Genomic DNA, 144,179 nt, shown 5'->3' on the forward strand with positions numbered 1-144,179 from the left:
CTCAATCACTTCCCTGGGCAGCCTGTTCCAATGCTTGATAACCCTTTCAGTGAAGTAAAACTTCCTAATATCCAGTCTAAACCTCCCCTGGCACAACTTGAGGCCATTTCCTCTTGTCCTATCACTTGTTACCTGGGAGAAGAGACTGACCCCCACCTCTCTACAACCTCCTTTCAGGTACTTGTAGAGAGCAATAAGGCCTCCCCTCAGCCTCTGCTTCTCCAGGCTGAACAACCCCAGTTCCCTCAGCTGCTCATCATAAGACTTCTGATCTAGACCCTTCACCACCTTCGTTGTGCCTCTCTGGACACGCTCCAGCACCTCAATGTCTCTCTTGCAGTGAGGGGCCCAAAACTGAACACAGTATTCGAGGTGCGGCCTCACCAGTGCCTAGTACAGGGGCACAACCACTTCCCTAGTCCTGCTGGCCACGCTATTTTTGATACAAGCCAGGATGCCATTGGCTTTCTTGGCCACCTGGGCACACTGCTGGCTCATATTCAGGCGGCTGTCAACCAACAAGCCCAGGTCCTTCCCTGCCAGGCAGCTTTCCAGCCACTCTTCCCCAAGCCTGTAGCGTTGCATGGGGTTGCTGTGGCCCAAGTGCAGGACCGTGCACTTAGCCTTGCTGAACCCCATACAGTTGACCTGGGCCCATCAATCCAGCCTGTCCAGATCCCTCTGTAGAGCCTTCCTACCCTCAAGCAGATCAACACTCCCGCCCAGCTTGGTGTCATCTGCAAACTTACTGAGGGTGCACTCCATCCCTTCGTCCAGATCATTGATAAAGATATTAAACAGGACTGACCCCAACACAGAGCCCTGGGGAACACTGCTTGTGACTGGCCGCCAGCTGGAGTAAACTCCATTCACCACCACTCTTTGGGCCCGGCCATCCAGCCAGTTCTTTACCCAGCGAAGAGTACACCCGTCCAAGCCATGAGCGGCCAGTTTCTCCAGGAGAATGCTGTGGGAAACCATGTCAAAGGCTTTACTGAAGTCTAGGTAGACAACATCCACAGCCTTTCCCTCATCCACTAGGTGGGTCACCTTGTCGTAGAAGGAGATCAGGTTGGTTAAGCAGGACCTGCCTTTCCTAAAGCCATGCTGGCTGGGCTTAATCCCTTGGTTATCCTCTACATGCCGTGTGATGGCACTCAGGATGATCTGCTCCATCAGCTTTCCCGGTACCAAGGTCATGCTGGCCTGTACTACAGGCCTTTAGTTTTCCGGATCCTCTTTCTGGCCCTTCTTGTAGATGGGAGTCACATTTGCTAATCTCCAGTCAACTGGGACCTCCCCCGTTAGCCAGGACTGCTGGTAAATGATGGAAAGGGGCTTGGTGAGCACATCTGCCAGTTCCTTCAGTACTCTTGGGTGGATCTCATCAGGCCCCATAGACTTGTGAGTGTCTAAGTGGTGTAGCAGGCCATTAACCATTTCCCCCTGGATTATGGGGGCTCCATTCTGGTCCCCATCCCTATCTTCCAACTTGGGGGGTTGGGTACCCAGAGAACAATTGGCCCTACTATTAAAGACTGAGGCAAAGAAGGCATTAAGTACCTCAGCCTTTTCCTCATCCTTGGTCACTGTGTTCCCTCCCTTGTCTACTAGGGGCTGGAGATTCTCCTTAGCTCTCCTTTTGCTGCTAATGTATTTGAAGAAGTATTTTTTGTTGTCTTTTACAGCAGCAGCCAGATTGAGCTCTAGCTCAGCTTTGGCCCTTCTAATTTCCTCCCTGCACAGCCTTGCTACACCTTTGTAGTCCTCTTGACTTGCCTGCCCCTTCTTCCAGAGTTCTAGCCAAAGCTCTCTAGTCAGCCAGGCCTGTCTTCTTCCCCGCCAGCTCATCTTGCAGCACCTGGGGACAGCCTGCTCTTGTGCCTTTAGAACTTCCTCCTTAAAGAATGTCCAGCCTTCCTGGACTCCTTTGCCCTTTAGGACTGCCTCCCAGGCGACTCTGTCAACCAGTCTCCTAAACAGGCCAAAGTCTACCCTCTGGAAGTCTAAGGTGGCAGTTTTGCTGACCCCCCTTGTCACTTCTCCATGTATCAAAAACTCTATCATTTCATGATCACTCTGCCCAAGACGGCCTCCAACCATCACATGGCTCACAAGTCCTTCTCTGTTCATGAACAAGAGGTCCAGCGGGGCACCTTCCCTAGTTGGCTCACTCACCAGCTGTGTCAGGAAGTTATCTGCCACACACTCCAGGAACCTCCCACACTGTTTCCTCTCTGCTGTATTGTATTTCCAGCAGACATCCGGTAGGTTGAAGTCCCCCACAAGAACAAAGGCTAGCGATCGTGAGGCTTCTCCCAGCTGCTTATAGAATAGTTCATCTGCCTCCTCATCCTGGTTGGGTGGTCTGTAAAAGACTCCCACCACCACATCTGCCTTGTTGGCCTTCCTCCTGATTCTTACCCATAGACACTCCACCCTATCATCACCATCATTAAGCTCTAAACTATCCAGACACCCCCTAACGTATAGGGCTCCCCCATCACCTCTCCTGCCTTGCCTATCCCTCCTGAATAGTTTATAGCCATCCATCGCCGCACTCCAGTTTTGCGAGTCATCCCACCGTGTTTCCGTGATGGCAACCATATCATAGTTTTCCTGATGTACAAAGGCTTTCAACTCCTCCTGCTTGTTGCCCATGCTGCGTGCATTGGTGTACAGGCACTTCAGCTGGGCTGTTGTCCGTGTCTCCTTCATAGAAAAACACCCCTTTTGCTTTGTATGCTTTGAGGTGTTTCACTGGTGTTTCCCTCTTGGCTCCTATTGCCTCAGTATCCCCTAGCTCAACTCTGTTCGACTTCAGCTGTGCCCCAGTGTACCCTGCACATCTCAGAGACACAGGCTGAGTGCCCTCGCTGGCACCCGCTCCCTCTAACCATGGAACGTCATCCCTCAGCTTCTCACGGGCAAGCCTGATATTATCCCCCTTCCCCTTCGAGTCTAGTTTAAAGCTCTGTCGATGAGCCCCACAAGTTCCTGAGCAAAGATTCTCCTTCCCCTTTGAGGAAGATGAATCCCATCAGACGCCCTCAAACCCGGTGCTGTGTAGGCCATCCTGTTATCAAAAAAACCAAATCCGTGGCGATGACACCAGCCATGGAGGCATGAGTTAATAGATTGGGTGCCTCTGTTCCTTCTAGTGTCACTGCCCACAACTGGAAGGAGAGAGGAGAAAATATCCTGTGCTCCGGAGTCTCTTACTAGCCGTCCCAAGGCCCTGAAGCCTCTTTTGATTACCTTAGGACTTCGTGTTGCAGCTTCAAGGACTTCGTGTTGCAGCTTCAAATTGCTTGCAAGGGGAGAAAAAATCTGGAATGAAAACATTCATTTTAGTGGACGCCTCATGTTACCATACACACAAAGAGATTAGGCCCACTTAGAAAATCCTAAGAACCATTAAGTAGTCAAGGTGTTGTATTTGTTTCTATATGCTTACGACCTATTCTTGAAAGCAGGTGTCTGGGAGAAAACAAGGGTATATAGAGGGCGATCAGTAGCACAAGAGCTACATTTGTCTGATGTAAGTTCTGAGTCAATCAAAGAAAAGAGGGAAGGGAAAGAAATGTATAAGTACAGGGGATGGAATTAGGGCTGTGTAACTAGTAGTTAAGTGTTTTAACATAAGGCATGTGGTGCAGCTTTTCAAAGCTGTTGAGAAAACAAGGAATACTTAGCTTCTGGTTTAACTTATTGAAATCTTTTGTTTGTGAAGACTTCTGTGTGCACAAAGGGATTATAGGAGTCTGAGAACACACAGATACTGTCATTTCCTCAAGCCATGGAAACTCCAGGGGAAACCTAAATGCTTGGGTACAATGTGACCTTTCTCTGGAAACTGAGGAAATCATCCCTGTGAGGACTGGGCAGCTGTCACCATGGTTTCACCTAGAAAATAGCACAAACAAGAGTAGAAACATTTTGTATGTGATATTTTTACAAGAGCAATGATGTCAAGGGCACTAATTGCTACCTTCATCCAGGAAAACAGGTGAGAGTGTGATGTTTCTTGGCAATGGGGCCTTCAGTTGAGGAAGAAAAGATATCCTTCCAGAAGGACCTTTTTTTTAGACAGCATTGAACATGTGAAACATGGGGAATTTTTGTCAGGGGACTAGACCTAATTTTTCCCAAGGTTCATTTAATGGAGGTATGAGGAGCCTCAGTATCCACCGCTTTCATCTACCAATCTGCTCTGTTTATGCCATATTACTTGATAAGGCAGGTGTAGTCCTAAAGAGGCAACAATATCTGATGGGAGGTGAGGGGGCTGAAAGGGTATAGGGTGGTAGTAGATTGGGAGAACTGGTGTTGTCAGCTGCCATGACTGCACTCAAGAAGCCTCATTTATCCATTCTTAATTACATCTAAAATTAGTTTGGTATTTCTGACATACATTTCACTGTTCTGAAAGTGCAGGTACCTGCATGAGACATTCCCAGTCACACGGCTGCAGCACCTCATTGAAGGAAACTCTTCCTCCTTGTTTTTGAGGCCTCAGGGACTATCCAAAGTGACATATCTGAATCACTTCAGCTTTTGTGGCAATCAGAATCAATTAACACCTCTTCCACCTCATCACAGAGCACAGGTCCACACCAAGTGTTGCAAACCTTCTTTTTCAGTTGTGCATGGAAAATAAATTAAGAACTGATTGGCTAAAGTAATACATTACTCTGCCTTGAAACATGAAAGCAGCACTGAATATATTCATATTAGTGAGAGGAATGTTTTAAGGGAATCTCATGAGCTCTTTGTGAGAAAGCTCTCATTTGAAGATTTTGTCCATCAATAGGTCTGATTATTTTATGGTTAATTAACATGGGATAAGTGACAGTTAAAATTTAAAACTGCTTATGTTTAACAGCACTAGGATAAAAAAGTAGCATTCCTAAATTAAAATTTAAAACTTATATTAGTGTTGAGAAAAGAATATTTCAAATAGCTGAGAACTGGCATGTATCACTGTCAAAAGGGAGACAAATGCTGAACTATAGTCCCATTGATTAATTTATAATTTATAAATGTAGTTTTAAACTGAAAAAGAAAAATAAACTTCTTACTATTTGCCACTGAAAACTTGTTCCTCACCTTAGTTCTAGTAACTTATAGAGGAAAGGTTCCAAACAGTGGATAGGATGAACATTATCTTTACATAAATATTTTAATATATCTTAATGCTTAAAATTTCATAGGTCTGTGGAAAATAAACAAAACCACAGGCATACTAAACAAAATACTTTTCTTATTTAATTGCAATGAGACACTTCAGTATAATAAACATTGAGTCTTTCGGTTGTGATGTTCTAATCAATAAGTAATTCTAATACATTCCTTCCTATCATTGCTAGTTTTGCTCTACAGGAGTAAAGCACAACACTTAGTAATGCATAGTGGAGTTAGAAATTGTGTTACATTGTATTCTTTTGTACTAAAAATAACCTTCCTTACCTTCACTGCTTAGCTATTATGAATTTTAACCTCATTATTTTGTGGAAGATATCTCAGTGTTGTATGTTTTTGGCTAAAGATTAATGCAGATTTTATTTCACTTCTCTAGCTAACTGCACTTCTAGGAATAGTGTTATGTGGTGCAAAATATTTATATATGATACAGGGAAAACAACTTTGCATTACAAAAATAAAAATAGCTAACACATGATAAACAACCTTATCAAATACCTCTCTAGTAAATCCTGTTACTCTGAAAACATTTTACAATCACTTTGAGCTTGTTCCTTACAAATCATACCCCCCAATAAAAGATTTGGTCAAAAGATATAAGGTTGGGCTATAAAAACAGGCTTTTTTCTTTAGGATGTGGTTGGTTCTTACCTCCCCTACCAACAATTATCTTCCAGAAAAACTTAAATACACTTCAACCAGCAATCTCATATGTTATAACTGTACCTGATTATTCTCTTTGTGTGTGTGTTTGTGTTTGAATAACAGGCTGGTACTAAGGATTAAGAACAGTAAAAATTGATTTCAGTCATATAAAATGACTGTTAAATTCTGCCTAAGAATGAGAAAGTTGCATCCTTTGCTCTTTTTTTTTTTAATAGCTCAAAACTTCATTCATAATGAAGTTTGAATTGATTATGTTTATGAAAATCAGAGATTACAATGTGTTTGAGAAGGCGTTATTGAAGACAAGATTTTTTTCCTCATTGCTGACAGAGCCAGTAGGGTCATAGCAACAATGACTACAGCATATTTGGTACACTTGTATAATCAAGGTGCCTATAAGGATTTTGTTCCATGGCAATTTCCATGATAAATCTCCTGTGTATACCAGCCCTTGCAAAATGGGACGAACCTGGTTTTCTCTTGGACATGAAGTGGGGCTCATTAAATATGAAAAAAAAGGAGAAAATATGACTCTTCAGTGGCCACTTAAGATTTTTTACTCCAAAAAAATGTTTCTGTTCAGAAATATATACTGTGATTAGCAATACTTTTCTAGTTATTTGCACGGTTCATCTTGTGTCCCGCTTCTTTTCTAGCAGCTGGCCTCATGGAGTTAAATCTCCTGTGATAAACTATTCCTTTCTGTTGCTGAGCATTTGTGCACTGTAAGTCCTACTGTCTTCTCACAAATTGGAAAATACAACCTGGATGACATAAAGTCATAGGGAGAAAAAAGGCGACTGAAGCAGCTGTACATGATATCTGAATGTTTTATTTCATGCATTGTCTTTGTTTGTGTTTTTCGTGCTTTTTCATCATTTGTGTTCATGTTTCTGATGAAACAGACATTTTCCATGAGGCAAACTTGCTGTGAATGAGGTTGGAGAGGGTGTGAAGAGCAACAACTGCTAAAAATCCTGGATTTTCAGCAAAAAGCAGTTGATAGAAAAACCTTGGAAATACCCCAATTTTTTTATTGGAAAGCAATTGCTTGGCATGGAAATAAGACAAAATCAGTCTTTGAAATGCTGCTTTTACAAAATAAGGTCTTATAAAAGAAGAACTGACATTTAGCTTCATGAGTTATGAGTAATTACTGCTGAGATGAAAGGATTCTGTTTTCCCCTTATATTCTCAGTTCTGGAGTTTGTTAAATTTATCTGTATTGTAAATAATGTTCACAAAAGTATGTTTGTTTTGAAAGTTTTTATATTTGTCTATCTTTTTTCTTTTGATGAGTAATGATTTCATTGTTTTTCAATCTTTAGTTGTCACCAGAGTATGCTTACATTATCATAATTTAAGTATGGAAAACCAAGGTTTTGTTCTTCCTGAGTTTGAGAGTCCATTGATCAAACTACCTACTCCAACTGGTCTGCAAATTCTTTGCAAAATTTTCTTTACCTGATGTCTCTTTTCCAGGTTGCTGATGACAAAGGCTTTCAAATTGTGGCTGGCATTAAAATTATGGTGGAAAGGGTAGGACCAACAATCTTTTCTGAGAAATTTGATCATTTAGTTTATGCTCTTAGTATTTCATAAGCTAATGAGCTATCACAAAATATCTGGTACATATATTTAACCCTATGAGCTGTGTATTTAACCCTTGCAGGTAAGTCTGAATTATTTGGAATAAAATTTACTTTTCATGGTCTTGACAGGACTTTTTTAGACACCAGGAACTTTGGGTCTTCATGGCAAACAAAATAGCTATTTACAATAGAGGAATAAGGGGTAACATTCTATTTGAATTAAAATAGAATTGATTCCTGGATGAGACAATTATTTAAATCTCCCAGAAATTTGACAAAGAGAGGGAAAACTGACCATTTGGAATTTCTGAAATTATCAATAACAAAAAAAATATTTTAATCAGTAAAGATTACAATAGTTAATAGTTATACTGGAAAACAAAACAGGTGAATATAAACTTTTTTCTCCTAAAATTATTTCATTTTTAGCTGTGTAGTTTGTATATTTCTATTTTTCTACACATCATTAGAAACACTAAAGGAAAAATAGATTGCATAGAATGAAGAAATGAGAAGGGGATATTGACACCATTTGCTTCCTTAAAATACAGTGAAATATGAGGCATTACTATAGCATTATGATAGTAGTTATGGTATTAGCCTGAGGATCCCATAATATTGATATCTGAAATACCAAATGGGGGGAAGAGCTGAAAAACAATGTGAAATTGAAATGAAAATATGTTAATCCTCACTATCATCTGTGAGTTCTGAGTGAGTCAATAATGAAAGTGGTCGTAGATAAAATATTTCTCTCCATTTAAAAAAGATGCTATGGGAGACCAAATACTCTAGAAATACATATACATATGAGAGCTTAATTAGTACAAAATTTTAAAATATTTTATTCTAGATAAATGTGATGGGTGGACCTTGGCTGGCTGCCAGGTGCCCACCAAGCCACTCCATTACTCCCCTTCCATCAGCAGGACATGGGGAGAAAATACAATTAAAAGCTCATGGGTCAAGATAAGGACAGGGAGATCACTTACCCATTACTGTCATGGGCAAAACAGACTCACCTTGGGGAAATTAATTTAATTTATTGCCAATTAATTGTAACAGAGTAGGATAGTGAGAAATAAAACAAAACTAAAAACACCTTCCCCCTGCCTCTCCCTTCTTCCCAGGCTCAACTTCACTCCTAAGTCTTCTACCTCCTTCCCCCAAGTGGCACAGGGGGATGGGGAATGGGGGTTGTGGTCAGTTCATGAAGCTTTTTCTCTGCTGCTCCTTCCTCCTCACGCTTTTCTCCTGCTCCAGTGTGGGTCCCTCCTACAGGTTACAGTCCTTAGGGAATTTTTCCAACGTGAGTCCTTCCCACGGGCTGCTGTTCTTCAAGAACTGCTCCAGCATGGGTCCTTTTCATGGGGTGCAGTCCTTCAGGAACAGACTGCTCCAGCATGGGTCCCCCACAGGGTCACAGGTCCTGCCAACAAACCTGCTTCTGTGGGCTCCTCTCCATGGGGCCACAGGTCCTGCCAGGAGCCTGCTCCAGTGTGGGCTTCCCACGGGGTCACAGCCTCCTTTGGGCATCCAACTGCTACAGCATGGGGCCCTCCATGGCCTGCAGGTGGATATCTGCTCCACCATTAACCTTGATGGGCTGCAGGGGGACAGCCTGCTTCACTGTGGTCTTCTCCATAGGCTGCCAGGAAATCTCTGCTCTGGTGCCTGGAGCACCTCCTCCCCCTCCTTCTTCATTGACCTTGGTGTCTGCGGAGTTGTTTCTGTCACATCTCCTAACTCCTGTCTCCCAGCTGTTGCACAGCATTTTTTCCCCTTTCTTAAATATGTTGTTACTGAGGCGCTACCACCGTTGCTGATTTGCTCAGCTTTGGCCAGTGTCAGGTCCCTCTTGGAGCCTGCTGGAACTGTCTCTGTCCAACATGGCGGCAGCTTCTGGTATCTTCTCGCAGAGGCCACCCCTGCAGCCCCCCAGCCCCCCTGCTACCAAAACCTTGCCACACAAACCCAATACAATAAATTATTTAAATAAATGCTTTATTTCTCAGTGGTCAAGACCTTCCATATATCTTCCCTTATATGCACTAAAATGATTGTTAGACAGTTGTTTGTCACAAAATACTGTGATTTTTCTACCAGTGTAATCTTCATAGCAAACCAGCATGGAGAAGGAAATCCATGTTCAAATGTAAATATACATTTGGAGAGAAATTTGCTTTTGAACCTGAGTTGCATTTAGAAATTTTAAAGTTCAGGACTTTAAGTTTTGCAGCTATTGTAGTAATTTAAGTCTTTCTGCTTTGTATCACTGGTGCCTATTAATAGCATGCCAAACGCATTTACAGGTATTGCTTAAAACTGACCATCTCTATTCCCCAGAATAAAGAACATGATGACTGTCATCTATGATATAACACATGAATTTAAGAGTTAATAGATTAATATACAACAAAATGTAATTTTTGCCTGTCCCATAAGGAAAATGTATTTTCCAGGTGTATTTATAACTATAATATTGCTGTAGTATTGCTGTTTCTATACAAGCCTTCTCCTCTAAACTTTATTGATAATGTTATAAAAACATTCCATCTGTGATCCATCTTGCTTAGACTGCCATTCTTATCCATTACTAGTAACTTACAGGTATAGTAAGTTAAAACATATTGCTACAGGAAAAGGTCAGCAGTGCTATCTGATATAACATTTTCTTTGTGGTTTCTGAATTTTTTTTTCACCCTGTAAAAGTTGTGTTTCAGTTTGCTGAACATATTGTACATACACATCGTAGATTCAGTCTTACTGTCAGTTGCTCAGGTATAATTGACAGCTGAAAAGTACCATAAACAGGCCTTAAAGTATTTTGTAGTGTAGATTATGATGCGGGTATTTAATTGGGAGCTCCCCCATTTTAAGATGCGGGTATTTAAGTGGGAGCTGTGATAACTCTGGGACAGACAAGTTCATCCTTTCTTTTTTACTTTTTGGTTCTGCTTCATTATTTCTGTTCTCCCAGTTATAGGTGTTACGGCTTATTATTTTAATACCTAGTCCATGGAGATTTCTCTGTATTTCTAATTGTGAGATGAAGTAGCATTCAATCAGTGTATTTTCTTTGTCATGAAAGCTATGGTTCAGAAGGCACTCATCAGCTGTTAGTTTCAAATGCTTATAACTTTGAAGGAGTTACCCTGTGGCTTGACATTTTATACACTCATTGTTAGCTCCTAGGTAAGGTTTCTCAAAATTGTGATGAGTTAGAATATCTTTTTGCTTAGATTTTCATTAGCTTACACACTTTAAAGCCTTTCTTCCTTTTAAGCTCATACACACTAGCACATAAAAGATAAGATAATAAATTTGCTATAGTTTTAGCCTCTGATAGACAAGGTATTTTTCCTCCATGTAGAAATACTAGACTTAAAGGAGAGAGGATGGTTGTAATGCACTTTATTGGATGAATGATTATAATTGAATGGGAAAATAAATAAGGTTTCAAATAAAATTGCAGGAAAGAGGAGAGAAACCACTATTTACCTGTGCAGGAATGTAAAAAAATAGAACAGAAAAAATAATCTCCTGCTGCTGAGGTTATAAGGACTAAGAAAAAGCAGGCTGACAATACAGCCATTTTAAATATTGTTCTGATTGAGTAGCTGGATGATCAAGTAGGTGTACACAGACTGAATCATTACGATTGGTACAAGGTGTGAGGAAGGGAAGCAGAACTGTGAAGGCAAGAAAGCAAATGGGAGACTTCTTTCACTGAGTTAAATCACATGACACCCATTGCTTTGCATTCGTGCTCCCTCTCATTAACTTCAATGTATATATTTTGGAAAAAGTAATATGAGCTAGAAAGTAGTGACAACTCCATTTTAAATTTGGGGAAATAAATCAGACAAAGGTAAGTAACCTGAGCTTTCTGAATTCTGCCTGAATCTGAGAAACTCTTTCAAAGTCTTTGTCTCATCCATAAGCATTTTATTTGCTGAGCTTTTGCCAGAAAAGCTTCCTGGATGCCTAAGTAGCCTTCTTCACCATGCAAAAGTGCAAGGTGTTGGCAGTGTGAATCAGTACACTACTTTTTTTTGTTAAACAGGCTGGTGCAATCAGCATTCAAAGAATGTAAGCAAAAGGGAGAAAAGTGTATGTAGCCTATAGCCAGATGTGAACCAAGATGCTGTTCAGTGAGAGGGAAGATGAAGTTATGAATCCTCACAGGTTAAGAGGGGGGCTGAGCCTGAGTGTTTTCTGTATTTTAGGAGAGCAGTTTAACAAATTTTTGCCAAGCTTGAAAGAAAGGAGTACTTTATGAAAAAGGCTATCAGTACCTAACTCTGGGACCAGATTTTGGAATATGAATCTCAAGTGCAGTTAGAGTACTGACCTTGTAAAGAGGTAATTCTGGAGATATTTTTTCTTTCTATGCTCTTTCCTATTTTAATGGCACTGTATTCTAGAACTGTTGAATACTTTTCAGTTATCTAATTCTTCACAGATACTACACAGATTTTTTGATAGTCTGTTCAGAGCATTGACTAGTCTTTGGGCCAAAGCCTTATAGTTGGTTACTGATATAATTGGAACAAAAGTATGAGTTCTGGATATAATTCTTCATCTTCTTTTAGAAAGAAGCTTGTTTCAAAGCAAAATATACAATCCCAATCCAATTCTTTAATGTTCTTTTCAATTTCTAGGAACGGACTTTATCTAGCACTTATGTTACTTGTATGTAAAGAAGTATCATTAGGAACTGGTCTCTGAAAGTCTGACTTCTTTTCTCTTCAGTCTGACCTTGAATTTAAATGCTATTTTTCTACAAGCAACTTATATTTTGTGAAGTTTAAGCTTGAAATCAGACCTTTATTCCAAGCGTATTCTAACAGATGCAGCTGACTCTCTCTTAACTTAGCTAGCCTCCAGCTGATTCCTTCTGTCATTTCTAATGTCTCACTGAAATCCCCTGCAAGATGAAGGAAACAGCAGAGTTACAGCAATATCTGTGACAGTCAGTAGCCAGAAAACAGATGTCAGGTGTAACCTCTTCACTGTGTTCTCAGAAACTTCTAGCTGTGAAATGCATCTTCTGACTACACTCTTCCAATTCATGGTAACAGAACCTGTTCAAGGTTAAAAGGCACATATCTATAAGCCACAGTTTGTTCTTGGCTTTGGCTCTGAACAAGAGGCAAATACCAGATGCTACAGCTTTAAGATGCTGCACATGAAAAGTTATCATGGCCTGATAAGCAACAGTAAAAGGTTGCATTCATATGGCTGCATTCAGAGGAGAACCAGCTTCATACCGCTGAGAGCTACAGCATCTGTTTCTTAGGTCAGTGTTCAATTTAGTGTTTCCTTTTTGACAGTGAACAAACACTTTCCTATATGTAAGAGAACTATTTTTTTTATTTTTTTTTTTTAGAAACAGTTTTTGTAAAAGTCTTCTAAAGCTAAAAACTAATGCAACCAAAGAATCCTAGGCAATACCCCCAAAAAGTCTGGTGGTTTAGAATTAGTCTTAGCTGATAAAGACAAAGTATGGAAGAAATTTCAGATCACACCAGTCAATGCCTATCACAATTCAGTTGTTGCACTAAGTCCTTCAAGAAACTTTGTATCTTCACCAAATGTTGGTTTCACACTTGAGACACTGTTGATAATAATTTCAGCCTGGTATAAAACTAAAGGTGTCTGATCACTGGTATTGCCTAGAAAATTAACCACTTGTAATTCTGTTTTAACGCGGCCTTGAATGTCAAACTGTATCCTAGTTTTGTTTGTTAATGTGCAAATTCTTTCTCTGGTAATGTTACATGAACAAAGAATGTGTAATAATCCCTCCCTGTACTGATAAATTCTTTCTTCTATGGTGCCATCTGCCAAGCTTGCCATGTATGGACTTCATATTTCAACACTGGACAGACTGGGAATGGTGGCCTGCCTGCATCCCCACAAGAACTTTGTATCATCAGACATAATATTTAGCAACATATTTTTTAATGTTTTGAAGCACTGTAAATCTATCTCCTTTCATTATATGTTCAAATCTCATGTATTACTAACTTTCATTGCATGCATTCTCTATGTTTGGATATTGTATGCACATCAACCATTCAGTGAAAAAGGGGGAGGAGATTTGGAACACTGGAGATGCTGCTTTCTTGTAAGTATTAATTCTGTTCACTTGCATTTTATCAATTGTATAAATATAGGTGGATGTTATTCTGCTACATTTATCTACAGTCAGGAGCTCCATCACTGACTCTCTTTTATCAAACATATTTTTCTGTGTGATGCACAGAATTGTAATAAAAATGTAAAATCTACTCTGCATGGAGTCTGGAAGGGAATGTCTGGGTGTAGAAGCAACAGAGAGAACGGAAGCATGGTTAAGAATGGCAGGGGGAGACAACGCTTAGAACAGCAGGTCATCAAGATCACAACCTGTCGGCATGTAACACTGAAACTCATGGAAAAGCACAGGACTGCCTCCACGTGGTGAAAGTCAAGGACAGACTTCAGACACAGGCTATTCTAAGATATAGGTGGAAAGGGAAAGGACATAGCTGGAGACCTGACCATCCCCTCTGTCCCTAAGAAGGAAAAAAGAGAAATTGAAATGACTCTGAAAGGTAGGACAGGATGGAAAGAAGACCATGATCACTGTGAGCACCTCAAGGTTACAATAGGCATATCCAAATGCAGCGTGATAGCCAACCTAAGAAGAAACTACAAAATACAAGCTGGACTAGTGTGGTCAACAACTATGTCATTGCAGGGAATCCCAGAGCTCTTGGAGATTGGTGCTTGTATTGGTGCTTGTGAGCCTAGGCAAGTGAGTGTGAAGGGAATAAGTTTTCTTTCTAAGATCCAGTTTTCTTTTACAGGGTCATTTTCCTAAATTTGCTGGTGGCAAACGTGAGGTGTTGAGAAGTGTGTAGTAGAGTTTGATGAGTGTTGGGGATAAAACCCATTTGAATCCTTGCAGCTTCTTAGCTGTTATTAGGAACAGAGTGGGGCTTACAAGCTGGGGGCTGCTCCCAGCTGGAAGACACAAATGTATGATACAAATAGAGAATGGTAATTTGGATTATCTCTATGTTCACCTTAAACATCAGTAAAGACAGATCCCTTGAAATATAGCAAAGGCGTTACACTTTGCATTATAGTCTCTTTGCTTCCATTTTAAACTGAAGACTTTGTTTTATACATTACTGAGGTACTATTGTAAGAAGAAGACTAATTTAGCTTAGCAACTTCTGAGTCTTTTTAGAGTTTAACCTTTTGAAAAGAAAGCAGCTTGACTGTCCTTTTCGAATTGTTATCCCATGAAAAACTGTGTGTGGGAGTTGGTAATCTATTGAGAAAAATCTATTGCTGATATCCTCAGCACTTCAGTGTTTAGTTGTCGGTTTTGCACTTTTCCTACAGTTACCATTTTATTCACAATCACTACACTTCTTTCTTTTCCTAGCCTCTTGTATTTTATCTGTTGTAAATTTCTTTATTCATTTTTATCTTTCATCTTCAGAACTTTGTGCTTTATTTCTTTAATTCTCAGTAATATTTTGCCATTGCCACACCATGTAGTCATTTATTCTTTACTATAAATAACCTTCCAATTTCATCGTGGCAGGCCTGTGGAGACACATCCCTTGCAACTACACATTTCTTGTAGAGAGATAGCTGTCCCTCTCAGGCAAAATGCATAGAAGTTTCTCATATAAATATAATGTGATACACATTTTAATTTGTCTTTGAGCTCAACAGGGGCCTTTATCCCACACCCTTTATGTAAAAAGCAATGGTACCAAACAGTTTAATCAGTTATAAAAGATGATAGTCTGGCATGCATACTTATCTCAGGCTAGACAGCTGAAAGCTTATAATCAGCAAAAGAGTAGGATGGGCATGGTTAGAGAGTGCTATTTGGTATTTTACCTGATGTACTTTCCAAGGATATTGATCCTAAACTCTCAGGGCCTGTAGTCTTCACTTCAGTGAAATTGTGCCTTTTGCCTCAAGCTCACTGCAGATTAGGGGTCAGGGAGCATCAAGCACCTCTTCAACCCATGCTAGGAAGATAGCTATATAACTGCCAGACCTGGAGCACAGCTCTGAGTGCAAATAACTGAATTTATGCAGAGGTGAAGCAGAAACTGTGCTGAAGGTGGTGGAACTGCTCAGCAATAGTGGTGCCACACCACAGGACACTGGAGCAACTATCCTGGCACAGCAAAGGCCTGAACCCAGAGCAGGTTCACAGGGAGGATGCAGTTCCACAGATCTAGGGCTTTAGGGAGTACCTGGCACCCCTCTCCATGGCTGGAGGAGGCAGCAAGGGTGTCCTTGCCTGCAGAAGGTGTGCACTGGCTGAGGGGCTGTTACCAGGTGAAGGGGCTGTGGGTAGAGATGAACAGACTGTGAAGCATGAGGAAAGGTGAAAGACTGACAGGATCTTCACTGAGGCCTTACATAGACAAGACTGAAACCCCAGCTGCACAGATGGAGGTGGCAGCCAATGATTCTGCTCAACTAAGTGGCAAGTTGTAAGGCTGGGTCTTGTGACTTGTGGCACCAAGAAGACATCTCCTCCCTTGCAGATTTGAAACTAAAGAGCATGTACAGTGTCCTGGTAGCAGGCAAGGGGCAGAAAGTCATGTCTAGGGACATAGCAGAGCCAACTATGAGCTTGAACCACGGGTCTGCACCAAGAGGAAGCAGCAGGAGGTAGCAGTGGGGAAATTCCTTGCAAGGGACAGAAATCCATGTCTACTGATCTGACATCCCCAAAGGGGGTTTGTTGCTTGACTCAGATGTGGGATGTTGCAGAGAGACTGAGGCTTGTCCCGTACTTGCTATTCCAGTCCACATGGACACCAAGGATGCTGTTAGAAGGAGATCTTGGGTGTATCAAGAGTGCCTATGCTGCTCTGGGAGCGAGAGTCAGGGACATCAGGAACCCTGGTGGTGCCTCATGATTCTGTCAGTTTGGAAAGGAGCAGATGGATCCTGTGAGTCACCATCTGTTTTTACAGTTGTTGTTGTCAACAGGGTTCTGCCTCTTTGGGGATCCAGGATTGCTGGGGAGAGACAGGATCCACCTGTCAAAGTGGGGCAGGACTGTCTTTGTCAGTAGGATGACCAACCTGGTGAGGAGAGCTTTAAACAAGGAATGATGGCAGAGGGTGAATACAACAAGCATTTAAGTGTGGTAGCAATGAATGGAATGGCAAGCGGAGTAATAGGAACCACATACATCTAAGGAAAGAAAGGGTGATAAGACACCAGCCTTAAGTGTGTGTACAAAAATGATACAGCCTGAGAAACAAGCAGGAGGAGCAACAGCTCCATGGGCAGCCACAGTGTTATCCCACAACTGTGAGGTCATTTACCCAGTGTGCAAGAAGCCAATATACACACGGGGCAGAAGTATTTTATTTTATGTCTGCACAGAGATGGGTGCTAGGTGGTAGCTCCACAAAGCTAGCACACAGTTCGGTCATGCAGGTACAGTATTTATACAGTCTAGTTATGCATATGCATAAGTAATTACACAAAGCAGTTTTCTATTGGTCTACATTTCTCTTATTTCAACTTAAAGCTACTGTGCTACTTTAATATTCTGCGCCTGCTCAAAGGTGAGGGGTCTCCAGCTCAGGTGTGACTTTTAGTATTATAATGAGGATAGTTCGCAGGAGGGTGCTTCTTATCACACTTCTGCTAGTTGTTTCAGATGGTTCCCAAAACATCTTAATTAGCTTACACATTTCTTCAGGATGTGCTTTACTCCCAAGGACAGTAATTTTTATTTAGACATTCTGCGTTCCCATCTGAATCCCCCTTATCAACTTTACGTAAGCCTTGGCCTTCCACCAGCTCCTGTTAACTACAACAGAACTACAATGTTCTTGGAATAACTGAGATGTGTGAAGACAGCTTGCGCAAATGGAGTACTTCAGTGGATGGAAACAGGCTCTTCAGGAAAAGCAAGGAAGATGAGAGGGGAGGTTGCCCTCTATGGTAAAGAGCAACTTGGATGTACGTACTCTTCTGTGGGATGGACAGTGAACTCTTTAACAGCTTGTGGTTCAGGAACCAAGGAGAGGCCAGTGAGGGTGATAATGTAACCAAATGTAACCAAAGTGATTAGTTTGGTTTTTTGTAACTAAGCAACATAGAGATAGGAGTGGGGTAGACAATACTTTAATGTTGTGTTTGTACACCTATGGCTATGGTTATGCTACTATGCCCAAAGACAATAGGATGAGGAGTAGTAAGGACATGCTGCTATGCTCCCAGTACAGCCCCAGCCCATCTTGACAATGAGTCGAGAAGTAGTTAGAATAATTGGTTTGTGTTAGAATGGGAATAAGGGTGCCAAATCATTGTTAGGGACCACGCCCCATGAAGAAGGGAAGCCAGTTGCATAAGCAAGGTGATATTGCGCATGCCCATAAGAAGGGGTCAACTAAAGGACACACCTGTACGACCACCAAGGACCACCAGAGACCCCCATGGAAGGCCTTGGAGTTCAAGGATGCATGCGTAAAGACCATGCAAATATAATAATTAGTTCTGGGAAATAGAATGAATATGCATGATCATTCTGGGAAATTTGATGCATATGTATGTAATTGGACAATATAAGTTTTGGTTGATGTAAGCTGCAGTATGCATGCTAGGTGGAACGATCTCCCGTGCATCCGGCGCTGTAATAAAGAATGCCTGCTTCTTAATACTATATTGGTGTTAAGGAGTTTCATTCCCGATTTAGGTGACAGTTTTGGTGACCCAGATGGGACACCGCTTGTAAATCCCAACGGATCCGTGGGATCACAGGACCTCCATCTGGCAACAAGGGATTCTCGAGAACCTCTGATCCACGGACTGAAGGATTCCAAGTAAGTCTCCTGGAATTAAATAATAAGGCATTCTTTTAATGGGTAACAGAGCTCTAGGTAGGAGTCCCATTGGACTCCCCTCCAGTTGGAGTCCCACTGAAGCCTGCTCATAAGGCGCGGCGAAAGCTACACAGGTTTGGGCTAAAGAGGTACCTCAGCTGGTAAGTCTCTGCTAGGTGAAAGCCTGTGGAGCAGGGCCCAAGGGGGAGTCTTCAATGGGGGGTTGAAGTCTCCAAGGCTGGGATTTCCAGCAGGGCGCTGGAATCCCAGAGGGAGCTCCAACAAGAGTTGGAGTCCCTCTGACTGGTGCCTGTGATAGTGCACAATCACAACCACTAGTCTTTTGGGAAATGTGTACATTTCTGAGTAAAAAACCCATCCCGCAACCCATCCCCTGAGATATATTTTAAAACATTGGAAAGATCTGGGGGGTGATCCTTTGACTCGGAAACAATTAATTGAATATTGTAATCATTGGTGGCTATTGTATACTTTGGATAGTGGGGAAAAATGGCCAAAGAATAGTACATTGAGGTATAATACCATCTTGCAATTAATGCTGTTTTGTAGGCGGAAGGGTAAATGGGATAAAATACCTTATGAGGTATTTATTTTTCGCTTTGAGAAATCACCCGAAGTGGCAAAAACAGTGTGGGATTATCCCACAAGATTCTATGGTATTGACTCTGGAAAAAAACAGGGAAGGAATAAGAGTTTAAGATGACGTTCGCTCTGCCTGTAGCATTGGGAAAAGGTGTTTGAAATGTGGAAAGGAGGAGGAGGGAAAGCAGGAATAGTTAGGGGAAGGGGAAGAGAAGGACCACCAGGAGGAGCAGCACCTCCGTTTAGACCTCCCCGGCTAGCAGAAGATGGGTGTGCTGTTTGTAAGGAGAGGGGGCATTGGAAAAGGGAATGTCTCAAAGTGAGAGAATTGGATCTTTCTCTACAGGCTATTAAGTTGATGACTGAATGATGAGGACTGAAGGAGACCAGGGGAGTAAACCCCAGCTGATCCCCTGGTTACATTAAAGCTGGGGAATGATGAAGTAGAATTTTTAGTTGATACAGGGGTAACATATTTGGTATTACATATATGCAAAGGAGAGTTTAGTCATAAAAATATAAGTGTTGTTGGGGCAACAGGGCAGAAGGAAAATCAGCCGTTTTTGTAACCTTTGAAATTAAAATTAGGAAAGCCATGAGTGACTCATCACAGAATCACAGAATCGTATAGGTTGGAAAAGACCTTTAAGATCATCGAGTCCAACCGTAAACCTAACACTACCAAGACCACCACTATACCATGTCCCTAAGCACCTCATCCAAACGTCTTTTAAATACTTCCAGGGATGGCGACTCAACCACTTCCCTGGGCAGCCTGTTCCAATGCTGGACAACCCTGTCAGTGAAGTAAAATTTCCTAATATCCAGTCTAAACCTCCCCTGGCGCAACTTGAGGCCATTTCCTCTCATCCTGTCGCTTGTTACCTGGGAGAAGAGAAGAACACCCACCTCTCTACAACTTCCTTTCAGGTACTTGTAGAGAGCAATAAGGCCTCCCCTCAGCCTCTGCTTCTCCAGGCTAAACAGCCCCAGCTCCCTCAGCTGCTCCTCATAAGACGTGTGCTCTAGACCCTTCACCAGCTTCGTTGCCCTTCTCTGGACACGCACCAGCAACTCAATGTCTCTCTTGTAGTGAGGGGCCCAAAACTGAACACAGTATTCGAGGTGCGGCCTCACCAGTGCATAGTACAGGGGCACAACCACTTCCCTGGTCCTGCTGGTCACACTATTTTTGATACAAGCCAGGATGCCATTGGCTTTCTTGGCCACCTAGGCACACTTCCAGCTCATATTCAGGCGGCTGTCAACCAACACCCCCAGGTCCTTCTCTGCCAGGCAGCTTTCCAGCCACTCTTCCCCAAGCCTGTAGTGTTGCATGGGGTTGTTGTGGCCCAAGTGCAGGACCTCGCACTTAGCCTTGCTGAACTTCATACAATTAACCTGGGCCCATCAATCCAGCCTGTCCAGATCCCTCTGTAGAGCCTTCCTACCCTCAAGCAGATCAACACTCCCGCACAACTTGGTGTCGTCTGCAGACTTACTGAGGGTGCACTCGATCCCTTCGTCCAGATCATTGATAAAGATATTAAACAGGACTGGCCCCAACACAGAGCCCTGGGGAACACCGCTTGTGACCGGCCGCCAACTGGAGTAAACTCCATTCACCACCACTCTTTGGGCCCAGCCATCCAGCCAGTTCTTTACCCAGAGAAGAGTACACCCGTCCAAGCCATGAGCAGCCAGTTTCTCCAGGAGAATGCTGTGGGAAACCATGTCAAAGGCTTTACTGAAGTCTAGGTAGACAACATCCACAGCCTTTCCCTCATCCACTAGGTGGGTCACCTTGTCGTAGAAGGAGATCAGGTTGGCTAAGCAGGACCTGCCTTTCCTAAAGCCATGCTGGCTGGGCTTAATCCCTTGCTTATCCTCTACATGCCGTGTGATGGCACTCAGGATGATCTGCTCCATCAGCTTTCCCGGTACCAAGGTCATGCTGGCCTGTACTACAGGCCTTTAGTTCCCCGGATCCTCTTTCTGGCCCTTCTTGTAGATGGGAGTCACATTTGCTAATCTCCAGTCAACTGGGACCTCCCCCGTTAGCCAGGACTGCTGGTAAATGATGGAAAGGGGCTTGGTGAGCACATCTGCCAGTTCCTTCAGTACTCTTGGGTGGATCTCATCAGGCCCCATAGACTTGTGAGTGTCTAAGTGGTGTAGCAGGTCACTAACCATTTCCCCCTGCATTATGGGGGCTCCATTCTGGTCCCCGTCCCTATCTTCTGACTTGGGGGGTTGGGTACCCAGAGAACAATTGGCCCTGCTATTAAAGACTGAGGCAAAGAAGGCATTAAGTACCTCAGCCTTTTCCTCATCTGTGGTCACTGTGTTCCCTCCCTTGTCTACTAGGGGCTGGAGATTCTCCTTAGCTCTCCTTTTGCTGCTAATGTATTTGAAGAAGTATTTTTTGTTGTCTTTTACAGCAGCAGATTGAGCTCTAGCTCAGCTTTGGCCCTTCTAATTTCCTCCCTGCACAGCCTTGCTACACCTTTGTAGTCCTCTTGACTTGCCTGCCCCTTCTTCCAGAGGTCCTAGACTCTCCTCTTTTTCCTGAGTTCTAGCCAATCTCTCTATTTAGCCAGGCCGATCTTTTTCTCCACCAGCTCGTCTTTCGGCACCTGGGGACAGCCTGCTCTTGTGCCTTTAGGACTTCCTCCTTAAAGAATGTCCAGCCTTCCTGGACTCCTTTGCCGTTTAGGGCTGCCTCCCAGGGGACTCTGTCGACCAGTCTCCTAAACAGGCCAAAGTCCACCCTCCGGAAGTCTAAGGTGGCAGTTTTGCTGACCCCCCTTGTCACTTCTCCATGTATCAAAAACTCTATCATTTTGTGATCACTCTGCCCAAGATGGCCTTCAACCATCACATTGCTCACAAGTCCTTCACTGTTCATGAACAAGAGGTCCAGCGGGGCACCTTCCCTAGTTGGCTCACTCACCAGCTGTGTCAGGAAGTTATCTGCCACACAGTCCAGGAACTTCCCACACTGTTTCCTCTCCACAGTATTGTATTTCCAGCAGACATCCGGTAAGTTGAAGTCCCCCACGAGAACAAGGACTAGCAATTGTGAGACTTCTCCCAGCTGCTTATAGGATATTTCATCTGCCTCTTCACCCTGGTTGAGTGGCCTATAACAGATTCCCACCATGATATCTGCCTTGTTGGCCTTTCCCGATTCTTACTCAACCCTATCGTCACCACCACTAAGCTCTAGACAATCAAAACACTCCCTAATGTATAGGGCTACCCCACTGCCTCTCCTTCCTTGCCTATCCCTTCTGTAGGGTTTATAGCCATCCATCGCTGCACTCCAGTTGTGCAAGTCATCCCACCATGTTTCCGTGATGGCAATCATATCATAGTTTTTCTGATGTACAAAGGCTTCCAACTCCTCCTGCTTGTTGCCCATGCTGTGTGCATTGGTGTAGAGGCACTTCAGCTGGGCTGTCATCCGTGTCTCCTTCATAGAAAAACACCCCTTGTATGCTTTGAGGTGTTTCACTGGTGTTTCCCTCTTGGCTTCTATTGCCTCAGTATCCCCTAGCTCAACTCTGTTCGACTTCAGCTGTGCCCCAGTGTACCCTGCACATCTCAGAGACACAGGCTGAGTGCCCTCGCTGGCACCCGCTCCCTCTAACCTTGGCAATTTTTGTATATGCCAGAATGTCCATCATCTTTGTTAGGAAGACATATATTGAGTAAATTGAATGCACAATATAATTTTTAAAAAATTAGGAGACTCAGCTGTTAATGCCTCAATCAAAAGCTGTGGAAGCGAGAATTTTTATGTTACAGAACACACCAAGAGCGAAGGAAGGAATTCCTGCAGAAGTGGAGGATGCACTTGGAGGATTACCAAGTGCAGTAACACCCTTGGTATGGGCTAGTGGAATTCCAGGTCGGTCTAAATTGGCAGAACCAGTAAAGGCTGTTCTAAAATCTGGAACTAAGCTTGTAAGACAAAAACAGTATCCTATTAAGTAGGAATCTAGAAAGGGGTTGGAAAAATTAGTAACAAAATTTTTAAATTATGGATTATTGATAGAGTGTGAATCAGACTATAACACTCCAGTATTGCTAGTGAAAAAGCAGAATGGCAAGGAATATAGGTTAGTTCAAGATTTAAGAGCCGTAAATCAGATTGTTCAAGACATTCACCCAGTAGTAGCTAACCCATATACCTTGCTGACATCTTTAAAAGAAAAACATAAGTGGTTTACTGTACTTGATCTCAAGGATGCTTTCTTCTGCATATCTCTAGACAAAGATAGCCAGGCATATTTGCCTTTGAATGGGAAAGCCCCACCACTGGACACAAGACACAACTCACCTGGATGGTGCTACCTCAGGGGTTCAAAAATAGTCCTACAATATTTGGTAATGAGTTGGCAAAGGAATTGGAAGTGTGGAAAAAAGAAAATTCAGAAGGAATAATATTGCAGTATGTAGATGACATCTTGACAGCAGCAGAGACTCGAGAGGACTGTTTACAAGTGACCATCAGCTTGTTGAATTTTTTGGGACAAGCAGGATACCGAGTATCAAAAAGCAAGGCCCAGATTGGGAAAGAGGCTGTGATATATTTAGGCTTTGAAATTTCACAAGGACAAAGAAGACTGGGAGCAGGCAGAAAGGAAGCAATTTGTCAAGTTCCAGAATCCAGAACGATACAGGAATTGCGGACGTTTTTGGGTATGGTTGGGTGGTGTCGATTGTGGATCCTCAATTATGCAGATTTGAAAGGATCCCAGGAGAATCACTTGTTGTGGACACCTGAGTGTTGGACAGCTTTTAAAAATCTGAAGAAGGCTTTGATGTCCGCACCTGCGTTAGGACTCCCAGATTTAGGAAAGCCTTTTGAATGTTTGTACATGACCAATAACATCTTGCTTTGGGTGTGTTGACTCAAAAATTAGGAACTTGGAAGTGGGCCGTTGGGTATTTTTCTAAGCAATTGGATAATGTCAGCAAGGGATGGCCTGGATGTTTGCAAGCTGTGGCAGCAACTGTACTCTTAATCCAAGAAGCAAGGAAATTAACCATGGGGCAGAAAATTATGGTTTATGTCCCACATATGGTAATTTCTGTCTTGGAGCAAAAAGGGGGGCATTGGCTGTCCCCAGGCTGCATGCTCAAATACCAGGTCACTCTCTTGGAACAGGATGATGTGGAACTTAAAACTACAACAGCAGTGAACCCAGCAATGTTTTTGAGCTTGGAAATGTGTGAGTCTTTACACCACGATTGTTTGCAAACTATTGAACAGGTATATTCTAGCAGACAGGACCTGAAGGACGAACCGTTGCCTAATCCTGATTTGGAGCTGTTTACGGATGGAAGCAGTTTTGTTCGAGATAGAAAATGAATGGCGGGGTATGCAGTGGTCACCACCACCCAAGTGATGAAAGCTGAAGCCCTCCCTGTGAATACATCAGCACAGAAAGCAGATTCACACACATGGAGCTATCTGGAAGGAAAGAGGACTGCTGTCAGCTCAAGGATCGCCCATTAAATATAAGGAAGAAATTCTTCAGCTCCTCCAGGACATCCAGCAGCCCAAGGAAGTAGTGGTAATGCATTGTAAAGCACATCAATTTGGACAAACCGTGGTAAATGTGGGCAACCGATTGGCTGATAAAACTGCTAGAGAGGCAGCAGAGCAAAGCATCCTTGCCCTGGTACCAGTAAAACAGGTAAAACTTCCAACCCCGAAACCAAATTATGGTAAATTGGATAGATTATTGGCAGAATAGTTGAGAGCAGTAGAAAATTAGGATGAATGGTGGGTAACATCCACCCGACAAGTCATAATTACCCCACAAATAATGATAAAAATAGCAGAGGAAAAACAGAGAGAAACACATGGGGGAATTGAAGCAATGATTGTGGATTTACAGAAATCAAGACTGCTGTGTGCACATCCCAAATGTTACAGCTGCTTTGAATGAACAAATAGATGATATGAAGAGGGTGGCACAGCAGACTCAAGGTTTAAGGAGTGAAATGCAAAAAAATTGGTTAGGCCAAATTTTGGGACATTTTGGATTTCCTCTTAAAGGATGGATAACTGAGTTGTTACAGACACTAATCATTTTGATTACAGTTGTTTTGGTGCTTTGTTTGGTTTATCAATGTTTAAAGAAAATGTTGACACAGACAATATCTAGGAACTCTGTAGCAATTTTAAAATCAGTGATGAAGCATCATACACCAATGCCGGGAGAGAAGCCACCTGCTTATGTTGAGATATCAAAGATTAAGAGTGGAAGTATTGAAAAGATGATTATTTCAGAACTTCCAAAGGGGGGAAATGTAACCAGATGTAACCAAAATGATTAGTTTGTTCTTTTGTAACAAAGCAACATAGAGATAGGAGTGGGGTAGACAATACTTTAATGTTGTGTTTGTACACCTATGGCTATGGTTATGCTACTACATGCCCAAAGACAATTGGACGAGGAGAAGTACGGACATGCTGCTATGTTCCCAGTACAGCCCCAGCCCATCTTGACAATGAGTCGAGAAGTAGTTAGAATAATTGGTTTGTGTTAAGGGTGCCAAATCGTTGTTAGGGACCATGCACCATGAAGAAGGGAAGCAAGTTACACAAGCAAGAAGATATTGTGCATGTCCAGAAGGAGGGGTCAACTAAAGGACACACCTGTACGACCACCAAGGACCACCAGAGACCCCATGGAAGCCCCTCAGTGCTCAAGGATGCATGCATAAAGACCATGCGAATATGATAATTAGTTCTGGGAAATAGAATGAATATGCATGATCATTCTGGGAAATTTGATGCATATGTATGTAATTGGACAATATAAGTTTCGGTTGATGTAACCTGCAGTATGCATGCTAGGTGGAACACTCCCCCGTGCATCCGGCGCTGTAATAAAGAATGCCTGCTTCTTAATACTATATTGGTGTTAAGGAGTTTGATTCCCGATTTCGGTGACACTCAGGTTGAGAAAGTTTTCCTTATATGCTGAATGAAACTCATGTTTCAACTTATGTTCGTTGGCTCATCCTCCCACCATGTGCAGCTGAAAGAGTCTGGTTTCATCTTCTTGCTTACCTCTTCTCAGGTAGGGACAGGCTGTGCTAGGTTGCCCTGAGGCAGTCTCTTTCCAGGTTGAACAAGCCCCATTCTCTCAGCTTCTCCTCACAGGGCAAGTCCTCCAGTCCTGGCCAGTTTGGCCCTCCACTGGCCTTGCTCCAGTTGGTCAGTGTCTTTCCTATACTAGAGGGCCCCAAAACTGAGCAGTGTATCCAGATGGGATCTCATGAGTGCTGAGCAGAGGGGGATAGTCCCTCCCTTTAATGTCCTGGTTGTACATCAGTGAATACCTCCCAGAGTGCTGCTGGCCATCTCTGCAGCTAGGGCACACTGCTTGCTTACACTCAGCTTGTGTCTGCCAAGGCCCTCAGGTCTTTTTCTGCAGAGGTGCCCTTAATCAACCAGGCCCCAGCCTGTGTCCTTCCACTGGTGCTCCCTGCATGGGCAGCACTTGATATTTTTCATTGCTGCATTTCATGAGGCTTATATCTGCCCATTCCTCCAGCCTGACTAGGTCCCTCTGGATGGCAACTCTGATTTCCTGCATATTGACTCACCCCGCTAAAGTACTGTCATCTACAAATTTGGTGAGAGTGTCCTCCATTACCTCCTCCAGATCATTGATGAGGTTAAACAGATCAGGTCCCAATTTAGATCCCTGCAGCACTCCACTTCTCACAGACCTTCACCACTTGTCACAGGTCTCCAGGTAGATTATGACTCATTAACCACAACCCCCTGAGCCCAACCATGGAGCCAGTGCTTAGCCAGCTAGCTGTCTGCCTATTCAGAGACAGTAGGAGGCAGTGCCAAAAGCCTTTCTGAAGTTGAGATAGATAACATTCTTTGTTATGTGTCTTGTCCCACTCGGTGGGTTGCAAGACGGGTGAATCTTTTGATTCCCCGGGGATTTGTGTAAGGCACAAAGGCCGATCTCTGCTTGGCAGAGCCGCAGGCCGGTAGAGTCATGACAATGACTCAGAGGAACAGTCAGACTAGCAACTTTATTAACTAGCGAACTAGACAAACGGACAAACTTAACAAACTAGCAAGCTCAGCGAACGAACAGAGGCAATTTGGCAATGGAGCTATGTTCTGGGCAACCCGTCACAATTCATCCAAAACTCATATACCCATATATATATATAGTGGAAGAGTAGAGGAGAAGAGAAGTGAGAAAAGGAAAAGAGAAGAGAGGAGGATAAAGAAAAGGAAAGGTATCACCACCCTTGGATCCCGCGATGACGATGACAGACGTGGCAATCCTCCGGTGATGGACATGTGCCGTTCACCTGGGGAAGGTGTCTCTTTATACTCTAATCCCTGCCTCAGGTCACACCCCTGGAGGATTTATATTGTCCTGGTCCTCAAAAGTTCACAGGCGCTGGGGGAGGGGGGGTGGTTGCGAGGAGTTTCATTCCAAGTTTTGGGTGGTTGCAGGCCCATTCCTTAGATAAAACTCTGTGTGACCTCTGGCCATAGATGGTAACTGCGTATCCTCCGACACGCTCTCCCCATCCCATGCTAGCCGACTTGCCAGCGCCATGCAAATCGCGCTCCATCTCTCCACAATGTTTGAGACATTAACTCTTTCAGTCTCTCAAAGTTATGTTATCATTATCTACTAGATAATCTGCTACATACTCTAAAATAAACTCATCTAGGCTCCCTTTCCCACAAAAGCTTGGACCAGATGATCCTTCAACGTCCCTTCCAACCTGGGCTGTTCTATGATGATTGCGTGATGATTCTATTATGTTATCCTTCATCCAAAAATCCAGTTGTTTTGTTGTAGAAAACAAATCAGGTTGGTTAGTCATGATCTACCCTTGTTGTTGAACCCTGAGGCAAAGAAAGTATTGTGTACCTCAGCATTATCTGCCTTTTGTTGCTTGCTAAATAACCCTTCCCATTGAGCAATGGGCACACATTTTTCTTATTCAGCCTTTTACTGTTAATGTAGGGGATGCTTAACTTGTTGCCCTTGAATTCACTTGCAAGTGTCAGCTCTTTGGGAGCTTTGGCTTTACTGACACCATTCCTACATACACTGACAAGGTTTCTAAATTCCTCCTTTGCAGCCTGTCCCTATATCTACTACCTGCATATACAGTCCTTTGGCACAGGAGCCTCTTCATGAGCCTGGCCTGCTTAGCCAGGCTAGTCTTCTGATACATCTGCTTGCCTTTTTGACTGTTAAAATGAACCATTTTTATGCATGAAGGAAGCTGTCCTTGGAGACCTGCCAGCTTCCCTTATCTTCTTTATCCTTCAGAGCTGCCTCCAATGCAGCTCTATCCATCCCTTGAACAAGCTGCAGTCTGCTTGTCTCATGTCCAGGATATATATTCTGCTACTGTCACCGAAATCAGGAACCAAACTCCTTAACACCAATATAGTATTAAGAAGCAGGCATTCTTTATTACAGCGCCGGATGCACGGGGGAGCGTTCCACCTAGCATGCATACTGCAGGTTACATCAACCGAAACTTATATTGTCCAATTACATACATATGCATCAAATTTCCCAGAATGATCATGCATATTCATTCTATTTCCCAGAACTAATTATCATATTCGCATGGTCTTTATGCATGCATCCTTGAGCACTGAGGGGCTTCCATGGGGTCTCTGGTGGTCCTTGGTGGTCGTACAGGTGTGTCCTTTAGTTGACCCCTCCTTCTGGACATGCACAATATCTTCTTGCTTGTGTAACTTGCTTCCCTTCTTCATGGTGCATGGTCCCTAACAACGATTTGGCACCCTTAACACAAACCAATTATTCTAACTACTTCTCGACTCATTGTCAAGATGGGCTGGGGCTGTACTGGGAACATAGCAGCATGTCCGTACTACTCCTCGTCCAATTGTCTTTGGGCATATAGTAGCATAACCATAGCCATAGATGTACAAACACAATATTAAAGTATTGTCTACCCCACTCCTATCTCTATGTTGCTTTGTTACAAAAGAACAAACTAATCATTTTGGTTACATCTGGTTACATGAGGACAGCCAAACAGCAGAAGAGGCTGCCTAGAGGCCATGTAATCTCCATCCTTCAAGGTTTTCAGAAGCCAACTGGATAAAGCCCTGAGTAACCTAGTCTGACCTCTTGTTTTGAGCAGGAAGCTGGACTACAGATCTCCTGAGGTCCATTTCAACCCGAATTATTCTGTGATTCAAATTACCCAGTGAACTGTAGCTGCTGGATGGCATTTCCTGTCATCTGTGTTCTGCTAGCAGATGTCACCAGCAGAGCAGTGTTCACCATTTTGCTGTTCCTAAGATTGTTTTGCATTAGGGATGTGATGAATCCATTTTATTTGGATGATCAAAAGAAATACTGAAAAGCTATTCTTTGACAAATATGTGTATGAATAATTAATATTCTCAGGATGTTAAGTTGTGCTACAGCAGGGAGATTTGGCAGGCAGCTAACACGGTATAATGGCTAATGCTGCTGACTTGGTAGCCAGAAAAATGATCTGTGATAAATGCAGGCACTAACAATATATTCACCTGGCAACTAATTAAATACTTTCAATTACTTCATTAATATAGGAGGAACTGTTAATTGTTCTTTTTCGCCTTTAAGTTTCAACTCAGATTTCATTGCAAGTCTTGCTGTATTTAGGGGTTTACTTAGTCTTCCCTTTTGGAAACAACTATGTAATGAGCAAACAAAACCCCCCTTCTATAACTGCTTTCTTTCTAACAAAAGTATATACAATGGCTCATGGTTAAAGTACACTGGAATTTACAATGCTCACTGATTACAAAGCTAAACAAAACAAAGGGAAACAACGTGTCTTTAGACTGTGTCTTGCAAACTGCTGTTTTTAAAAATTTATCATGGTGGATATTCACAACTGCAACACTGTTTTTCTTTGAAAAGACATGGAAGAGAGTAAGGAAAATCAGTATTGCATTCTCTTCTAGAAAATTATTAGAAGTGAAGTCTTAACACTTCCTTAGACCATGGGTATGTTGCTTGCTATCAACCTCCACAGCTTCAAAGATTTGGATTATAAACCATAATTTATTTTTTTCCTTTCTGAGCCACCGGCATTTACATTAGCAAGCTTTTCTCTGAACTCATTAATACTTTTAAAAGTCAGGGCTGAGAATCACCAGAACTTGAAAAAAAGCACAGAATACCATGAGGTTCACATAGAACTGATATTGGCAGCACTGATTTTCATTTTGTAGGCATGTTTACATTTCAATACTAATCTAAGGAGCTGAATAAGTGCACAAAATTCTTTATGAAATATTATTGATTGGAAAGACATAAACTTGTATTAAAAAATGCAGCTCTGTTCAAATTAAAGGATGTATCGATGTCTTAAGCTTCAAAATAGGAATCTGAAGCTTGTGGATTGTCTACAGCTTGTAACGAAAACTTAAGCAGGTCTTAAGGCCTTTACATTTCTATCTATACTTCCATACAATGTACTCTTTAAATCTAGAATGTTTTGCTCAATCGGGTTATTGAATGAAAAGTCATGTGTAAGTACAGTGTAGTTAACTAAACCCAAGATTGTCAATTGACTAGTCATTCGATTTATCTTTCTGTTTTGGATTTGTAATTTGGCAGATTTTTTTTGAGACAGATTTTCTTTACTGACACTTTCTTTACTGACACCTTCTAGCAAATACCTTTATTCATTTCTGAAATGTCTACTACATTATTTGTGTTATATTGCTATTCTCTTATGTAATGTAAAAGAGACTGCATTCTTTTCAGATGTGGAATTATCAATGGCTTGTTTACTTACTTACACACATTTTGTGCAGAATTAAGTACTCTTAAAGGCAATATTCCAGCTGTCCTGGAATTAGTTCAGTTACTGCAATGCTTTTAGCATTTATTCTTGGAAATCTAAATTGTTCCATTTTAAAAGAATTTTAATTTCTTAAATAATTATTTAAAATGTAGATACATGTATAAAACCATATATGCATTAGTGCACTTGAGATTCACCTTGCAGTAACCTGGCAGTCAATGCACAGGCTGTTCCACAGATAGCATACACATTTTCAAGAGTGCCAGATATAAAAATGGGCAAAATGTTCAGCACTAGCTTTAACATTTAAAAGAAGCATTGCATGACTAATGAGAATAGGGGAACAGTGCTAAAAGTAGAGATTAGCACCGAGGGAGAGAGAAGAGAGCTGTTTCTTGGCAACAGGACTGGAATCTGGCGTGTCAGCTGGAACTTCTGCAGATGAAATTTCCTAGGTACACTTGCAACTGTCTGTTGAAGGTAAAACAGGATTTGCTTATAGTTTGTAGCTAAGTTATTGACAAATTCAGCATGATTTACAACTTTAATTCTTTCTCCATTGGAAATCAGTCCTACAAAACCATGGACTTTCTATCATTTCTACCGTTCATTCCTACCTCCTTGAAGGAGGAATAATAGCATGGACACAACCCACTCAACTGATTTTACTGAAATGTGGCTGAATGGTTTTAGAGAAAAAAGTGATATTTATTGTCTTTCTAGTCCTTATGGTATATGAACAGATTTGAAATGGTGGTGATTTTATATTTAGTGTAAAGGACGATTGGTTTTGTGCTCTTTGTTCTTTTCTCCAGAAAAAACATTTTTGAGGGGTGAACTAATAGGATTAAAATATTACACCTTTTGAGTGCCAGTCCAGCACTGGGAAGTTTGTTGAACACATCTAGCCTCCCAAAGACTACAGGGAAGACTACAAAACCTGGATTAAATACTGCTTTTTCATGCCAGGAAAAACCTCAGAACAAAAGCAATCATGAGAGATCTGAAGAATATGGTAGCAATGTAAGTTTTTTTCCAAAATCCTAGTATTCAGAAAATATACTGAATTTTAATTTTATTTTAAAAATCTGAGTGGGTAAGAACAGTTATTTTTTTTAGAAGAAGTTTATTTATCAACTCATGTTTTTGTAGAATCTGAGACATCTGAGCATCCTTTCATACTTCAGATTCCTAAGCAATCCTATGGTGGTGGGACCAAGGAAAAGAAAACTTTTCTGACATTTCAGAAACAGAAAAGGGACAGGAGGGAACACTCCCAAAATTACTGTTAAATAAACCCCGCCCTATTCTGGTTTCCTTTTTATATAGTACAGCATAAAGAAGCCTCTTGAGATATCACTTCTCTAGAGAAGTATCTAGAAATGAGCAAAGAAGAATCAAAATTAGTTGATGTTGCCATTATAGCTCTGAAAACTGATTCAATTCACACTACTTGCAAGAAAATGTGTACCAAATTAGTATGTAACCAGTCGCAATTTGAATCAATTTAATCAATCTCTCAAGATAACAATTCTGCTTAAAAATCAGTTTCACCTGCTAAGGTCATTAATGAGGTGAATCTCATCACTATTCATTAGATATGATTCACCATATTCCATAAGAACTCTTATAACATTAAATGGGTGATTAGACTCCAGTGGAAGATATTACCTGTGGAAGAATCATTATCGTTCATTTCTCTTTCTATCTCTTCATTATGCCTTCTGTCCACTAATATATCTGTGAGGCTACCCTCCTTGTTAATTCCTTTTCCATTGTACAGTACATACAATATGCTGAAAGGAACAGTATTCCAAACCAGTGAAAAGACAATAAAAGCTTTCTCTCTTCATTAGCCAAGACTAAAAAAAAAAAAACCCCAAACAACTAAACACAACCCCCCTCCCAATACCCCCAAAACTCAAGCAGCCTTTATTCAACTACCACAAGCCTAATCATATATCCAATGTCAATGGGCATATCTAATGTCAATGATTCACTGATAACTTTAACCATTTTGAAAATACTATCATGAAACAGATATCTAGGCACAATGAGGATTTCTGAGTTATCTTTTGAATCTGTAATGCTTTATTAACATTCGTGACAGACCAGTTGTAAAGCCATACAGAGGTAATAATTCAGTGCTCTAAAAACATCACGTACTCTTAGACATAAAATAGGTAGTACAGCTGAAGGACTACCCCATGTGTTAAGTAAATATTTCCAAGTATTTATATAGAAAGTCAGTGCTGCAATGAATGGCATTTTTAAAGCACTCCAGCTTTTCATTTTTGCATTTGGACTGTCTCCAAAAGAAACAAGGTCCAGATACTGATCACAACATACAAATACCAGATCTTTTTATACAGCAGCAACATCTTCTACTGCTGCATTTTTATTGTAATGCTTCAAAGAAAATAGCTCTAAAGAAATATATTCTTAATTTGTGGAACAAAATATTCACAAAGCATCAAGTTGTCATGGTTGCTGGATGAAATGATGGCAGAGAGAAGGAAAGATGATTTAGTTCATTCACCTTCTTTGAACTTGGAAATAGAAAATATCTTAGATTGTATGGGCACCAATGTTACTGGTGAAATTATTCTGGAAATTAGTTGTGGTACTTGACTCCTAGCATGTTTTTCTATCACAGATATTATCTTACATAGCATTTAGAATGAACAAGCTGAAAAAACAAGGGAAGCAAAGATCCAATTTGCATTTTGACACTGAAGCCATTGATGCCATTAATAATACTTAATTTCAAATTTTAAGGTTTCATGTGTAAACAAATATATCTTAGAGTGCTGAAACTTATTTGGAGTCTTAAAGTCTGATTTGCTCTTGTTTTGATCTTACCTAGATTTGAATATATCTGCAAGATTCAAATATACCAATGTAAAATGTTCTTACTGGTAAATCATGGGAGAGATTGAAGGGCTTCATCCATCTCTTTTTAAAAGCCCACATGAAATGAAACATTTGTTTCAGTTCAGTGAGAGTAGAATTCTGTATCATGGCATAGTTAATACTATAGTAACTGTCACAGCAATAACTGAATGCATACTAAAAACTGAAGCAGTTGTTCCATATTGAAATCAGAGTAAAAGCAATTTGACATTTTTATTTATTGCACATACTAAAATTCTTCAATGAGTAAACATAACATGTCACTGGAACTATCAATATATTTAGGAAAGTCTTGTGAAAAATTATAATAAAACATTCAGGCCAATGAAACATAAGTTCATTTTCAGGTGTTTCAACTGTTTGCTGAAGTGGCAAAAATCATCATCTGAATGCTGCACCACTGCAGAATATTGTTGATAAAAAGCCATGGTGAATTATGTCTCCTTATTGGAATTTTATCTGCTTGGCTATTTACTCACATTTGCTCATGCAGCAAATCTATTTGGAAACTCAGTATGATTATTGGACTATTATACAGGGATTTTAAAAGGCTGTTACTGTTTTGACTTGCACTTGTATAACATTTCATAATCTTTTCTTTAGCTCCACTCTCTAAGATCTCAGAAGATCTCTAATGGGGGTTCCATCATGTGTTGGGGTGAGTGCTGCTGGGTGAAAGCAGATGCAAAGCAACAAAACTTGATTCTGAGCACCATAATTATAACTGCTTATTGTCTGAATCTTCAGACTTTGAGATTATGCTGTAGCCTACATTTCATAGAGGGTTTTTTGCGTTTTGTTTTGGGTTTGGTTTGGTTGGGTTTGGTTGGGGGTTTTTTTGTTATCTTATATTAAACCTCTTGATTAAAATTCTGGTGGTCTACATGAAAAGAATCAAATTTTGACATTTCTTTTGAAGGCAAAGCAGTCAACACCTGAGTTGCACAAAACAACTAGTTAGGGTCCATTGAGTTTGGGGAGCCTCCTTCATTTTCTAGTCAATGAAGAGCTAATAGATTTCAGGCAATACAGGTCTTTTTGACAACTTGTTTAAAAAATATATATTATTATTTTAATTATATTAAATTATTATTTTTGTTTAAAAAACCCCAAACAAACAGGAAAAGTACTGCTTAATTTGGAATCAGAATAGTGAATAAACATGGAACTCAGCTATGAGAGGAATGTTGTCTTTTTTTTTTTTACAATAGCCATTTTCTCTGCACAGATAAGGAGGAAGGAATAGAAAGAGCAGGAACCCTAGAATTTTTTTCCTTAATTTGTCAAACATATTTAAGTAGTAGCTCACATTAGTTTAAATGGACAAATTACAATTGTTTCATTTTTTAGTAAATTGAGAAAGTTACTGTGCTGTTAACAGAAAACTGATGGACAAGAAAAATCAAAAGATCAAAGTACCATTGCACATGATTCTGCCACCTAAAATAAACATAAATATGAAGATGTCCAGATTAGCAGCCCTGTGTGAATCCTTTCTTCTGCTCTGATATAGCACTGAAAGAGAAACCATGTAGTCCTGAAACACAGCACTGCCATTGTCAGTTACAGTCTGTAAGCTCTGCACTGAATCTGCAAGGCCTCAGGACTGAACCTTATCTACCTTGTTCTGTCTGAACTTCGTTTGACCTCCCTTAGCTTTGTTTTACTCGATTTAGCTGTGACAACAATTTCTTTAATATACCAAGTGTCTATAGCAAATTTCCTTTACTTTTTTTTAACCTTATATGCTACGACTACAGTTTTATATAGAATACCTGCTTGTTACTGCTATCTATCCAGAATAAGATTTTTACAACTCTAACACAATAATGTAGTGTAGAGAAATGCAGGTCTGGTATGACTGTAGAGGCCCTGAGAATTGGAGACACAGGATGCAATGTAGAGGGGTAGGGGTATGGATGAGAAGAAAGGGGACACAGGCCTGGCATTGGAGATCCCACAACTACCAACAACTCTCCAGTGGTCAGTTAAAGAAATGCAGACCCAGCGCTGGGCACACCTGGGTTTTAGGGGTAACAAAGAGAACACAGAAATAGTATCTGACATGCAAAACCCACCATATATAGCAAATTTGAATGTAACATGGTGCTGCAAAACAATGAAGAAAGAGAAATGTATAAAAGCATGTTAAGAAAAAGTTTTTCAGCAGTCTGCAACTACCAATCTTGAGACCCAGAAGAACAGAGGAAGGGTAAGTAGAACAGCAGAAAACAAGGACAGAAATGAAAAGTGTGTATTACAATTTTAACTGTATTATTATTGATATTGAGATTATTTCTGTATAGAAGTACTGTAACTGTCTTATTTTCTTTACTCCTGTATTAAATAGGTTTGGACCAATGATTTTTCAAACATTTAAAATATATTAAAGATAAATAAATATAGGTGTGCTTTCTCTTTGCCCGTAAACAGAATCTTGAGTAAAAAAAAAAGGGAATCATTCTCTTAGTAAATTTTGTCCTTTTCAGACCTCTTCTCTGTTAGCAGTCCCCTTACAGAGGTTTGCAGTTGTTGCACTGGTGGGTCATGAGAAAGTAATTGCTCTGCTGAGGAATATTTTCCAATAATTTGCATAGGCCTGCAGCACATACTTAAGGAGTTATAGACAGCATTGCTTTTCTGAATGCAGGCTAATCCAAAGGTTTTCTTTCAGAATGTTTTCCAGATTAATATTTGATTTTTCTGTGAGTACCTGTATTCAGCTATCCTGTACAACGCTTGCGTAGTGTGTATATGAAGTGTGCTATACCTAATCTATAACCTGGGAAACAGAAATTGTTCTCATGTTTAAACTGTGGGGTACATGCAAAAGCAACTGGGAAATATTGATGGAGGTGTTTGTTTCAAGAGGCATTTGAAGTGTGAATGCTGGCTGCCAAAGTATTTGTAGAAGTCAATGGATGCAGAAAAGCCCCTCTACTCAGTCTCAGCAAATGCAAGAGCTCTGCTTTGCTCTGTTTAGAACATTTCATATCAATCTGCATATGTAACTGCAAGTGGTCACCTGAAAAGCCTTCTAGTTTTCTCTTCATCCCTTAATAGACAAAAATCTGCATAAAGCCTCCTACTAAATTCTCAGCCACTCCAGTGGAAATAAAAGTGTTCTGAACACCACTTTATGGTTCATGTCCGACATCAAACAAAAGAATTAACTGTCATTTGGACTACCCATCAACTTGGTAGATACATCCGGCACTCGTGCCTGTTTTATAGTCACTGGTTTCATCTTGAAGATCTACTTTCTTCAGTCAAAACAGCAAAGAAGTATAAATAGAAATATGTCACAGACAGCTGAAACACTGGGGTTTTTTTTCTCCATTCTAACAATTTTCTCTTGTTTATGTGTACGTAATATGTACATATGCCTCATAAAATACATACATCACCAGTTAATCCCACAAGGACAGAACAGCTAAGTCAGCAGTCCAGAATCTGTATTTGTATATACTATTTTGTTAATCTATTATATGCAATCATTCCTTTATTAACTGATCTCAATAAGCATTTATCTTCAAGAAATTCTATTTCTGCTTCTCCTTCAATTGAACATGTAGCATGTCATTGTTCCTTAAAACAGGCTGTTCACAGTTGCTTAGCAAAGGGATCTTTGCTGTCACTGTCTTACTATAAGTAATTGTGGCTGTCTTTGCATGTAGACGTTGAAAGCTGTAATTCCTCCTATTTTAAAATCATTCCCAATCTTTCTAATTGACAAGTGCCCTTATCAAAAAAAACTCTTTTTTTTTTCATATTTAAAGGTACCATGTGTAACTGTAAAGGTATACTGTAGGATTGGCAGATTTCTAGGGGTTCAGTGTGAATGAATTAATCAACAAACACCACCTTCTACTAAATGCTATTTGTATTTTTTAAATGTTGAATATAATTTGGTGTTTTAAAAAATTCCATCAACCTGCCAGCCATGTATTGATTGCATGTTCTACTCTTTGCATGTGCCAGTTGCTACCCTTGTTATGTTGTGGCTCACATGAATGATTCGTTTCTTTTACCTCAGTGGATAACTGTAACAACAACGTAGTGTGAGAAATTGGGGCTGACTCTTCAGACATATTAGAAAAAAAGAATGGAAGATGATGCCAGGGTCAGGAGGAACTGTATGGGCATACATATTATACAATCTGTTTTATTTTTAATCTTAGATTGTATTAGCTATAGCTTTTGTCTGACTCTTCAAATCTTTTTTTTTTTTCCTCATTTTACAAGAGTTACATGTGAAATTAATCTCTTCCACATACATCCAAGTAATATAAGTCCTTCTTTATAAAAACATGGACTTGGTCTTCACTGTAGTGTTGTGACCCTCTTTACATGCATTTACATATTTCTTTGTGGGATTGAAGTCGTACTCACTTAATGCATTTGATGCCTTAATCTTGAAAATGCATCTGGAAATACACTGTGGTCTCATGATATTGGGCATTGCTTGGCAATATTTCTGATATCCTCGGGGTGCATTTGTTGATCCTTTTTTATCCTCTTGCCTTGACTTTGTTCACCTATCACCCTAGTGACTGTCAGATAAACTGGAAGAAATAACTGTGCATATACAGTCCTAATTATGAAGCTTTTCCTCAGGATTTACAGTATTTGTGTCAGTTTTAGACCATTGTTTAGGGGGCAAGAGTATTTTTGTTGTCCTGTGATGTAAATAACTGACCTCTGATTAGAAAAGAAAAGAAAAGAAAAGAAAAGAAAAGAAAAGAAAAGAAAAGAAAAGAAAAGAAAAGAAAAGTATCCTTTACTTAATTTTGACAGATTTTTTTCAGCTGTCACTATTTGTTATGGACTTTTACATAACATAATTGGAGAGTGCATGTACATGAATCAAGAATGGTGTGATGGTGTGTTTTGCAGAAACATTTAAGAAAGCTAAAAATGACCGCAAGACCACCCTCAAGAAAAACCCAACTCCAAAACATAGCATTTAACTGACCCTTTCCTGTGTGCCTTGCCTTTTCCAACATCATTCATAAAGGTATTGAACAACAAACATGTAGGAACAGAAGAAACAAACATGTGATTGTGTCTAATGCATATTTCTCTAACATGGACTTTATTGCAATAGCTTTGTTGCTGTACCTGACAGTACCAGCATGATGCCATTGTTGTATCTTGACATTTTTGATAGTAGATAACTATGACAATCTGATAAAAAAAAATTATCCTTTATCAAACTAGGAAAATAAAGGTAATAGACTATTTTCTACCTAACTGGATTTTTGGCACTAAACAATAATTTTTCGAATGAAAGTGAAACAAAATTTCATGTGGATGATTGGTGAATGCAGAATAAAAAATTTGTTTGTAGTCTAATTCCATATTAAAATGCTTCCTTTGCTTTACCAGTTCTAACTGTATGACAAGAGGATTATCCACATGATCATAGCAGTGCTGGTGTGTATTATATTTGAAAACTGAAGCACATTAAAACATGAAGTTTTTTTAAATTAAAGGCACAAATTGGTTTTCCTGGTTGTAGGATCAGACTAAAATATCTTTTGGATGTATGCCTTAAAATTACCAAAAACCTCAGCTCAAGCTCTCAATCAGAAACTTGATATTAACACACATTTTCTGACCGCTTTTAATAAATTATTCCTTCTCAGAAGTACTGAGTACTTTTATAGAAGAAAATAAATTTTATGAAAGATGAAGAACAGAGCATATATAGGAATGCCATCAAGATGAGTTCAGATAAATTAGTACCTACACCTTTATTCTGATGTTTAACAGTTCTCTTATTTTCCAGGAAATCCTGCTCCATGGTGACTGAAAAAGCAAAACAAATATGTGGATGTAAATCTGTGTTCAGTTAAGTTTCCCAGAATTCTAAACAAAGATGCCTCCCAGTAGCTTTCAGCTGTTACATAGCTTTGCCATTGCAATACATCTTAGTGGTCAGTTTCAGGGTCATATGAAATGTCTGTGTTTTCTGGCTTCTAATGGAATAATTGTACTTTTCACTTCTATAATGTTTCTTCTTGATGTCAGGCCTAACTCAACACAGTCACTTTAGCTCCAGTGATGGTGAGAAGAAATTAAATTCTGGCACAAGTATATTAAGTTTTATCCTTCTATTGGAGACAGTGCAGTGAGAAGTAGGACTCTCGAAGAGAAGTTCTTGTGCCAAAGATTTGCTCCTTTTCCATCATGCAAGTATCTCTTCCTGACCTCCATTAATTTTTGGTATGACTAAGGTTCAAGTAATGGGGTTTTTTTTATATTTTTTTTTAAATTGTTTTTATGCATACAGATCAAGGGGTTTAGATCTGTACTGCACAAAAAAGCTTCAGCTCACTCTGCCTCTTCCTTACGCTCACTAAAGGAGAGATTGTCTCTGGTGCCATCTCCATGATTTTAGGAAAGCTGATATGGACATTGCCTCCCACATTTTCCATATACAACTTCAACTTTGCTGGAGTCCTTGTCAGCAAATGTATCTTAAAGCAGCATTTGGGCTGCTTTTGTTTGTAATGAAAGGATAATCAGGGCTTGAGCACATAGTCTGCTTTCACCTTTGGTCTGACTTGTGAATCCTGGAACTCTTTGCTCCTGTGGATGAACACTGAGATTACTGTCACTGCACTGAGTATGTATTCATGTCATTACATGAACCTTTGCTATTTTGAAAAATCAAAAGTCCTTTCTTTTCCTTTTCTTTAAGTAAAAACAGATTAGTGTAATTACTCCTGTGTTGGCTGTACACTCATTTTCCTCTCCTCAAAGAAAATAAGCTATTTCAGGTCTAACAGTTTTAAATTTGATACTGTGAAAGTATTTTTTTAAGTTATGTAAGCTAACATATAACTGAGGAGAAAAAATACTATATAAACCATAGGAGAAGGTTAGCTATATTTTACAGCCAAAAGGTTTAATCAAATGATTTTTAACCCTTAGACAGAATAAAGTATAGATGTCAGTTAGAATTTTCATATGCCATGCACACAGTTTATATTTATAAATCAGAAGTATATATATTGATTTCAATAGCTCCTTATTTACAGTCATGTAAAGAAGATCATAATCAAGATGTATGTTATTTTCTAATTCTGTTACAAGGGAAAGAAGAGCTTGCTTGAGACCTTAGCTTGCACTAAACTGATTTATAGTATGGTTACATTAACATGACTATGCAGACACTGGCATCATTTTTTTATTGACATAATTTACTTTCTTTAAATTGCCTAAAGGAGCAGCTCTGAAAGTTTTATTCACAAGCACTGTAAGAGAAACTTTTTTTTTTTTGGTAGCCTTACATTTAGATATGTGCTTACTGACATTCATCCTTTCGATTTTGTCTGTGTATCTTCTGTGGCAGATGTGGTAGATATCTGTACATCAGATAATCTGTGACCCATACTAAGTTTCTGGTTTTCTTTCATTGGGATTACTCTGACTTGATAAATTCAAAATGGTTTTGCTAACAAAGATAGTAAATTTTATGAATTATCTGGATTATCTACTTTTTCCTTTGCACACTCAAGGTATGTAACACAGATTTCTAGAACAGCTTTAATTTCATTTATTGGTTGTACCCATTGTAAAATCATTTTCTGAAACTCCAAAATGATTTTCATATAAGACCAAGGAACATGTTTTCTTGTATGATTTCTGATATTCATTTATTCTGCAGATATAATTTCACTGGAGAAAGACTATAAATCTATAGATCAAGCAGAGTAAACTGGTTTTGTTATGAGTAACTTTTAATCTTTCTGCACAGTAATTTAAGTTTTGTATTCTCCTATAGAATGTTATACCATGTCTTCTGAAGTAGGCATGAATACTATAAAATTATTAAAAATAAAAATGTACGGATTACAATTATATTGTGGCATGATAGCTTCATTCATATCAATTCAGGACTCTTGAAAGTTGCTTCCCCTAAAATCTCTGCTTAGAAATGCTGGTATTAGCTTTTTTATGGCTTTGTTAATTATCTTCAGGTTTTTCAGTGTCTGACATTCTGAATAAACTTAACCATGTTGCCGCTCTCTGTGGTGAGAAAAAGTGTTTGCATCCCACAAAAATGTATTTGTATGTTTGAGCCCAATTTAACTTAAGCCATTCTGATGTTGAATATACTGTTGTAGATCCTTTTAATATAGTGACATTCTGCTGTAAGTAGTATGATCTCAAAGACAGCCAAAACTTCAAATCTGTTTTAGAGAATATATTCTTACTAATAGGGTTTCATAATGGTGGATTCTGAAGGTCTGGCCTCACTTCTGTTGAATCCAGGAGTGGTCAAGCAATGGTTAGAACTGTCTTACAATCAAAAAGGGAGGAGATTTGGGTGCTAATGTGGTTACCTGTATTGAATTTCTTATGAAATTGTTGCAATCTCATTTCAGGTATGTGACACAACTGCCAATACCTTTGAGGATAGGGAAGACCTGGCAAATGACTAGGAGCATCGTAAGTTTCTAATGTCAATTCCATGACAGCTCCTGGCAGACTTCTTGATCAGCTTTTTTCATCTTGTGTTGTTATGCAGTGCTGCAGGAGGCTGTCATTGAGAGCCTGTTTCCTGTCGTTGCTTGATATCTATTTCTCACATACATCATCAGTGTCTAAAATGAGGTATAGAAAACAAAAATAGAAGAGACATATCTATCAACTTCTGTAACTTTGTACTGCTGCTTAGATCACATCCTCCACAGCTACAAATTGGACCATTCCTTGAGCCCCATATTGCAGAAGGAAAAACAGCTAATAGGATGCAGAAATGAAAGTGGGAGGAAAAAGTATTTTGCATTAAGATTGTTGGAGTTGAGAGCAGGGGTGGCATAAACTGGGGCAAGATGTGGGCCAGATGCAAGGCATAAGATTTTAATATCAAGAAAATAGGAATAAGGCAACCATGGAGGCGGAAGGTAGACAGTGGACAATTGTTTAGAAGTTTCATCTTCCATCCTCCATCTGAGAGTGGTGAGAAGACTGAAATTTTGCTGTCCTCTGAATGAAAGCAGACAAAAATTGAAAGGAGAAATTAGTCTATTTTTACGTCCCTACTCTATTCTGGTCTCAAAGAAGAAAATACATGTAACTATACGCAGAGATATTGAGCTATGGTAGAGGAAGTACATTGGGAGAGACAGAGAATTGCAAGACCCTGAACAAGGCTGCCATAGGTTTGGATAGACATGCCAATTCTGAATATTTAGCCAAACCTTAATGTTTCTGTCTTTGATACTGTTCTGATTGTACTACTACTAAATAAAACATGTCAAACTTGGTATATTCAAAATGCAGATTTCTGGTACAGTGAAAACCTAAATGGAGACCTGGTTTTGAAAAATGTTGTAAATTTTCTGTAACTTAAGTCTTTTCTCCTAACACTGAGGCCTAGGTATTGCTGGGGGTATTTCTTCTCCTTCCACCCACTTGCTGTTTAGATGCTGCATGGTATGGTTGTGGAATGAACCTGCTAAATTAGACTTCCTAGGAAATTCTTCTAATGCATTGCTATGTGTGTTACCACAACACAGCTTGTAGGTATAAAAACAGATTAGAACCAATTAAAGTGTAGTATTTCTTTTGGTCTTGTTCTTTCTCAGAATCATTAAACACACTAAATGAATTTGAAAAAAAATAACCAGAGAAGTTAATTAAGCAATCATCCTTTTTGCTCTTGTCCTACCCAAAGGCTTGTTTTTCTGATTTGCTGGATTCACTATGTTTTTGAAACAAAACTATTTTGAGTGTTGTAGGGTTGAAAACAGAGAAATTAGAATACTATTGGGCTCCATCCAGTGTCACCTAATGGATGTTTTCTTTTAGCATTTAGCATATTAACATTTAGCATATTAAATTGCACAATTTTATATGGCATTATATGTGTATTATTGTATTATTATTGTATTATTCCCCCTCTACAATGTCATATCTGGGGGGAAAAAAAAAAAAAAAAAAGAATGTCTCATTGTATCTTAGTTAAATAAACTACAGGCAATAATTGGGGATTGCATGCCAGCATATCCATAGCTGGGAGACCAGCTATGGAACAACAGTTGTACCATAGCTATTTTTAGGCAAGTCAGTCATCTTGCCACTGAAATATTTCAGCTTTCTATGTCAAAAGCTATTGTTTTTGAACATTCTTACAGTTGCTATTACCATAATTGCATTTTTCTTTTGACAAATTCTTACATCCTACATATATGTAAAGTTGAGGCATATAGTGACTAAAGATTTTTTTAAAGGCAGTTATACAAGTCTGTATCAAGGTGCACAGAGAGCATCAGATATAAATATGTGGAAGTTTCTTGAGAATGCTAAGTCATGTCTTAACTGTTGGGAAGGACTGTGATCCTTTTGCCTGCCGGTCTTTACAGTGCACAAACTAAAGAGGCATTTCTCAGCAAATTGTCCTACAAAAAGCTGCAATAGGACTTCCTGTTTTTCTTATGCTGAGGTCCTTAGTAAGCCATTATTTTCCCTTGAAAGAGAATTATTTCCTTTTCCACCTGTGGTCTATCTCTCCATCTTGTGAAAAAGGCAGGACAGATCTACATATTTCAAGGTACTAACATGTTTTAGGCTTTTATATTGCTTTTTCATAGAAGTATGAATATTCCTTTACCATACATGGAAGAAATATATATTTTTAAACTGTACTAGAGATGAGAGATAAAGCTTTAAATACTGGAAGTGGTGCACAGGATGTCTTATACAGTGTGGCACACTCCTTGTTTTTTGTCCCAAATTTAGGTCCGCTGGCAGTGCCTACTTGGCAGCGCCTACTTGGCAACACCTACTAGGCAGTGCCTACAATCACAGGGCAGACGACGCTCAGTTGATGTACCAGTTTGCACAGCAGACTCTGGGATCTTTCTGAGATAATTTTGAGTTTCTGGGTACTTTTTCTGGGATCTGGGAGCTCCTGGGAACCCTTGGAAGAACCTGAGTGTTCCTGCTGCTGCCAAGTAAGGCTAAGGATAAGGTAAGAGTAGCTCTAGCAGCTTCCAACAAATTTTCTCCACTGTCCTTGGTCAGTGTGTCTGCAGCCTTTGTTCTAGCTGACCCCTGATTAGGGAGAATCAAGCACCCTTTTAGCCCATGCTAGGGAGAGGCCTATATAAAAGTCAGATCCAGAGCACAGCTTCTAAAGCACAGCAGTTTGTGCTGTGTGAGTGTGAGAAGAACGTGAGAAGGGAGGGCTAGTAAATTTTCTCTATCCAGCGTACACATCCTTAGACATGGTGATCATACACCACAGGGCACAGGCACTGCTGGAGAAACTGTCCCTTTGCAGTTGGACTTTGGGACCAAGACAGAGCTTCAGAGGAGGATGCAGCTCTGCAAGACTCAGGCTTCTTGCTGAGGCTGGGTCTTCTAGACTGCAAAGATGTATGCAGTTATTGAGGAGCCATAGCGAAAGAGCTGTGGGGAGGAGGTCAGCATATTGTGCAGCATTAGAGAGGATGAGAAAGATCAACTGGATCTTCTCTAAGACCCTGCAGCTTCAAGAACCTGAACCTTCCCCTGCAGCAGAGGGGCAGGAAAAGCCTGCACCCATGAAGCTGGAAAGTGGAAACTACCACCAAGATTAAGGCTGGAAGCCAGTGACTTCTTGTACTAGGAGGAATGCTCTTGCCCCACCTTATGACTTGCAATTACAGAATGGATTCACTACCATTGTAGCTGATGAGGACCTTGGAGTGCCATCAAATGGATTATCTCTGGGGGCTGTGTCTGAGATACTCAGGACCACTAGAAGGAAGCAGTGAATGATAGGAGTAGGGGACTACTAAAGAAGATGGAAGCCCCTGTCTGCTAACCTGATTTGTCATCTAGGAATGTTTGCTACTGCCTGGGGGCTCATGTTCTGGATGTTGTGGAGTGGCTGCCTAGGCTCATCCAGCCTTCCAACTGTTATCCCTGCTACTCTTCCATGTAGGTGCCAGTGATACTGCCAGGGTGATTCGGAAAGCATCTAGCATGACTGCAGGGTTCTAGGTGCAATGGTCAAGAGCATGGGGGCCAGGTGTTCTCTTCAATTCTTCTGGTGAGGGGGAATGGCCAGAGCAGGACTTGACAAATTCTGCAGATTAACAACTGGTTGTGCAGCTTCTGTTGGCATCAGGGTTTTGGTTTCTGTGGCCATGGCACCCTCTTTGAAGGTCAACAGCTTCTTGGAAGAGATGGGGTCCATTTGACTAGACAGCACAAAAGTAACTTTGACAGCAAGCTAGTCAACCTGGTAGGGAGAGCTGTAAGGGAGGTAGAAACAATGGGGGAGGAAGTGGTTGCCCTAATAAACAAGTAAGGAAGTTGGAGGATATGGTAGGCAAGCCAAGGTCCCAGGATGATGGGAACAGAAGAAAGCTAGGAATAAACAAAACATAGCTGAAGTGCAATCACTCTGAGCTTAGGCATGTAAAGAAGGAAATGTCTGCAGAATAGTCTTATGGGGAAAGCTCTCAAGTCTGTTCTGGTGACTGCCCACTTGGGTGTGTCTCTGAAATACCACTACACTATTGCACACAGCATGGGCAACAAACACAAGGCATTAGAGGTCTGTGTGGAGTTACAGGGCTAAGACCTCATCGGGACCATGGAGATGTGGTGTGATAGCTCACATGACTGAAGCACCCGATGGAGGGATACAGGCTATTTAGGAAGGGCAGGCTGAGAAGGTGAGGAGGGGGAGTTGCCCTATGTATGAGAGAGAGCAGCTGGAATGCCCAGGGCTCTGCCTTGGCATGGGTCAGGAGCCAGTCAAGAGCTTATGGATCAATATTAGTGAGCAGATTAACATGTGTACTGTTGTAGTGGGTATCTGCTATAGACCCCCTGATCAGGAAGTAGATGAAGCCTTCTTCAAACAACTGAAAAGAAGCCTCATGTTCACAGGCCCTGATCCTCAAGGGAGGCTTTAACCATCCTGATATCTGCTGGAAGGACAATACCATAGGACTCAAGCAATGTAGGAGATTTCTTGTGTGCATTGATGACAACTTCCTGGCACAGGTAACTGAGGAACCAAGGAAAGGTGCTCTGCTGGACTTGATACTTATAAACCAGTTGGTCAGAGACATGAAAGCTGGAGGCAGCCTTGGCTACAGTGACCATGAGGTGGTGAAGTTCAGTATCCTAGGAGGAAGTAGCAGGGCAGGAAGTGTGGAAGAAGAAACCGTCAATGTTAATAGCATGGAAGAAGAAACATTATGTTTCTCCTTATGAAGAAGTACAGAGCCTGAAAATTTGTCACAACCCTCACACACCTGTCCCCAACGAGTTCAAACCACTCACCTTAGGACCCAGGTGAGTAGGGAAAGCACAAGCATAACACCAAGAAAAGCGGTAGAAACTGTGTGTATAACCATTTTAACTGTATTATTATTACTTATTATGGAGCATATAACATGCTCTAATCCCTCAATCACCTTTGCTGCCCTGATGCTTTATTTCATGACACTATTTATTTTATTAAATCTCAGAGTTTTGAAAATATTGGGCAATATGTCTTTTAGGTTTGGACAGAAAACATTAATAAAAAATTTGAAAATCAGCTAGTACACTTTAAAAATGTGTTACTGTAGAGTGTTGTTTTGTATGGTAATGAAGGCTGAATGTTGTAAATTAGACAAGTCACATAGGAGTCAAAAATATGATAGCTTGACCTATTATACCTTATAGTTTCAGGCATTCTAATATCCATTTTATAAATGCACTGGTGTGTTTTGCTTTTAATCACGATCCTCCTTCATCTGAATGTAATACCTTACAGAAGCTTTGCTCTTTCCACTCACCTGCTGGGGCAACCACTATTAAGTTTACAATGTGACAAATTCTTCATTTTCACCTATTCTTTCCCCTCCATCACAGAAAATTCAGGATTGCAAAAGCTGTCATTCATTTCCTGTCCTTTGGTAATATAATGAACAAAAGGTGGTTTGTGCCTCTTAATGCCTATAGCAAGAGTGTATTTATGCACTCTAACAACTACGAAGACTTCTAATTTCTAACAGCTGTTTCCATCTGGTTCATGCTAATCACTAAGGACTCTGTCTCATTTTGTCTCAAGTCAAAAGTTGCCTTCTCCATTCTTTTTATAGTATCTTCTATATTTTCGATGTCAAGCTGAAGTTTCAAAACTTAATTCCAGTCTACTGCCTCATTTCCTACTGGAAAATGCTCTTTTTTTAAAACAACTTCTGGTTTTTAACAGCTGACACACTAAAATATTGTGATAGGAAAAAGTCCTGAAATGTAATTTCATATTGAAGCTACAGAATTTTACCTTTACAAGGTAAAATTTCAGTTGAGATTCAAGCTCTCAAAGGTAATAATCTGCCTTTCTTATGAGACACACTGCAACTTGCCAATACTTCTAATGAATTTGATTTCTTTCTAAATTTAGATTTAAATATTACATCTTTGGCCTCTTTTCAGTTTGTGTAATCATATAATGAGGAATAAAATGGTCTCTCAAATGTTACATTTGGTTTCTGTGTAGTTATTTTAAGTCTCAATTTAATCATGAAAAATCTATACTTGCGAACACATGTAACATTTACACTTGTGTAGAAAAATGTAGAGATACACACAAATACCTGCATTTACATAAATAAAAAATAATGTTATGCATTTTTGTGGAATGTTGCTTTTAACTTATATTGTTAACATACTTTATATTTTAAGTACTTTCTGCTTTAATGCAGAATATTAGAGTAATTGCAAACTTATTTAGCCTGCCAAACAATAAAATACTGAGCAAAGATATCACACATAGACTAAGCTAACATATTTCTAATTTCCTAAATGCAAATTCACATTTAAACTCTTGATTAAAGATGTATAATAGACAATGAAAATTCCTTGTGCAGGATTCCTTATTGCTTGATAATATAAAGATCTGTAGAGAACTCAGAGTATTTTATTTTACATGAGTGACAAAATTATCAACGTTTTAAAGTGAACACTAAACTAGGTGAAGGAACTGGATAGACTCTAGAAAGGAAGATTTACAACTTAACGTTTGAAATTACAAATTTTCTGTCAAAAAGAAGTTACTAATTAGAGAACAGGTATTGGTCAATCATCTTTGCTGATACCAGGCTCCATCAGTGTGTAGGTCTTTCCCATAGTGCCCTTGACTTTTTTTCAACTGGAATCTTCTATAGATGGATTAATTTTATCACAAAGAGATTGTAAAAGAAATAGCTGATAGAGCAGAAATCCAACATTTGCTCGTTTTAGGGAACTGAAAAATTGGTATGTTATCTCATACTTCCATAGTCTAACTGATTCAATAATGCTGTATAATTTTACAGTAATCTTACTGTAATTAAATATGGGTTTTTCTATTAATTTATTAGCACTTGCATTTGAAGTTATGCAATGTTTAATTACAAAGCACCTTTGAAAAAAGAAATAACTGATACTTTTGTTTTCATGTGGACAAATAAAGCAAGTAGAAGGAAATAGAGCAATAAACCAGATTTATTGTAATGTGGACCTTTTAAAATAAGTTTTATATTAATAATGTAAGAAGCTTTATATTAACATGTGGTGGGTCAACCTTGCCTGGCTGCCAGGTGCCCACCCAGCTGCTCTCTCATTACCTCTCCTCAGCAAGACACGGGGATAAAAAAAGATGAAAAGCTCATGGGTCGAGATAAAGATAGGGAAATCTCTCACCACTTACCATCACTGGCAAAACAGACTCGACTTGGGGAATTAATTTGTTGCAAATTAAAAATAGAGTAGGATGGTGAGATCCAAAGACAAAACTGAAAACACCTTCCCGCCCCCCCTCCCCACCTTCTTCCCAGGTTCCACTTCACTCCTTCATCCTTGACTCCTCTACCTCCTCCCCTCCAAAGGCATGGGGAACAGGGGGCTGCGGTCAGTCCATAACAGCCCCTCTGCCGCTCCTTCCTCCTCACCCCCTCCCCTGCTCCAGCGTGGGGCCTTCCCGCGGGCTGCAGGGAAACACCCGCCCCACCAGGGTCTCCCCGGGGCCACAGGGGCCTCTCTGCCGGGGCGCCTGGAGCAGCTCCTGCCCTCCTCCTGCTCTCCCCTCGGGGCTCGCAGGGCTGTTTCTCACCCTGTTTCCCTCAGCCCCGGCTGCCGGGCAGCGTTTTGCCCTTCCTTCCCCAGGCTTTCCCCGAGGTGCCCGCCCGTGGCTGAGGGGCTCAGCTGTGCCCTGCGGTGGGGCCGTTGGAGCCGGCTGGAACCGGCTGTGTCCGGCACGGGGCAGCCCCGGCCGCTCCTCACAGGGGCCGCCCCTGCAGCCCCCATCGACCCACACCTTGCCATGTAAACTCAATGATGTCATATATTTTTCACCATAACTACACTGATACACTGAAAAAATTAATTGCTACATCTTGATCCCTTAGATCTGATAGTTTATGGTTTTGGGGGTTTTCTTATACCTCTTATACCATCATCCCCTATTTTTCTGAAGTTCATACTGGAGGAGAAAAGGGAGGAAAGAAAAAAATAAATCACTAACTTAAATGCTTTGATAGCCACATGTAAGCATTCAAATTTTCACAAGATTATGTGAATGGAGGTCACTTCTGGTCCTTTAGAGGCTCAGCATTAGCACCAACAAGAAACTTGAACTGACTTAAGTACACAAAAGCATTATAAAGGTATTTAAACACATGTTTGTATACAAATTTAAGACTATTAGAACTGTTTGATGTGTTGCACCTTAGAAGTTATGCTATTTAGCAGGAGTTCAGAAAACAGGAAAATTATGCAAGGCCCAGGATGTATGACTGATGGAGAAAATGGAATCGTAGCTCCCAAGAGGAAGAAAACAATCATTTAATACCTAGTAGACTTGCAAGCAGGCATGAGGTATAGCCTGTTTTCCGTGTCTGCAAAAAATGACACATGAATTAATTGGCTTAAACTGCAGGAAGGAAGATTCAGATTTGCCGTTCAGAAAGCTTCCCACTTACCAATAGCATCACACTGGAATAGATTGTAAAAGGGGTTGTCCTCCATTGCAGGGGTTTTTAAAAAATAAACTATTCATCTGCCAGGAATGACAGAAATAATGGTAAAACATTCCTTTAGAAAAGGGATGAACCAATTGAATCTTAGGGCCTCTTCCAGCACTACTGTTTTACAGCTATGTGAATTAGTAATCATTACAAAAGGGAGCTACAAAGTTATCCTATAATATCAAAACCTTTTTCAGAAAAGAAAACATTAATCTGTGTAATTGGTAGGGCATAGGAAATCCTGATTTGAATTTTAATCAATATATTGCACTTTTCTTAGAGGGAGAATATTTTTTTAACATATTTATTTCTAAGGACAAAATAATTTATTTTTCGGTGGTTGAAAAATAGAACTGCTTTCATATATTGAAATATGACTAAAACATTTCTTCTTTTCACACTTCACCTTCTCACAAAACTTAAACTTCAGTTACTGCAACACTAATAATTTTGTCCTTAGAGTTAGGACAAAAAGGTAATACAAAGTTTAAACTTTGAATCAAATCAACTTATTAATTTCTACTTATTAAAGTCTGTGATGTTCAAAAGGAAGTGTAAGTGGTGCCTGCCAGATGAGAGAGATTGGACTTTGTCCTGGTTTCGGCTGGGATAAAGTTAATTTTCTTCCTAGTAGCTGGTATAGTGCTGTGCTTTGGATTTTAGTATGAGAATAATATTGATAACACGCTGATGTTTTGGCTGTTGCTAAGTGGTGTTTACATTGGTCAAGGACTTTCTTTTTAATTATTTATTTTTTTTCCTTCAGCTCCCCATGCTCTGCCAGGTGCCCAAGAAATGGGAGGGGGCACAGCCAGGATAGTTGATCCAAACTAACCAAAGGGCTATTCCATACCATATGATGTCATGCCCAGTATATAAACTGGGGGAGTTGGCCGGCGGGTAGCAATCGCTGCTCAGGGACTGGCTGGCCGTCGGTTGGCGGGTGGTGAGCGGTTGGTGAGCGGTTGTATCATTTTTTTATTATTATTGTTATTATTATCTTTTTTTTTCCCCCTTTTTTCCCCTCCCTTGGGTTTTGTTCCTCTCTCTCTCTCTCGTTGTTTTCCTTCTCATTATAATTCATTATTATTATTACTATTATTTTGTTCCTATTATTAAACTGTTCTTATCTCAACCCACGAGTTTTCTTACTTTTGCTCTTCCGATTCTCTCCCCCATCCCACCGGGAAGGGAGTGAGCGAGCGGCTGCATGGTGCTTAGCTGCCGACTGGGGCTAAACCACGACAGTCCTTTTTGGCACCCAACGTGGGGCTCAAAGGGTTTGAGATAATAACAGATTAACCAGAGAGTATTAAGGTATTCAGATCTGTTAGTAGTTGTGGGACGTGATATTGATCCATCTGTTCCTAGCATTGGTTTACCTGATCTGCACCATACTCATTTTTTTGCTGTACATGTTAAAGATCGGTGTTGGTTTTTGCAGTTTGCTGTGCTCTGCTTTAATTGGTGATGTTTTGCCTGTGAGATTTGTTATTAAAACAGTGACCTTGGGTTTATTTTGGTATCTAAGTGCTGTACTGAAACCGTTATTGTATGTCGGGTATCATCTTATGGAGACAACTTGCAATTATACCTCTGCCTCTGAGAGGTTTTTTATGGAGGAAATGCAGAATTGTACCTTCACTACTTTCTTCTACAATGCTTCCTCCTTCATTACAATAACTTTTCAGTATTTTGAACAACCTTGGGTAGTTAAAATACTTCTATTGGTATTGCTTGGGAATATTGTTTCGATCTTGTCCAAGGTTAGTAAGTAATTTAAGAATATCATCCAGAGATCTGCCCCAAGGCTGGATAGTTATGAGTGGCAGGGTGTGTGAGGTAGCATGGGCAAATGCCTAGGACGGTGGGCACCTCCAGTGTTTTGGAACTTCACCCCTGAACAAGTGCAGAATCCTGAAAAATTAGTAGAATATTTGGAAAAAGTATGCTGTCACCCTGGCAATTCTAGGGAGACATAAATCACTGCAATGTGCTGGGGTCTGGCCCATGCTTACCGAGCCCTGTTCAACACTATTCAAAACCCTCAAGGATCTGGTGACAAAATTACAGGCACTGCAGCTACTGCGGCCCCCCCTGCGACAGGCACTGCGGCTGTTCTGATTCCCCCTGCAACAGGCACTGCGGCTGTTCCAGCCCCGCCTGCAACAGGCACTGCGGCTGTTCCGATTACCCCTACGACAGGCACTGCGGCTGTTCTGATTACCCCTGCAACAGGCACTGCAGCTGCAGCTGCTCCGGACAACTCCGTTACAAGCATTACGGTTCAAACAGGGAACGAACCCGTGTCAGTATCAGTCGCCCCTATACATAAAAAGAAATCCTGGAAGCGAAAGTCAGCTCGTTTAGAAAGGGAAGATGAAAGAGCAGGGCTATCACAGGGAGAGGAAGAGGAAGAGAAAGAACTCGTAAATGAGACAGAAACCACCCGATCCCTATCCCTGATTGAGCTGTGAGATATGCGAAAAGATTTCAGCCGTCATCCAGGGGAGCACATTGTCAGCTGGTTGCTCTGATGCTGGGATAGTGGGGCCAGTAGCCTGGAATTAGAGGGTAAGGAAGCCAAGCAGCTGGGATCTATTTCTAGGGTATTGACAAAGCAATTGGAAAAGGGGAACCAGCCCGCAGACTCTGGAGGCGACTCCTGTCAGCTATAAAAGAAAGATATCCCTTCAAGGAAGATGTTGTATATCGCCCCGGGAAATGGACCACCCTGGAGAAAGGTATCCAGTACCTGAGGGAGTTAGCTGTGCTAGAAGTGATTTATGGTGACCTGGACGATGTGCAGTCACCCACAGATCCAGACGAGGTCCAGTGCACAAGACCTATGTGGCAGAAGTTGGTACGAAACGCACCACCGTCGTGTGCCAACTCATTGGTAATACTGACCTGGAAAGATGGAGATGGTCCAACAGTGAATGAAGGTGCTAGTAACCTCCGGGAATATGAAGAAAGTATCTCTTCCTCCCTTGTCTCAGCTGTGGAGAAACTGTCCCGGGAGTTCCAACGGTTCAAAGAAGATATGTCTTATTCCCCACCTATACGGACCATTGTCTCAGCTATTAGGAGTCAGCGTTCTTCTGCTCAAGAGAGAGGATATAGAGGGTACACACCACGGGGCACCCTATGGTTTTACCTGTGTGACCACGGAGAGGACATGAGGAAGTGGGATGGAAAACCTACCTCAACCCTAGAGGCACGGGTACGTGAGTTACAGGGAAAAACAATCACCAAAGGGGGTTCTTCCAGGAAAATTGCTGCTCTGGTTTCCAGTGGACAGTTCCCCAGACAGAGTAAAAGGGCTGATCTTACTCCTGATTTTAATGAAGAAACTCCTGACTCATATACACAAGAAATGGGTAATGAATATTATGACCAGGACTAGAGGGGCCCTGCCTCCAGCCAGGTGGAGGAAAGGGACAACCGGGTTTACTGGACTGTGTGGATTCGATGGCCTGGCACATCAGACTCACAGGAGTATAAGGCTCTAGTAGACACCTGTGCACAGTGTACCCTAATGCCATCAAGCTATATAGGGGCAGAACCCATCTGTATTTGTGGAGTGACAGGGGGATCCCAACACCTAACTGTATTGGAGGCTGAAGTGAGCCTAACTGGGAATAAGTGGCAAAAGCACCCCATTGTGACTGGCCCAGAGGCTCCGTGCATCCTTGGCATAGACTACCTCAGGAGAGGGTATTTCAAGGACCCAAAAGGGTACTGGTGGGCTTTTGGTATAGCTGCCTTGGAGACGGAGGAACTTAAACAGCTATCTATCTTGCCTGGTCTCTCGGAGGACCCTTCTGTTGTGGGGTTGCTGAGGGTTGAAGAACAACAGGTGCCAATTGCTACCACAACGGTGCACCGGAGGCAATATCATACCAACTGAGACTCCCCGATTCACATCCATAAGCTGATTCATCAACTGGAGAGCCAAGAAGTGATCAGTAAGACTCATTCACCTTCTAACAGTCCTATGTGGCCAGTAAGAAAGTCTAATGGAGAGTGGAGACTGACAGTAGACTATCGTGGCCTGAATGAAGTCACGCCGCCCCTGAGTGCTGCCGTGCCGGACATGCTGGAACTGCAATACAAACTGGAGTCAAAAGCAGACAAATGGTATGCTACAATTGATATTGCTAATGCGTTTTTCTCAATCCGTTTGGCAGCAGAGTGCAGGCCACAGTTTGCTTTCACTTGGAGGGGCATTCAGTACACCTGGAATCGACTGCCCCAGGGGTGGAAACACAGCCCTACCATTTGCCATGGACTGATTCAGACTGCACTGGAACAGGGCAAAGCTCCAGAACATCTGCAATACATTGATGACATTATCGTGTGGGGCAATACAGCAGAGGAAGTTTTTGAGAAAGGGAAGAAAATAGTCCAGATCCTCATGAAAGCCCATTTTGCCATAACACAAAGTAAGGTCAAGGGACATGCACAGGAGATCCAGTTTTTAGGAATAAAATGGCAAGATGGACATCGTCAGATCCCAATGGATGTGATTAACAAAATAACAGCCATGTCTCCACCAAATAGCAAAAAGGAAACATAAGCTTTCTTAGGCGTTGTGGGTTTTTGGAGAATGCATATTCCAAATTACAGTATGATCGTAAGCCCTCTCTACCAAGTGACCCGGAAGAAGAACCATTTCAAATGGGGCCCTGAGCAACGACAAGCCTTTGAACAAATTAAACAGGAGATAGTTCATGCAGTAGCCCTTGGCCCAGTCCGGGCAGGGCAAGATGTAAAAAATGTGCTCTACCCTGCAGCCGGGGAGAATGGCCCTACCTGGAGCCTCTGGCAGAAAGCACCAGGGGAGACTCTAGATCAACCCCTAGGGTTTTGGAGTTGGGGACACAGAGGATCCGAGGCCCGCTATACTCCAACTGAAAAAGAGATCCTGGCAGCATATGAAGGGGTTTGAGCTGCTTCAGAAGTGGTTGGTACTGAAGCACAACTCCTCTTTGGCACCTTGACTGCCTGTGCTGGGCTGGATGTTCAAAGGGAGGGTCCCCTCTACACATCATGCAACTGATGCTACGTGGAGTAAGTGGGTTGCACTGATCACACAACGGGCTTAAATAGGAAACCCCAGTCGCCCAGGAATCTTGGAAGTAATTATGGACTGGCCAGAAGGCAAAGATTTTGGAATATTGCCAGAGGAGGAGGTGACGCGTGCTGAGGAGGCCCCACTGTACAATAAATTACCAGAAAATGAGAAGCAATATGCCCTGTTCACTGATGGGTCCTGTCGTATTGTAGGAAAGCATCAGAGGTGGAAGGCTGCTGTATGGAGTCCTATACGACAAGTTGTAGAAACTGCTGAAGGAGATGGTGAATCAAGCCAATTTGCAGAAGTACAGGCCATCCAGTTGGCTTTAGACATTGCTGAACGAGAAAAGTGGCCAGTGCTCTATCTCTGTACTGATTCATGGATGGTGGCAAATGCCCTGTGGGGGTGGTTACAGCAATGGAAGCAGAACAATTGGCAGCTCAGAGGTAAACCTATCTGGGCTGCAGCATTGTGGCAAGATATTGCTGCCTGAGTAGAGAACCTGGTTGTAAAAGTGCGTCACGTAGATGCTCACATACCCAAGAGTCAGGCCACTGAGGAACATCAAAACAACCAGCAGGTGGATCAGGCTGCTAAGATTGAAGTGGCTCAGGTGGATCTGCACTGGCAACACAAGGGTGAATTATTTATAGCTCAGTGGGCCCATGACACCTCAGGCCATCAAGGAAGAGATGCAACATATAGATGGGCTCGTGATCGAGAGGTGGACTTAACCATGGACACTATTGCACAGGTTATCCATGAATGTGAAACGTGCGCTGCAATTAAACAAGGCAAGCAGTTAAAGCCTCTGTGGTATGGAGGGCGATGGCTGAAATATAAATATGGGGAGGCTTGGCAGATCGATTATATCATGCTCGCACAAACCCACCAAGGCAAGCGCTATGTACTTACAATGGTGGAAGCAACCACCGGATGGCTGGAAACATACCCTGTACCCCATGCCACTGCCTGGAACACTATCCTGGGCCTTGAAAAACAAGTCCTATGGCGACATGGCACCCCAGAGAGAATTGAGTCAGACAATGGAACACATTTTCGAAACAACCTCATAGACACCTGGGCCAAGGAGCACGGCACTGAGTGGGTATATCACATCCCCTATCATGCACCAGCCTCTGGGAAAATTGAACGATACAATGGACTGTTAAAGACTACACTGAGAGCAATGGGTGCTGGGACATTCAAACATTGGGATACACATTTAGCAAAGGCCACATGGTTAGTCAACTCTAGAGGATCTGTCAATCGAGCTGGCCCTGCCCAATCAAAACTTTTACGCACTGTAGAAGGGGATAAGGTCCCTGTAGTACACATAAAAAACATGCTGGGGAAGACAGTCTGGGTTACTCCTGCCTCAGGCAAAGGCAAGCCCATTCATGGGATTGCTTTTGCTCAAGGACCCGGGTGCACTTGGTGGGTAATGCTGGAGGATGGGAAAGTCCGATATGTACCTCAAGGGGATTTGATTTTGGGTGAGAATAGCCAATGAACTGAATGGTATGATGTTAACTGCTATATAATACTGTATGTCATCACTTTTATGGTTACTATACACCATATCAATGGTATTTCAATAAGGATCACCCAGATTAGTGAAGAATGAACTTCAATGAAAACCAAGCAAAGTGCAGTGGTGACGAAACCAGAACTGGCTTCAGCATGCAACAATCCAGCACCACACACCACCTCTTCTGCCATGAAGGACTATTATGACAGATGGAGCCCAAAGTCATGGACTAAATGAACTTAATAAACATTTTAGAAGGATGGCCCATAGACCAAGGGAATGATAACTGTGTGTAAATATATATATATATATATATATATATATATATATATATATATATAAAGAGACAGGAAAAGTGGTGGTGATTAATTGTATTAGAATGGGTAGAACCTGGGCATGACATAAATGGTATAGAATAAGGGGTGGATACTGTCCTGGTTTCAGCTGGGATAGAGTTAATTTTCTTCCTAGTAGCTGGTATAGTGCTGTGCTTTGGATTTTAGTATGAGAAAAATATTGATAACACGCTGATGTTTTGGCTGTCGCTAAGCAGTGTTTACATTGGTCAAGGATTTTTTTTTATTATTTTTTTTTTTTTCCCTTCAGCTCCCCATGCTCTGCCAGGTGCCCAAGAAATGGGAGGGGGCACAGCCAGGATAGTTGATCCAAACTGACCAAAGGGCTATTCCATACCATATGATGTCATGCCCAGTATATAAACTGGGGGAGTTGGCTGGGGGGTAGCGATCACTGCTCGGGGACTGGCTGGGCGTCGGTCAGTGGGTGGTGAGCAGTTGTATCTTTTTTTTTTTTCAATTATTATTATTATCATTTTTTTCCCCCTTTTTTTCCCTCCCTTGGGATTTGTTCCTCTCTCTCTCTCTCTCTCGTTGTTTTCCTTCTCATTATAATTCATTATTATTATTACTATTATTTTGTTCCTATTATTAAACTGTTCTCATCTCAACCCACGAGTTTTCTTACTTTTGCTCTTCTGATTCTCTCCCCGATCCCACCGGGGGGGAGTGAGCAAGTGGCTGCGTGGTGCTTAGCTGCCGGCTTGGGCTAAACCACGACAGACTTGAACTGAACTTCTCTGTTAAGTAAAGATGAACAACATGGGTTGAATATATGAATTTACAGATGATGCTACAGAGAAGTCATCAACTCAGCAGAGGCTTTAATCTGATTTTTATAAGTTTCTAATTTATGTTATTGACATGTTATGAAGTTTTGCTGATAGTATATGTTATGTTCTCAAAAGTCAGAAAGAGTGGAACCTTAGTTCCTGGCAGGTTTTTTTTTTGTAATGAACTTTGAGGAATGGATTGTAATAAAGTGAATCTGCATTAATGCTCAGTTTTGCAGCCTACCAGTACAGTTCTTTGGATGTTAAAGGTTTTGTTGCCACTTGAGTAAGACTGGAAAAAAAAAAAAACAAACAGAGAAATTGTTAGGGGTTACATATCATACTCCTAAGTACTGTATGGACATTAAAATGGTACAGTATTTATTCTAACTTTGTAAGTCCCCAAAGAGAAAGCAGGTATATTTTACACTCTGGTATTGTTTATTTAGGAAAAATTATCAACAATGTAAACAAAATTCAAAGCTGTATTAAATAACACCATAAACAAAATTCAAAGCTTTATTAAATAGCATCTGTGTGTGAGATACAGAATCTTAGAATGCGAGTCTATCTGGCCTAAAGGACAAACTGTCAGCTCACACAGAATTTGACAGAGATGTCTTCATCTGTTTAACAGAATATCTTCACATTTATGTACATAATTGTGTTCAGTGACTTGTTTTCCACACTTTAACGCAGCTGAAAGTATCTTATTAGGAATTTTTGCCTTATTTTTGCCTTAAGATTGTTTGCCTTTTGATTTGCATTTGCTATATATTATTATCATATCATATTATGTCATCATGGGATGTAGTTCATAATGCTGCTGTTTCATGACACTAACTTCTCATCCTCCCTGTTCTCCTTGGTGTTGAGCAAAATCCCAGAGGTTTCTTTTATGCTTACTTCATGCTTTGCTGTATTTAATTCAGTTTTTACCCCTCTGTCCATTCTAGTCAAATGTATTTTTTAACTATACTTTAAAGATACATACTGTTGGAACTGCTGCATGTGTGTGTATTCTTGAAACAGACTGTTGTATCATATTTTAAATGTTCTAACCTTGTTTATTAAACTTATCAAGTAAGACTACTTAACTGCCTTCCTCTATAATGCACAAATACATTCTGCTATGCTCAGTATGCATTGTTCATCATTAGTACTCCTTATTATGTGCAGTGAACATAAACAGCTGTAGTGAATGAGATTATTGAGTAATTTGAAATTATAGCCTTTTTAAAGGTCAATGTCCTGTAACAGAAATTACTTGGAACAAGCTTTTTATATTGGTATCTTCCACTCAATTCAGATTTACTTTCTCTTTTTTTTAGTATAACTGATGTAAACTAGTGCATCACAATAACTTCCAGCTCCATACTGATTCCCTGCTGCTGTTGAAACCAGCAGTCTTGCATATAAATTGTACTTTTATTATTACCCAGAAATCTTTTGGCTCCTTCAAGTTCTTATGATCTTAGGTGGTAACCTAAACAAGGTAAAAGTCAGATAAATTTTTATTTATTATCTGGATATATCTGCTGTGAAATAAGTAAGAAAAGTCAGAATTTAACAGTTCTCTGGCCATACTTGCCTTTACCCCTGTTCCCATGGAGGTAAGATTGAAAAAACAGGGACAAAGATGTAGCTGTAATTCTGTTGAGGATAATCCTTTTATGCTTGGGATATTCCTCCATAGTATCTGGCCTAGTTTAAACATACTTTATATTTCCAGAACTATGGAAAAGTATTATAGAACAATACATAATTGGGCCCAACTGAAATGGATGTAAATGTGCCAAAAAGTATCTTCAACCAGAAATACTGTTGAATAACTGGTAATTCTACTGCATGCTGCTGAATATTATAGACTACTTAGGAGATACCGTGGAGCTAGTATGGAGTCTCTGACACTAAGGAAAACTTGTAAATTTTTCTTTTCAGAAGTGATTAGTTTTCGTTGTGTTTTAAGCTTAATTAATGGGCTAAAACCCAAAATATTTTTCAATGGATAGGGCATTTTAAATTAAACTGGAATTAGAAGTTAATACACTAGTTTATAGCTATATATGTCCCTATTTTATTTATCTTTTCATATATCTCCATGTAAAATCTTTATGTCAGTAATATTTGGTTTAGAATTTTTTTAAATATTTCTCTTCTTTCTTTTAGCCACATGAGATAGATAGAGAAGAATTGCCTTTAAAAAGTGGAATCTTCAGGACTAACTTGACATATTTGGTCAATTATGCTTCTCTTGCATTTGATAATTATCTAGATTTATACATAGTCATCCAAACCTGTGAATCCAGCATGTCTGCTTTTTTGTAATATATAGACTTGTAGGAGTTTACAGGACATAGTTTCTTCCCTTCATTTTAATCGTTATGCTGAAATGTATGGCTGGGAAAAAGGTAGTGGTTTTCTTGGGAACCTGCATGCAGTTATTTGCTGTTAACCCAGCAAGCTTAGAATATCTGAGAATTATCCTGCAGGAAAGTAATTGGCCCCAAAGGTTTTCCTTTTATGAAGGGGAGAGGATGGGCTGGAGGAAATAATATGATGCTTTCATTTGTAGACTTGTCAGGAGAGCAATGCTCTAGGCAAATATCATTAAAAGCATGTTTTGAATAAAAATTATATTCTTTGATTGGTACAACTTCCTAGGAATTGAAGTCTTATTTTCATAGAGTTGCAGATACTTCTGTCACATTTGGAAAAGTAGTATGTCTGACTGTTAAAATGATCAGAAGTTGTAAAGGTCAGTCTTAAAAGCTTTTAAGAAACATGTCTGTGTTACCCACTTGAAAGGGTCATGCAGTGTTATAGTGATGGCACAGCAGAGGATATGCCAATTTTGCAAAGTGAAACATTTCCTCCTAACCAACGTATTTGCTTTCTCTCTTTTGAGACTTTAACAGAAGATTAACTGAAAGGTGAGTTGCAGCATGCTCTTCCTAGGAACTCAAGTAATTTTCATTTCATACCACTTGAGGGATACCCATAGTCTAAGCTGAAGTCTCACAGAAGAAATTCTATGCATGCTGTTAAAAATTTAAGGCCAAAGTCCATGGACTTTGCTGAGTAATCTGACATTAAAAAAAGGCAGGGCTTCAGGAACATCTTTCTGATAAATTCTTCTAAGTATGTCTCATTTCTAAAGTTGAGTAGCCATTGCTTGGTTTGTAGGAAGAAGAAATGAAAGTAGAGGAAAAGAAATGAAAATAGCAGGAATTTTCCCAGGTCAGATGGCACCCATGTTTACCCCCTTAGCTTTGTTGATTTTTCAATGTGTGTATGGATGTGCATTTTCTTTTTGAGAGTGTGACTATATGAAAGCATTCCAACTTATCAAGGTGAAAAGTAACATTTTTGATCAAAGTCTGGTAAGCAAGGGAAAAATATAAAAGGAATGTAAATGATTGCCTTTAATCAATCATTTAATATGGTGCTGTCACACCTTTACAAAAACAAAGGTAGGATTTGTCTGAAACTTCACTTTTTGTGATTGTTCATGAGCAGTTCTGTTCCCATTTTTGTTCAAAAATTTTGCAAATAAAATTGTGTAAGTCCAGTTGTCAAATATTTACAGGCTGTTATCTGTTTCTAGCTTTTGTTTCAGACATACTGGTATTTATTCCATTAGTGCTTACTGTGATAGGACCATCCAGTTATTTTAAGGAAGACTGCAGCTTCAGGACTTTGATATTGCCATATTTCTCATTGAGATTCCTTCAACATGTCCAAAAGAGTTTGGAACAGCCTTCTGAGCAGCTGTAAAGCCAGCAGACATTTGGACAGGAGTGTTTTTTTCCAGAGCAGCCATACTTTGTCAAGTGGAAACCTATGCTCAGATGCATTAGACTAGAAAAGAAAAGCTTTGCCTGCTCAGAAAGAAACCATAAACTTCCGACTTCAAACAAATACTCTAAATCGGGGGGGGGGGGGGGGAGAGAAAAATCAGAAAAAATCCTCTGTATTGAGACAACCAGGTTTATAGTACATTCCGTTTTCTGTATTATGTTCCTTTAAAACTTTAAACTTTAAAAGCAGTTCAGTGTTCTCCACTACATTTCTCTTTTCATATACATCATTCCTGCCCACATGCCTCACATCTGCTTCTTTCATTGCTGAAGTAACTTCAGTACAATAATGATGAAGAACAAGTCACATTTAGATAGAAATAGCGGACTTTGTTTTTGACCAACATAGCCTTTTAACTTAAATTTTGTTACAGAGCTGGCCATTCTTAGTGTCATTCATCATTGACTGAATACCTCCAGAGATAAGGAATTAGTCAATAGCTGTCAGATTAGTAAACTTCAGTGACAAAGGCAAAGAAAATCTGGCCCAGTTTGGGTACTTTACCGCTGCAATTGGTCAAACTTGTGTGTGTATGTGCACATGTGTGCGTGCGTGCCTGTGTAGTTGTGTAAGATATCTTGTGAAGAGACATTTCAGTTTAATTCTGTCAAGTAATCATAATCACAACAGTTTCATAATTTAGTGAAGATAGAGGAATGTTTCATATCATTATGTGAAATAGTATTCTGCCAAAAGTATATGATCAAGACAAAAGAGGGAAAACCATTGCTTCCTGTGTACACAAGTATTCTTTTAGATCACAAACAATTTGATTTTAGTTCTCCATGAATGCATCTTCTGCTTGCAAGTGCATCTTTTTCCCTGATTCATGTTTGGTTATTAAATATGTGTGTATATAACTTGACATTTAGAGAACTACTTCATAGAAACAATATGCTGTGATTTGACCTGCAACTTGCATTCTTCTTAGGTGGATAGCTAAAACCTGTGATATACAAAAGCATGGACATCTGTAAAGTTATTTTTCTTCTGAGCTCTTTGCTACTATGCACTTTGTAAGGCATAAAAATGTTACTTTTTGGGTTTGTTTGGGAGGAAATAACATGTTAACATGACAGAGGGTTTTTTTCCAGGCAATACTCCCAAAAGAGCTTAGTCACTAAACTTATTTAGAGTATTTAATTTTAAAAATTAACCTTTAAAGGCTGATGCATTAAAATCTGTTCTTTTACCTGATTCACTCAATAATCTATATTCTCCTAATTTTAACATGTTTTAGGATAGCAAACGATAATTAATAATTACAGTCCTAATTAAAAAAATAATAATTATAGAATCATAGAATGTTTTGGGTTGGAAGGAATCTCTAAAGACCACCTAGTCCAACCGCGCTGCCATGGGCAGGGATATATTTCACTAGATCAGGTTGCTCAAAGCCCCGTCCAACCTGACCTTGAATACTTCTAATGATGGGGCATTCACAACTTCTCTGGGCATCCTGTTCCAGTGTCTCACCACCCTCATCATAAAAAATTTCTTCCTTATGTCCAATCTAAATCTACCGTCTTTCAGTTTAAAACCACTGCCCCTTGTCCTGTCACTACAGGCCTTGGTAAAAAGTCTCCCTCCATCTTTTTTATAAGCCTCCTTTAAGTACTGAAAGACTGCAGTAATGTCTCCTTGGAGCCTTCTCTTCCCCAGAACAACCCCAACTCTCAGCTTTCCTTCATAGGAGAGGAGTTCCAGCCCTCTCACCATTTTTGTGGCATTTCTCAGGACCCACTTTACCAGGTCCATGTATTTCTTGTACTGAGGATCCCAGAGCTGCATGCAGTACTCCAGGTAGGGTCTCATGAGAGCAGAATAGAGGGGGAGAATCACCTCCCTCAACCTGCTGGCTACACTTCTTTTGATGCAGCCCAGGATATGGTTGGCTTTCTGGGCTGCAAGTCCACATTGCTGGTTCATGTCCAATAAAAATATTGGGGGTTCACCAGTATCCTCAAGTCCTTCTCCGCAGAGCTGCTCTCAATCCCTTCACCCCCCAGTCTGTAATGATACTGGGGATTGCCCCGATGCAGGTGCAGGACTTTGCACTTGGCCTTGTTGAACTTCATGAGGTTCACATCGGCCCACTCCTCAAGCTTGTCCAGGTCCCTCTGAATGGCATCCCTTCCCTCTAGCGAATCAACTGCACCACTCAGCTTGGTGTCGTCTGCAAACTTGCTGAGGGGGACCGTATCAAAGGCCTTACAGAAGTCTAGGTAGAGGACATCTGTAGCTCTTCCCTTGTCCACTGATGCAGTCACTCCATCGCAGAAGGCCACTAGATTAGTCAGGCACGATTTGCCTTTAGTGAAGCCATGTTGGCTGTCTCTAATCACCTCCCTGTCTTCCATATGTTTTGACATGTCTTCCAGGAGATTCTGCTCAATGATGTTACCAGGCACAGAGGTGAGGTAGTTCCCAGGGTCCTCCTTTCTACCCATTTTAAAAATGCATGCAGTGTTTCCCTTTTTCCAGTCACTGTGGACTTTGCCTAATTGCTACAACTTTTCAAATATGATGGAGAGTGGCTTAGCAACTACATCAGCCAGTTCCCTCAGGACCCTGGCATGCATCTTGTTGGGTCCCATGGACTTGTGTGTGTTCAGGTTCCTCAGGTGGTCTTGAACCTGATCTTCTCCAACGATGAGAGGGACTTAATTCCCCAAGTCCCTGTCTTGAGTTTCAGGGGCTTGAAAGATGTGGAAGAGAGATTACCATTGAAAACTGAGGCAAAAAAAATTGGTGAGTACCTCTGCCTTCTCCATGTCAGTTGTCACCAGCTCTCCTGTCTTATTTATCAAGGGGGTACATTTTATTTAATCTTCCTTTTCTGGCCAACATACCTGTAAAAGCCTTTCTCATTATTCTTCACATCCCTCGCCAAATTCAGCTCAAACCTTGTCTTAGCTTTCCTAATCCCATCCCTACACATCCAGGAAATGTCCCTATATTCTTCCCAGGATACATGTCCATGGTTCCACCCCCTGTGCATTTCCATCTTACACTTTAGCTTGACCAGGAGGTCTTCAGTGAGCCATGCTGATCTCCTGTCTTCCTTGCCCAATTTCTCATGTATTGGAATTGAGAGCTCTTGTGCTCTAAGAAAAATGTCCTTAAAGAGCTGCCAGCTCTGTTCAGCCCCTTTGTCCCTGAGGGCAGTTTCCCAGGGGGTCTCATCCACAAGTTCCTTAAACAACTGAAATGTTATGCTATGTGCTATTATTGATTTAAAATATTGGTAGATGGCCATATGTTCTAGATATGAAACTTTCCTGTTTTCAGAAGGGAAGATAGCCACACTTAAAAGCTGACAGTGATCAGGTGAAACAGCCATCAACCGTCTCCTTTGGTTTGCCAGAAATTCTGTACTAGGGTGGAAAACAAGTAGTTCCAGAAAAAAATTTTCTTGATTGGGAAATCAACCCCAAAATTTTCAAAAATATTTTGTTGGACAACCATCTAGCTCTCTTGAAAGTACTCACATGGCCAGGAATCAGGTAAGTCTTTCAGAAAATGTCTTGCATTTTTTTCTAAAAAGAACAAATGAGGACTCTGTCATGGAGCAGCTTTTTAAAGGTGGTTGATTTTCTTTTGGTGTGAAGAAATGAAAGATGGAGATGTGGTTTTTACTGTAAAATTTAATCTGAGAGGCTTTGAGGCTTTCTCTTCTTCACAGTTCTCTCTAGGTATTGAGCCTGCAGTAGTTCCCCTCAATGGAAACATATTTTTGTTTTAGAGGGGTTTTGTTCATTTTGTAACATTAGGTACAGGGTCCCTAAATCCATTTATCAACTAGGGTTTTTTAAATTTTATCTTTTCTTCTTTTTGGTATGATATCAATTGACCTCAGCAAGATTACATTAAAAAGGAGATTTCATTTGGGGGTTTAATTTTGCTCAAACAAATGAGCAAATCAGAGCACTCACCATTCCATATGTACCATACTTACAGCAATGTAAGGCCAGTCTTCCAGGATTTTGTTAATTAAAATTTCATGGACCAGACTGCAGTATGAGTCCTTGGGTAACCATTAAATCCAGAAGACCTGAAGAAGTTAGCAGAGACCGAAAAAGTCATTGCTAACACATTGTTATGACTCTGAAACTAGGAAATAACTTCAGTTTTAAACATAATGGAGATTTTACTGGATAACAAAACATGCTAATAAATGACTGGAGTGAGAATAAAAATCTTAATATGCACTGGTTTAATTATAGTGTAATAATGTCTTAGTGCACTGTCTGTTAGACACATATTTTAAGATGTGGCATTTAAAGTATAGGCTTTTTAACCAAAGCAAAGTATTTCTCATAATATAACTGCCATCCTTCTCAAACTTTTGTCTATGCATGAGATCATGCATAAAATGTGTTTTTTCTTTTTGTACAGCTTCTTGAATCATGACCAGAAATGTTCAATAGGTTTCTTGAAGGTGAACTGTAAGAGAAAAATGGAAATTTAAATAACCCCAAATTCTTCCACTTACTATCATGAATTTTTTAAGATAGAGAGGGGAATGTAATACAGATTGAGCTAAGTTTTTGGTTTGGGGTTTTGTGTTTTTTTTTTAATATGGGTGAATACATTTTAATCTATAGCATGATTTTCTAAAGTTAGTCCTATTACTCCATCAACATTATAGCTGGTATGAGTTGCAGTGTGTCTATAAAGCATGGGGCTGTCTTTACTACAGTATGAGGCACCATGAAGATGTCACTGAAGGGTGAGTCACTTTCAAGAAGTTCTATGAAATCCTACTTCTCTATTAGATATTTCTTTAGAATCTGATCTTGGAGTTTTGCAACTGAAAACCCTAAGCTGAGGTCCCTAATTCTTGTTGTGGCCTTCTTAGTGTACTATTTTACTTTTACAGCAATTTAAAGAAATAGTAACAATTCTGCTGACTATAGACTTACTGTACACATAATTTGATGGAGAGTGTTTGATTGGTTCTGGAGGTAGCAGATGAAAATTATCTTTAAGGACTTTAAAAGTGGAGTTAGATGAAATAAAGCCATGTCTTCCTGCTTACTCTGCTGGTATAAATCAAATACTTGAGTGTGAGTGAAGGAAAAAATTCCTTCATTGTGTTGAGTAGCTAAATTAGTCATAGATAATAGAAAGGCTTTTCCCATTGTTCATTCGCAGCTTGTCTAAAGAAGACATGTTCAATTACTAAACATGAGAATAGCTACACAAAAAGTAAACTGTACATATGCAGAAGAGTAAAAAGAGGAAGCCTTATTTGGTACATGCTCTTTTACACAATGCTAGTGAATTGGAACTTTATATGTTGACAACTATTTTTCTCATGACAGTTATTCTTTAAAACCTGGAATTAGGAGCATGGGACCTATCCCCAAACTATGTGATTAATATCCCTTGAAATCAACACTCCTGTTCCCCTTACCACTTCCTTTTCTACTCTCTTGCCTGAATTTAATATCCATTGAGTGTTAGTATTTTCCTCTTTCTTTGGAAAGGATAGGCATATTTGTTTAACCTCCAGTCTCACACATTGCAGTTGACAGTAACAAAACTTGTTTAGATATACCATATCCTTGTTTGAATAAGAATATTTCAGCTTGATTTGAGACTTGGTGGATGCTATGGCAAAAAAGAGCATCACCGTGGTCCTTTGACAATTGCAGAGTACAGAAAGTCTTGTGTCTCAGGGGCTCAGATTCCAAGCACTAATTTTGCCATTGCCCTGGTGTCATCCACAATGATGTTTATTTTGAGCTATTTGTTGAGGAGCTGTGGCAACCTATAAAACTGATAGTGTGAATGGGGGAAAATTACATTTAGGAAGCTGGCTATTTCTAGTTTTATCTATTAAATGGAGATATTGAGTTTTTAATTTCTCCAGGAATTGCTGGGAGCTCCTCAGTGAGTCAGGGCAGGGCCTGGCAGCCAAGGCCTGTCCCACCACCCCAGCCAGGAACAGGGAAGCCTGGGGACACCCAGGCAGCCCCAGCCCCTGGGCATTGGTCATCTCCTTGGGGATGGGGACAGAGCCGGGTACAGATCAGTGGGTAGGAGGTGCAGGCCCAGGCAGGCTGCAACATGGCGGCAGCCACTGCTCAGGCTGGGCCCTGCAACAGGGCCTCGGCCAGGGACTCGGCCAGGAGCAGCTGCTGGGGCTGGAGGCCCTGCTGGAGCCCTTGCCACTGCCACCAGGGAAGCGGCCTGATAGAAGCCATATATATGGAGAAGTATATACATGTATATCTCTATATAATTCACATAACTGCCACTCATATATGCATATAAGTATGTGTGTGTGTGCATCTGAATACAGTTATATGTATTTCATGGTACAAGAAAGTCTGCTGTCACTGTGATGACCGCCTGATGATTTTGTGTATGGCTGATGCAGCTTCTTGCTTAAGGAGTTACTTAAAGGCCAAGGTTAAAGTTCTTCATTAGGTATGAGATATAGAGGACAACTTCTCAAAACTGTGATACATATTGCTAGGTGGGAAATTGATTTTCTGATTAATTTTATTTTAATCATAACACTAAATTGGGATTTTCTGTAAATGTGCTCAGTGTCCTAAATTTGCTCTGTAGGCTTTAGTAACAATTTTTTTCTTTTTTGCATTTTCTGTGTAATGAAAATACACTACAATTTTTCATGTGGTTTCCAGACTACACTCAAACACATTTGAAATACTTTTCTATCTTTTCAAAATATCTGGCATGCTTACTCTGATATGACTTTTCCTGACATAATGCATTGTTTTTCATATAATCAATATCACAGGGTATTAGGAGAGCTATTCACTCCTAGACTGATACGGATTTCTAAACTGCCTGTTGCTTCTCATCTTTTGTTTCTTGAGTTGTTCTTCACTACACCTCCACCTTTCTGTGCATAGAGACTAAGAGAAATATCTCATTAATTATACAGGAATTGCATAATCTTGCTGTATTTGCCTCAGATTTTGGATGCCAGAATTGTTCATGGGGAAAGTAAAACTTTTTTTGGCCTTTTTCCCAGAGTATGCCATTTGATGCTTAGTTACAATACATGGGAATTTTAAAAGTGAATACCGCTACTTCAGTTATGACTGTCGGCAGTAGGTGAAGCAAATGCTTAAAATCTATTCTGCTCTGCAAATATTGATCTGACTAAAAGAGACTTTCTTTAACAGTAGAGACTTCCACATTTTTTTACCTCCTTCAATATAATGTTCAAGAATCTTTTCCACTAACATGATGTTTTTATAGATTCTTCTTCACTGTTCTTAACTGTGCAAATTTAACATTGTTTTATATCAGGATGCTCTAGCTTGCCAAAGTAATTGACAGCTCAGTCAACTAAAGTCAAGTTCTATCTTTTCTTCAATTTCCTTGTATTACATGCTTTAGTATTATTATACAGAAATGTTATACTTCTATAGTTATATAGAACATACATTAGCCTAAACGTTACTAGTGGGTTTGCAAACTCTGATCTACAGGATTTTATAATTAAAAAGATTTCTGTATCTTAGCATAGGGTTTTATATAAAATCAGTCAAAAATATTAAGAAGTGCAGGCTCTCCTCTTTGATTCAAATGTAATTGCACTAAATTCTTTTGCAAGGATATTTTCAACTTGCAAGAATCCCAGCAAGTTTACACAGCTATTTCTTGGTTTTTATAATTACCAACTAGTTGCAATTTCAGAATACTCTTGAAGCATAACACTGGTTATTTATACTAGAATGTTACATGAAAACCTCATTCCAGACCAAGTCTTACTGCTAAGTGCTATATCAAAGTATATGAGGTTGTTGCTTTGAAAGGTTGAAAAAAAAAAAAAAGATGCAGCACAGAATAACAAGGATTTGGTTTGCAGAAGGTACTCATCATGATCTTTTGCTTGTTTTATTTATTGGAATGTTTTAGTTCTTTTTTAATTTTGAAGAAAATTAGAATAAGACTGCAATACTGCACCACAGCTGTGTGTTTATATTTTTGGGATGACTGGAACAAAATACAAGCAGTGCATTGCTTTCAGTTTTCCAACCACCTGTATTCCAGCACTGTAACATGCACTTTGGAATCTTGTATACTCAGAGTACATTAGATAAAGGCCAGTAATCATTATCAAGAGCTAAATATTTATAAACAGCATAAAGCTTTTTGCAATCCCAACAAATCTAGAATAAATTTCCTATAATGCAAAAGTGCTCCCTCCAGATGCTTTCAGATTACAAAAAAAAAATGCATTAGCTTAAAAAATACAGGCTTCATTTCCTTTCTTGCTTTTGTAAATAATTGGGTTGTTCATATAAAGCTTGTAGAATGTTGTGTTATATAACATAAAATTTTCTTTTCTTTTTTTTTTTTTTTTTTTAATGGAGGACTTAGATCAGTTATGACCTAGATGTAAAATTGTCTTTCAAAAGCTTTTTGTTTTGTTTTATTTTCCTTTTTAAATGATACTGTGGTCTTTGAAAGAAAGCAGGGTATTTGGTTTTTAAAGTTTCCCTTACCTGTGCTGCTTTCAGAGATCATAATCAAGACAAGATAATCCTCTTTTTGGCATCCTAATAGTTTCCATTATAACTGACTGACAGACCTTTACAGTGCTATGAAATACTACTAAAATGAGGATCAAATTGTCTTCTCATTCTGAAAAAAAAGTGCAAAAGAGGGGCAGATCTTCCTGAAAGTTTCATGGTATTGTGCACTTGAGAAGGATAAGCTTTTAATATTTTCTCTAGGGAGAAGCTTGTAAAAAATGTAACCCTTGGAAATGTTGGCAGTATAAGTAGAGATTTATTTTTCCCTTCCTGTCCCAAATGCCTTTAGATTACTTCCATAAAGATAATGAAAAGAAGGTAATGAAAAGACTGCTTTAATTTTGATCATCTTCAGGTGTCCACTTGCTACATGAAGAGTTCATGCTATTATCCCATACTGAATTAAGCACACAAGTCAGAATGGAAATGGAAACACAAGTCAGCGATTAATTCTTGTATACAGTTCATTTAATGATCCTCTTTGTGGTGCAGTGCAAAGTCTTTTGCCTGTGTTTGTCTCTGTTCCTTAAACTCTGTCCATGTTGAGCTAGGAAATAATACTCATTTGGAACTGTGAAGGTTTCCCTCTTCAAGTGGAGGGAGTTTCCCTCTTCAATGTGCTTTTTCTCTCTCTCGATAGATTTCTGAGTAATTTAGCCATCTCCAGTTGAGCAGAGTTTTCCTGCCTGCTGTTCGGCAGGACTTTGAGCCTGAGGTCATAAGGAGTTATGTTTCAAAGATTTGGGGTTTTGTTAATTTCAGTCCTAGATTCAGCAAGATCCAGTTTTCAACTGCAAGCTAATTTTAGAGTTAAGGTTAGTTATTTCTGTGCAAACAATTTTTATTACCATAATTTTTGGTTTTATTCTTTTTGTTCTGTTTAATAGTTGCTTCCTAGGTACGGGTCTTGAAGCCAATACCACAAAAGGAAACAGTAGTGTAAGCAAATGCTTAAAGAAAACATGTACATTATTGGAAATCTTCAGCTGAAAATTAAATATTATTTCATACATTAGAGTTTTATATAAACAACAAATCATTTTTTTCCCCTGTATTAGTGAGTAAATTAATTGTGGAATGGGATTCTGTTGACCGTAAAGATGGTTGTAATCATTGGGTAGCTTGAATAAGTTGAACATGTAAGGGTTCAAACTCAGAAAAAATTGCTTATAATTTTACTACATTCTCTTCAACAAATTGCAGTAACTAATTTGCTTTGAAAATGACTGTACTTGCAACACGGTTAACAGTAAAAGGTCCTTATCCATCCTGAAGAAGGAACCCTACAAACCATGATGTGAGAAGGAGCAAAATGTCCTGCCCAGCCTCAGCCAGGAGTTAGATTAATGAACTATTGCTTTCCTGGAGACTGGACAGCTGTACAGAGAAGCCTGGCTAAGCATGTGCTTATCAGAAATAGATCATCTACCAACATATTAGAAATGAGTTTGTAAACATGAAATGCAGTGAAGCCTGACTCGTTCAGAGAGATGCCAGAAAAACAAGTTTTCCCAATCTAACTGAGGAAAGTGTAGTTGGTCTTTTAGCTCAACCTGTTTCTTTTAAAAGTCACTAAGATTAATGGATGGATTAAATAGTCTTCCTTTTTCTAGTGACAGAAGTGTATTAATCTTCCATCCCTCCCCTCCTGCCCATTACAACATCCTGGATTATATTGTTTTGGGGCCTATTAGTGTCCATTATTGTTGACCATGTTGCTTAAATATGCATAGCCACAGATTCATTGATCTTGTACATAAGGCTTGAAATAACCACATTTTGCTCTGTAATATATGCACTTTCATTTATTGTGTTATTAATAGAAAAGAAACGCATGCCAGAACTTTTAGAGTGCTTGAAGTAAAGCAAAAACAAACTCTTCCAAAAATATTTTAGCTTCAAAGTGTGTTGACATGAATGTTTGTAGGTAAAAACAATGTGGCAAAAACTAGTCCTTTGCCAGTGTAAATACAAGCAGTCATTTTCCACTGCAAGTTGAATATGCTGTGCGAGGCTTTCATTGTCTGTTACATCACTTCTATTAGTGCTACGTCAGGAACAGACAGTAAGTTTCATCACAGGGTTTTCTCAATGCAGTCGCCAGTCTTCTGTGCTTTTGTTGTAGAGGTCAGAAAAGGTCACATACCCCTCCCTCCATTGCTACTGTTCCTTCCCAGAGGGTCATATTGGAGCAGACACTCCTGAGCACTCCTTTTGATTTCATACTATCATATGTTATATGTATGTCACTGCAAAGATAAGTGGATTTATTTCTGATATTTTTCTGAAAATGTTTAATAAATAATTTTGCATTAAAACTTCTCCATAGTTTAGGCAAAAGGCTTGTGTTTAGGCAAAAGGCTTGGTGAACCAATTTTGTGAAAAATCTCCCAAATGGGAGCAATGGAGAGGTGGACAGGGAGTACTGGCTTTAAAGTATGACCTGTTAATCTGGTTTTACTATTTCCCAAGAAAAATGAATCAGAAAGTGAACTTAGACAAGAGTTACTACTCTTGAATAACATCTTCCTGTTGGCAGCTACTGTAGAGGAAGAGACGGTAATACTACAGTATAATCGTTTTTGAAGTGACACGGATGTGTTTCAAAATGAATGCTATTTAGCCACTTACTGTATTGCAAATGAACTTTGACTTCATACAAATAAATAAGATTGAGAATTTTCACCTGTTTTGATAAATTTTGAGCTACTATCAACTGGCATGTTCCAGAGGAGTCATTAACCTGTGCTTATCATGGATTTATATGTGTATAGTCACATAATTGCAGTTAGTAGTGACTGCAGGCAAAACCTACTTGGAGTGTGAGAAGGACTGACTTTATATAGTACTTTTTTGTGCAAAAGTATGCACATTTTACTTATTTTCTGCATGGTTTCTGCAAGCATTTTGAGTTAATGCTCTGGAGATAATACAAAGGAACAGGGTAAATGTAAAGCAAATCCAGGGCTGGATGGCACAATGTTTGACAAGTTCTGTTCTCATTGTAGATACTGTTGTTTTAACAGGATTGTTAACTTCAGCCTCGCCAATTAATGTTCTCTGCCTTTTCTCTTGGTAATGCACTTAAGTACACGAGAATATTGCTCTATATACTTTTTGCAACTCAAACTGTTTATTGGAACAGAAGGGGATTTAAATTCTAAATCACGTCTATTTGTATAATATTTCCACATAGTAATGAGTACTTTATATCAAAGGGTTAAGAGGATAGCTGTCATTCAGGTTCAGTTATAACTGTTTCTTAAAAGAAAATTAAATTTAAATGTTAAGACATAATTTAATATTAAAATGGAAAGTTGGAGATTTAAAAACAAAATTAAAAAAAATCCAACAAAGAAAAGGAAAAAAAAACTTAAGAAGGTAAAACTGAAAGATAGCATACAGTGGGCCCCAGCCTTTACACTTACTGCTAGAGAATAAAGTCAATAGTTTTATTTTATTTTATTTTATTTTTAAATAAATACTGTGGAAGAAAGAAACTGGTAAAACCAAAAGAATCCTAAAGAGAGTGTATTTCATTTGTGGATTTAACCTTATGGAAATAAATAGCTTCCTTTATATCAATGCTGTATTTATGGTATGGGCATATTTTGGTATTCAAGATGATATTAATCATAGTAAGTATGGGTCTAGTGAGTAAGTGAAAAGGAGATGGAACTGTTGAGAGGCATCCTGGCCAGAAGCATATTAGTCAGTTACGAAGATATATGTATTTGCATGTATTTTGAGTGCCTGTGATGATCGATGAGCTAAGCTGATGAATATCATTGCAATGAGTATCACTGAAGTTAGCAAAATTTATATTGTTTGTCTTGAAATCCTGATTGATATAATGTTATTGGTAGTATTTCATATAAAAACTGACTTACAGACAAAACTTACAGGCAAGAAACTAAAGGACATCAAAAGAGTGGCTTGTAATTTATTGCTTAGATTGTTGCATTCATATAGTTAAAATTTCATCATATGATTCTGAAAAGTCCTGTTTTAATTCACATGATACTTATTTAAAAGTTTGAGCTAAAAATTAGTGTGTTACTCAAAAGGATAAGAAGAATATATTTTTTTCCAAACCTCCAGAAAAAACTTTTTAAGAAAATTGAAAGCAAAGTCAGTACAATTCTAAACTCTAACTGTATTTATCTTATTTGCCCTTGAGATTTCTCTAGATCATAGGTTAGTTTGGAAAAACATAGCATTTTGCAGTTAAGCAGATGTTAACGGTTTTTACTGAGGATTCATCCTGATTCAACTTTATTACTATTGTCAAGAAATGTTATCTTCATTATCAGAATAAATATTTTTAAGTGGCATGGAACCATAAGTTTATAAGTCTTACTCCATTTGGTAAGTAAAAGGAAAGTAAAACCATCACAAGGAAATTAAGGATGACAATACTTCCATTGTTTAATTCACATACTTATTTATAATCTGATAAACTGATTATGGATTTTGTCTGGCCACTTGTAACCAAGATTTTAAGTTTATCCATACTGTGTGGCTTGTCTGCTCCAGCACCACTCCCCAGAAATGCTTGTACAGGCAAATAAGTGAGGCTCTGGAAGTTAGATATGGCTGTAGAAAAAGGTTTTACTGAACTTTATCTATCACACTTGACCAGGCAACTTGTTCAAATGCACATGTAGGATATAACTCCATCTCTCCAGGACTTAATATTATTCTGTGTCTAGCACTCCATAAACTGGTATTTGAAATTTATGGGTAAGATACACACATTTAGTAAAATGTATGGCTGTTCTGATTTTAAAATCCAATATATTTTCTGCTTCTGTGATCTGTCATTGTCTGGGTTTTTTTTAAAGTATAAAAGCTAAGAAACCTCTATATACACTTTAAAATGCATTACCAAATCAAAATTTTACTCTTCAGTGTTGGAAAATATGAAAACCAAGCTGCCTTGCAGGAACCTGCTGGCATGAAAGATACAGTTTTGACACAGTACATCTGATGCTGGGAGAAGCAGCTATCTTCTTACATGTAGGAGGCTAGAAAAACCCTTGCCATTCAATTGCTTCCAATGTTTTAATCATCTCTGGTTGCTCTTGCTTTGCTCTTCTGTGGGTCAGAAGAGCAAATATATTATGCAGCCTTTTATATTCTTAGAATGGCATTTGATTTTTACAGCATGTTTTGATCACTTCGATTTTGGCATTAAATGTTGTATGTTAGTAAAATGGCAAAAAGCAAAATCCCAGAGAACAGATCTTGGTGTTCTCCCTTGCTGAAGACTATATGAGGCATAGACAACCATTCTGTTTAGCTAAATTTTGCCATTACTTGGCATTCTCTGAGGTGACACACTCATTCAAATTATACTGACAGTGAAGGAGCTATTCAACTGTCTGTATTACAGGAGATATATGTTTAAGAGAAGATGTTGATAACAAGAAAAACATACAGTTATTTCATAAGATAGCCAAAATAGATGACTTCTCCATCATTGCGTTATTAATTTTTCATTCAGAATTATTCCTGTTTATAGGCTAAGCAATTCTGACATTTGACCAAAACATTAAAAAACTTTTTACTGAGACATGTTGTTTATCCTAGGTATGACAGTGAGCCAGCTGGGGTATGATGTCAGCAATTCCAATACATTCAATGCAAATATGATGCATTCTCTATACTCTAACAGACAAACAGTAAATTGCTTTTTGTTCTATGCCAGTTCACTCCTTTTAGTGTAGTACCTTTAGAGAGGCGGTGAGATGCTTTTCACTTTCCTAACAGAAATAATAGATTTCTACTGACTCCAAACTAAGGCATTAGATTCTTTTTATATGACTGTCAGATATTTAAAAAAGATAATATTTTACAGAGACAAGTTGGTAAATGGATGTATTTCCTTTGGGAAATCTTAAGCTATTAAAGTACTTTGGGAAAATATTCTATAACTTTTATATTGTATGCCAAGTGAAGCTCATCTTTTGATTTATTTCTCAAATATTTTGCCTTCTTTTATAATGACCTCTTGTACATCAGGACAAATTATTATGAGGATGATCGTTTGTGTCCTATCACTAGAGCCCAAGGTGATGTCCTATAGCAATGCTTTCTGAGCATGCTGAAGGACTCTGAAGGAGGCATGTATGCAATGCCATTTCTTTCCTCCTGTGTTGGGATTTTGTGGTTTCTCATCCACCAGCCATTAAAGGGAAAAAAACCCCCACAATAAATGTCATATAACTCATAGGATTATGGAAGTCAAAAGTGTGGTCCTAAGTGTGAGGTGGCTTTTGTTTTCTAAACCAAGTTTGGAGCTCTGGCAGGATTCAGATATTTAAGTTATCTGGAAAAATGGTTGCTTTTTAGTCTTGAATTCACTTTTGTTCTCCTCACCACTCACTTCCTGAAGTATTTGGGTGATAATATGAAGAATTTTATGTCAGACTTAGAAATAAATTAACAAGATGAGAAGGGGAAAATCTGTTGAAAATCCAATGTCTCATCCACCTGTTTTAACAAAACTTGTGGAAACTTAATTTTGGATTTTCTTAAAGTTGTTTTGAAAATCAAGCTGAACAATTATGACATTGAGGTCTTAGTAGTTTTTATCACAGCACAGAATTTCATAGGGGTCAGGGTGTTCAAAGTAGGCCCTTTTAAGTTTGTGATTCCTTATGAAGAGGAAACATTTTGCACACTTCAAAACTTCCATTTCCTATCAGTATTCCTGTCACTGTATCCCATTCCTATTTTTCACTTAAAATTGTCGATGTTACATTTTCAACATAAAGTTCCTTACTCTCAGTCTTTCATGCAATTAAATCTCTGGATATGCTGTGGAGGAAATGGTCTTTGGTTTAGGAAGCTTAGGTTATTTATGGTTCAAGACTTTTGGGTTTTACAGAGTTGAAGTAATAAGTTTGTATTTTTCACAGTCACTTTTTTTTAATAGGATAATAAACCTGAGTAAATACAAAAAAGTGGAATGAAAACACAGATCAGATATCAAAGTGTAAACCATTGGTATAACGACAGATAGAGCTCAACTGATTTATCTCATCTCTCTTAGCTAATGACAGGAAATGGTTTATATTCCTAAATTTAGTATCCATGGCTTGTAGCTTTTCTATGTTTTAAATTCCCTTTCTGTTACAGATCCTACTGTAGTTCAGTATTCTGTTACTATATACCTGAAACTTGGAAAACAGCTTCTGTGCATTATTTTTCTTATTTTCTAGTATGTATGTTGTTAAATTTTTATTTGTGTGTTTTCTGTGATATACTAACATCATTATTTTTCTTTCAAAAGCTTAAAAAAAGCAATAGGACAAAAATCATAAATACATTTCCCTAGTGTTAGCCCTAGGCAATAGTAAAAATATAAATGGATATGTACGCTTTTGCGAGAGTGAGCCACACATAATGCAATATTATACTACTACTATCCTTCCCATGAGTGTAAGTTAGGATGAGCAAAGACAGGATTGTTCAGCTTGAGGATGATAGGGTGATGAAACCACATGTAGTGAAAATACAAATGAAATGGTCAGTTCCTAATGCAATTAACTTTACCTTCTAGATGGGGATTACAGCAGGATTGGACATAATCAGCATGTTAAAGGGGCCCCCAGAATAGAATTCTGTTTCAGAATACAGGATGATATTACTTCTGGTTTTTTTTCCAGTCTCAGTCCTTGGTGCAAGGAAAATTTCTCCTCTCACCAAATTTATATCTTCTTGATGTCCAGCTTCATTGCTTACAGACGGTATTATCTCTCTTTCGCTGCAGCTCACTAAGTACCAGAGACTTTATGCCTATAACTAACGGGCAACCTCAGTTATTCTTTGTTAAATTCATACAAAAGTCTTACAAAGCTTAATAGAAATCAGTCTTACTGAGTTTTCTCTAAAAATTAACATAATTATTTTCTGTACAATACTTGATTGCTTTAATAAGGGAGCATGTAAGTCTTATGGACAGGGTGTTGTAGGATACCCACATCCCCTTGCACTTTGAAAAAAAGAACATGTTTTATTCCTCTCACATATGGTATCGTATATACTAGTTACATGGTATATGAGAAAAAATATTAAATATGTGATTTATGTGTGCGTCTAAAAAAAACCTGGGCATCGACCATCATATGTTATGTCTGTTTGCTCTGAGATATAATTTGCACACAAATGGTATTTTCAGTATGAAGTTGGCTGACTTGGTCAGTGATGAAAACTTTCAAGGTGTAAAACCAAAAAAAGTCATATTTTGCACCAAATAAAGTGCCTGTAAACAGATGATTTATGGCTTGTTATGTGGCCTGTCTCACTAATAATGAAATATTCAAATACCATAATCTTTCCCATCTGTTCAGTGAACATCTGTGACTTGGTGTTTGGCATCTGATCTTTGCAACAATTAAACTCACTCTTTACATAAGTAACACAAGTGATGATGCGTTAGAGGCCAATAAGCAAGTGGGTCAGTTAAACTAACATACACAGATGCAGCTGAAGCCTGTTCCCAGCACAGGGTAAAGATCACAATCCTTTCTGATCTTGAAGAGCTTCAAAGAAAGGAGGAAAAGCTGGGGTCTAGGTTTCCAAAGATTCAAATCAACATTCATCAGATGATGAAAATCTCCTCATACGACACTTAACAATATTGATTGCCTTTCAAAAATGCCTATAACAAGATTAGAAATGCACCTTTGAGAATTTATAAATCTTTGATTGGAATCTGCGAAATTCCAGTGCTTACTGTCTGTTATTTTTCTCTTCTGGTATTTATATAAATTTTCTTCAGTTTTCATACATGCATATTGCATATTAATTCTTGAAATTTTGCAAAGTGAAATGAAGTAGAGCTTGCTGGTAGTACTGTGGATCATAGAGAAATAAGGGTTGTAAGTGCTGTTGAAACTGTAAGCGACTTGCAAGTACTCAGAAATCTCAAGTATTTCAAATGTCTCCTTTCTGCAATCTGCAGACTGAGTTTTCTGTGTAAGTTTGGTACACTGTACATAACTTCATTTGTATACTAAGCTCAGGCTATGGAGTGTCTCAACAAGAAAAAGCAAACTTTGTTATCACCATTCCTTTTAAATATATATTACAGTATAAAATATATAGTGGAATAACAATTTTATAGTTTAACTTGGAATCCTTTCCAGTTTAAGAGATGTTGACTACAGATAAACAGGTTTGTTATAGCCTTGTTACTATTCGTTGTTTCTGAGTTCAAGTACAAGAACTTGAACTTGGTTTTGTTGAGGGAGAAGGGAAAAGGGGATACCTTCTTAATGGCACTTGGCTGAACCTTCAATATTCAGTCTTTTGCTCCTCTGTTTCTGCAGTAGCTTTCCTCTTGCAGCAGAGAATTCTCTCTGGGGTCCTAACCTCACTGCTGATATGTTTGACGTCTTGACTCCTCCTTTTCTGCATATCTTTGAGGAAGGAAACTTTATTTCTCCCATGAATGCTAGTAATCACCATTTAACACTAAATGTGTTTATGGTATTTTCCTTCATAAAGGTGCTGAGATTTGTCTGGAGCTTTTTGATTTTTCATCTCCTCTATCCCCATATCATCATGGAAATAAATTTTGACTTGAAGATGTGTATTATAAATGGTTCTGAGTTAAGATAGAAGTGGAGAAATGTTGTATTGAAATACATGAAGTTTATCATAAGCAATTTTTGCTCCTATCTACTTGTAACTCTACTTTCCTACCTACTTTTCTTGTAATACCTGCTTAATATATGATCATTTGAGTCCTAATGATAGACTGCCATAAGCTTTTCCCTAACAATTTCTTAGTTCTGTCTAAAATGATGCCTCAAAACGCTTTATCGCTAGAGAAGTATATTTCATGCTGTCTTGCAATTGCATGAAATTCCATTACTTTAACACTTGAAATATGTTACTTCATCATTGTTTTGGAGGCTTTCCTGATTCAAATCTTAGAGTTTTGTTACTTGAAGTATTGTGAATTTTCAGCGCATTTCTATTAACTTGTTCTTTCCTGTAGCTTTCAAAAACTGATAATTTAACTGCATCTTTCATACCTTTGGTTGTGCTATAATATATTACTATTAATAGTAATATATATATATATATATATATATATATTAATATAATATATATATTAATTATAATATATAATTAATTATGTGAGATAAATTTATCAGAGATGATTTATTTTTGTGATATTTATCTGTTTATCTGGTCTTGAAAGTATTTTCTGATTTGGCATGTTTTCTCTTCTACTAACTTCTTAACCTGTTTCTCTTGGGTAGACTGTCTGGGTGGTGGAAACATAACAGCTTACTTGGAACTTACTGAACCCATAAAAACTTTTATCACCATGCTTTTTAACAGCTGCTTCATCTGTTAAATGTTATGCTATTATCTGCAACAATTTTTTAATCTGCTCTCTGTTTCATTACAGTTTTGGGTTTTGGTGGGTTTTTTTTCTTTATTCCTGACATTTTTGCAGAGCTAATTTTGGTTCTGGTTTATTTACTTCCTTTCTCTTAGCTCTGTGTGGCCTGCTTTATCTAGACTTTTGGCTTTGTTCAGGGGAAAACAGTCATAGCTGTTGTAATATTTGACACTATCATACAACAAAAAAGTTAATGTATCTTAGCTGATTTTCTGTGGATTGAGAATGCTGGTGAAATGTCCTTGCTGTTGTCTTTTGTCATCAACTTTCTTGATACTTTTTGAACTGTGTCATTTTTACTGATTTGTTCTTGACACACTTTGACCACTTCTATGTTTGGTTCCTTTTTATACTCTGGTATCCTAAAGAGCAGATCTAAATATCCCTTTCAGTACTTAGAAATTCCAGTGTCTTAATGTGGAGAATTTCAAGTTAATTTAGAAATCTTTGCATGGGAGTAGTGTACACAGATTTTGTATTGTTTTGACTGTGGGAACTGAACATCACATTGACCATTGCTTTGACTAACCTGATACTGACAGCTCCAGCCTTGTTACTGACATCTTCTATGCAGATAATGCTGGGAAAACTTTTCAACTGAATTGAAAGTTGGAATTATAGTATTTTATTTATTTGATAGGAATTTATTTATAGACATTGCTGTGAAAGCAATATTTGTCAGTTGGCTGCCAGTTTTGTATTAGCTTTCTGTTGTACAGGTCTTAATTTCCTATGAATCGTAGCTATGGTGAGAAAGTTTGGAGTTTTCTCTTTCATTTTGACTCTTTTGTAAAATTATTTATCATTCATTTTGACTAATTCTAGAGGCTTTAAGATAATCTTGATTTCAGAGATCAAAGCAACTATTTGTGTACTTACAAAATGCTCTTTTTTTCACCTGAAATTTCATAGTTCTGAATCCTCTATCTCTTGTGACGGAAAGAGATGTTAATAGAACAAAACTCTAAATAGAAACATAGCATGTGCTTTGGCTCTTTCTCAGCTTTCTGAAATGTATAACTGATGTCGAACTTAAGAAAATAATGTTTTGATCCTGCAGTTATATATAATGAGTATCAAAAGAGAAAGAATAGCTTGAGATACTGGAAAAAATATAACTATAGACAGGTGCAATGCAAGAAAACCATTTAATTAGTTTGGAACCTAAAAATCATGTTTCTAATGAAATTTATTACTATAAATTATTTAAATCATTATAGAGACTGGATGAGTAAGTGACAACACAGTCATGAAGAGTGAAATAACTGTTCTGGCTTCATAATAAATTTATCTAAAGATATGCTGATGCATCTGTTGTGTTGTATGTCAATTTTTGGAGGCTTTGAAAGATATTTGCAGATGAAATGTTGGCAGCGGGTATCAAACATAACAAAAATAACTAAGATCTGTGTATGGTGTCTGATAAGACCTGAAATCTGTTTCTCTGTGCAACTGCTTTATAAATTATACTTAGGCATATTTAAATGACTTCATACATCTCTTGCCAGGGTAGTCATAAGTCACTTGGAGTGTCAAAATTCTGCACTGAAATGTTTGCAGAAATAAGATATTCAGGCCTGAGGAAGATTTCAAACATACAGTTCATACTCTCTTTGATACAAACATTTTTATCTCCAAACAGAAGAGCTAATTTTTAAAACGTATTCTTGACTTTTTTCCCCTGAAGTCACAAAAACACTTTTATTTCTACTTCTTTCTTTGTTTCCAAAACATTTTTATAGTGTTTAGATATGAGTAAAGCCACAGTGCAGCTAACTATGAACTGTGAAGTGTACTTAACCTGCAACTCTGTACTGTAATATTTTGATCCCTGCTGAGGGCAAGATATTTTGGTTTCTGTCATTATATGTACATATATTGCAAAGAACTGCTGGTATGAGGACAATAGAGATAATTTGAAACCCATTTTTTAAACAGATTTTTAGAAAGCGGTAAAACAAAGCCAGAAAGCTAAAGCATGTCCCTGTATTATAATATTCAAGCTAACAACTGTAATAAAACAAAACCAATAGTCTTTTTAATACTGTATGGGGAACTAATACCTTTGATTCTTATGCAAACATCTGATTCTCATATGAACATCCATAATCTTAGAAAGACCTAGCAAATAAAAAATACCCAAGGGTATGTGTCTGAAGCTTTTTAAGAATCTGAAATGCTATTTGAATGCTTTAGCAGTTCTATTACGCTAAACAATTCTGTGTTAATTACACATGATTCTGTGTAGACTATATTTTTATATTAAATAAAATTATCCTGTTTACATTAAAATAGAAACTTTATATTCTGTAGCTAGCATTCCAGATTTCTGCTATGAGATATGTAATTACAAGCAATTATATATATTTACAATAAGCCTATTAAAAAAGCTCCAAATAAAAAGTTTTACTGTTGACATTGGCAGAAGGAAACATAGGGCCTAAGATGAGTGATCAGTTATGATAGACTGGTAGGTGGTCAAATAATTGGTCTTTACTCAAATTAATCGAGTTAATACCTTGAATTTTAGATGCTTCTTACCTAGATAGGAAAAGTTGCTATTCCAAAGCAGAGACATTTGTCTATTGAAATACACCACATACATGAACTTGATTCTTCTGCAATCCTTACTTCTGTCTCCAACCTCTGTTAATTTTTGTTTCCTAAGATAATTTCTGTAATAGTTTTAACCACACATCAGCATTCATTCAAATATAAGTTTTGTTTTCGAGCTTGTAGATTTTTGTCACCAGTGTGCTTTTCATTATATGGATGGGGAAGTGTTCAGACTAAGCAGTGTCATAAATGGATGAAGGCAGGTGCATTTTGGGGGGAAAAAGGAAAAAGAAAAAAAAAAAAAAGAGTTTTTAGGTCAAGGGATTTCCAACTAGATTTCAAAATTGTCCAACAAGGTAGTTTATGTAGAATGTTGACTGGATTACTTCTTGCTGGGTGGGATGGGGAAAATGTAGATGCCAGGTAGGTTTAGTTTAGATCTGCAAAAAGAGTAGTATGATAATAGAATGGTGTGATCCAGAGGGATTGTGTCACTGTGTTAAGAATATCCCTTGGTAGTTAAGGATATCACTTGGTAATTGAAGGAGCAGCTGGAGGGAAGGAAAAAAAAAGACAAGAAACGCACAAACACAGTTCCAAAAAATGGCTTTCCATGGAGTAACACCAATGTAACACTCCACTTTTACATATAATTCTTAAAGAGGAAACAAAAAGTACCTCTGATTCCATTGACCTCTATCTAGTAAAAATACTTGTCTCTTCTCAGACTTTTAAACAAAATAACAATTGTCCAAGGGGTGATAATATTAAAGGTGCCTACTCACATTGATGAAGGCTCTTGATATTATCAAAGGCAATACCTGCTATTGCTTATTATAAACCAAACTATTTTTTGTGCATTGCACATTTTATCCTGGTATCAGTGTAATGACAGAACATCATTAGAAAGAAAACTAATGACTGGGGTTGTCACATTACATCTGTTTTACTAACTATCTAGTTGCCCACTGTATCCTGAGAACAAGACATTGTCTGTCTGAAAAACACAGTAAGTTAATGTCCTACTGTTGAAAACACTGTTTAGGAAGGATAAAAAAATTGAGGTGGGGGAGCAGAATTCAGGCTATAGTACAAAGAGAATGGAAAGGTTAGAAGTAAGACAAGTATAAATTATTGTCACTGTGAAATTTATTTGTGATGGAAGCTGTTGTGACACTAGCAAAAATGCAGCAACTCTCAATGTGACATCTTCTAGGAGAGGGAAGTGACTAATTAAAAAAAAAAATAAATCATTTTCTTAAATTCTCATGCCTACAAATTCATAAGACTTGTCCAAGAGGTTTGTCCAGCATTCAGGCACCAAAAGGCTTGTATCAAAGACATCTACCCAAGGTTTCATTCAATGAGACGTTGGAAAAGAACATCAGCTAGTGAGACCACCTCATGCCTCCTGGGTGGTTATTTCATTGGCCAGAGGGTTTGCTTTAGACATAGACTTTTTAAATTCTTTTTTGGAGCTAATGGTGATTACAGCTTTTCATCTCCATCTTTTCCCACCTCTGATTATTAGGATGTACTCACTGAATTTTGTTTCTTATCTACATGTCTCAGGGTACCAAACCTGTGTTCTCTATCTTTTTCGCATCATTTCTTCATCCCTTAAGTCTTACTTTTAGTGTGGTTGTAGGCCGTCCTCTCTGTTTTCCTAATCTAGGTGTTCTGAGAAGCTCAATGGATATGTGCTTTGACCCTGATGACACGTTGTTCTCATAACCATTCTTCTCATTTCTCCAGGGTTTCCATACCTGGAAATTCTTCTTTATTCTCTCTTCATACCAGTTTTACAATTTCTATTATGCTTTTACACATATGTAATGAATTTGTTACCATTATGTAGCAGAGAAGGTGTAGCCCCAGTGTTTCATTCTGAAGACACTTGATGACATAGTTAACCATTTTGCTCTAAGTGTGGATTTGTCTTTCACCTTAGGTTGAATTATGATCCAGTTTAATGCATAACAGCTCTAAAGGAAAACATTTTTTTTTAAGTTTTGAGGACGTTAACTTATATCAAGACCATATTTTTTTTCAAAGCATCTCCTTTGGAAATGTGGTTGTAACACGTATCTTCTCTGTGTTCTCTCAGTTGGAAAGCAGTATTTTTACATGAATGCAAAATGTACATCTCCTGCAAAATTAGTATATTCTCCAAAGAGTTTAAGGATAAGAGGTTTACTTAAAGCTCCCAAACCCTATGCTCCCTTACCTAATCATAACTGGTACATCTCCCCAAAATACTGCCAATGGCCTGTTTAGGTCCATTACATATTTCCCAGTTGATTAGGTTTCCCCGATTTCCCTGCCTCATCAGTTTTTTTCTGCTGTGTCTCTGTAGTTCCTGACTAAAATCTGGGCCTAAGCACTTTTTTTGTGTCAGTCTACTCACTTAACAGTCCAGATATGAAAGTATTTTTTTTTAATGTGCTTTAGCTTCAGCAGCTGAGTTCTTATCTGAATGTTCTTTGCAGATCTTCTACACTCCCAATCTCACTTTAGCAATGCATTAGCTAAGACACATGAAGTCTGTTGACTGGTTCTGCTTTTTGTAAAGGGACTGCAACACCTCTTTTTTTTTACAAAAGTTGTTAGAAACTTCAAGTTTACAAACTCACAATTTTCTGTTAAGATTTTCTTTCAACTTAAGTAAAATTCCAAGCTTGTTATTATTGTGTAGTGTATGCAATGTGAGGTAGCAGATAACTGCAAGGGTACAAAACCATACTAATCTGTTAATGTGAGAAAAGATAGAATGATAAAGTATGTATGTAAACAAATTCAGCATACTGCTATCTAATTTTGTAAAGCTTAACTTCAGCCAAAATAGATCTGGAACATCATTTCTGCTGCAAAATTGCTTTTGCTTAAAATACTAAATTGGACAGTTACTGAATTGTAATGAAAACTGAGTATGCAGCAGACTTTGCAATGATTTGAGTTTTAATAAAATGGAAGATATTGTGGACATAGCATGAAGAAGCTTTGGGAAAATGTTATGCTTATTCCAAAAATAAAACTTAAAAGAGTTTGAATAGGAGCTATTGAAAACAAATTTATTTAGGAAAATACTTTGGGTTATATGTAGGTTTTAACAGAGATTAGTGAGCACCTACAGCCTTATTACTGTAAATGGTGTTAGAAGAGAAGCTTATTGTACACATCTGATGTTTAGAGGAAATAGTGCTGATATGTTGTCAAAACATTGAGAACCATTCAATCAAGCTACAGAAGTAGTAGTACATAACTACCCATCTCGTGAGCATTATCTGAGGTTAATGAATCTATAGAAAGTGTATGTGTCACTTTATAGGTGGATGGATCTGATCTTTCCACTGTCACCCAGTATAATTTGGGTATTATTTTTCAATTTACATTTTCTGAGAGTTGTAAGGGAGATAAAGTAGTAGATAATTCATCAGACAAAAAGGCAATCTGTGGTAAGTTCCTGGTTTAGCATAATGTTTGTGTGATCTTGGGTATGTTGATGTACTTGATGCCTTAGTTCCCCACCTCCACAAGGGGAATCATTAATTTGAGCCCTCAGATAATATGGTGATGAGCTGTAGGGCTATACAGATATATTCCTAAGAACAAATTATTTTTAACTTCTTTACATTGCACCTCCCCAAAAGAATAAATGCCTTTTTAAAATTTCCACTCTTGGAAAACTCTTCAGTACCATTTTGCTCTTATTTAGTTAAGTCATGCTCTCAGTTACAACAATTCTTGTCCAGAGCAATTGTAAGAAAGTGTACTATTCATTACATATTTCTCTGGCTAGATTATTTTTGTGTTAAAGAGAAAGAGGATTACTTTTACAGAAACTCAGATTTAATCAAAGAGCATTAAAAGAAATCTTCATCCTAGTCAGAATTTGCCAAGTCTAAGAGGGAAGTAGAGACACACTGATGCCAAGCTAGACAAAAATGTGTTAGTATTTATAATGTATTCTCATTAAATCTGGAGGCATCATGGTTTAATAGACTCTGAGTGCAATTGAGTCCAAGCAGCTGTCTGGAAAACCTGTGTTGTACACCTGTTCAAATATGATTATTCTGCCTTTTTACCCCATCCATTATTTTCTTTCTTTCTATATCTCCACTTGCAAATATATGAAAACATTTTATTTGACAAATTAAAATCAGGAAAAGGTATAGAAAGTATGCAGAAAGAGAAAGGAAAGGGGTAATCAATCAGGTCCATCGAAGTGGTAAAACTTGAAACCATGTAAACTGGAATGGGCAAACTACCGGGGAGTGTACTGTGGCAGACATGTACAGGCATACGAAAGACCTGGTGAGTCCCTTATATTTTCTCTATCATTAATTACTATGAATTCACTCACTACATTAGTTAATAACTTGCCTTAATGAAATAGGTTAAAATGTGGAGAAAGTTGCATGTTAGCGGAATAAAGTAATATGTAATTTTAAACTACTTGCATTCTTTTTCTGCATTCCTTACCAAAAGAGATCTATAAACTAAATGTTTACATAATATTTCAAAAAGCTTTATTTTAAGATTTGGCTCAGCTAATGTGTCGTATTTCTTGTATTATTGCTAAATTGCAATGATTGTGTTATAATTGATATGTCTGCTAAGTTGAAAATCCATTTCAGAAATTAATTTACCTACTATTTGTCATTTGTCTTTTGATGATTTATCTGTTGCTTCTCATTCTAACTATAGCTGCTGAAAGATGCCCACATCATATTTCAAACCAAGGAACCTATGAACTGCAGAGAATTATATTTGTTATAAAGTGTATACACTGAAAATAATTAAAACTGTTTACCTCTGATTTGGTCTTGTGCAATTGCAATTTTTTCTCTTTAGGATACATGTTTCCCAGTTTTAATTTTCTACCCTATCTTTCAAAACAAACAGCCCTTCCAAAACACAAGATTCCACCCCCTGCCCCAAACCCCACTTGTTTTTAATTGCAAAAGGACAGTAACAGTATGATGCCAAGTTCTGGTGTTTTCTGAGAAATAATACTTACTAGGTTTGGGGGTTTTTTTTAAATATTTTTATTCTCTGAGCAGTTTAGAGTCTTTCCAACTAAAATCCTTCTAGGCAAATTCTTTAACCAGGTTCTAAATCCTGCTTCATCTGATAATTTAAAAACAACCACATATTATAAATAGAACTGAAAAAACAATTTGCAGACTGCAGAATCCTGGGAAAAAATCAAGGAATTTCAGCAGGGAAGAAGGGAGAAGGCACCTAACAGCGCTCAAAAATTCTAGTGAAATCAATGGGAACCTGATGATTTGTAATGACTTAGAGCCATTTTGCACAGATGCCTGATTCCAGGGACTGGAATACTATGCTGCTGGAGTCCTGGATGTGTGAAAAATACAGGATCAGGCCATGAGGTTTGAAGCTGGTAGATATGCATGATGCCTATCATCAGGATTTTGGAAGCCTATCAGAACACCTGAAAGCCTATAAAAGCCTTCTTCCAGGATACCTTGCCAACAGATCTACAAGCATCACTCAGCAGTAGCAGAAGCACTGAATAATTTAGAATAATCAATCCCAGTCTGCCTGTTTGAACTGGAGGAGCAGAATCTTTAAGCAAAGATTACCTGACACAGCTGGGAAATGCCAAGAAAGACCACTTGAGACCGCTTAGCAGAAAAATAAACAGGAAGGAAAAGTCATTGTGCAGTACAGAGCTTGTATGTAAAATATAATCAAAGTCCTATAAAACGCTGTTTAATCAGACATGAAAAGAGAATTATGGGAGTCCTCAGTTCCCAGAAAGGCTGTGTGTGGAAACTCATGTACATTTTAGAACATAGTACGCGTAAAAGCCTTGGTGGTTTTGGTTGTTTTTTGTTGTTGTTGTTGTTTGTTTGTTTTTTTATTGGAGTCCTAAACAGGACCTTATGATCTCAACGCATACAGGAAACATACCTGTAATAATTGATTTTCTGAACACCACCCATTTTTCCCTCCTGCATATATACTTACATGTAGGAAACTTTTCATAACTCTATACAGAAAGGCTTGAAATAAGAACTCCTTTAAAATTCAGTAAGAACTAGAGACTAAGGACTGAAGTCTCTGTTAGTTGCCTCACCTGCTGTGACACTGAGAACTCTTTATTCTGTAATACTGCTCGAGCTGGCAGGGGAGTTACTGCTCGAAAGGACTTCACACAGCAAGAGGCACATTGAGGTTGGTGGCAAAATACCCAGGTGTGATGTGCAGCAATACTAGTTCAGTCAGTGAGTTCATCTGAGACACTGATGTTGCTCCTGAAAAACAGCAGAGTTGGTACTTCATGAAATAATGTCCAACAATAACAGTGGTGACTTGAGTAGGGTTTGTCTCTTCAAAATTTAAATGCTTATTACACAGGTGTCAGAACTTTCTCAGATAGAGTCAATGGAAAGAAATTACATTTTCAGAAAAAAAATAATAATAATGCTCCATTCTAAAACAGATCAGAAGAGATGTATAGTGGGTTCCTATTATTAAGAACGATTCTTTGGTCTACTAATGTTTAAATTAAAATTCTTGTATGACAAAGAATAATTCTGTATTTGTAATCCACTGGGAAGTAAAATGGTACAATCCTTAGCAAGAGATTGTGACAGGTACACTTCACCCCCCACCTCCTCGCCCCGATAAAGATCGGGGATTTTGGCATGGCCATCACTGGCTTTTTGCACCTTCTGTGCTCTGCCCGCATACACACCTCGGCAGGGGGAGCAGGAGAGGTGGGACCCCTTGTCACCAGACGGGGTCCACAGCCAGTGAGGCACTTTGGCTCAGAGAAGCTTCTACATTGTGACCAATGATGACCACAGCTCAGATCCGACCCAGGGTATAAATGGGGCACCGCCGGAGACCCCCTTCGAGTGTGGTCTTCTCGGGGCAGTGGGACTGTGTTGGGGACCTGTCCCCTCGGGTTAGGATGCTGCCGGAGGAAACTTCCCGGGATTGAGTACCCTCACCTCCTGTGATGAGTGATTTCTTCTGGATATGTCCTTGAGTGAGCCCTCACACACACACCCCTCAGGTGAGCGATTCTATCTTCTGGGTACCCACGAGGGAGAGAGAGTTTCCCCCTTTGTGCGTGAGTGTGTGTGCGCACTTTGGATCATCATTCTTGTGTGTATTGATGTGTAGTAATAATACCCCGACTGACACCTCGAACCTGTTATATGTTAAATGTTATTGGAATGTTGATTGGTTTCGGTTTACTCCTGTTTCTCATTGGTTTCTGTTGGTGTGGTTTTGGCTGTTTTGTGAAATAAAGTTGTTTGATCTTGTCCCTCATTTGATTTAGTTTTAGTGTACCTCCGTGACATTTATAATTGGCGCAGCGAGCAGGGTGTCAATGGAGGGATGGTTACGGAGGCACAGTTGTGATCCTTCTCCCTTAGGAGAGGAATGGGCAAAGGAGAAGCAGCCTGAACCTGAGTCTGTGGTAGAAAGGATAGAGAAATGTCATGGAAGCAAGTGAGATGGCAGAGGAAAATGGACCATGTGTGCCATACTGGGTGCCTGCTTGATGCAAGCACAGGACCAGTACAAGTATTTTAGGCAGGTGGAAAAGGATAATTCTGAGAATCAGCTAGAGATTGAATGCTTAAAGACGAAGTTACAACAGGAGAGAGAGCGATCCCGTTTACTAGAATGGCAGATCAAGATTATGTTAACGCAAGTGAAAAAGCCCCCCAGTGTTGTCCAGATTCAGAAGTTGATTGCGGGAACAGATCCCGAGGATTTGGTTGGGGACATCTGGGGAGATTCTGATGAAGCAGGTGTTAACCCCTCTCATTAGGGGGTTACCAGATGCTTTAAAAATACATGTCCAGTCCCTTAGAGAGAGAATTCAGATGGCCATAGAATACAATCGACAGAATCCCCCCAATCCGCCTGCGCATATGCTGACATGGGCCGAAACACTGCATAGTATAGTCACCCACAGGCATGAAATGGGGTGGATGGATCCAGGTGGTGGTGCAGACAGGAGCAGAAGGGTCCAGCAAGCCATCTGTGAGCCTCGTCCCGGACACCCTCCCCACCAAGGGAGCCTGAACCTTTCCAAAGCAAGTCACATCAAGCCAGCAGACCGGAGCAGAACGACTTGTGGTGGAAGGCGTTAGCGTTGCGGGTACCTCAAGTGCTGTTACATGGGCAGGCCACTGAGTATATATGGAACCTAGTGGAATTGCTGGAGGGAAAGACCAGGAACATAAAGCAGATGCCAGCAACTGCCCCCCCACGCCCCCGAGACGGGAGGCAGAACCTTAACCCTTTTGCATCTTTGTGAGGGGAATTAAGTGAACTAAAAAACTAAAAGTCACGGTTTGGGGTTTGGGCCACCCAACCCGCTTGGTAAGTTCCTGTCAATGGTCCACTGCTAAGGAACCTTATGTACATATTCCTGTTGGTCCAAAGCAGATAAGTTTAGAGTTTTTGATTGACACAGGAGCCCAGCTTAGTGTTCTAAACAAGCAGCAAGTTGACGAGCTCAGAATCAAACCATCGAGAAAAGTCATCAATATAATAGGGGTAACGGGTGCAGCAGAGAAGTGTCCTTTAACCCGAACCCAGTTTTGGCTGCTTGGGGAGAAGCAGATGACGGCTGTGGAGGTCGCTCTGAGCCCTTATAAGGGAAACATATTGGGGTTTGATATTTTAGCGGATAAGTGGTGGTGCCTTCCCAATGGAGGCCTGTGGAGTTTTGGGAGCCATGGGGTGGGAACCACTCACATTAGGACCTTGCAGTCTACTCCTGCTCTGCCACCATCCAAAGTAACCTGTGTTTCTCAATATCCCTTGCCAAGCGCAGCGAAACGGGGTATTATGGAAGTCATCAACAATCTTGAAAAAAGGCAAATAATCACCTGCACCCATTCTCCCTATAACTCTCCAGGCTGGCTGGTTCGCAAGCCTAACGGGTGGTGGCCTTTAACCATTTATTATCGAAATTGAATAGTAATACCCCACCACTAACGGCTGCCGTCCCAAACATAACCTCGGTGGTGACTGCAATGCAAGCAGCAGCCCATCTGTGGATGGCTGGCTTAGATGTCAAAGACATGGTCTTCATGATTCCCCTAAAGGAGCAGGACAAATCGCAATTTGCCTTTACCTGGGAGGGGACCCAGTACACCTTCAACCGGCTTCTGCAAGGATACAAACACTCTCCCACTATCGCTCATAACGCCTTGGCTGCACTCCTTGACACTGTGAAACTGCCATCGGGCATTCACATATACCAATATATAGATGACATCCTGGTGGGTGGAGGCAATAGGGGACAGGTAGCCAAGACTATTTGGAACTTATTGACAGAAAACAGGTTAGATACTCCACCTTCCAAATGCCAAGGTCCTGGACACGAAATCAAATTCTTAGGGGCTTGGTGGATAGCAGGAGCTATCACAGTACCTGATGATGTCCTATTGGCCATTGAGAGGGGGCAGACCCCGAATAGCTAAATGGAATTGTAACATCTATTGGGCACACTGGGGTACTGGAGGAAACACATACCAGGATTTTCCATAGTTGCCTGCCCTCTATATGACTTGCTTCGAAAGAACAGGAAATGGGATTGGACCCCTCGACATACAGAGGCCCTTAATGTCCTAAAGGATGAACTTAAAACCTACCAGAAACTAGGCCTGCTATACCCATGAGACCCACTGAGGGTGGAATGAGGGTTTGCAGAGCATGCCTCCTATTGTGGCATATTCCAAAAGGGACTGCAAGGGTCAGCCAGACCTCTATTGTTTTCTTCCACCTCATTCAAGGAAACTGAACAGCAATACTTGGAGTGGGAGAAGGGGCTTCTCTCATTCACCAGGGCAGTTAAGGAGACGGAGAGATTGTGTATGTCACAGGACATTACTGTGCAAGGCCCTTTCCTTCTATTAAACTCAATCCTTAAGGGGTTGTCCCCTCCTGAGAGAGTGGCACAGAAGGCCAAAATACGAAAATGGTATGCCTATTTGGAGGGAGTCAGTCAGCTGTCACCATTAAAAGAAGACCCTGCCAAAGTTTCCAAGTTTCAACAACCCATAAACCCTGACCCAGCCCTCCTAAGCTTGCCTTATAAGCCCTCTCCAATTAAAGAGGCGCCCGAGCTAACCCCAGATTCAGACCCACAGGGAGTGTGGTTCGCCAACACATCAGCCCATCAAGCGGGGCCGAAGTGGCAGCACAAGGCAGCAGCACTGGAAATTGCCCCCGGAACAACAATGACAGAGGAGGGGGAAGGTAGTGCTCAGGTAGGGGAGTTGCATGCTCTCTTATTAGCTGCGGAAGGGGGTGCGTCCACAATTTACACCGATTCTTTTGCAACTTACAAGGGTGCCACCGAGTGGATAACCGATGGCAACCAAACCAGTGGCAAGTGGGTCGCACCGGAGTCTGGAGGGCTGAAGATTGGTAGAGGCTATTGGAAATAGGCAGGTCATGTCCCTTGAGAGTGGACTGAGTGAAAGGGCATGTGAAAGGTGGAACTCCAGCTGCTAAGTGGAACCAACAGGCTGACCAGTTGGCTCAAATCAGAGTAGTTGGTGGCATACGGGAAGAGCAGGAACGGCTAGCTGAGTGGCTACACATCAAATGAGGCCACTCTGGGCAGGCAGATCTGTATTATGAGTGCCGGTCTTGGTGGTGGCCAGTGACCATGGCAACATGTGAAGCAGTCCTCACAGCCTGCCCACAATGCCGAATAAGGCTTAAAGCCAACCACTCAAACCAAGCCCCAGCCCAGCACATCAGACAGGGAAAAGTCCTTTGGAGCACGTGGCAGGTTGACTGTGTCGGGCCGTTAAAACCACCTCATGGAAAGAAGTTAATCTTGGTAGGAGTGGAAGTGGTTTCGGGGCTGTCAGTGGCTACAGCTGTCGGTGCTGCCACTAGGGACCAACCATTGCAAGTGTTGTGTGAATGGTTCAGTGTTTTACCCACCCCTGAGAGCATTCAAAGTGATAATGGGTCGCATTTTATGGCCACTGTGGTGCAAGACTGGGCTAGAAGGGAAGGCATGAAATGGATGTTCCATACACTGTATTATCCCCAGGTAATGGGATAGTTGAGCGGACCAATGGTTTGATTAAAAGACATGCTGATGTCTCATGCCACAGCTGGGACATGCGATTACCACAGGTGGTCTTTATTGTTAACAATGACTGGGGAAGTTATGGAAACCCCAAAATTCGAGTGTTCTGTCCTGCGGGACCATTAACAGGCAATGACCCTATACCAGACGATAAAAGGGACCAGTTCCCACTACGGACATACATGGGCCAACCTGTAATGGTAAAACTTCCTCAAATTGGCACTGTAACCATGACATTGGTAAAACCCAGAGGCTTATATGCATGGGAAGCTCTGGACAGGAGTAGAAAAACCCACCGTATTAGTGCTCGGTGGATAATCCCTGATTTCTAACCCTAAAATCCCGGTCCCAGGGGATTGAGGCCTTTTTTTTTCTAGTGTCTTACAGGACAATGGAGGGATGGACCATTCTGTTGCTCCTACTGGTGGTGACAGCAACTAATGCAGATGATTTGGACTTGGATGGCAATGTAGTGGCAAAGATGATGGTGGGATTTGCGCGAATGATGGACCTAACATCGGTAACAGTCTGTTTACCCACCCCCCAGGTCAGCGGAGGACCCCTTACCCATTTTCATACAGGATATAAACATATTACTATTCCTTGAACTAACATGGGGTCAATATAACAATTGTAGCTGGAAGTTCTGGGAAAGTGTAGGGGACGTAGGCTATACCGGTATTGTTTATAGTTCGTCACTGGGCACAATAAATGCTAGTTCAGTATGGGATGCCAAATGCAATTACATTATCCAAATGACCCATAAGGCCATGAGGTAGAGGGTCAATGGCACCAAACCCTGTCCTGAAGTTCCATGGGGAACCACTGAACGTGGCTTTCTATGGGACGTTGATGATCACTCACTAGTATATACCAAGCCACTGAATGCTTCTTGGTGTATCAAACATCCTGACAGAGACAGTAACGAATGCCCTAGTGCGTGTAATTACAACTCATTCAACTGCCTGCTCAATTGCACATGGGCCAGGTACACCTATACACCTAGTTGGTACGGGGGAAAAGATAAGGCACACTCAACAGGGGAATCTCCACTCTGGGACTGACAAACAGAAATTGGGTGTAAGGATATAGATAAGATGCCCCTGTTATGGCTATATTCACCAGCCCAGGAAGCCTTGGTACAAGGCTGCTTATGCAGCAATACCAGCTATTCTTGTCCCTCTGTCCTAAATTGCCATAAAAGACACTATTGTCACCCTCTCACCACTACTCCAGGTTCATGCCCAACATCTTTTGTCTCTGCACCTCCTAATTTAGCATGGGTGTGCTCTGATGGCTGCCTATATTCCCAGCTACACCCAACTATCCCAAAACTGGCCTGCACATTAGCCGTGCTTTCCCTCTGTCCTATCTACTGGGAAGGGCCCATACCACGGCAATGGTGGGATCGTGTGCCAAGGGATGTATGGAAGGGATGGAAAAATGCTCCAAAGAGGATTGGGGTTGTGGTTAAAGTCAATCTTTGGAATGGGAATCGCTCCAGTGTGGAACAGACACTATTCTAGAGCTGAGCCTACAGCTAGAGGTGCTAATAAACTCTACACATGACAGCATAGGCTTCTTAAACCATCAGTTACAAGAAAACAGCAAGATGACTATTGAAAACTGAGCCATGTTAGAATTAAACCTATTGAAGGAGAAAGGCATATGTGGGAGGCTGAATCTATCAGTAGACAACTGTTGCGTCCACATCCCAAATGTTTCAGTGCCACTACAAGAACAGATGAATAAGATGAAGAAGATAGCTAAAGACACAAGAGAAATCGCTACTGCACTAGGGACTAATTGGTTGGGAAAAGTTTTTAACACGTTTGGGTTTTCTTTGTCGGGGTGGCTAACTAGCCTCCTTCAATCTTTGATAATGTTCATAATTGTGATTGTTGTAATTTGTATTGTTATAAGCTGCCTTAAGAGCGCCATAATGAAATCCATGTCCACTGTGAAGTACACTCCCTTGAAACCCACCCCTGAAACTAATATTACCCTGAATTCCACTTGTGACACTGACATGATCCTAAAACCGACCCATGCAATTGACATTCCCCCCGAACCTTGTCCGTATGTTAGATTTTCCAATACAACCCCAGGACGGTGCTCATGTTCGCCCCTTACTATTGTTAATTGTTGCTATAATGTTGGATATTGTTACATGGTTGATAGTTTATTCTGGGGTGACTGGTTGGTTGCTAACGATACCTTGGAAGAGCTGAAAGACGCTTAAAGAATGATGATCCACAGTGGGTGTTAAACTCACCAACACTGTGCCCCCTTTTAACTTTGGAGGCAAGAGGTGACTGTACCACCGCTCCAAAGAGACTGGCTGGATCATGACTGCGGTCACGGGGTGGATTGTGTGACAGATACGCTTCACTCCCTCCCTCCCCCTGCCCCGATAAAGATCAGGGATTTTGGCACGGCCATCACCGGCTTTTTGCACCTTCTGTGCTCTGCCGAGCCCCCAGGCATGTATACACCTCGGCAGGGGGAGCAGGAGAGGCAGGACCCCTTGTCACCAGACGGGGTCCACAGCCAGTGAGGCGCCTTGGCTCAGAGAAGCTTCTAGATCATGAGCAATGATGACTACAGCTCAGATCTATGACCATCAGCTCAGATCTATCTCAGAGCTATAAATGGGGCACCGCCGGAGACCCCCTTCGAGTGTGGTCTTCTTGGAGCAGCGGGACTGTGTTGGGGACCTCTCCCCTCGGGTTGGGACACTGCCTGAGGAAACTTCCCGGGATTGAGTGCCCTCACCTCCTTTGGTGAGTGATTTCTTCTGGATATGTCCTTGAGTGAGCCCTCACACACACACACCCCTCAGGTGAGCGATTCTATCTTCTGGGTACCCACGAGGGAGAGAGAGTTTCCCCCTTTGTGCGTGAGTGTGTGTGCGCACTTTGGATCATCATTCTTGTGTGTATTGACGTGTAGTAATAATACCCCGACTGACACCTCGAACGTGTTATATGTTAAATGTTATTGGAATGTTGATTGGTTTCGGTTTACTCCTGTTTCTCATTGGTTTCTGTTGGTGTGGTTTTGGCTGTTTTGTGAAATAAAGTTGTTTGAGCTTGTCCCTCATTTGATTTAGTTTTAGTGTACCTCCATGACAGAGGTCTTTGTTTTAATACACAGTAATTCTGGAAATCATATTAAAACATCCAGATTTTTTTTTTTCATTTATAAAACATTATTCCATCAAATTTTAACTTCCTGTGGTAATTCCCCTAATGTAGATATTTTATTTAGAAGAAAAAGTGCCCAAATGTTTCAAGATTTCTTAAGACTAAACATTTATTTCCTTTTTCCAAATCATATCTATTTTTCAATGTGGAAATACAAATTATTTTATTATCAAAACAATAATGAACTGGAATAGATTGATCAGAGACATTGTAGTGTCCTGCTAATGGAAATTTTTAAGAATAGGTGAGACACATACACCACAAATGATGTTGATATAACTGATGTTTGCCTACTGGCATGGTGATAGAACAATCTCCTGATGCCTCTTTCTGCCTCATTTTCTAACGTTGTAGCTTATCTAAACTATTAAAAAATATCAAGCACATGTGATACTTAATTTTGATTCAGAACAAATCAAAGACTTAAATCATGGAACTCCTCACGGAGTTGAAATTCTGCTGCCAACACATTGGTGGGTTGACCAGAAGTAACCGAGATGTTAGTCAGTAATTTCAGACTTCTGGAACTTCCTGGCAGACTATTTCAGTGCAGTAGGTGACTTTTCCAGTTCTGCTCTTCTTTAAAGTGAAGTTAAAGATAACAGGATCCTGGGAGCCTAGGGGGTTCAGGGGCAGGATTTTGCTGTCTATTTTGCCCTCATGTTTAAGTCTAATTGCTGCTGGGAATGGTTTGTGAATAGGAAAGAAAAAAAAAGATGCTTCTTTAAAGGAACACCATGAGTGGATGCAGCTACAGAAGGGTATGTTGGTAGTGTAATATCTTTTTGGGTAACCTATAGCTATTTTATATATATATATATATATATACACCTATTGGTCCTTGTGATTTTGATAATCCAATGCAAGGAGAATTCATCCATATCACTAGATTGTGTTCATTTCACATTTTTATTTCCTTATTTTTTTAATTACATAAATAATCTTTCTGCAGTTCTGTATATTCTGTGCAACCACAAGACATGTAATTTAGACTTTTTTGTGTATCTATTTACAATAAAGTGAAAGTTCAGTTTATAAGGAAGTTCCACCTCCTGAATAGATATTTTGTCATGTTTTTTTTAACAGGTCTCTGGAATCAAATATTAATGGTATAATTGTAAATTAGGATCTTAAAATCCTAAACCTGTTAGCATTGATGACAATCAAGATAATATTACATACTGTGTCTCCCCCACAAAATATAAAATAGCACAGACAGACATTACCACCCTTGTGCTTGCAACATGAGCTTCACACTGAGGAGCGTTAATAGTATATTTAAACATGATTTTCACAGACATCAGAGCTATGTGAATCATTAATTCATGCTTTATGTATTGTTACACCAGATACCACCAAGTAAAAAAGTGTGTCAAAGCACGTGAGATTCAAAATATGTTGTCCTTGCCAAAGAGAACAAACTAGGCATGGTAATACAGTGAATCTCTTAAAAAGTGATTAATTCATCTCTCTATGGAAATGTAGTTTGCTCCCAATGCATAGGTATTAGGAGACATCCTTTCACTGATGCACAGGTGTTGCTATGAGTATGATTTTTTACACTGGGGAAGGCAGAAAATTCATTAGCACATGGAGAATTACTTCAAACAACATGAGCTACAATACAAAACAGGTAGAAAATACTCTCTAGCTTGACTTATCATCTGTGTGTTCCATCTTGCCTGCTGTTGCTGCTTTGTGTCTAGCTATGCCTTTTTGTTTCAGAATTTGGTTTGGGTTTGTTTTGTGGGGTTTTTTTTTTTTCATTGTTATAAATAGTGTGTGTTTTTATAGCTAAAGATTAACTAAAATAAACTTTAAAAAATACAAAATTGCTCGAGAAGTATGTAACAGCTGTTAGAATAACTTATTTCCTAGTAACTGTGAGATGGATATGAATTTGTACAAAGTTCAGAATACTTTTAAGCTGTTATAATTAATTAGCAGACAAAATATAAGGGCTTGATAGTGTTGAGTGCTGATGCTTTCAGGGCTACTGGTATTCCTTAGAATGACTATATGTGGCAGGTCCAGGCCCCTCATATCTTTGTAAGTATCTCAAACAGCTAATATTTTATCCCTTTAGAACAAACAAAACCTGTGACATGCAGTACATGTGAATAAACAAGATGCTTGGCAAATAGTGGTTCTTTTATCCTTCATTGACTGTTGAAGGATATTGCTCTGAAGGGACTGTTGGGCTTACTTGTGTGCTGATCAATTTGTAATGGCCCCTGGTATCTAGAGATATGAAAAGGATTATTAGCATGTGATGAATAATCTGATTCTACTAAAAAAGCTGCAATATTACATGTCTGCAAGACAACAGAGATAGAGACCCAATGATAATATCATAACTGAAAAGGTAATTCTAAGAAACAAGTATGAAGTGACTACTACATATTTACCTCAAGAAAACTGATCAACAGAAATCCTATTAAAGTACCATCCCTACTATTACCTAAAAAAAATTTTATAGACCTTAATGAAGACATTTTGTTTTTGTGAGTGATGCAAATTACATTTATTAGAAGTTTGTTTGATTGTTTTTTTTAAATCCAGTCCTTCCACAAAGTGTAGCTCTGCTTGTGTGAAAATGCCTTTTGACTGGCTGTGTGTGTCACTTCTCCACCTTCTGCGTTGAATCAGCCAGGGACATGGCAATAAGTGGGCAGAGGTCTATTCTTTCATCAGTGTGACCCTGGGGAGGAAGGTGGGAAAGATAAAAAGGACCAAGTGCTTCTCTGCTCCTTGTACAAAGACTGTTTCTTCCTCAGAAAAGGTTTTTCTCTGCTTACCCACTGCACTATATCCATTTTATCTTGTAGATGTTTAGTTAAGTCTGAACTGTCATCACTGAAGACTTGTAAGTACACACCTGCCAGTAGTAAAATGTAGTTTGAAATTCAGTTTCGTTGAAATTGCACAGTGCCAGTATTAGGGTGAGTTTGGATCATAAGCTTGATTTTTTTTTTTATTATAAAATAAAACAACATTAGAAATGAATCCAAGTTTTACATATTTGGCTTGTTTTTATATGTTAAAAATAGTTTAAACTCCTTTGTGAGCTTTCACTTTCCTGAGGTTGTAGGTTTTAATCATTGTAACTTGTCATTACCACTCATTCACTGAAGTTAAAAAATACACATGTAGAAGGGCAGATTCTTTAAGCAGAGGAGTTAGGCCATTCTCCCTCTGATTTTTTTTATAGCAAGCAGCATTGTATCACAATGTGTCAAAGTAAACCAAGCCATGGAGAATTTCTTTTAGGCAAATGACTGAATTGTGTTCATCATATAAAGTTGACGATATTAGTTATTTATGGAAATACTTGATGCAGTTCAGGGCACCTTGCTCCATGACTCTTGTAGAAACTCAGTGAAAAACAGGGCTCCATGCCCTCATATAGAAGGGAGAGTTAAACTCGTTGCTTAAGAGCTATTATTCCCATCTCCCGTACTTACAGAAATTCCCCAGTTCTGAAGACCTTCGTACCTCCTCCCCATACCTTTTGAATACTGCTGAATGCTTTTGCAGCTCCTTTGGTGGCAGTTGTTGAGTAAGGGAAGAGCTGTGATTAACTCTTCCATTGAGACCACAAAACACAGCTACTGTGGCATAAAATAGAAAATTAAAATGCATACAGTGTATGTGCTTTTGTGCTGTTTTATTTTTGAAATTCTAATTGTATGCTGCCAAGTCATGGACATCTTCACAATATGTCTAAGCTCAGTATGTCATTAGATTCTATTCCTTTCCATAATTTAGGTTCTTGGTCATAGAACTGAAAATAAAAGAGTCGAGTAAGAAGTTGCACACAGGGATTTCAAAATACGGTAACCTGCCTTTTCATACTTCAGTGAAATATTGAATCAAATAATAATTTCCATTTGCATACATTCAGGCTGAAATATTTCTCATGTTTATTATGTGTGAACCTCCCTACTGTTCACATTATCTATGCAAGAACTTCGCATGCTAGTTACAAGTTAATAGAGAAATTATGTAAGTGGATCATAGCACTTACAATAGCATTTTGAAAATCCACAGGCTTTCTGTTGCTGGGCTTTATTCTGTGATGTCTTCTTGTCTGTCGTTCTAGCTATCATGCTGGAAGCCAGAGAACTCAGGTCCACAGTTGCTTCACACAACACAGACTCACCTTGGACGACTTTTTATCTCTGGCAGATAGAACTGAAATTTGGAAATGATTCACTGTAATCTTACATACAAACTGTTACTCTTATTTTTCTTCAGTGTTAGTAACCAGTGAGAGTTATGGATCATTACTGCTATGCAGTAAGCTCTTTTATTGGTTTTTATTGGCTAGTTTTTGTACTACATTTTGTAAGACTAGCATTGAGTAAGAAGAAAGTGAGCTACTATGTTCTGTTAGGTTACTGTCATGCAGTGTGGAGTGAAAAAAAAAGTGAAATATAATGCATGTGTTGATAACTAAATAAAGACTTTGACACTTGGAAATTGTTTGTCATGTTGATTCTGTTTAAAAATAAGGTTATGGCATAATACAGATTGACATATAAATGTCTTAGAAGTCTAACTCAAAGTGCACTCATTTTAATAAAAATGCTTTTAATAAGGTTATTGGATTCCATAATTGTTTTCCTGTAGTGACTTTCACTGTTAAAGTCAAAATACGTTTTTTATTCTTTTCCTCCTCCTCGTCTTCCTCCCCCATCTTCCAAGTAGGCTAGCTTTTCAAACTCAGCCTACTATCTAAATGCTGAGACACATTCATTTTGTCCATTACGTCTCAACCTGTAGGAAGGATGAATGTGATCAGAAGTTAGTAAGCAATCTTTCTGGTGGTGAAACAACATCTTGCTCCCTCTTTCCTAGTTATTTGGACTAGTTGCCATAGGAATAAACTTGCAGACTGTGGGTTGGTTTTTTTTTTTTCTGTAAACTGAGCAGCTGCAACATAGTCTCAGCTTCATGTTTCACCTGAACTCCAGCTGTCTTCTGTACAAACCAGATGGGTAGTATAGATATACACACCTGGATTACATCTCTGAAAAACTTTAGGGTGGGGGAGTATAATATGAATTGTGGCAGTAGTGGCGGAGGTGTTACGCACACTGGATGAGGGAAGGGCACAGTGGAACTTCCTTCCTTTCTTCAGTCTGTTTTCACACGTGCTTTTCCCAAGAAGTTGCTTGGCCTGCCCTGTAATATCCTCTGGATATGCCCCTTCGCACTGCCAGAATACTTCAGACTCCAGTCCATGCAAGCTAGAGTCAGCTGTGATTTCAGAGCTCAAGGGTGTATTTGGGATATATGAAAGGTTCCTTCAACATTCAAGCACACCCGCTAGCTCTGACTGTAACTGAGATGGAAACTGCCATCTTTGGAATTACTTTCAAAATCACAGCCTAATAAATTATTTTTGTCCCTCAAGAAAATATGTATCAAGTAACTTTTTCCCAAATAAAAATTGTGTAATGTGCTCAGTTAAAATGGTGTCTGTTTGAAAATATGGAAATATTTTCAAATTGATCATTGCTTTTAGCACATAAAATAAATTTTTCTATATATATTTGCAAATATGTCCTGTCAACTTGTTATCCATACTCTAGGGGAGAGAATTTGCTCAGTGCTCTATAAACTGATTAAATTCTATACTGACAGATTAGGTTGTGTGTAAGTAGACATAGACCTCCTGTACTGAAGCAGGAATCTGTCTCCTAAACCACTAAGCCTGTTTTGATCCTTCCAATGTTTACTGTTTTCTTGTTTTTTTAAAAGTGGATTTGAACTGTGAGAGGTGCTGGGCTGTATTTAATTATCACACTATATCATCACAGCATCCCCATCAAAGTAATCATGATTTTTCTTTAGCAGGAAACCTCAGCAATTCTGAGAGATTGTTGTTATTTTTGAGGAGTTTGTAAGATTAATTTTATTGGTAGAAAACCTGGCAAACATAATAGTTTCAGGATTTCAGTGGGCTTATTGCTAAGATTGCTGATGTTCTCAGTATAATAAAACTTAAGTGATGCAGCAAAATAAAAATAATTTCCATTAGTGTGAGGATATATTGCTTACATTAAAACTGATGGACCCAGTTGTTATGCCTAAAGCTGTGGCCTCTCTTTAGCTTCTCACTATGGTCATGATGAGCTCTGTGGGAAGACATGCTTTCAAAGAGGATGCTCGTAGCTTGTCACTCTTATTTTGGCCTTATTCAGAACCTTTCTATTTTTTTTTCCATTTTAATCTGGAAAAGTGTGTCATCAATTTTAGTCTTTTAGTCTCACTCATCAAGTTTCAGTGGGTAATTTTCATTGTGTTCAGAGTTGACTTTACATTTTTTAAAAATCAACCTGTGCAGTTCTAAGGGAATAAAACTATGCTTAATTTCCCATTAATAGTTTATCACATAGCCTGCTGCTTGTTTTTATTTTATTTTTTTAAGTGAAATATATGATTGTAATACAGTATCAGAATGAAACCCTTAAGAAAAAATCTGATTAGAGCTTCCTTTTTGTGAAGGACTAAATGTGTACTCTACATTGATTCTGGTTCAGAATACCTGTAGAAATACATAGATACGAGTCCCCACTTAAGTTTATCGAACAGGAAATAATTTTACAGTAAAATTTCTAAAGAAAGAAAATCCAGGGAACTTGGTCAAGTTTTAAGCCTTCAAGGCTTTCTAAGCCTTTTAAGGCCCTTTTAAGCCTTGATGCATCTGTGTTCCCCTATTGCATAATAGGAGGGTGTTAGTGGCTTACCACAGCTGCATCTTTTCTTACCAACACATTGCAGAGGATGATAACAAGCCTGACTATTTTTTCCTTGGTATGGATTTCTAGTCCTGCTGAAGTGTGAACATTATGCTCACAAAGACTAAGATAATTGATTTGCTTGCACGGGAGATCATATGAGCAGCAGCATTGTAGGGTTTTTGGAACATAAATGTGCTTCATCTTTGGTCTGCAGGACTTTCTGGCAAGTAAGGTTACCACATTAAATATAACTAAATAAACAGACAGTCACCATTATCAAATCACTGTTCTACATGCAGAGATAAAATCACAATCATGTCTATAACTTGGATGGTAAATGGCAGGTCCACACTAAAATGAGGCTAGGCTGTGGAAACCAGTATTGATCTTCAGTCACTAAGCATACTTAGACTTTTATTGTCTGCTGAGATAGCAGCTATAGACAGATCTTATTGCCTTTTCATTTCTATCTCCAGTTGCTTATTGCTTCTCATCAGCAGAAGATGACTGTTTCGACGTTTTTTTCTGGGTGAGTTGCATGAGTTCTCCCTACTCTGTTCCAGACAAAATCAACCAAATTGACTCAAGCCACCTGAATAAATGAAAACTTAGCTATTTTCGGGTTTTGTTTCTCAGAATACTCGCATTAACTGTCTTACCTGAGCAACTGAGGAAGGGTAGGAGTGTGAGGACTTCCAATGGAGGGATTATAACAGACAGGTGATGAGGGAGAAGGCAAAAAGAGTTAATCAAAAAGCTGTTTTGCTTTTGATAGTAGAATATTGATCAAAGGCTTGAGTATAGGGGTGCTATTATGGTACCCCTATACATATGTGTGGTGCACTTATGTTAAAGAAGAAACAGTTGTTGGGAAATAGACTAGAATCACCAGGCTTACTTAACCTAGTGCTCATTAATAAGAATGTCTTATTTTTGCACTTAGAAAAGTAAAGCAGTTTTAACTCATAAATTAACTGCTGGCAAATTGGTTTATGGCACCAGCGTTTTTGTATGTGTTTAAAAAAACAACTCTGTGTTCATTTCAGTAAATACAAAATATATAATAAATACATAATACATATATATAGTAAGTATGTATTAAATTATATGACTTTTGTTTGCCTCCGGACAATCCATTGCTCAGATTTCCTGATTTTTTGTGTAATGGAAGTAATAGAAATGCTCCTCTGTAATAAGTGCTTAAGTAGGTTTACCTAGGTTTTTATTTAAAATATTTACATTTCTTTCTTCACTACTTTGTCAGAAGCTTTTTTTTGGGTTTGTCTTTGCTTTGTTTTATTTATTATAATTTATTATTGAACTAAAGGAACTCTAGAGTCAGGAAACCAAAATACTAAAGGTTTAAAAAGCATAAGCACATGAAGAGAAGGCAACAGAAATGACTGCACAGTATAGAGAATCATACCTTCTCTCCACTGAAAGCTGATCTGATGGAGATTTGGATTATTTTTTTTGGCTGTTGGCTGACTTCTTCAGTCTAGTGTTTCAATACAAGAGGACTACAGGAAGACTACAGGCATTTTCTTACTGTTAGCTCAAGAAATCCTTTCTGTTCCCTAATGATAGAGGATATGTCTTCTTATTGGGCTGTTCTAGTTTTACTGATGCTGTCACCCTGTATGGCTTGTAGTCTACTGAGGACTGATTGTGTGGTCCTCTTACACACCTTAACAAGGTATTACGATCAAAAGTGCTTATTCCTGACATATTGCCACCCCCTCTGAATAAGAGGGTTTTTTAAAAGCTCACTCTAAATAATTTTGTAATGCTAATGATATCTGTACTCTATAGCTGTAGCTGGCACTTAAATAAATGGGAAGGGATGAGCTCTGTGTAACTGAATAAAAGGTGACTGCAAAGAATGTTCCACATTAAACAGCAGTCTGTGCTACACAAAACTGTGACTAGTCTCAGATATTGCAGTGTTATTCCTTTTTGGCATCGACAGTTATGAAAGTACAATTACAGTTACTGTTGATGTACCTGAGAATCTAAGAAACGCTGCTAAAGCTGGAAATGTAAACATTTTTTACAAAAACGATGTGGTCACTGCTGAGGAATGCTGACCATGTGTACATGAATAAAGTTACTTACCTGGGGGAGGAAGAAGTAGTTACAATGGTCCTCAACCTCACTGCAATCAGTATTTCAGTAATTATAAAAAAATTATATTTGTATGCCCAACTCATATTGGGCCATGCGGTTTTCAATAGCTTTAATTATAACACATGGTAATAATACTTGCCCTTAAGTTCACTTAAGTCATATGGAGATGGAATTGCAAGCTGGTTCTTTAGGAGAAAGAAGAAACTTGGCATCTAGTTTCAGGTGAGACCATTCACACAAATGATGACCTGAGGCCAAAATCAAAGAGACTTGTCCATTCTCATTTGGGGAAAGAATGGACTTAAACAATGTGTTGGTAGAGTGAAACCAGACAGACTGAATGATATAAAGAGTTTCTACAACACAATATTAACTGGAATAACCAGGGGATCCATTACCTCTCTTCACTGATATTCTGTTGGAGTAAAACACAATTTTTCTCAAAATACTGAGCAAAAAATGACTTTGTGTCAATGGATCTTGCCATTTAGAATCCTCCATTGGGCTTTGTTGTTCTGTGCTGTCTTCAGAAGAAACAGTGCCACTAACATTTAGCAGTGTGAAGTTGATTGTGCATATCTCAGAGGAATCATGTCCTAATTTAATATGACAATATGGTATAAATTATAGGTTGTCTATCAGGGTGAAATGAAACTGTAAGGAGAGGATGTTCTCTTCTAAAACTTTCACCTGTGAAATTGTAATATTACATCTTCAAATGAGAAACAGAACAAAATAACTTCCTACAGCTTTTCTGCGCTGATAGGCATTCAGGGAAGTTTCTTGTATGAATGTCCTTACACTGAGTTGTTCACTACAACATAAGAAATATCAGTGAGAATGCAAGGGGAAAGTAAGACCAGACCAAAAGTCTCAGCCTTTGAAAATTTTAAAGTATTTCATTGTGTCTTGGCTTCAATCATAGACTGAGGTAATTGTATTCAAATGATGTTTGTATCTTCTGCCATGTAGGTGTGAAACAAATTTCTAAAGCAATACTAGACTTGTTTGGTTTAAGTTTAAAGGTTAACTGAATTTTGAAATCTAATTCTGTAAAATAGCTTGAGCAGTAAGTAGCTCAGGTCAAACTATTCATTATAAACATGTTTCTATATTGTAACCACTTAATTCAGTGGTTTTCAGTATAAACCTGTCCAAGCACAATGAAGACATTTTTATTTTTAGTTTTGTTAAGAAACAATTCTATTACAGTTTAAACCTTGGCTAAAAAAAATAGAAAATCTTCTCTTCGTGCAGTTTGTGGAATGATCATAGAAGTATTTATTCCGTGGAACGTTTATTGTTCCTAGACTGAATACTTAAACTTTTAAAATACAGATTACCTAAAAAAAAAAAAGTTAAATCCCTCAAGAGCATGGTACAAGTGCCCTGATATCTTCATCCTGAAGACAAGGAAATATCACTATTTCACTTCAGTGGAGCAGCATGTTTAAAATTCTGTCATGAGTAAGAATATCGTCTTTGGTTGGAATAAGCTGGTAATTCCAGTATTCCATAGTTGATTTGAAGGAGAGAATGAGATAAGTATGGACATTGTGTTATGCATGCTCAAGTTTTTTCTTGCCAGGAAGAGCATTGTTTCTTACTTGATGTTTAAAAAAGCCATGGATTTCTTGATGAACAAAGGGAAGAGGAATATAATCATTTTTAGCAGCTGCCTAGCTTAGCACATGAGATCCAGTTTTCTCCAATCACTTTCATACTGAATAATTAAAGATACATTTGTATGTATATTGTCTGATCTGTAAAGATTGCCACTGGATTGCCTTATCTTGTTTATGCATGAGAACTGAGTTGTGTACTTCTTTCTTCCATAAACCTGTGGATTGATACCACAAGTCTATTAACTGACAAAGCCATATTACATGCCAATACATGCTTTAGGAAGTGATCCAAAAACTCCAAGAAATTTCAAGAAAGTGAATTTTTAGCTTTGACTATTAAAGAACAAGATCAAACCCTTTATAGGTGGAAAAGAAGATTTGAATAATAGTGAAACATGAATGTTAGCTTGAGAAATAATTTTAATCCAACTTGTGACAGCGTTTGGAAGTTTGTGAGCTCCCCTGCCTCCACCCTCTTCCCCCCTCCAATTTCTAATTTCCCCACTCTTAATTCTAATGGTTTCCGTTTTGGAGCTGGTAAGAGAAAATATAGATACTCTACATTTGCAGCTGCATGAAGCACACAGTGTCACAGTTTCTGTTCAGCTCACTGCATTTGGCAAACAGGCTTGGGGAGACTGACAGTACCTGCTGCCTTGCCCCTGGGACATGGGAGTTGAGAGCACTGAGCAGAAGAATAGGATGGTGGTTCAAGTAAAACTCTTGCTACCTCTTCTCTGCCTTATAGCAACACCTGCACCATGATAATTCTGTCTGGCATGACGACAGGCTAATAAGGCTAGTGAAAGCAATAGTTGCATACTATCACTGACCTGAAGTATCTCTTTGGCAAAGTTGTGAGAGAACTGGTTTGACACAGAAATTGCAGTGGCAGTCATTAGCTGTTCACATGATTTGTTTACAAAGAACTGAGAAAAGGAAATTTCCATAATGCTGCAGCTGTAAAGGGTGGATCTAGCTAATTTTGAATTTTATCCTTTATGTGAAAGAAAATTCCTCCATTTCAGGTTAATTGAGACTTCATTAATGGCTTCCTAGAAACAGTAATAGACTCTTCACTGACTGTTAGTGGAGTCTAATTCATATTTGCAATTCAGCGAATTTAAAGTTTGCTGCAGCAGGAAATAGATATAGTTTTATTTGGCAGCCCCCAGTACTGACTTGCCATTTGCTTTCTGTTACCTTTGTGTCAAAAGCTTCTAAATCCTGCCATGGCAAAAGAGAAATTTCAAGTTTTGCGTTTAGAATGTCTGCATATTTTGAGCACAGGTGGTGCAAATAGTTTTATACATCAGTATCATATTGCATTTGTGGCCTTTTGGCATCAGCATAGGTGATAAGCATACCACAGAATTCTGAAAAAGGTTTTAGGGCATTTACATTAATAACAGATAGACAGCTCCTAGTCTGTAAATGTCCTGAAAGATGCTTAACAATGCTGTAACATGCTCGGGTATTCATTTTCCTTATCACTATATAAATAAAAGTTTGAAAGAGAAGGGTGTAAAAATCAATTTGAAAAAAAAAAAAATCATGAAAATTACTTGGTCCTAAACCACCACTCAGAGAATGAAGCCCAAAGTGGTCCATTCATAAAATTGCCTTCTGTTTTATATGCATACATAGGCAAGTGAACAGCTCAGACCTTCTCTTCTTTTTTTTTTGAAGTAAGAGTAAACTGATTTTACATAACAGCATCCAGATTAGAAAAATGGCAAACTGAAGTTACTAACATCAAGAATGGTCTTGATTATAATCGTATCAAACACACAGTTCAACAAGAACACAAAAGGTAACACCTTACATGCCCAATGTGGGTAAAAAGGAAAAATAGAAAAACATCTGTACCATAAAATAGAAAAGAAATAATAAAGTTATCAATTACTGGCTCAGATACCTCAGAGAGGTTTCAAAAATGCTTGAATCCATTTTCAAGAGAGTCATTCTTGAGAAAGAAAAATCAACACTATTTTCCACACCTAAGCAGTAGGTACTGGACTGTCGAAATTATTTACATCAATTTTAGATTGTGTTTAATTCATGAGGACTAATTAGCTGTTTCTTGACAGCATATTAAGAAACCTAAATCCTCTTTCAAATACCTTCCAGTGGCAAGTATCTACCCATGTATTATGCATGCAACAGGCACTGGTCCCAATGGGAGACACAGCCTCTGATCATAGGATAAAATAAGATTGTACGTTTGCAGTCATAGCTGTAGTCTGACAGTGTGCAGCTTGTTACGGCTTTGTTCATTTTATGTTGCTTACAAAACAGCTTCTTTGTTGTCAGGACTGGTGTCCTGTTCACAGATGTATGCATACCCTATCTTATGAGCAGTTGATTTATATTTTCTTCTTCTTTTTCCTTAATAAAGAAATAAGTCCTACAACCAAAATTACATTTTGCTGCTGTGTATTAAAAAGATAACAAAATTATAAAGTTCAACTGGAATGGTTTCTTCAGTCACAGTAGTCCTTTGAGGCAGTTGTGTGATCTAGGGATTGAATAACTTTCCAGAAAGTTAAAGTCACTTGATTTTGTACGTATAATTAATGCTACAGAGACCTAAAATAAGCCACCTATTGAGTTGTCTTACTGTCATTTGTTAGTATTTTGAACATCAATAGGTTCATGATAATGCTTCAGTATATTTCCTGGGGAGGGGGAGGAGGGAGGTTGTATGTCAGCACATGCTTCAAAGCCTATATTATAGAATAGGTCCTAATTAGTTCTTTGTTACTAAGCTTAAATGTTATTTTTGAAGTGGTTATCAGAACTCATTAAGCCCAATTAAAGTAAGAATAATCTGTCACATAATGTTAAGGTTAAAGTAGAATGTGTTTGTAAGCAAATGGCTTTTTTTTCCAAGAAGAATAATGATTTGTTAGCTTTTTGTTCTTTTTTTCCTAAATATTTAGTCTTTGTATCAGTTCATTATATGTTGAAAGGAGAGGTTGCACTTTGACGTGCACTCTTTACATTGAATGTTGCAGTCTCTCCTTCAGAAGAAAGCTGATCAAAATTCATCATTACAGTGGCTGCAACAGAAATTTCTGTTTCAGCTAAAGGGTCACTATTTTGTCTGCTTACTTCAAATAACTTTCTAGAAAACATAAGTTTAACCTATTAGGTTAGTTACAACTTCTTATTTTTCTGGCAGTTAATTCAGCACTGGAGTGACAGATGAAATCTTAGTTGGTTGTTTACAATACCTGAAAAGCAAGTCCTACATTTTCTTTGCTGTCAAAGGAAAAATGCTATGAGTTGCTGTTACACTGATACATGGTTCTTATTTTAGAATAAGAACCTAATTTTATTTAGTTTGTTAGTCGTCTTCTAAAGCAACTAATATTGAGTAATATGTTTCCACAAATCCATTTTTTTTAGTTCTCCCAAACTATTATGAAGAAAAGTAAAAGTAAATAGTAAAACACTATGGTTAAATAATAAACTGCATAAGGAAATAGTTGTGTAACACAATGTTTATATTGTGAAGCTGAAAACCATGTATATGTAATTGCCACATACTAGGAATGTATATGTAAGTAAATTGTAACTTTCTTTTCAGCCTGGGTCTGGCTACGCTAGAACTCGCGAACTTTCAGAAATCAGATACCAACCATTTTTTTGGCCTAGTATCTCTCATTTAAAAAGAAAGAAAAAACCAAACACCTTCTAATACCTAGTGGAACATCTGGACAAATTGTTGGACCCAAATGATCTTTGTGAATGCTAAAGGAAACCTTATTTTATGTGTATGTGGTAGAATAAAAGAATTAGTAAATGAAAACAAGCAGCAGTTCTAATACATGCAGAAGATGTGGCCCATTGTCTTTCCTTCAGATATTACTGAAGTCAGTTGGTATCATCACATGGTGCCTTAGAATAGTGATACTACTTGTGCTGCCTGCTCCCTATCACAAAAATCCTGGGGTTCAATTTTAAAAGAAGAATAGTTCCACTAAAAGAAACATTAAAAAGTTGTACTTACAATCAGATGTTTATTCTACCTATTTTTAAAGCACTGCAGCATCACTGAAGATGACAGTTGTCTTTAAAGCCTTTTTTAATTCAGTTCGTCCTGAATGTATTCTGCCTCTACTCAGGGATGATTTTTGCCAATGTTGGCTGCCTTTAAATCTTTTACTTTCTTTGGATGAACACATTCGTCATACCTGATGCACATACACACATTTTGACATGAGTCATCCATTGCTTCATGAAGGGAGTGGGAGTTCTTTTTCAGTGAAGAGTGTCGTGAGATATATTCTTACGTCTTTAATCTATGTGCCTTTGGGGTATTCATATTCTCTGCCCCTTTTTGAAACAGAAATAAAATTAGCTTTAAGCAGTTAATGGTTGACAACAAACAGACCTAATTATTATTCTTAGAAGTACCGTGGCAATTAATAAGGTAAAAATAACAATACTTAGAAGTCTGAAGTTTAAAAATAATGATAAGTAAGTTCAGGTTCTTTGTTGCTTTAGAAAGTTTGCTGCTATTATAGATTTCAGCTCTTTTGGAAAAATGGAGCAGAAAGGAAGGAAAAACACTGAAGAATGCCAAGCACCACTGCCTACATTGAAAGTTTTAAGAAGTGAAAACAGCAAGTGACAGCCATCAAGCTATATTCTTCTGGTAAGCTAGGTTCTGTGTCAAGTTGCACATTATTGTAGTTGAAACTTGAAATAACCAAATTCAGCACTGAGCTTTAGAAATTCAACACCACTTGTAACAAAATGGGATGTTTCCTGAGCTGTGGGATTGAATTTGGTATGAATTGTCAATAGGCTGCAACTCTTACCAGCTAATTCTGGAGAGAAATTTTCTTGGGATTGCAAATAGCAGTCCTGTTTCCAGCTAGGATGTAATGCACTGACACAAAGCAACACAACCCTGGGTGCTTCAGCTCCCTGTCTGCTCGGAATGAAGGGGGACAAAACAAAAAGCACACAGTACACTTTTTTGTCTGATACATAGGTAAACTTGATTCAGTGAAGCAAGCAGAAGACAAAAACTGTAGTGGCAGCATTAAGTATTGCCTTCATTTGTATATTATATTTACTATGGCTTTCCTTAATGAGTTTTTACTAAATGTTCATTTAGAAAACTAGGAAAGTGTAAGCTGGAGAGTGGCAGACACAGGACTCCTAAGAAATGGTAAAAAGTCTTTCATATTTTTCATCAAAACTAGCTACTATGGAAGCTGAAGAAAAGCTGTACTTTTTAAAGTCAGACATAATTTCTATGGTGTATGTTCTCCTATATTCCTTTTGTGTGTCTGACGGCTCTTTGTTACTTTAGTCCATCCATCACTAAAAATGTTGTTTGCATCAGTCCACCTAAAGAATTCATCACAGAATGAAAACCTCTCCTCTTCACTGTGTAATGAACTGATACGATGATTAAAGAGAAAACACTCAGTAACTGACATTCTAGTAAATTTTGACCTGATATTTTTAAGTATAAATTTCTTCAGTAAACTGAAGGTGACAGAGAAGATGCAATAATATCTCCTGATTGCAGTTATCCCAGATTACATCATTGATTTCTATGTCAGAATGTACAGTGAGAGGGGAAAGTGAGCCTTTAGAAAACACAGAGATTCAATCAAGTTTTTCTTTAGTTGTGAAGCATCTATATATATGTTGCAAGAAAGGGGTTTATTGGAGGAGCAAATTCTTTATTTCTCTCTGTACTCAATTTTTTATTAAGAAAATGTCAGAGAAACAAGTTTTGATACGTTAAAGAATGGCTGCAGGTGTAACTAAGAAGCATGTATGGGTACAAAGAAAAACCTTCACAGTATTTTAGCACAATCTGTCAGGAGGAAGACAGCAACTTGTGCAAAAGAAGACTCTTCTGAGTGTGACATTCAAATATTTGAGTAATTTACAGAATTGTTAATTACAGAATTATTAATTGTTAAACAAACAATTGTTGTAAATTGTTAATTTAGCATATATTCCCATTCTATAGAAATTCTGTTGGATGCTCAAGAGAGGGGAGAAAATAAACATTTTTCACTGGTTTTGATGATTTTAGGAAACAATTGTGAGATGTTCTGACAACACAGTACAAACACAGTATCAAGGTAGCAGTTTTTACTTACATGCATACACTATGTGCCTATGTATACCTGGGTTATCATTTGCCAAAGGGTAAAAAACATTAGCTATTGCTAGCTTTCACTAACCTGCCTTGAAAAAGAAGGCACCTTATTGATTCTTTCATTCTATTTTACCTTAGCCTTTACCTTTACCTTAGCCTTTACCTTTAGCCTTTATATGCCATTAGTCCATAAAAGGTGGGGCATTTGTTGTATGAAAGTGGAAATTATGATAGCATAGTATAAATTTGTATGAAAAAAAGGCAGTTAAGGTTCCCCACTCAGAAGCTGTCTGTGGATAAGAAAGGTCACTTGCTTATTGCAGCACCAAATTTACTCAAGAATAAAGACAAAAAAGTGGGGTAATTAACAGCTGTAAAAATATAGAGAGTATACCTAGCACAAGAAGGGGTCTGCCCACTTTCTTGACTGTCATGTAACACTTTTCTGCTTTAATGTCATGTATTATGCAATCCAGGGAAACCAGACAAACTTTCCCCCTCCCCAGTGTAATAGGACTTATCTCCTTAATCATTGCCCTATGTATTTTCTCTTGCTTAAGGGTTTGCAGGATTTTTCCAAAGTAGTGATTTCCTGGATTCTTTAATGCAGTTGAGCTCGCCAAATTAATACTTTTAAAAAATGAATTTTAAAAAAAGGCATTTTTAGGAAATTAAGTATCTGAATTACTTCAATGTAAAGCAGACACAAAAGGAATTATGCCCTACACTCCACTGACTATTAAAGACTGGCTCAGAGGTGGAGATTATTATCTACAAGCTTATAATAAGGTTGATTTCTGCTAGTTTTTCTACTCCTACATATAGAAATGGTTTATGGCTTCACTGTTTCTCCTTACGGAATTAGCTCTGTAGTTAGGCACTAATGTGCTATCTCTTAAAATGCTGCTTTGTTATCAGCTTTTATATATATAAAGAGATGTATGTGCTTATATGTACATGTATGTATATGCATGGTGTCCAAAGGAAAATAATTATGGCAAAACCAAGCGACGTGTAAATGGTGTGAGAAAGTAAAATTGGTGATAGTGGGTCAGAAAAAAGGTTCATTTATCTTGTGACCTCTCTACGAGTGGTAGGCTAGACATGGAGTGCAAGAACTATGTAACAGTATAATGAAACTTTCCCATAATATTCTCCATTTTAAACCGTTATGTGTTATGGGAATCTGTTAGCCCATGGACAGTGTCTTTGTAGTTAACAGAAACATTTCCTTTTGATTGGTTTGAACCTGCTACTTAGGGTGAAGCTAGGGGGCATCTGATTTCTTGTCTTGGAAGAGACAGTGAATAAGCAATCCTTTGTTACTCCCTTTGCCATTCATGATTTTGTCGATCTCTGTTACATCTTCTAATAATCTCGTCCTATGCTGAAGAGTTTTTGTTTTAATTGTTTCCTGTGTGAAAACAGCTCCATAACTTTTTAATCATCCGTGGTGCCCTGCTCTGAACCTTTTCCAGTTCCACTGTGTTTTATGAGGTGGGGCAGACCATTGTTTCTGAATTCCCAATAGATAAATAAAGTATCTAAATATGCTTTTACTCTCCTCCCCTGTTTTATTTCTAAAGTTTTATTCCTTTAATAAGAAAGTAGCTATGTACATAAGTATGGAGCTTTCGGGTGCCTAGTCAACGCATTTAATTTGATAATTGCTTCTGGCAGTGTCAGGAGGTGACAGCATGAATCTAGTAGTGCTTATGCATGTCCTTTAATGCCATTTGAAGTCAAAATGTAAAATTGAGGTCAAAGGGATATGAATCAGATTCATTATTGTGACTTAATGTATTTCCAAATATAGCTTTGAAATAGATGAATTGATTTTAGCTCTTCTGAAACTATTTAGTATGTAATTCTCTCATTTTATTAATTGTTTTTGTTCTTTTAAATTTTATCACACAAAATTGAGTCCTCTTAGGTTGATAATTTTAGGTTAAAAATAGATTCTGTCACTTGGAAAAAATTCCTCTTTCTAGTTATTTGTGTGACCTGTGTCGTGAATATAAGAATTTATACAAAACTCACTTTTAGGTTTCAAAAATTCAGGCAATAAAACCGTAACCAAAGAAAATGGGTATTGATTTCTCTAAATAAGGGGATGATAGTTTATGTAATATCTTCAACTTGGGAAATAAAGGATTAGATTAATTAATACCTTTGAAGTGTTGATATGAACAATGAGCAAAAGGCTTAAGTTCCTGCTTCAGTTAATAATTTGAAGTGCAACAATTTCTAGCGAAAACGTTGGAAGAGACTCATTTCTAGGTAGACAAATGACCCAGTGATTTGCGTATGTTCTTAGCAGTAGATGCATAGGCTATTTCCTCCTTCACACATTCCTTAATCATTGTGTATGAAGTGCAGACAGAAGAAAGAGGGAGAAGTTTCTTATTTTCTCCCACTTAAAACTTTGAAGTCCTGGTTTTTATCCTTATATGGAACAGGAAAATATTTTAAAACATCTAGCATGTTAAGGGAGTTAAAAACAAACAAACAAGAAAATCTATTTCCTAGAGAACTTTTCCAAAGTGGAAGGAAAACAATTACAGGAATGTTCACTAATTTCTATATTTGCTTAGAAATAAACACAAGCTTAAAAAAAGAAGATAACATGACATTCATGGTTCTTTATGATGAATGACACTTCAAATTTACTGTTGACCATAATTTATTTGAAATTTTTCATGAAGTCTGTGAAAAGGGAAAATACTCATTTTGAGAAAGCAGAAAATTTTATTGGCTGGTATCATTGAGAGAGGCCGAAAAGATGTTATGACCAAAGGGTCAAGACACATTACTAATTGTTCCCCCCCATGTTACAGGTGAGCAATAATTTACTTGGGTAAAAGGATATAGGAATGTTTGGGTTTTTTTTCAATTTCTGCTCACATGGTTGAAAACATGACATAAATGTGGAAACATTTTTAATCTCACAGCATTTGACTTATCAGCTCAAGCACCAGTATTCAGATGCATTTACTAATTCTATTTGTCACAGGATTAGGTTTCTACACTTACTTTAACTAAAGCATTTCATACTTAACTCATCTTTCCATAAATTGTCTGCTCAGGAGCAGAGTCATGGAAAAGTCAGCAGAATTTTTTAACACTGAAAAATCTCATCAAACCATGAAATCAAAGACTGGACTGTATCTTATGTGCTTTCAATATTTAACTTCTTGTTTTAATACTCCTCACTGTTATTCTATAGGTATCCTTTATGTATCTTTCCATTAAAAAAAAAAACCCAAACTCTATTTAAAAAAAAAAAAGATTATTTTCTTCACATTTTCATCTTAATGAATATGCATAAATTTGTACATGGTTATATATTCATAGCTGTATTACATTTTAAATATTACTTTCAATTTTAAGATCTATTTTTGTATGCCAAGATAGTTTGCTGTGGTTTTCCACTATGTCTGTACTTCTTTGCCAATGGATTATAGGTTTATATAATTCTTATGTCAGCAGGAGGATTCTTCCTTTTTTTTTTTTAAGTCTTACAATGGCGTAGAGCCAATAGAATATCTTGGGTGCCATGTCTCAAGTCTGTAATTGATACAGAGACCTTCACAGTTGAGCTTATAAATATATCAAATATCACAATAGTCCCAGCATTTTGTAAACAACCTCCAGATTGAAATACATCTCCACTATAGTAACTATGGAATAATGGGAAATGGCAAATCTTTTGAGACTGTGGGAGTTTCAGAAGACAGAAACATAGAGCTAAATTTGCAGGTATTATAAAATACATAGGTGACTTCACTGTATTAGAATTGTAGAATATCTCAAGTTGGAAGGGACCCAATAAGGATTATCGAGTCCAACTCCCTGCTCCTAGCAGGACTACCTAAAACTAAACCATATGACTAAGAGCATTGTCCAGATGCTCCTTGAACTCTGACAGGCTTGGTGCCATGACCACTTCCCTGGGGAGCCTGTTCCAGTGACCAACTACCCTCCCAGTGAAGAACCTTTCCCTAATGTCCAGTCTGAACTTCCCCTGATGCAGCTTCATTCCATTTCCTCGTGTCCTATCACTGGTCACCAGAGAGAGGAGATCAACACTTTCGCCCTCCTCTGCCCTCCTTGAGGAAGTTGTAGACTGCAATGAAGTTACCCCTCAGCTTCTCTTCTCTAAGCTGAACAAACCACGTGACCTCAGCTGCTCCTTGTAAGTCTTGCCCTCAAGACCTTTCACCATCTTGGTTGCCCTCCTCTGGACACACTCTAATAGTTTGATGTCCTTCTTATATTGAGGCACCCAAAACTTGCACACAGTACTTGAGGTGGGGCCGCACCGGTGCAGTGTAGAGTGGGGACAATCACCTCCCTCGACCAGCCAGCTATGCTGTGCTTGATGCACCCCAGGACATGGTTGGCCCTTTTGGCTGCCAGGGCACACTGTTGACTCATATTCAACTTGCCATCAACCCAAACCCCAAGATCTCTTTCTGTGGGTTTGCTCCCCAGCCTCTGTATGCATAACCAGGATTACCCCATCCCAGGTGGAGAATCCTGCACTTGCTGTTGTTAAATTTCTTACCGTTGGTGATTGCCCAGCTCTCTAGTCTACCTAGATTTCCCTGTAAGGCCTCTCTACTCTCGAAGGAGTCAACAGCTCCTCCTAATTTAGTATTGTCGGCAAACTTACTTAATGTATGTTCGATTCCTCTGTCCAGATCATTTATAAAAACATTAAAGAGCACTGGCCCTAAAATTGAGCCCTGGGGAATCCACTGGTGTCTGGCTGCCAGCCTGATGTAACCCCATTTACTATAACTCTTTGAGCCCGACCCATCAGCCAATAGTTCACCCAATGTATTTTGGACTTGTCTAGCTGTATGATGTTGCCAGTTACTTATTTATTGGAGTCCTTATGACAGCAGAAATGGCTAAAGTTTTTCAGTGTAAATATTTACATTAGTTCAAGAGTATTCACTACACAATGACTTCCAAGTTTCAGAAGGAATGTAGTGGGGTTTGGAAAGAAACTCTCCTTTTTTTATCAGAAAAATTGTCATTTTTACTCTTTTTAGAACCTGTCAATGTTGTATTCAAATTCCAAAATTAGCTGCTTTGGTTAATTTTTAGAACTGCTGTTTTTAAATTATTCTTGGCTTTTATTTTTAGATTTTAGAAGTTGCACACAGTTCTAAAGAAAACCTTATTTTGCCCTCTTACTTTTTGATTTTTAAACTAGCTCATGTTTTCAACAGTTCTCTAAATATATTAATACACTGTACTGTATCTGCTTTACCTGTTGACCACGCCATAAATTAATGGTATTTAATGATTCATAAACAATCACCTTATGGCTGTAAAATAGATCACTTAAAACGTAACTTTTTACAGGACAGCACTTTTAAACAGAAATATCCCTGAAGTTCTAAGGGTATGTTTTGTTTCATTTTGTTGCAGTTGAGTCTCCACCATGAAATGAGGAACACATTAATACCTTCTCATTCAGGTTGCTTCCTTCAAGCAAGAAAAAAATTGAAGGAAAAATTTTCAGATTTTGAAGGGAAACTTTTTCACTCTACTATTACTCATTTTGTGAATAAGCAGAAAGCTTGTATTTCCTGAAAAGTCCAGCACGTTTCCTGAAGGTTGTACTGAGAAAAGGATCAGAAAAAAGTAAATACTTTCACAAGTGATTTGGTTGTATCATTGTAGACATAATTGCTAACCCATAATAAAGCAGAAAGCATTAAAATGGCAATGATTATTTGTCAACTATTATCACAGATATCAGTTATCCACTGGAAGTAAAACTCTCGATATTTTACATACTGCTGTGTGAAAATGGTTGGCAAATGACCTTTTAATGGCAACCCACTGTATTTTGTGATTAGTATTTCTCCCTTTCTGACCACTGTCGGCTGCTCTTCTCTCCTGTTTTATTTTGCTCCACACATGATATAGAGGAAAACAGAATTAAAATTATTTGTTTCTCATTTCATATTCTCCCATCCCTATGTGGATATTGTCTGTGAGAAACAGCTCTTCTCATCACAATATAATGACAGCTGTGGTGACTAGAGGAATAAAACATAACATCGGCTTAACATTGTTATCATCTCTAAGTTAACTTAAGTTGATGAGGTCCTGACAGATCTGCTGACTTTTCTCAATGCCATTTACAAGGATGATTCAATTACATCTATTGTGTAAGTGTTTCCTCTGGAGGGAGTATAAAAGAGATAAAAATAGCCTTCCAGGTTTCTGACCAGATCTTTCTAAAAGAAGATTGTTCATCCTAGCATACAATCAAACAACTGTCTGAGAAGATTTTCATGGCCTAGATGATTTTTTTTCTTTCAACCTTTTATTTGCTAATTAATTTTGGAATTAAATTAATCAGTGTTCAACTTATGATGCACTTTAAAAGCATCTTGTTGGAGTGCAGGTTTTTTTTTTTTAAAAGGAGCTACAGATAATGTCAATTTGTTGTTAGATTGATTGCATGTTTCCAAAAGTATGCAAGCAATTGTTCAAGACAAAATTAAATTCATTTCAATATTGGATAATGATGTAGTCCATTTTTCAAACCCAATTCAGAGGGACCTCAACACACTGGAGAAATGCAGTAACAGGAATCTCATGAAGTTCAATGAAGGGAAATCCCAAGTCCTGCACTGGGGATGAATAACACCAGACACCAATACACACTGGAGGCTGACTAACTGGAAAGCTGCTGGAAAGCAGCTTTGTCAAGAAGGACCTTAAAATACTGGTAGCAGCAAGCTGACCATGACCAAGTGATGTGCCCTTGTGCCAAAGAAGGCCAACAGCATCCTGGACTGTATTAGAAAGGCGGTCATGAATAGGTCAAGTGAGGTGATCCTTCCTCTATTTGGCACCAGTGAAGCCACATCTGGAGTGCTTTGTCCATGGGGAGACATGGAGTTACTAGAGCAAGTCCAGCACAAGGCCACAAAGATGTTTAAGGGACTGGACCATCTTTCGTATGTGTGAGTCCGAGAGACCTAGAATAATTTAGCTTGGAGAAGAGAAGGCTCAGGCGCATCTAATCCGAATGTATAAGTACCTGTTGGGATTGAGCAAAGAAGACAGAGCCAGACTCTTCTCAGTGTTATCCAGTGTCAGGACAATAGGCAATGGGCACAAAAAACATTTTACTTCCAGAACGGCCAAACACTGAAACAGGTTGAGAAGAGGGGTGGTGGAAATCTCCAACCTTGAAGATACTCAACACCCAGCTGGACACAGCCCTGAGCACCCTGCCCTAGCTGACTGTCCTTTGAACTGGGGAGGTGGGAGCAGAACTAGATGATCTCTAGAGGTGCTTTCCCACCTCAGCTGTTCTGTGATTCTGTAATTGAGTTATATCAAGAAGGAGATCTACCTTTAGCTAGGTGCTTGTGCTCTAAGGACAGAGTATATGAAAGGTAAACTGGAACCACAGAGGTACATTAATATAACTCAGCTCAGTTCATCACTTGTTGTAGCCAGAGAGAATCAGAGAAACATCAGTGTGGATGGGACCTTGTGAGATTAGCAAGTCTGAACCATGAACAAAAAAAATCATATGGAATTTACAAATTGTGAGCATCTGGCAAACTTGACAGTGGGGACATATCAGTCCTCAATAAGGGAAGAAAAAGGATAGCTGTCAATGAAATGTTCCACAGGGAAAAAAAACAGAGAGGGGAAAGCAGTATCATATTGAAAAGACAAGGTAAAGAAAAGTTGAATCCAAAAAGAACCATCAAGGGAGTGGCATCGTCAAAGTAATGGACCAGAAAGATGACTACAGTAGCTATATGTAGCTGTATTAAACCCCAAATCACTTATAATAACCTTTTAAATCTTTCTCAGCAACTCTCTTTACCTATAATTTTACTTTTGTCCTTCCATATCTTTTGCATTTTTTTCTTCCATTTTCTTTCTATTTATTCTTTTTCCTAGCTAGGACTAATTACACTATTGAATTCCTGCCTACACAGATGTTACTTCTCTCTCTAATTTTCTCTTGCAGAATTCCAGTAGAAATATGAAAACTTTTCTGAATTATTTCTGAGGTCTCCAGTTTTACTGAATTTGTAACCTTCTTAAGTTTTTATATTCACTATTTTTATTTTTTTTTATTTAGATTCAAGTTGTTCTTTAGATTTAAAAGTTATTTGTAGTTGCAACACAAATGTGTTTCCATATTCACAGCTTCACTTGAATGTAAATCACTGGAAGTGTTTAAAATTGCCTCCTCCCTGAATAAATAGGGAATTATTAACAAAAGCCTCAGGAAGTCAAACAGTGATTATACCCATAAAAGGGAAACAAGTTTTGGAGTAGAATTTTAAAAATGCATTCTGTTTAGAGTTGTAAATGATCATGAGTAGAAGAATCTGGATGTACCTCTGTAGAGCTTCCTTATTTTTCAGCTGTGCACTTCATTTGAAATTATTATTAAAAACAAGTTAATGCCTATGTATGGTATATGTTTATAGATTGTAAGTGAATGACCACTCAATCCTAAATTTAGTCTTACTAAGCCACGCTTCTGAGTGATATAACAGCATTTTGAAGTTTTCTGAAATCTTTCCAATTTTTCAACATCATTTTATGAAATCACAGAGGCAGAACGGGGTATGGTGGTCCAGTATTGGTCTTCCTGAACACTAATGGAAGAGAGATTATTTCTCTTCATGATTTTTGAGCAATATTCCCTTGATGATCTTTAGTTAGAGAATTATTGTGAAAGCTCTTACAGAACAGATGATTATGACTTCTCTGTGTCAGTGTTGCAAAATATAATCTTTAAGGTTGCAAGGTTGAATGTTGAACACAAGCTATACAAATTCTTCTAACGCTTATAACCCTGCATTTGTCTGTATTAAAATGTTAATTCAAAAGAGCCCACATTACTGAGCAGACAAGAAGGTCTCTCTCTGAGTGTTTCGTATAACAATTTATTCATCTGTCATTCTTTTAACACATTTTGCCAAGATATTTATTCCTGATGGATATGGAATTGCCTGCATTAAATTCCTGAGATACCAAAGTCTCTTATAAAGGTTCAGTTAACAATTTAGTTTGTAATTTAAAAATACTCAGGGTGAAATATGTAATATTGATTCATTTTTTATAATATGTATAAATGTGTCTATGTACAATGCCTTATTAGAAATCTGTTATTCCAACATATATTTTTGTCAATCAAATTTGATTTTTTTTTAAAGTCAAAACCAGAAAACTATTCTTATGGCCTATTTTTCTAGTACATTCTTTTACTTTTGATTAATTTCCTTGCCATTGTTTAGTCTTTCCTGATTTTGCCCCGTATCACCTTTTTTTATGGACAGCACTGATATCAAAGTAACCGGTCCATCCATATCTGAATCTGCCTGTCTACTCTTTCTATTACATGCTTAGCTTTCCTCATTAGTCAAGTTGCTTATTCTTAGTGCTGTACACCTTTCTATTTGCCGATAAAAATTCCTTGAAAATGAAGACTGTTACTAGATAAGGTGGATTTTTTTCAGTTGTTTCCAAGATGAAAGCAAGAATGCTTATAATCAGACCACTGCACTTTTTACACTTTTACCAGCTGACCTGAAAAGTAGTGCATGTACCTTTACATTTTTTTATATAGGAAAAGCTGTCATCAGAAAATGGTGTGAAATTTATCAATGTTCTTCTGTCTTTGATCTTTCCATCTCTTCTGGATAGGGAAGCATAAACATTATCCCATTGTTTCCTTATATGTCATGAAAATTACCCGTCATTGTATGTTCTTAGGAAAATGAATGGACAGAACTGGTAATGTATTCTGTACATTTGGTCACATACTTCAGCCTTTTGCCTAGTCTTAATTTTGGTCACATGATGATTTTTTGTCTCCTTTGCACTTCCCATCATTACTTTTAGTGTAAAATAGGAACTGTATGCCCACTCAGTCAAAACAGAAAACACTGGATCTTAATACACTATAGTGCATCTATGACTTTAGCTATGTATCTATGCTTTAACTAACATCATCCTCATCCTGCCATGTGTTATGAACTAAAATTTTCATACCTCATTCATTGACAAAGACAGCGATGGCATATCACAAGATTATATTTTAATAAGAATAGGAAATTTAATAAATTACGTATTTTGTGCTTGCATGTACTTTACATTTTCATGCTAAACTGGCAATTCCACTAAAACCAGATGGAATTCCTTGGAAGAAAAGTAATATTACAGGTACATGTTCTTGCCTGTTTGTTTGGAATAAAGGATGATTGTCTTGTTCTGTTGCTTTTATAAGGCCTATATTAAGTACAGCGTGGGCCTCAAGGCTCTCTTAATGTAACAACTCGAAGTGTGCAGTTTGAAAAGTTCTCCACATCTGAACTTTCACTGCTCAGTTATAATAGAGGATATGCATTAGGAAATGTTTTATCAAATTGTTTCCATCAGATTGTCTAGGGAGAAACAAGATGTGAGAGTTGGCTATTGACTATATTTGTCCATGGCACTACAGCATATCTATAAATGTAGAGCTCCTTTATTAGCCATTGCTTTGCCAGTCCTTATTATTTTTTTGAGGGTTTCATCATATATCCACATTTATTTTTATTAGTACTGATAAGAAATTTTAAAACTGTCTAATAATATATATTTTCATACTCTGAGGAAAATACATTGTGGTGTTGTTGTAGTATAATGTAATGTATCAGATGTTAACTATCATTTTCTGAGGACCATCAGACTCTTAAACCTTTGTCTTATCATAATAAATAGTTGTGTCTTAAGACACTGAAGTGCAAACCCTACACTTTTTTCAGTAAGACTACAGCTGAATAAGATGTAAAAGCAGTGTACAGGTTGCTTTTGTCTATTAAGATGTGAAATAAGGAGTGAAATAGTAAGCTCTTCTCTTTGGTGTTGCATGAGTTTATTACTGAAATGCAACAGTTTATACTTAATTATGTAATTAGCAAAATTATCAAACAGTATCAGCCATTGGATAGTTGAAGGAGACTGATGCTTGTGTCTGCTATGAAGGAAGAGTAACAAAGGAACACAAGAAACTGGATTTAGCTGAGCTGTATTCAGAAGTTACTGCAAAAAGAAGGAAAAAAGTGTCCATGTTTACCCAGGTATGGAGACCATATGATTCAGAGAAACAGTAGGTTGCAGGGTGTTTGGTTAAGTATGATAAGCGTTGCCAGATGTCACATTTTTGTTCTTAAACAAAATTCTACCTTAGCACATGGGTTGTAGTCTGTTCTCTCTTAAACCTTAGTGGTCATTACAGAATTATTATTTTTTGGTAACTGAACCGTCCTTAGACAAATACGGGTACCCAAATATGAGTACTGTCATGTTAGCTTAGGGCCTGAGCTTGCACTGAAGACTGGATTCCCAGACCATCCATGCTATTCATGTAAGCTCAGATGTGTAATAGGCATAGAAAAGACTAGTCTGAACTCCAGTTATCTCTTATGGTCTTATCCCTTATTATCCATAATAAGGATGAGGAAAATTAACTTAGTCAGACATAGGTAGCAAAAACAGTCTAGAAATAGGTAATATGTTATCTTTAATTTTATCTAAATCTCTTCAGTTTTATCCTAATTCTAACCCTCACTTTCTAGATCTTCTCTCTTTATATTTTTAAGCTGTTTTTCTCCTGATGCTGAGAGTCATTTTACTTCCCCAGTATAGTAAACGAAAGGATCCACAATATCTATTTGGTGCAAAATGTTCTGTAAAATGTGTTTCAAATTAACACACTATTTCATCTCTCTAGTCAACTGAGAGTACTAGATTTTTGGAGAAGGATAACTTACTGGTAGTACAGCTGTGTCTAAGGAATTTTAATTTTATTTAGGTTAGAAAATCATGAATAAGAGACCTTATTGCAAGGTGTTCTGCCAGATATAGTATTATAGCAACATCTCACAGCCATTTACGTTTTTCAGTTTGAAAATAGTTATATTTTAGTTGTTGTCTGAGGTCAATTCTTGTTCATAGTGACCTCAGTAGGAGTTCTACTACTGACTTCTGAGTGGTGAGGTTTTAAGAATACATACAGTTTTTTCAAGACATAATTTTGTTTTTTAGGAACCAGGTATTTTGATTGGAATGGTCTTTTTTCAGCTTTCTAGTATGTGATATTCTTTCATGTATGTTTGCTTTACACCTACATATGCTTGAAAAAAGATACAACAGACACCACACTTTATAGGATATTATTAGTGTGGTTGGATATAATACTCCAGATGTTACGCATTTTAAAGTGGCTGAAAGAACTCATTAAGACAGATCAATTAGCAAAAACTAAAGGTAAAATGGAAAATACCTAACTTCACTTTTTCTCTGTTTTGTTTTTGTTCAGATTTTACATAGGCCTTTCAGAATGGTTTGGTATATGCCAGAGAGAAAAATAAAACTTGGAGTACAAATCTAAATCTTTCAAACACAATTTGCAAAGTGAAAAGGCAAAGGAAAGGTAAATAGGAAACAAAACACAGTAAATGAGAATCAAACAGAATGTTTTTGGGATTTATGAAAGTCCAAAATGATGAGTTTGTGGGCTCTCAGAAACATTCAGTACTTCCCAGTCACCTGAATAACCATACAGAATGTCATGCTCAACAATATAATGTCAAGCCAAACTTAAGCCATTCATTCAAGGAAATACTTTTTTAACTTGAAAACCAGTTCTGCCTGGAAGGGTCCTTGGATTCTTTGGACTTAAACCTGTACTCTTCTCCCTCGTCCCCCAATAACCTAGATTATTGAATCAAAGCAGTTCATGCTCCTTCATATCCATGCTTCCATAATCCTTGGTGAAGAAAAAAACATTAAGGTACTAGGCATCTGGAAGTGGATAAATAAGTAGCCAGTATATGCGTTTCTGAGCATTGTGCAGCTTGCATTGCTTTTTTATTTTTTTTAATTCCAGTGAAGCTATTTTCTCCAGTCTTCTCCAATTTGTTTTTTCATTTCACTTTTACTGTGTACCATCTTCTACTTTCATCATTCCTGGTTTATTTTCTTCAAACCTCCCACTTTTTTTTTCTTTTGTTCTCCTATGTTGAACTTGCTTTGAAACATGAAGACTTTAAATTTTTTCTTGCAATCTCATTTTTATTTGGCTTGATTTCTCTGTATTTCTCAAAGCTCCATATTTGTCTTGTTTGTTTCAGAGAAGCTCTTTGTACAGTTGCTTTCACACCTGGACATGATTTTTGACAGTAGGTAGTAGATATGAAACTATAACATGTTTGCTATTAAACTATAATGCATTTGCTTTTAAACAAAAAGTTGTCTGTCTACATGCCTGTTTGCCAAGCCTTGATTTTGACAAACAGTTAGAATAAAGGTTCTGTTACTGAACACTGATGCAAACAGTACAAGTTAGTTGTGTTACTCTAATAATTGCCATTTATTTACTGTGTCAGAAGGACGGGTTAAGTCCAAGGTATAAATAGTTGCTAATTTGAGTTTTATATCATTGTGTTTTGTCTAGCATGAATTGAACCAAGGAATCTGTTGCTTGTAATGAGGTTTTTTTGAGTAAAATAATGAGTTTCAACAAAAATCTATTATTTTTTACAGAATATGTCAATCATTAATTTAATTTAATAGCAAGTTGAATTTAGGACACCAGTTAGACTAAGGGAAGAAAAGGAAGTACTCACAGAAAAATGAGATAGAGTATCTTTAACAAACTTCTTATTTAATCCTTCTTTTGTATTTTTTGCTATGTCTTTTGTTTCTATCCTTAGGCAAGGCCTAAGAAAAAGGGGATGGGGAAACTTTTTACACTGTAAATTACAAGTTTGTTTCTCGAGTTAATGAAAAAAGTGTTAAAACCCATAATTAACAAGCAAAGGCTCAGCAGCATCATATTTTAGTGCTGTGTTCTAAAGTGCTGAGGCATTGCTGACCAGATTGGCTTGGGTTGTAGCTAGGACTTGCTGCATCAAATGGAAATTTTAGTTTTAATTCATCTGTTGTTGGTATTCACTTCTTGCTTCCCGTCATGATAATGCTGGTCTCCAGGGGGAACTTGTGAAGGTGATGTTAAGTTCACAGAGAGGGTTGTCAAGATGCATAGTGAAGAAATGTCAGTGAGGCTTAAGTAGTAAATTAATCGTTTAATCCAACAGCTCCTGTCCTCATTAGAGAGAAAACTAGCTTTGCTTTTTACATCTTGAGGTTAAAAAGAGAAATTGTTCCATGGTTGCTGAAACTTTCTGAAGGAGACTTGCTAATAAGTTTGGGGGTTTTTGATCAAGCTTATGTGTTGTGCATATCAAACTGAAAAGCTCAGTTCTGCGCTGAAATTTTTGTGCATGAAAAGCCACTAAATCTCATACTCTCTTTTTATCATTCACCTGTAGCCTTTGAAACATTGTGCCTTCCACCTCAGGCAACCTAGCTCACCTCTTTGATGGAAAACCACACCTAGTGAAAGAACATGTGGTGCAAAAGGGAACCCAGAGTGAAGGCATCCACAAAAACTGATGAAGCTCAACAGAAATGCGGGGAGAAAAGGAGCGATGAAAAGCAAACTGATCATGCAGGAATGAAATAATAAGGAAAAGAAGTGGGGGAGAAAGAGCAGAGTGACTTTAGTAAAAGAGAAATTAAGGAATATTTGGAAAGGGAAGGAAGTGAAGGAGCCTCCCTGTTGAGGAAGTGACAAAGAGGTAACCAAGAAGCATATTCTGTATTCCTTAAATTTCATTTTAAATATAAATGTAATGCTATCTGTAATGTTGTATTAGAGATAAATAATGGAAAAAAAAAAAGATAAAAACCCCAATAATGTACCTGTAAGTTTTGCTTTAAATCAAATGGATTGAGAATACTGAGTTAGAGATAAAGGCACAGCAAGATTTATTACATTGTGTAGAATATTGACAAATGTGACTATTCTAGTTCTGGTACCTAAGCACAAACCTTTTACAAACATCTGTTTAAATAAATGCAAAATTGGTTCATTTTTATATACTTAGCTTGTTTCTGACATATTGCATTGTAAATTTGTACTCTGCTCAAAACCTTCATACCTAAATTATGTCTTTTGTTTTTTTAATTCTAATCTGATTCTTAACTCTTAATTTCCATAAGTGTTTTTGTTACAGGCAACTGCAGAGATGGGGCCCATGTGATTAAAAGCTAGATATGTACCTCAGTCCAGCTTTGGATCTCATTACAGATTAGAACAGCACAGAACCAGTCTGACCATGGTTTGCTGTCTAAATTTTCAGTTGCTATGCCATTCAAATTTCCAGTTTTGTGATTGTCAGGTTTTTTTTCAGCACAAGTAGATTTGGAGGTGGTTTTGTTTGTTTTTACAGTAATCTTCATGTACTATTTTTATAGGACAGTTTATTTCATAATTGTTTGCAGTAAATGTCCTTAGGAATAGGAATATACTTTTTCATGGACTTACTTATGAGATCTAAGTTTTAGATCTCAATTCTAAACCTAAATTCCATTGCATTTTAGATCTCAGTTCCATTGCCTTCAGTTGTATCTGAAATAATCTGCAATTCCTTCCTTTACAGTATACAGTGAAAAAAGTCCCTGTGTAAAGTTTGGTTTAAGTGACTAGCCCTGCATTTCATAAAAATTACCTGGAGAGGAGAGGAACAGATGACTTTCAAATCTTCTTCATGTTAACAAGGTTGTCAACCTTTCCCTTCCTGCTGCCCCCACAAAAGGAGGTGACTGTTTGCCTGGACACAGCAAAGAACATTACTGAGGATGGGCCTGAACTCCAGCCAACTAGATTATCAAAAATATTGAGCTGTGCCTTTCAGAGGAAGACTGACAGAGGTAAATGTACTCTTTCAGTCTTTTATTGGATTAAGTCCCAGACATTAATTTAGGGACTTCCATGCTTATTTTTCTTCTACTATGTAAGACACTATAGCAGGACTGGTTTCAAAATAGAAAAGTTTTCTTTTTTTCCCAATAAATTTAAATCAAATGTATCTCTTTTAATCAAACCTGTACTTGTAGCTAGGTTTTTTTGATATTAGCTCTTGATTCTCATTTCCCATGCTGGTTATTTATGTTTTGTTGTTGGGGGTTGTTTTTTTCCTTTTAGACAGTAAAGATTATACCAGGGATTAAATACAAACTTAAAATCAACTTTTCAATAAAAATATTAACTTTCAGTTAAACTTGTTGATTTTTTTTCTTCTTGTTCTATTTTAACCCCTCAAATTAATTTATGACACCTCAGTTTTCTGTTAACTATAATAATAATTTATTAAAGCAGGGAAATGTCTTCTGCACAAGAAAAGGTATTGCATTTTTATTGATACACATAGTGTTGCATACTTCTTGGAGAAAATAACAAAAATCAGGTTGTTGGTTTTTTTTCCTTCTAGTGTTCTCCACCCTTACCAATATTTAAGACCTAATAAGGCAAACAGAACATTAGATAACAAATAAACTAGTATGAATGAGGACTTGTGTCAGTTAATGCAGCATGATAATGTCTAGCATATTCAGAAGTACCTTCAGAGTATATGAGGGAAAATTATATGGAAAAACTGTTCATTTTATTTTCTCAGTATCTGAGAGCAATTCAGCCCAGTGGGCCTTTTTTTTTTCCTTCTTGATTTCAGACTATATTACCACAAGGAACATGTCTAGCAATAAGTGCAATTGTGGGTATGACTTCCATTAAGACATCAGCAACGGTGAGATAAAAATTAGAAGGATATTAATACAGAAGAGGTTCATGCATAATTATCAAAATACTTTCTTATAAAACACTAGATAAATGAAAGAAAATTCTTTAGCTTAAGCTGCAATAGCACAGGGACAATAATTGCTTGACTTCTATAGATGTATTTTTTGTATATCTGATCAAAATTTTTAATAAGCTTTGGTGCTGCTAATATTCATAAGCAGGGTTTGAGTGTAGAGATTTGGAGAACTGACTTCTTTTTCAAGACTTCTAGTATAATTTTTCTGTCCTGCAAATTTCTGAGTATGTACTTAAAATATTTAACACATGATTTCAGATGCGAATTTACTTAAAATTTTAATGATAGAGAACAAAAAAGGCAGTTTATATAAAAAAACCTCTGAGATGACAATCTTCCTCATACAAAGTTTTACTTATGAGAAGTTAATTAGAATCATACTTACAGTGAATAGAATTTGAACAATTTCATGAGGGTTTTTTTGAAGCTCGTTAAAATGTACTTTTTAATGTATTTTAAGAGATAGCATGCACCTTCAGTACTTTGCACCAATGTAAGGAAAAGCTAATATATACTTAATATTTTACATGCACACTAACTTACAAAACTATGTTTCAATATGTTTTTAGTTTTCATCATGCACTTTGTTGCTTAGCTATAATTTCAAATTTATAAAGCAAAATAAACGCACTATATTTTTATTTCTATATCGTCTTTTTTTTTACAAAAAATAGTAAATTAGTCATTGGCAAAATAAAATTAACAAAGAAACTTTTATAATTCCACTGTAAGAGTCATCAGAAATAGGATCATATCTGTCAAAGTCAGAATTTTTTCTTTTTTTTTTAAAGTTTCCTGAAAAACCTTTAAAGTACATTCAGCTGTTTGAAGGTTGCTGAGGAAATGGGGACTAGTTGTTTGCCCTGAGCTTTCCAGAATAAATTGAATGGTTGTTCAATATTCACTGATATTACAGGGACAAATAGTGAACATAACTCAGGCCACAGTTTTGGCAAAAGACTGCTCTTTTTTTTCACAGTAATAAAGCACATTCATAAGTATTATATTTTGCAAGACTGATTTTTAATTACCTCAGTGGTTTCAACCAAAATCTGTTGTTGGGAGGGTAGTTTTTAGTTTATTTACCTATATGGAGTTCAAAATTTGCAGTTTTGTAACAGCCATTTATTCCTTTAAAAAAGAAGAAAGCCTGTAAAAATGCCTCCATTGTTTTTGCTTTGCTGTGTATTTCAAGTGTATATGGGGAATTCACTTGCATTTTCTTTATGTATACATAATCCTAATTATTCAATGCTAAATCAATGAGTATATGAATAACAGAAAAACTACACTGAACGTATGACAAATGAGGGTGTGTTTTTAACGCTTGCTAAAGATGCAATATAATCCTGAAAAATGATTGTTGATTGATCAACAGTTTTCCATGGGAAACACATTTCTATTCAAAAATCTTTTCTAGAGAAGACCCTGAACTAAAGTTATTGTAATGCATCAACACCTCTGATTTTAAGAACAGTGTCTGCGCTTGCTAATCAAAGCAAAAAAATTTAAGTATATTAACTGCTGATAGTCCTTCCAATTCCTGACTTCCACAGAAAATAAAAATAGATTTTTTTTTCATATATTCAAACTTAGATTATTGTTTAAAAGTTAAACAAATTTTAAACTGTTGTGTCCTTGGACAAGTATATGGCTGAGGTACACATTTCCTTGGGAAAACAAAGAAATCCTTTAATCTGCAGATGAATTAAATGAATCATGTTGTAACACTAGTCATCCATTGGTCTTGCAGGAATTCGGCTGTGAAACTGGATTTTCAATTCATGTGTTGTAAACGTCGTTCTAACTCTATGTGTTTACTTGCCTTAGCATTTAAGCTGATGTAGATTTTTAGCAATTCTGAATTATTTATTTTATCAATCCCTTCAATATTACAGTATTTCCATCTTCACATTTTAAAACTTTGCCACATTTCCTTTGCTTAGACTACTGTGGAGTTTATCTCAATTTCTTTATGCTCTCTCATATTTTTATTTTGATTTATTTTGACTACCCATCTTCACAAATTATCATCACACTTCAGTATCCTTCAGTCATGTTATACCCATAGTTTACATTACATTTGTCTTCGCTGCTTGACACAGGCATTAATAGACACTTTAGAGAATTGTATCTAAATACTGAAGACTCTGCAAATTGTCTTTGAAAGAAAAGAATATACTTTTTCATTAAGATGCTCTGTTGATGTTTTAATGGAAAAATAAATTAAGATCCTAGAACATATTAAAAAAAAAGTTAAGACATAGAAAGTTAAAACTATTAGATTAAGTTCTGTTATGAGACAATACACATCCCTCAGAGTAATTTTGTTTCCATTTTGTAACTGTAACAGTTGTCTATGGTTCTCTTTTGAGTTTCTAGAAACTAGAAATTTTCTATGGGAAGCAAAGTTAAAGGAAGCTACTGATATCTTCAGAAATATGCAGGAATTCCCTGGGTATTATATACTAGATGCTTCCAAACCATAAATATTTTCTTGTCCTCGAGCTTTTGTTTTTCTACCTTTCCTTCCTTCCTCATCTGTCTTCTTTTCCTGCATTCTTAGTTTCTAGTTTCACACTATTTGTTCTTGTTTTCCACTTTTATCTGCTTTTCTGTCTCTACCTCATTCCTGTTATATGTATTTTTTTACCTTTTTATGTCCCCAGCTCTCTTTCTCCATCTGTTGCCTTTGGAAGTATTGGCAACCTCATTAATTGCACTGATTTGGAAATGTACAGAGCCTGTGTCTTGAGGAAGAGGAAAGAAAAAAAAACCTCAGATATATGCTTTTTACTATTTTAATTTTTTAATTTTTAAATTAAATAATAATTTAAAAAACATTTTTTAATATGTTTATGTGTAATGAGACTGCAGTCAATAAGTTCTGTTTTTTTCTTAATGATTTAAATTTATTCAAGTACTATTTAGATATCTTCTCTATCTGGAGAACAACACCTAAGTTTTCTTCCTGAAAAGCTAGGTGTGTGCTTTTCTCTTGAGAAAGTGACACAAATATGGATTACAAAAATGCTAATTACTTCAGTATAATTGGAACTACTGATTGTAACTAGGCATTTTCAAAGGCCTTGTTCCCCCAGAAGAAAATAAAAGAACATTCTGACAGTGATTGTTTTAAAATGATACAGGCTGCTTGTGAGTATGACTGATATGCCTTTAGTATTGAAATTACCTCAGATTATGCTGTATCTTATAACACTTTCATACTGTCCTGGTTTCAGCTGGGATAGAGTTGATTTCCTTCCTGGTGGCTGGTGTAGTGCTGTGTTTTGGGTTTTGGTGTGAGAATAATATTGATAACACACTGATGTTTTGGCTGTTGCTGAGCAGTATTTACACTGGTCAAGGACTTTTTTCAGCTCCCCATGCTCTGCCAGGTGCCCAAGAAGCTGGGAGGGGACACAGCCAGGACTGTTGATCCAAACTGACCAAAGAGCTATTCCATACCATATGATGTCATGCTCAGTATATAAAGCTGGGGAAGAAGAAGGAAGGGGGGGACATTCAGAGTGATGGCGTTTGTCTTCCCAAGCAACCATTACACGTGAGGGAGCCCTGCTTTCCTGGAGGTGGCTGAACACCTGCCTGCCCATGGGAAGTAGTGAATGAATTCCTTGCTTCGCTTTGCTCGTGCGCGCGGCTTTTGCTTTCCCTATTAAACTGTCCTTATCTCAACCCACGAGTGTTCTCACTTTTACTCTTCTGATTCTCTTCCCCATCCCACCACGAGGGTGGCGGGGGAGTGAGTGAGTGGCTGCATGGTGCTTAGTTGCCATCTGGGGCTAAACCACGACACATACCAAATGCAAACTTTCATAACTGATGATGAGAAGTAATCTAAAATCATTCAACTACTTTAAAAATACATTTTAAAAATTATTTTAAAAAATCTTTTTCAAAAAAACCCCAGAGGAAAATGTGTTAAAAGCTGTTCATTCATACAGGACAATATTTATGGAGGCTGATCTTAGTCTTTTTGGAAGTTGTTGATATAATTTTCTTTTCTGTCATTTTAATAGAAGTAGAGAGATGTTACGGATCCAAATTGACAGGGATGTAGAATAGGAGGGGAACTGGAATGGTAATTGATACACATTATTGCTAAAATACCAAATGTCATACAGAACATAGGTAAGCCCCATAATACATAGCTTGTTCACCAAGATCCACTATGGAGGCTCGAAGCTGAACATAAGCTTTGTACCAGGGGGGAATGAGTTTCAATTTCTAGCATTGTGTGGTGGGCTGACCTTGGCCAGCTGCCAGACCCCCCACCCAGTAACTCTCTCACTCCCCACCACCACCAACAGGACAGGGGGACAAAATAAGATGGAAAAGTTTGTGGATCAATTACCGTCACAGGCGAAACAGACTTGACCAGGGGAAGATTAATTTAATTTATTGCTGATTAAAAATAGAATTGGATGGTGAGAAACAAAGACAACAACTAAAACGCCTTCACACACACACGCATGACCCTTCTACCCAGGCTCAGCTTCACTCCTTCATTCCTGACTCCTCTACCTCCTCCCCCCAAGTGGTACAGGGGATGGAGAATGGGGGGGTCTGGTCAGTCCATAACAGCTCCTCTCTGCCACTCCCTCTTCATACTTGTCCCGTGCTCCAGCATGGGTTCCTCTCACTGATTGCGGTCCTTCATGAATTACTCCAGCATGGGTCCTTTCCACAGGCTGCAGTGACTACATGTTTCACTACGGTCCTCTCCATGGGCTGCAGGGGGACAGCCTGCTTCACTGTGGTCTTCTCCACAGGCTGCAGGGAAATCTCTGCTCTGGTGTCTGGAGCACCTCCTCCCCCTCTTTCTTCACTGACTTTGGTGTCTGCAGGGTTGTTTCTCACACCTTTTTCTTTCTCACTCCTCTCTCTCAACTGCTGCACAGCATTTTTTACCCTTTATTAAATACAGTTTCCTAGAGGCACCCTACCCATGTCTGAGGGGCTCAGATGTGTCCTGCAGTGGGTCTGTTTCGGAGCCAGCTGGAACTGGCTGTGTCCAACATGGGCATAGCCCCCGGATTCCTCTCACAGAAACCACTGCTCCAGCCACCCCCATTACCAAAACCTTGCTACATAAACCCAATGCACATTGATAATGCATGCTATTACCTATTTTTGAGGTCATTGCCTGTAGAATAGTCCAGCAACTGGGCTCATGAGTCATTGAGGTTTTAATTCTATTGGAGTTTGAGAATTCAGTGTCTTACTAAACCAAGTCCTGACTTGTGGTCAACAACTTTCAAGATGAGGCCTTCCTAGGTTTCCTTCCTTTAAAGGAAACCATCCTACTGGGGCAGGAAACTGGTGTGTTCCAAAAGCCACCATGATCTGAGTGATATAAAGCAAAGGCTTTTTGGATTTATTTCTGAGTTAATCTATTCTGTAATTTCAGACAGTCATGAAAATCAATTAAACACCATAATACTGAGAAACAAGTTGAAGTATATTATCAAAGTGTTCTGTTGCCACGATAGAGCCTAACTGGTCTAATTTTTAACTGGTTTTGTTCTTTCTGAGGAAAGAAAAGAAGAATGTAGTGGTTTCATGTTGTAAGAAGGTCCATACAAGTTTGATGGTAAAATTAAAAAAAAATACTTTTTTGTTTCATTTTGGATGACCAAATGAAAATATACATTAAAAGACCATGAAGACCACTCATTTGACAAATGGACAATTACATATTAATTTTACTCAGTAGATTTAGTACTAAAAGTAGGACTATTTCTAAAATGTTTTAAAATTATTTATAATGAAGTGAAAGTTTCCACTGGTTTATAGTATTGTTCAGGCAAGTTATGAACAGTATTTTCTTGTTTATTTGACTTCTAACCATGCTTTCTATGGAGTGATATAGATATTTTATTATGCTTATAAATTCAATGAAGAAATAAATATGCAGACCGATACACATTCAGAAGTACTCAGATGTAAATCACTTAGAAAGCACAACTGATGTAGGACAAAACTGTGTCATCAGTGAGCCTAAAAACAAACATAAAATCAATTTGCATGCCACTTTCTCCACTCCAGATATTAAATAAATGAATCAAAATTAAAATCAGAAAGAAAAAAAAACACCTTCTACCTTATCAAAAGTGCTCAGAACACTTCTGTTCAGTCCTCCTCTCCCCACCCTCTTTGAGTGAGAAATAGATTTCAGTTGTACTTCATATATAGTAATACTTTTGTAAATCTTTAATTGTGCTCTGTGCTGCAAAAGGATTAAGTATTCTTAGAGGAGAATAATGAAAAAGAAAGAATGAAAATGGTAAGTATTAACACTTGCAAGTATTAATAAATAGACTATTTCTTTCCAATGATGTTGCAAGAGACTTTCTCTTATGATGTAAGATGATGTCCATTTCATTTAACCAAGCTATACCATTAAGAAACTCTTTTTTTCTGCAAAGAATAACATCACTAAACTTGTTTTATCACTGATTATTTTTATACTATCTGTGAAAATGACAGTTGTTTCATGTCACTGTTGTATGGATGGGGGAGGGGAAGAATTATTTTCATTCCCAATTTGAGTGAGCGAGGTTGTCTTCAGCATATAAATAGAGGAATCAATTATCTCAGATTCTATATGAAGATAATTTTGTCTTTGCAGATAATGAACTGGTTTTAGTCATGAAACTGAAAATGAATCCATTACTAATAATGAGGCTGAGAATGCAATAGAATTATACACCACCTCTTCTGGCAAAGATGCTACATAAATCATAGGGTAAAAAATAAACAGAGAAAGTCAAGGACATTAAACCAACAGAAAATATACCTTCGTATAATGTAAATGTACAATGGATGGTGCTTGAAAGTTTAAGTTCATATTACTAGCCTATATTGTTTCAAAGAAAATAAATGTTCTGTGCTATAGGATTTAATCTATATTGTAAATTGCAGTTGCTGAATTTAATATGTTAATAATCCATTATATAAATTAGTAGTCCATATTCATGGACATCTGTTATTAAAATTTCAGCATGGCATGTGCTCTATGGCAAAAAATTATTTCTTCAAAGATGGATGCTTATTCTTAATAAAATAGGTTGGGAGTGCACATGGATATTTTCCTCTTTATCTGCGGCCCTACTCTGCTTGCTTAAAAACAGAAAAGAATTTGTTTCCCTGACTTTACAATTTTCTGTCATACACCTTAGGGGCAGTCAGGTGCTACAAAGGTGACTGAAAGGATGAGAGCTAAGACTTACAGACTCATCTATGTTAAGACCAGAGGCACCAGTTAAATAATTTGTCTGCCTACGTATTTAACGCTGCCTGTAATGTTAAGACCAATGGCTTGCAGTGAATGTAATGATTCCTTTTTAAAAAGTATCCATTATTTATTTCAAAACTTCAATAAATGTGTCAGTCTTCATCTCCCTTGATACTTTGGTTGTTTGGCCACATAAATGAAAAATTTGTCTTTTATCAAATTTTTGCACTTGTTTGTCTTTTCTCAGCCATTACCTAAGTCTATTAACTTTACGGTCAGTATTTTCTCCTGTGATGCTAGTATAGTCTAGTTAGATGTTGGTTTAATTTCCTCAAAGATACTGTTCATCTTATCTCACTGGCATTTCTGAAGTAATTTTAAAATCTTTTTTCTGTACACTCTCCAGACTTTCAGTAACTTCATAAACCATGAACAAGTGTCACTCTGACTTCATTCCTCCCATTTTCTATGTTTTTAGTTTTTTAGACAGCCATCTTAACTGCTTGCCTCTGAAAAACTTTCTGATGTACTAAGAAACATAGGCAGCATTTATTATCTGTTGTGCCACTCTTTGTTTCCTCCTGCATAAGGGAGATATAAACTAGGTGAGATTTAAAATCTTGTGTGCCCTACCATATACTTTCCCTATACAGGGCAAAGGAGTGAACAGCGGAGGCTGAGAATTAGATTTTTTAGGTGGTTTTGCTACAGCTACACATCTCCTACTTTAGTAGAGATAAGAAACTACAGATGTACCAGTGTTTTTAACCCCTGGTGGTTTAGGACACATTTTAAATAACTTAGTCCTCTAAGTGCTTCGAATGCAATAGCCTTAACATTTGATTTGGTGTTTCATTGAGCTCAGTGTAATGAGTATAGTAAGAGATCTAGTGTACCTTCATGATTTTTTCAATGGAGCATTCTATTACTTAGCAATTTATTAGAAATAAATCCATCAATGTCACTAAAACAATGAGCTACACATTTCCATATTGGAAATAAAAATAAGAAAACAGAGACAAATTATAAAGTTTGCAGCAACTTCTTCGGGGGGAGAGGGGGGGAAATGTTTCCGTTAAAAAGATTGCTTTAAAAAATGATGAAAAAAATCTCCATTAGACCTATGTACTTAAAAAATATTCCAAAATTTTCTGAAAAAATTACCAAACTATAGCTTTTTCATTTGAAAAACCTTACTCTGATTTGAAATAAGATGCAGGCTATATTCAAGGCTATTGAGTATTCAAATACAATGTAATTGAAGTAGTTCTGTGTACAATATCATTTGCTTGCATAATGTTTACTAGTTCAGTTTCTGAGACATTACCTAATGGAATAGGATGGACTTTCTTAAGAAAATCAGGAGAAAATGTCATTATTCTTCCTGTTTCTAAATGTTTATCTGTTCTAGAAAGTGTTTGTTGCTAGCTAGAAATGACAGACTAAAGTAGCTTCAACTCTATGATTTGCAGTGGAGACTGGCAGTTCAAAGGAAGAACAAAATACTCAATTCTCTGATTATAATGCAAAAGGCTAGGGCAAAAATAAAATAAATCCTCAGTGGTTATCATGTTATTGTGTTTGTATAACCTAAATCCTAAAAAAGAAATAAACAAAAAACTCCACATCTCAGCTGAACTACTATTGAATACTGGGGGCTATTGCTAATTATCTTTCTCATATACCTCTTATTAAATCAGTTTTTAAGCTTTCTCTAGGTTCATGAATCTCAAGTATTTCAATAAGAATTGTGTTTTAAAATAATTCTTTAACTTTGAAAAATACTGTAATCATGTTCAAAAAGGAACTGTTTGAGCAGGTGAGGGTCTGTGTGTACACACGCATACGCACACGTCATACACACAGAGGCAGTAATCTTTCAGCTGAAAGCATATTTAAAGTAGATAACAAATATGACTTCTTATTAAAATGATATTTCTAAGCCACACATAGTTGACAGGCAGAAGGTAATTGTCCATGTTGCAGATAACTAAGAGGTATAAAAAGTTGTTTATCTCATCAGCATATCTGAGGAAATCTATGAGTAGTAGTTGCAAGGAAACTTGCCTGTATCAATATTTGTGTCACTGTAATTTATTCCAGCTAGGGTCGGTTTTCCCTTCCTCTTTATATCTACAATACATATGTTTGCTATTGCATGTATATCATCTTTCTTTTTGGGTGCGGGGCAGGGGGGGGAAGGTTGGTTGGGTTTTATTTGGGGTTTTTTAATTATTTCTTTCTTTCTTTTTTCTTCAGGAGAATTAAATAACTCAAGATGGGATAATCAGTGCACTGTGGTGAGTGCTGACTGGAACTGAGAAATCTCTCCAATGTCTGGTGGAAATACACTGCTGAAGTGCACAGCACAAATTCATTCTGCTTCTTCCTCCTTTCTGAAATGTTGCTAGTAGGTGGCGTTTTTTTGTTCTTTTCCTAGGGCACTAGCAACGTCCTTGACTGCTCCTTTCTCCCTGCGGCACACTGAAGCTTTGGTCTTTCAGCTGGGTTAGGTTTATTTTATTAAGTCTTCGTGGGTGGGAGGCATTTTCTGACTTGTGGGGTATGTGATATTACACCACTAATTCATTAATATCTGAAGTAGGAATATAACTTCTATGTCAGATTATATGAAAGAGATGGGCCTGCTCTTTTGGATGGGTTTTCCTCTTACACACTTTAATTGAGATCAGTGAGGTTACTCCAAAGCTAGGCAAAGTTTGTAAGGACTAAGTTTCTTTTTTTTTTTCAGTTAACAGAAAAAGAAAAAAACACTCTAAATGATGTCAAAGATTTTTTTCCTCCCTCTGTTAACTGGACTCATTTAATAAAGCTTGAAACTATCTGTCCTGTGAAGAAATTTGCTTTTTTTACAGGAGCCAAGGACTCCTTCATATATTAGGAGCATAATTCTATTAAATTTTTGTCTGAGTTTTGCTCATAGACTTTCTCCTCTCTTTGTTGTATTGTAGTGTTTCAACAGCCTTTTTAAAATTGATAGTTTTACAGCTTACTTTAATCTCCCTAGCTGGACTACCTATACTATTTCCAAATTAAAAAGCATCTCACCTCAGTATATGAGATCTGAATTGTTTTAAAGTTAAAAAAGGGGGTTGATTTTTGTCTGTTGATGCTTATTTCCAGGTTCTGAAAAGATGTGTGATTTTTTTCTATAAAAGGTATATGGAAATAAATGGAATTATTGCATTTCATCTGCATTCCTTTGGCTCCCCTCCCTTTTTAATTTGGCAACTTTGTCATTAGATCAGATCTAAAAGTTTGATTTCCATTCTGTACCAAATTAAGGACCACTTAATCACTTGTCCCAGGGCAAGTGCACTTCTCTTAAGCAACATTTATGTTCATTTTCTCCCAGATAAAAATTTGCTGCCATTCACTTCCATGAGGTTCAATTCATTCTCTTGCAGACATCCCAATTAAGTGGATTTTCCAAACATGTCTGTTAGGTGAAACGTATCGTACATAAAAAATAGAAAGCAAAGTATATGAAATTCAAAGATTTTTTTTTTTTCAAATATGCATTTGTCTGAACCCCACCCTTGCTGTACATGTTCTTTGGACTCCGCATGTGCCATGTCATTCCTTGTACTACTTTTAGAAGGCATAAAATGGAAAGTGTTTTTCCTTCATTTCCTTCCAACCAGCTTGGCAGAATGCTTCCAACAAATGTCCAACATAAGTGTCTCCCTGGACAGGATAAATTTATTCATTTTTAACGTACAAAGGATGCAATCAAATAACTTTCAAGAAAAATATGTTTTAAGAAATCATTGACTACTTTCCTAGCTATGTAGTGGAAACATTTCCAGCACACCAAACACTTCATAGGGAACTCTAAAACTTTGTGTTTTGATCCTTCTTTTCTGAAATGGGTTGATTCCTTTTAATGAGGAATGAATGTATGGTGCTTTTGTTTGCTCGGTCAATGCTGTGCATGCAATTTCTTATCTGCCGGAAACTACAAGACTAAAGATAGTTGGCATATATACTTAAAAAGTACTTGGTTAGAGAGAGAATGCATAAATCGGCATCTGTGCTTGCTCTTTCATATGCTTTTCTCTCTTTTGAATTATTCATTCAAAAAGTGGAGAAAACAATACTAGAATCAGTGTTGGAGACAGAAAAGCTAACCCTTGCAAGAAGGCTGCAGTTCTTATTAACATGCATTGACCTAGAATTGCTTATTATGTTGTGAACACTACCATATGGCATAGTTGGCTTAGCAGAGAGAACTTGGAAACAAGTAACTATCCATTTCATTCAGTCCCTATGTCAAATTTGGGAGCTCACAAACAAAGAAGATTTCATCCCAAGAAGACACGAGCAAGCCTCAAATCACCATGTTGGATCTCTGACATATTGGAGATACTTGTAATTTGAAAGAATGCAATACAAATTGTGATGTATGGATCTTCAGTGCATTAAGCAAGGAAGTAAGGAACATAATCCTCCTCTTAGCAGTCAATAAATTCTAAATGCAGTACATCAGCCTCTTTGGTACTAGCAGTAAATGGGCAGACAGTCTGCAGACAATTAGTTGCCAGTTTAAAGTGATAACTGAAGTTCTTTCACAGAGTTATTTCTCCACTAAGCAATACTGATTTATTGTTACAAGATTTATTGTTACAAGATTTATTGTTAGCTTCTGCCTCTTACTTGACATTGTTCCAGGATCCATAGTCTGGATCCAAGGTAAACCTTCTGGTGAAGTCTCAGACATATTTCTGATGGACTTCTGTAAACTCTGAATGAGATCTCATATTTTAACTTCAGCTAAATGCAATAGAAATTCTTGCCTTTTTTTGGTATCTACTAAGAGTTGAAATTTGCTGTAATATAATTTCAGATTATTTTATGTTTGAGGAAGGTATTGTTTTGGGGAAAAATTTCAGAAGAAAAAGGATGGAATAAAGAACTGTGACTGAGATGATTATGGCAGCTGAAAATTTACATTAATACAATGTTCTTTATTTTTACTCTTTTGATATTATATTTTAAGAGTAGAATGTTATGTGAGTATGGCATACATACAATATTTTGAATAAATCTCTTCTATAGATTCTGTATAGTACATTCCAAATAATGAGCAAAGGGTCATATGATTGACATTTGTACTATTTTGCTATTCTGTTCACTGAAAAATAAAAAATGTTTTTCTAATTAAACCCTATATTGTAATCTTACTTAACTGGACAGAGAAAAATGGCAGATTCAGCCTTAATTTCCCAGACAACTAAGGACTCAAACACACGACAATGTAACCAGAAAGTAACTGGTTACCATGAATCAAGTGATCCACAGGAATTTTGTGTGCCTCCTTTTTCCCAGGGCAAC

Source organism: Ciconia boyciana, chromosome 2 (genome assembly GCF_034638445.1).
Source record: "Ciconia boyciana chromosome 2, ASM3463844v1, whole genome shotgun sequence".
NCBI classification, from domain to species: domain Eukaryota; kingdom Metazoa; phylum Chordata; class Aves; order Ciconiiformes; family Ciconiidae; genus Ciconia; species Ciconia boyciana.